The 140860-nt window shown below is 37.6% G+C and overlaps 14 protein-coding genes, 2 long non-coding RNA genes, 1 other non-coding gene and 2 pseudogenes across 21 annotated transcripts in view; 10 read left to right on the forward strand and 9 right to left on the reverse strand.

Annotated features, from left to right (window-relative positions):
- Positions 1–10199: 10199 nt before the first annotated feature.
- On the forward strand, positions 10200–11816 carry LOC137725203 (protein SOMBRERO-like). Its single transcript, XM_068463806.1, has 5 exons — positions 10200–10363; positions 10501–10751; positions 10935–11118; positions 11210–11466; positions 11550–11816. The coding sequence occupies exons 1-5, from the start codon at positions 10351–10353 to the stop codon at positions 11610–11612; spliced, it is 768 nt and encodes a 255-aa protein (XP_068319907.1). The 5' UTR covers positions 10200–10350; the 3' UTR covers positions 11613–11816.
- Positions 11817–11917: 101 nt separating this feature from the next.
- LOC137725202 (guanine nucleotide exchange factor SPIKE 1-like) lies at positions 11918–27319 on the reverse strand. Of its 2 annotated transcripts, none has more exons than XM_068463805.1 (30): positions 26937–27319; positions 26542–26704; positions 25782–25909; positions 25545–25648; positions 25376–25431; positions 25111–25208; positions 24839–24970; positions 24409–24684; positions 23908–24189; positions 23271–23438; positions 22991–23182; positions 22832–22875; positions 22079–22148; positions 21511–21672; positions 21086–21193; positions 20867–20904; positions 19985–20129; positions 19614–19740; positions 18600–18793; positions 18048–18178; positions 17516–17591; positions 17093–17203; positions 16321–16503; positions 15798–15944; positions 15449–15622; positions 14959–15306; positions 14542–14874; positions 13800–13985; positions 12693–13667; positions 11918–12582 (listed from the first exon to the last, which is right to left on the reverse strand). In XM_068463805.1, exons 1-30 carry the CDS (start codon positions 26994–26996, stop codon positions 12328–12330), a joined length of 5466 nt encoding a protein of 1821 aa, XP_068319906.1. In that variant the 5' UTR covers positions 26997–27319; the 3' UTR covers positions 11918–12327. The 2 variants fall into 2 exon arrangements, with proteins under 2 accessions (XP_068319906.1, XP_068319905.1); XM_068463804.1 differs by having other exon boundaries at positions 24409–24720; positions 26937–27318.
- Positions 27320–37062: 9743 nt separating this feature from the next.
- On the forward strand, positions 37063–44535 carry LOC137725287 (ATP-dependent zinc metalloprotease FTSH 12, chloroplastic). The gene is made up of 19 exons (XM_068463925.1): positions 37063–37578; positions 38218–38402; positions 38588–38814; positions 39129–39406; positions 39541–39618; positions 39700–39942; positions 40025–40165; positions 40279–40446; positions 40728–40840; positions 40926–41142; positions 41255–41326; positions 41821–41940; positions 42039–42155; positions 42244–42420; positions 42953–43072; positions 43201–43275; positions 43418–43525; positions 43668–43748; positions 43923–44535. The coding sequence occupies exons 1-19, from the start codon at positions 37165–37167 to the stop codon at positions 43998–44000; spliced, it is 3012 nt and encodes a 1003-aa protein (XP_068320026.1). The 5' UTR covers positions 37063–37164; the 3' UTR covers positions 44001–44535.
- Positions 44536–44621: 86 nt separating this feature from the next.
- LOC137725288 (peroxisomal 2,4-dienoyl-CoA reductase [(3E)-enoyl-CoA-producing]-like) lies at positions 44622–47872 on the reverse strand. The gene is made up of 5 exons (XM_068463926.1): positions 47614–47872; positions 46379–46538; positions 45646–45815; positions 45347–45569; positions 44622–44890 (listed from the first exon to the last, which is right to left on the reverse strand). The coding sequence occupies exons 1-5, from the start codon at positions 47797–47799 to the stop codon at positions 44736–44738; spliced, it is 894 nt and encodes a 297-aa protein (XP_068320027.1). The 5' UTR covers positions 47800–47872; the 3' UTR covers positions 44622–44735.
- Positions 47873–53824: 5952 nt separating this feature from the next.
- Positions 53825–56137, reverse strand: LOC137726597 (nuclear transcription factor Y subunit C-2-like). Of its 2 annotated transcripts, XM_068465533.1 has the most exons (4): positions 56004–56137; positions 55343–55450; positions 55190–55295; positions 53825–55051 (listed from the first exon to the last, which is right to left on the reverse strand). In XM_068465533.1, exon 4 carries the CDS (start codon positions 54996–54998, stop codon positions 54192–54194), a length of 807 nt encoding a protein of 268 aa, XP_068321634.1. In that variant the 5' UTR covers positions 54999–55051; positions 55190–55295; positions 55343–55450; positions 56004–56137; the 3' UTR covers positions 53825–54191. The 2 variants fall into 2 exon arrangements, with proteins under 2 accessions (XP_068321634.1, XP_068321635.1); XM_068465534.1 differs by lacking the exons at positions 55190–55295; positions 55343–55450 and having other exon boundaries at positions 56004–56131.
- Positions 56138–58322: 2185 nt separating this feature from the next.
- Positions 58323–60100, forward strand: LOC137725427 (GRAS family protein RAD1-like). The gene has a single exon (XM_068464097.1). It carries the CDS (start codon positions 58375–58377, stop codon positions 60007–60009), a length of 1635 nt encoding a protein of 544 aa, XP_068320198.1. The 5' UTR covers positions 58323–58374; the 3' UTR covers positions 60010–60100.
- A 131-nt stretch (positions 60101–60231) lies between these two features.
- On the reverse strand, positions 60232–66844 carry LOC137725425 (uncharacterized). Of its 2 annotated transcripts, XM_068464096.1 has the most exons (10): positions 66722–66841; positions 66552–66627; positions 62875–65704; positions 62718–62798; positions 62054–62206; positions 61738–61901; positions 61433–61580; positions 61211–61333; positions 60794–60881; positions 60232–60669 (listed from the first exon to the last, which is right to left on the reverse strand). In XM_068464096.1, the coding sequence occupies exons 3-10, from the start codon at positions 65548–65550 to the stop codon at positions 60476–60478; spliced, it is 3627 nt and encodes a 1208-aa protein (XP_068320197.1). In that variant the 5' UTR covers positions 65551–65704; positions 66552–66627; positions 66722–66841; the 3' UTR covers positions 60232–60475. The 2 variants fall into 2 exon arrangements, with proteins under 2 accessions (XP_068320197.1, XP_068320196.1); XM_068464095.1 differs by having other exon boundaries at positions 66552–66844.
- A 9343-nt stretch (positions 66845–76187) lies between these two features.
- Positions 76188–78532, forward strand: LOC137727097 (L-ascorbate oxidase-like). Its single transcript, XM_068466030.1, has 5 exons — positions 76188–76472; positions 76572–76664; positions 76970–77182; positions 77269–77457; positions 77558–78532. The coding sequence occupies exons 1-5, from the start codon at positions 76188–76190 to the stop codon at positions 78518–78520; spliced, it is 1743 nt and encodes a 580-aa protein (XP_068322131.1). The 3' UTR covers positions 78521–78532.
- Positions 78533–79009: 477 nt separating this feature from the next.
- Positions 79010–79082, reverse strand: TRNAR-CCG (transfer RNA arginine (anticodon CCG)). Its single transcript has one exon. It is a non-coding gene; the product is annotated as a tRNA-Arg (tRNA).
- A 522-nt stretch (positions 79083–79604) lies between these two features.
- Positions 79605–82072, reverse strand: LOC137724686 (patellin-4-like; annotated as a pseudogene).
- A 1529-nt stretch (positions 82073–83601) lies between these two features.
- On the forward strand, positions 83602–85075 carry LOC137724687 (transcription factor bHLH53-like). The gene is made up of 2 exons (XM_068463418.1): positions 83602–84330; positions 84884–85075. The coding sequence occupies exons 1-2, from the start codon at positions 83602–83604 to the stop codon at positions 85073–85075; spliced, it is 921 nt and encodes a 306-aa protein (XP_068319519.1).
- Positions 85076–85284: 209 nt separating this feature from the next.
- LOC137725379 (thiosulfate/3-mercaptopyruvate sulfurtransferase 1, mitochondrial-like) lies at positions 85285–90529 on the reverse strand. Its single transcript, XM_068464040.1, has 12 exons — positions 90250–90529; positions 89106–89294; positions 88768–88827; positions 88540–88602; positions 87903–88027; positions 87616–87778; positions 86992–87051; positions 86779–86837; positions 86331–86412; positions 86142–86205; positions 85871–85938; positions 85285–85665 (listed from the first exon to the last, which is right to left on the reverse strand). Exons 1-12 carry the CDS (start codon positions 90352–90354, stop codon positions 85558–85560), a joined length of 1146 nt encoding a protein of 381 aa, XP_068320141.1. The 5' UTR covers positions 90355–90529; the 3' UTR covers positions 85285–85557.
- A 4783-nt stretch (positions 90530–95312) lies between these two features.
- LOC137726955 (pentatricopeptide repeat-containing protein At3g20730-like) lies at positions 95313–98552 on the reverse strand. The gene is made up of 4 exons (XM_068465902.1): positions 97779–98552; positions 96230–97497; positions 95766–96038; positions 95313–95641 (listed from the first exon to the last, which is right to left on the reverse strand). Exons 1-2 carry the CDS (start codon positions 98452–98454, stop codon positions 96404–96406), a joined length of 1770 nt encoding a protein of 589 aa, XP_068322003.1. The 5' UTR covers positions 98455–98552; the 3' UTR covers positions 95313–95641; positions 95766–96038; positions 96230–96403.
- A 2455-nt stretch (positions 98553–101007) lies between these two features.
- LOC137724688 (uncharacterized) lies at positions 101008–111507 on the forward strand. The gene is made up of 14 exons (XM_068463419.1): positions 101008–102232; positions 103100–103213; positions 103302–103486; positions 104597–104807; positions 104912–105146; positions 105269–105356; positions 105643–105869; positions 108715–109847; positions 109961–110106; positions 110168–110296; positions 110378–110588; positions 110687–110921; positions 111042–111192; positions 111283–111507. The coding sequence occupies exons 1-14, from the start codon at positions 101008–101010 to the stop codon at positions 111505–111507; spliced, it is 4515 nt and encodes a 1504-aa protein (XP_068319520.1).
- A 12667-nt stretch (positions 111508–124174) lies between these two features.
- LOC137727138 (G-type lectin S-receptor-like serine/threonine-protein kinase At1g67520) lies at positions 124175–128045 on the forward strand. Its single transcript, XM_068466079.1, has 7 exons — positions 124175–126016; positions 126111–126206; positions 126307–126500; positions 126582–126792; positions 126897–127134; positions 127249–127396; positions 127587–128045. The coding sequence occupies exons 1-7, from the start codon at positions 124774–124776 to the stop codon at positions 127893–127895; spliced, it is 2439 nt and encodes an 812-aa protein (XP_068322180.1). The 5' UTR covers positions 124175–124773; the 3' UTR covers positions 127896–128045.
- A 612-nt stretch (positions 128046–128657) lies between these two features.
- LOC137727140 (uncharacterized) lies at positions 128658–130794 on the reverse strand. Of its 2 annotated transcripts, none has more exons than XR_011067732.1 (5): positions 130660–130794; positions 130424–130552; positions 129607–129853; positions 129459–129518; positions 128658–128921 (listed from the first exon to the last, which is right to left on the reverse strand). It is a non-coding gene; the product is annotated as an uncharacterized lncRNA (long non-coding RNA). The 2 variants fall into 2 exon arrangements; XR_011067733.1 differs by having other exon boundaries at positions 130633–130775.
- A 657-nt stretch (positions 130795–131451) lies between these two features.
- On the forward strand, positions 131452–133054 carry LOC137727139 (uncharacterized). Its single transcript, XR_011067731.1, has 2 exons — positions 131452–131892; positions 131959–133054. It is a non-coding gene; the product is annotated as an uncharacterized lncRNA (long non-coding RNA).
- A 2513-nt stretch (positions 133055–135567) lies between these two features.
- On the forward strand, positions 135568–139548 carry LOC137727137 (G-type lectin S-receptor-like serine/threonine-protein kinase CES101; annotated as a pseudogene).
- Positions 139549–140569: 1021 nt separating this feature from the next.
- The window catches only part of LOC137724689 (G-type lectin S-receptor-like serine/threonine-protein kinase At1g67520), a 2794-nt gene continuing 2503 nt past the window's right edge, over positions 140570–140860 (forward strand). Inside the window, exon 1 of the mRNA XM_068463420.1 lies at positions 140570–140860. This exon is cut by the window's right edge and continues 631 nt beyond it. Within this exon, the coding sequence (XP_068319521.1) occupies positions 140570–140860 (291 nt within the window).

A 140860-nucleotide genomic window follows, 5' to 3' on the forward strand; every position in this document is an offset into this window, starting at 1 on the left:
AACATACTATTTCTGAAATTGAACACGGATACTACACTATTTCTTAAACTCAATACTGACTATTTTTGAAAACTAAACACGAGTACTATCACTATTTTTTAAACTGAACGCTGATTATTTATGAAACTAACACGAGTACTACACTATTTATTAAACTCACTATTTATGAAACTGACATAGGTACTACACTATTTATTAAATTGACTGACTATTTATGAAACTGACACATGTACTACACTATTTATTAATCTGACTAACTATTTATGAAACTGACACATGTACTACACTATTTATGAAACTGACACGGGTACTACATTATTTATTAAACTGACCAACTATTTATGAAACTGACACATGTACTACACTATTTATTAAACTGACTGACTATTTATGAAACTGACACATGTACTACACTATTATTAAATTAACTGACTATTTATGAAACTGAATACTGATTATTTTTATAAATTCAAGTTTATGCATGCATGCGTGCCTTCTAATTAATAGAGGATAATGCTAAAGAAAACCAAATTTTAAACCAAATGATAAACATATTAATTAATGTTTAAGTAATAATTCAATCATCAACATTCACATCATTTGATTTACAAAATTTTGTAAAAATTTAGTCTCGATAGTATTAATAACCAAAGAGCGAGTATGTGTTAATAATTGATTGGCACATATATAATTACACATGTGTGGCAAGGAAAAAGGAAGATCGACTCGAGCCTCGGAGTACCAATCATTAACAACCAACAATACTTAAATCGAATTTAAATATTAGTTATTGCTTCCAAAATTCAACTTCAACTTCAAATTCAAGAAGTACATCTAAAGAAGCTTAGTTAAAAGAATTTAGTTTTTTATTTTTCTTATTTTCTTTATATTATATTGTTATTCAAAAGAAGATTGAGGGAGAGGGATGTGGAACAAGAGCTCACCAAGTCTACTGAATTAAGTGATCCAGATCTTTGAAATTTCAGTCTCACATACACGCATCAGCCATGCATGGCATTGGCTCCTGCCAGTGCAAAGTTTAATAATTTATTAACATTTCGATGAACAAATGAAAAGCCCAAATCTCATCTCTTTTTTGTTGTACTTAATTGACTTTTACATTAATTGGGTTCTTGTTACTTGCATTTTTTTTTTTTTTGGTGAAATGCCAAATAGAGGAACTGTCATTGGTTGGAAGAAAGCCAATACCACAATATCAATGCCTAGACCTTTCAACTCACAGCGCGATAGATAATCACATTTTAAGAATAACATTGACAAGGTTACTAATCCTCTTGTTTAGGGAAGGAAGTGTATAAGGATCACATAAAGCTTGGGGAGACCGGGCCCTTTGAAAGCCCAAGGCGAACTTCCATTGCATGATGTGTCCACAGGCCGGAAGGTTTCAGATTCCCAGGGGGTCAAATAATCCTCAAAGCCAAAATCATTCAATCTTCCAGTCATAGCTTCCAAACCCAGCATTGAAGAAGGAATTGGTCCGGCAGACCTCTGGAATCGAGAAGGGAATCCATCTTCGGTGGAAACGCACTCCCTATAAAATAATGTGATAAATAAAAACAATACGTAAGAACAAGTATGAAATATGATCCATTGTTCAAATTGGTGATATGATAATATAACACTCTAGACCATTTCACCATTGATCTTCTAAATTTGAGATCTGAACTCGATTAGAGCATGTAAATTTTAGATGAAATCGGTTCATTTTACAACCTTTAATTGATTCTGTGATGGAAGATTCCCTTTTTTTTTTTTCTTTTCTTTCTGAACATGGTGCCAAAATACCTTTCTTTGTAATTTGTTGTCTTCATGAACAGTACATGTACTACCTTCACGCTAATGGGATGGAGGTTTGAAACTTTGAACGAACAGAACATGACACAAAAGAAATATAAAATACAAGTCAAATGGTAAGCTCACAGTAATTATGTGTGAGTGGTGAAACTCTCAGTAAATACAAGCCTATAAATTTCAGACTACAGGCTATCATGAAACTCATGAACAGAGACAAATTCTTATTTTTGAACTTCCAAATTTTACAAAAACAAGATGAGTGGCGATCCCCTCAACATGGCCAATCTCCGCGTCCTAGTGGTAGTCATGGACTACCGTATGGGGAGAGTCAGGTGAACAATATCAACATGTGCCTTATGGGGTTCTCCATTATGGTGATTCTTCATCACACGCTAGTGGCGGGTATCTGCAATCAAGTGCACCACCTGGGCATCCCTATTCTTACTATGGTGGTAGCCAAGACGACACTTCATCATCGTATGGTGGTGGTCTTGTATCACATCTGCTTTATGGGGTTCCCCATTCGGGTGACTCTTCATCACATAGTGGTGGCCATGTTGGTGGCTATCTGCAAAACTCACCTATACCGTCAAGTGCACCATATGGTGACAGTCTTGCACAACATTTGTTTCATGGGGTTCCCCATTCTAGTGATTCTTCCTCACATGTTGGTGGCTACCCGCAACTAAATGCATCTACACCGAGAAATGCACCATATCTTCTCCATTCTTACTATGGTGTAGTCAAGATTGCACTTCATCACCATATAGTGGCGACCCTGTACAACATCATTCTTATTGGGATCCCCATTATGGTGATTTTTCATCACATGTTGGTGGCTATCTGCAACTACCTATACAGTCAAGTGCATCATATGGGCTTCCCCGTTCTTACTATGGTGGTAGCCAAGACAACGCCTCATCATCATATGGTGGTGCTTATCATGGTGGCTATTCAGGGGCACTATCACGTCTACAACAGCAACAACAACTATAGAGTTCGAGCAAGAGGCACAACCTAAACCTCGCCTATTGACAACCAAGCTTGAACGTTTAAGCTTCGGAAAAATGTTACAGGACAAACCAATATGGTCATCTAGGAGAAGTGTTAAATCATTACATCAAAGAGCCATTAGGTAAGTTTCTTGAACAACTTAACGTTATGTAAATTACTGTATCATTCATAACCCTTATTGTCAATTAATTTTATATAAAGATACATTATAGTTTGATGATCACTAATCTAGCACAATCTCAAACATTGTATTTAGTAATCAATATTTTGATCTGGTAAACACCCAACTAATTTAGTCAGTAACGTCCGATGACATATTATACTATCCAATTGAAATAGTCAATATAGTCCAAGCTGCCGATTAGTATTTTAATAAAAATATCTAAAATCTAAAATAAAAATTTTAAAAATATTTAAGTGACTTGTTGTCTATTTTTATTTATTTGTCCAATTTATCATAACATTCATTAACAGCATAAAAAAATATAAGAGAACATATAAGTTCAATATTAGAAAATGCTTCATTTGAGTGGGATAAAGTAAATTTATTTATTTATTTTTAATTTACTTTGCAACTGGAATTATCAATAGGCTATTTATTGTAATTTTGTTGAATTTGTTATAGTTAAATGACCATCTGATGCGTGTAGAGGGAATTCAACTCTCTCTTTCTCTGAAGTATGCTATATAGCTATTCCTTCAGAGTGAAATAGAACATGAAACTTAAAATATTATGTACTTTTTAAAAAATGCTAGGGGGTTAAATTTTTTATTTATTTATTGTGTTTATAGCTAAAAAGGTAATTTAGCCCAAAAATTAACAAAATTTTTACTCTTAAGTCATATATCAATGGCATAGTAATTATGCATAGGTTATGAATGTCATATGGGTTTAAGTCATTATAAATAGTCAGAACTTGACTTTTCTATCATTTCATTATAAAAAGTTAGAACCTAATTATTTTGTCCTTCTCTCTCTCTATATATATGAATGTGATCGTATGGGCTTTAACTCTCTAGATTTAGGAGCTCCTAGCCAAATTCTTATTTTAGGAAGATTTGAAATTTTTTTGGAGAGGATTTGAAAAAAATCATCTCCAATAGAGATGTTTTAACTGTATTAATGAATGTGCACATCTTTGTACTTTCAACCAACTAACAAATATTTTGGTGCGACTTGAAAGGGAAGGAATAGTGCGGGGTTGTCTAGATGAGTTTAAAAATATCGTCTGTGTTGGTCATGAAGTTATGATTGTAAACACTCAAAAAGGAATATTTTAGTCCCCATCTTCATCTTTTTTTTTTTTCCTTTTCTTTTTGAGTGTTTACAATCATAACTTCACCACCAACAAAGACGATGTTTTTAAACTCATCCAGACAACCCCGCACTATTCCTTCCTTTTTGAGTCGCACCAAAATATTTATTAGTTGGTTGAAAGTACAAAGATGTGCACATTCATTAATACAGTTAAAACATCTCTATCTAGAGAGTTAAAGCCCATATGACATTCATATAGAGAGAAGGAGAAGGACATAAGAGTCAAGTTCTGACTATTTATAATGAAAGGATGGAAAAGTTAACTTCTGACTATTTATAATGACTTAAATCCACATGACATTCATGACCCATGCATAATTACTATGCCATTGATATATAACTAAAGAGTAAATTTTTTGTTGATTTTTTGGCTAAATTACCTTTTTAGCTATAAACGCAATAAATAAATAAAAAGATTTAACCCTAGAATTTTTGAAAAAGTACATAATATTTTAAGTTTCATGTTCTATTGCACTCTGAAGGAATAGCTATATAGCATACTTCGGAGAAAGAGAGAGTTGAATTCTCTCTACACGCATCAGACTTAGAAACTAATCTATGGTCATTTAACTATAACAAATTCAACAAAATTACAATAAATAGCCTATTGATAATTCCAGTTGCAAAGTAAATTAAAAATAAATAAATAAATTTACTTTATCTCACTCAAGTGAAGCATTTTCTAATATTGAACTTATATGTTCTCTTATATTTTTTATTCTGTTAATGAATGTTATGATCAATTGGACAAATAAATAAAAATAGACAACAAGTCACTTAAATATTTTTTAATTTTAATTTTAGATTTTAGATATTTTTATTAAAATACTAATTGGCAGCTTGGACTGTACTAACTATTTCAATTGGATAGTATAATATGTCATCGGACGTTACTAACTAAATTAGTTTGGTGTTTACCAGATCAAAATATTGATTACTAAATACAATGTTTGAGATTGTGCCAGATTAGTGATCATCAAACTGTAATGTTTCTTTATATAAAATTAATAATTGACAATAAGGCCTATGAATGATATAGTAATTTACATAACATTAAGTTGTTCAAGAAACTTACCTAATGGCTCTTTGATAGAATGATTTAACACATCTTCTTGATGACCATAGTGGTTTGTCTATTTAACATTTTTCCGAAGCTTCAATGTTCAAGCTTGGATGTCAATAGGCAACGTTTAGGTTGTGCCTCTTGCTCGAACTCTATTGGTTGTTGTTGCTGTTGTAGCCGTGATAGTGCCCCTGAATAGCCACCATGATAAGCACCACCATATGATGATGAAGCGTTGTCTTGGCTACCACCATAGTAAGAATGGGGAAACCTATATGATGCACTTGACTGTACAGTAGTTACGGATAACCACCAGCATGTGATGAAAAATCACTAGAATGGGAAACCCAATATAACTGATGTTGTACATGATCACCACTATATGGTGATGAAGCGCAGTCTTGACTACCACCATAGTAAGAATGGAGAAGATATGATGCACTTGTTGGTGTAGATGCATTTAGTTGTGGGTAGCCACCAACATGTGATGAATAATCATTAGAATGGGGAACCCCATGAAACAGATGTTGTGCAAAACTGTTACCATATGGTGCACTTGACGGTATAGGTGAGTTTTGCGGATAGCCACCAACATGGCCACCACTATGTGATGAAGAGTCACCAAAATGGGGAATCTCATAAAACAAATATGTACAAGACCACCACTATACGATGATGAAGCGACGTCTTGGCTACCACCATAGTAAGAATAGGGACATCCAGGTGGTGTACTTGATTGCGGATAGCCACTAACATGTGATGAAGAATCACCATAATGGGGAACCCCACAAGCCACATGTTGATATTGAAGGGCAATCCGTTCTACTGCCCAAGCACTTCACTTCGAAGACAACATCCTTTCCAACTCAGCTTTCAGATCCACTAAGGCTTGATTTTCTTCAATTTTAGCTCGACGCTCCAGCCTCAGCTCCTCCCTCACCTTCACAAGATCCTCTTACTAATTATTCGCCTTCATCTCCTCGAATGTGCCTCGACAGGTTTGGCTAACGAAAGGAAAGGGATGGAAGAAGACAGAAGGAAAATTTAAAATTTCGCTCGACTGTGACAGTAGGGTTGGTTGAGATGTCAGAGACAAAGGTTGATGTTTGGATTTGAGTGGTTGTTGTGGCGCTGGCTCCATGAATAGAGGGGATGAAGTCTGTGATCCACTAATCGAGGATAGTGGTGTAGGCGTTTCGAGGCTCGTAGGCTCTAGAGGAGCAGTAAGCCATCTCCTTTTCAGTGGGATTTCTTCCTCCTCTTCAGGGCTTCCAGACGTTATGTCCCCAATCAATAATTGCAGTTGAGAAGGAGCAACTAATGATGTCGAAGAAAAGCTGCCAGGTAGCTTTCGCTTTCTTGGGTATGAAGTTGTTTGGGGGAGGGCTTTGGATTTAAAGAAGTGGGTGCTTTCGTGGAAATGCATTTTGGGATCAACGAATCTGACGGTTAAAGTCAGTGAAGTATATGAAAGGCAATTTCTTATTTTTCATGCATCATTACAGACTTTAGGGCACAGTACTTGAGTCTGCATGTCTGATTCTGAAACGACTCGCCTACTTCACAAAAATCCACACATGAGTAGCTCCGTGCCAGCTCCCTTGTCATCATCTTCTCTGTTGTTTGCCTGTTTGAAATTAGGATCGATCTCTCCAAGCCACACCGAGAGATGAAAAGTTGAAGCATATCTCATCGGCCTTCAGCCTTCAGGGGTGATGAAAATTGGACCCTCCGTAATTCAAAGGAAGGGAGCAACGACATCTCCACCTTTTACAAAGGAGCAAAGAACAATTAACACCTCCACATTTTTATTCACGAGTGAACGGTTGAGATTAACTCGTTTAGTTCTTGTTGTAAATTAATGTGCGGGAAAGAATGACGGCGATCAAACTATTAATAAAATGCACACTGGCGGGTTTAGCAGATTAATTGACATCAAACTATTAATAAAATGCACGTTCTTCCATTTAAACAATAAAATAAAAAATAAAAAAACCCAACAGAAAACGATATGAAAATACTAATTGATTTGGCAACTATTTTATCAACTCTGGCATCAATGACTTCTCAGAAAAATTGATTTCGCATTGTGGTTGTGGCACTAGATACAGTGTCAAGCGTGGACATACTGGAAACAGAAAGAGACAATTAAGGTGACGATTACTTCCAAATCTCGGATTGAGTTTAGAAAACTACACGAGGAACCAGACACATAAATGTTTGAATATACTGGAAACAACAGTAGCTAGCTCGGCAGGTCTCCAATTTCCGATTTCCAAACAATGTTGCATATACAAATCAAAGGGTCACTTCACAATGCTGCTGCACACCATATTTTCAACGTGCTTGATCGAGAATGATGCTCCCCCTGAGAGCCTCAACTGTTTCCAAAGGCAAAGAGCAAACATTGACCCAATGAAACCAAAAGCAAAACAATGCAAGATTAAACACGGGAAACCCTCACAACTCCATAAACATTTCGTTACTATCTAGTGTCGCTAACAAACAAGAATCGGAAAACTGAATCTCAAATTGTGTTTGGAAAACAAGAAGCTACTACCTATTTCTAAACCAATCAATACGCATGGGGTTTTGCATCTCTATGTAGTTCCAGTTTGACCCAATAGCTAGCTCGTCAGTTGATTTTTGATCCATCCAAAACGAACTTCTTCCTCAAGTGAAAGTGTGTGCACAGGAAATACATTGAATAATGCTCTAGCTCTTATCCCTGGAATTGCAGCAAATTAACTATGAAAGAGAATAAAGACTACCAACAAAGATTACTATTATATAAAATAAATGAAGGCCGACTCGTTGTAACCTGAAGTAGATAATTACAGGTATATTTCTTGAGAAAGTCAGTGGGATTCTCTACAACATCTCCCCGTAGTACAACATTTTGAAGAAAAAACCACTGCAACAAGCATAAAACTGAGGCAACAGACCATGTTTTGCTCTCAAACTTAACCTCTAATAGTAAGGACAACTAATCATCCAAATCATCATGGAACCCAGCCCTTAATATTACATATTGTACAATTGCGAGGCCTAGACCCGCCTTTTCCCTTAACTAGCTGCCAAATTCTAGTTAGAATTCTCGAATGCCTAAGAACAAAGCTTTGATTTTCTTGATATATAGCACAACGGCGTTAGCCCTTATCCTCTACATATCCATACACTGACTCTATTAATCATGGATATCAAACACGAATGGAAGTTTTGAAATGATTGGTTCATAAGAATAAAAATGCATACAAGCCATAGGAACCAACTCATATAAAAAACAATAATGGCAAGAATAGCAAATCCAACTCGGTTTGACTTAAAGGTGTGGAGTCTGAAGACATATATCATTCATTTGTTGTTCAATGATGATGATGTTTCAATTAGATTGCAGTTGCTGCAGATGATGTGATCAAGTTGTGGTCTCTTAACTTAGACACAATAGACTTTAATCCAACCAAGGACTGCAAATGAAATGAAGGCCGATTCATTGAAACTTGAAGTAGATGATTACGAGTATATATCATGAGAATGTCGGTGGGATTCTGTACAAGATCTCCCTGTAGTGCAACAGTTTGACGAAAAACCACTACAACAAGCATAAAATTGAGGCAACAGAACAGACCATGTTTTTCTTTCAAACTTAACATCATCGTAAGCACAACTAATCATCCAAAGAATTACGGAGCCCATCCCTTAATATTACATACCAGCCCCTTCCCTTAACTAGCTTCCGCATTCTAGTTACAATTCTCAAATGCCTAATGACAAAGCTTTGTCTTCTTGATATACAGGACAGCGGCATTAGCCCTTGTCCTCAACATATCCATACACTGACCCTAGTAATCATAGAGATCAAACACAGATGAAAGTTTCGAAATGACTAGTTCGTAAGTGTAAAAATGCATATAATGCCATAGGGAGCCGACAGGCTGCCCTTTCATTTGTTGTTCAAAGATGATGATGCCTCAATTGGATTGCAGATGACGTGTATACTTGAATGACAACAAAAGTTTGACAATGCTTGCTTGTTGGGTTTCTATGGATGTAGTACAGTTAGAAGTTAAGGCTGCACGGAGGAGAAAGCAAATACAGTTAATGGGATAGAATTGGAAAGTTTACCTTACCGACAAAACTTACAGGGCAAAGCAACCAAGCACGGCTGCGTGGGCAGTCCCAAAAGATTCCCGCAGCAATCGTATTCAAAGATGCGAGTGGAGAGGGTGTCGGCCTTGAAGGAGGAGAAATCGAATGATCTTTTTGAATCGCAGCCATCATCATTATAATTATAATCATCATCAGTAGCACTGGTGAGGGTGGTACTTGGTTTGGAGAAGGAAAACTCTAAAGTTTGAACAAGAAGACGCATCTTCCAAAGACCTTTTTTTTTTGGGTGCTTGATGGGATTGGAAAGAACAAAGCAGACTTTTGAACCTCCTAGATGAGCAAAGCTATAAGGGCATCGCCCCCAAAATTCACTTGGCAACCTTGGCTCCAGAATTTGGATGGGCTTAATCCAAGTTCCGGGGTCATTGGAATCGGTTCCGGAGACATTGGAATATATATATATATATATATATCCAAATGAAGCAGGCAGGCAGGTAAATAAAATTGTAAATACAAACAGTTGAAAGAAGTAAACAACAGTTTGGAAGATGAACATACTGTGTCAAATCTGTCAGTTGAAATCCAATTACTTGAACGACACGCAAGGGATCCGAGATAGCGGGAGCGAGGCAAAGCACTCAACCGGGGTTGCGCTGCTTCGGCTCCATTTAGGTTTTACCAAAGTGATCCTTGAACCCAGAAATTGACAACTCCAAGCGAAAAGCCACAGAGAAGCAGCGAGAGAAGAGAACTAGGGTTTCCGATCTTACGCTGTGCTGCTGGGTATTTGAATGAAAATAACGCGGGTCACTCAGCTGGTTAGTCACTAATCCAACAGATTTAACTAACTAAATACACGATTAGCAACTCTAACTAAAAGCCCAAGTCTTTTATCAACCCAAAGCATTTTCAACGGCCCAACGAAGATAAATAACAACGGAAGACTTGCTTTAGAAGCTTCAGGATTTATCCGTCCGAAACGGACAACTTGGGGTTGGATTTTGGCTCAGAAGAATCAACAACGATAGCGATGGTGAAGAGAAGTAAGCCTGCCCTTTTGTTTTTGATGGATTGATTGATTCATTTGTTAAATTTGTTGAGGATCTGGAAAAATTGGGGATGAATCTGTTAACTTGATTGTTTGTGTAAAATCCATGAATATGATTGATTTGTTGTGCAGAGACTAGTACTAATAATACTAGTAGGGTTAGGGTTAGGGTTGAATCTGACAAGGATGAGGAAATTTTGGGGACTAATAAGCTTGAATTGAGAAAGTTGAAGAGGATTCGCGAACAAGAGGAATCGCTCAAGATTTCCTACCGACGTCAAGAGGAGCTTGAACGGCAGGAACTAGAGAGACTGGCGTGGGTATCTTCTTCCTTGGCTGCCTGCCGCCTTGAAATTCAGGCAGCCGAGATGTTTAGAAAACAGGTTGTTATCTTCTTTCTTTATTTATTTGCACTGCCCTAATACTTGAGAGTTTCCGACCTCATACGCCTCCGCGCTCAAATTCTTTTGCTGTCCTACTTTTTAATTACCCTATCTAAATCGGACTCCAACAACAAAAAAACAAGTGACTTTTAACGTTAAAGGCCATTACGATCATCTTTGCAGGTGGAAGCACTGAAAAAGCGAGAGTTGGAAAAACGGTTGATATCCCTTGGTTACACATTCAACCCAGACGATGGAATATTACTTCATCACCACTTAAGGGAAAAGTGCCTCGAAAACGCTCTTGGTTTTTATGCCATTCTTGAAGAAGCTGACGTCTACGCAAAGCATCCTCAGAACCTAATAGGTGTGTTTCTTTCCAAATTCATCTTTAGTTTTAGCAAGAATTGGGTACCCCTATCTGTGTTTGGCAGACTTAACTACTACGAATGTTACAGAAAACTACCGTGCTCTTGCTGCTGGAAATGTTGGGTATTTCTTCACCCGTAGCCGCCCAAATGAAACTCAACCTGATACTAGTACAGGTACAGATCATGTTCAGGCCGGACATTGGATCTTTGGCAAAGAATTGGACGTGCTTCATCAGGGCGAGAAAGTCGGTGTTAAACAATTACTAGAGTATTGTGCAGCGGGCGCCAAGACCAGATATAAGATCATCGAGTACAGACTCGATCCTTGTCCAGACAACTTAAAGGTATAAAAATTAGCCTGTGATGTATGTTCATTTATTACTCTCTTCATTCTACTCAAAATGTCTTGGTTTCAATTTGTGTACAGGATGGTCCTTGGTTCCTTTGTAAGCTGTACAACGACGGGAGTTACATGGAGGTGCAGAGGTAGCTCTAATTATGATTAGAATTTGAAGTCAGTCGTATCTGTCGTTAGTTGAGGGTAGGGATCTCTTTTTATGTTGCTACTTTGTTATGGTTTGTAACTTTGATTCCCACAAGGCACTCCAGCCTCAGCCTGTGTACTGCATGTTTGTGCTGGTACCTCGCCGTTGCGCCGGTTTTTTGGCAAGGAATGAGAGTGTTATCTGGTTTTATAAGTACCGATGTACAAAATGTGCAATTTTTACCAGAGAAGCTACCACGAAACAGTATGAATATACTCAACTAGGGCTGGCATTTAAGTGAACCTTGCTCGGCGAGGAACTGGTTGAGATATATTCCTGAGCTTCATTGATTTGGGTCGTAAAGTCCAGATCGTGCTGTTTCACCCATACAAACGTTACGAAACCAACTAGCATGGGTCAACCAATTCATCGATTTTGGTGTTTAGGGATCCAATCCAGTGTGCTGAATATAACCCAAGCTGACCAAATTAAGTATCAAACAATGATAGCATGGATTAATGTAATCTTGGAAACCTTGAAATCTTAGAGAGATCTCCAAGCTGCTAATGCATAAGGTCACGAAAATATGAACAGCCATAGAATATGTGCACCCCCACATGGGGGCCGGAAAGACATCGACGCATTGCAGCTACAGCCCGAGGCAAAAAACAATAAAAAAACGAAACGAAACAATAATACAACAGTAATTACACAAGAATGTCACAGCTCTGACAGAATGGCAGGGATGTAATGGGACAACTCGGCCGTCAGAGATTGAAATCCATTCACAAGCTGAGTGTGGAAGTCCTGATCTTCATCGCCGATCAATCTGAAGTGCACACGGATGGCACGCTTGCATACGGCCATGAATTCAAGGAGTGCAGCAATGAGTTGCTGCAGTTCCTGGGATCGCAACCTTGTTGCAGGCTCGCCCGACAGGAATGCAGTGCACACACTCAGTACCCCACTGTTGACCTGCAAATGGAATGTAAGAAAATCCGATCAGCAAACGAAATTGAGTCATGGAGTCAGCAGCAGATGAGTTATTGGGTTTGGAGAAACATAGGTTGAGAAGAAAATTCCACCTGAACGGCAACACTGCCTTGAAGAATTCTCTGGAGGCTCTGGAGACGTGGAAGTTGATCCCCTTCAGAACTGCGAGGCTCTTCAAGTTCATTTCGTAAAGCAGCTGTCCGAGTTTCAATCATTCCAATGGCATTTTCTACTGGCGAGAACTCAAGCGATTCGGATTTGGTAACTAAAAGCCTGTTCACAAGAGCTGGGAATGAACCTTCAGTCTGAAGAACGGTCCGTCGCTTCCACTGGTCTTCCAATCCACCTTGAGTCTTTCCGTTTTTTGTAAATGGTGTATCAAACAAGAAACGATCAAAGACTCGCGCACGAACACTTCCAGTGGAAAGAGAGAAGATTCTCTCCCTTCTGCTTCCCAAATCTTCATCTTCCATGACCGGATCAACAGCAGTTATTTGCAGGTAGCAGACTCCAGGCTGCAATTCATCCGCCTTGACCTGCCTAGAATCTGGAATAATGTGTAAGGTGTGATTGCCATCCATCCTAGATTCGTATATGTGACTAAGTTTCTCCATTATATCACCTAGCCTTACATCGCGGGGCTCCCTGTATACATATTCCTTTCTATCCAACTTTCCAAATCTATCACCGTAAAACCCCACCCTATAGTATGTCGCATCAGTGAATGGAATTGGGCTTGATTCCTGCTCAAGGATTGACTCATAGACATTGGTAAGCATCGTGTGACATTTACTCAGCTGTCCATACGCCCTCCTGCTTTTATAAACTGGAATAACGAGTTCCAGTATGCTTGCACAGAAATGAAAGAGTTCAGCTTGAGAAAACAGCTTATTTGCGAGTTGAAGGTACTTCACGGCAGAGTCAACGGTAAGTTTTGATGCACCATATCCCTCTACCTCAGCTGCAGATGTCTCAGAACTGATCTCATTGCTGACCATTGGACAAATTTTACGTAGAGCAGTTATGTGGTCTTTGCTCCAAACACCATCATTTCTCGCAACAAGGGCCTACACAAGATTAAAACAACCCGTTAGCTAATAGTAAAGTAGCGAGCACTTCTGCACTTAAAAAACAGAAAACAGATTTTGGGAATGGAAAAATGTTTAAGGCAGAGGTTGCACGGCGAAAAAACCAATTACCTGCATTACAATACCAGCCACAGCAACGGCACACTGAGCAGCTTCAGCCCAAGACTGCATTTCCTGATGTGCATCACATAGATGCAGTAACCACATTATGTGAAGATCCGGGACAGGGGCAAATGCCATAGCAAGTCTATAGAAGCTTTCAGCAGCTGCATATCTATCCATAGTCATCAAAGAGCCCTGCAAAACAAATTGTGGCAGTATTACAACGTAAATCTAATATTCTCCTCATCTCAACATTTGTCAGAACTCAGAAGAACAAGAAAAACTTAGGGCAACCCAATTTCGGGAAACAATAACATTGTTTCTGTTCACAAGGAAATGGAAGGGGCAAGGTGGCACAAAGTTGTAATTTATACATAGGAGTACATGGCAATCAGTCGTAAGCTTCCTTAATTTATGAATAGGATGGGGCATGAGGCATGAGAAACCACATGAAGCTTCACTACATTAGTTTTAAACCCAAAAACAGAAAGCGTAAGAGTTATTTCTTTGATCATTGTCAAACTGCTTCTATTTTTAGGCATAGAAATTAGTGGCTCGCTAACAATTATCTTCTAACAGCAGTAAAGGAATTTCCATTGTCTATAGTGAAAAGTGTTACTTTTGAAACTATTAGAACTTAAAAACCTACGAAAACAAAAAGAATCTATTAAAGAACCAAAGCACCTGGTAACACAAGATACAGATGTATATTCCCTACAAACAAAGTGGATGTAGGCATTGTCAAACTGACCAGGAGTGCATGTTCCAAGCTGGCATCAAGAGCAAGAAGAAGACTGTCAGCGAGAAATTTCACTTCTGACCAGGACCATCTATTTTCTGTCATTTTTTCTGGAATTTCTAACAGAGCACCGTCAGGAATTCCACACTCTCTCAATAGACTGGGGCTCTTAGCTTCATCTGCCACTTCCTCAAGTGACTTTCGAAGACGCCGTGCTTCACCGCTCTCTTCTAGTGTTCCATCAGCCTTCATCTGAGTCACTTGTACATCAGACATCAACTCCGACAATGTGATGATCAGCATGACCCTCAACCTTGCTGTTTGCATAAAGTAGTAGAAAGAACTCTACAACAAGAAGAAAAGAATGGGAATTATTTTTGGGTTGAGAATTAACAGGAGCATACAATGTCAATGTGTCGGGCAGCCTACCCTCATAAGCATTTGGAGCCCAATAACAGCCCTTTTTCTGATATTATCATTTCGGAACACCGCAAGTCGAAGAAGATGAAAAGTTACTTGCTTTAAAAAGCGGTCATTTTCCCTAGCCATCAAAGTTACACCATGAAGATTGAAGACACCGTTGAAGACAGGAAGCAATGATCTCCAAAAAGACAATGGTTGATTTCGAGAGAAGAAGCTCATGAATATGGCTGTGACACAATCAAATTTTCCGTAGTCAGTGGCAATGCTGTGGGATGCTGCCATTATGGAGAACTTCTCAGTTATTTCCAAAACCTGAAGACTGACAGAAGCACTCAAGTTTTCTTCCCAGAGCTCCTGAAAAGGTGAAAGCTATTAACTACCTCACAGTAGCAAAGAAATGACGGACAAGTTCGAAAGCAAGAAATTTTTTATTGCAGAATGTAAATGGGGCTCATGCTGCAATCAAACAAACACACAATGCTTACACAAAACTTACTAATTTTTGTCTCAATATTGGATGCAAAGATTCTCTTAATGCTTGAGCAGAAGCTCCAATTCTAGAAGATTGTGCCTGAGCCAGTGCTTCTCTCAAGGAATACGGCTGGCTAGGGGAGCTTAACTGAGAATTTACTCTCTGCCATGAATAACTGTTTTCAGGAGTACCCTGAGGCTGCATTAAAGAGATTCAAAACTCTTGAGGAACGTTTGAAAATGTTGGTTTCGTTGTTATAAAAGTGAATGCTTCCAAGATGAGACATGAAACTACTAATGAAAGCAAAACAATATTCATCGGGTACTCTTGACTCTTGTAAACTCCCTCATAAGGACCAGAAAAGTTAACTCACCCTGACTTCTTGTCTAGATGCTTCAGACAGATAGTTGTTGATCGCAGGGGATAGTCTATCAGAATACTTGGGGGAAGCAGGGGCATCACCAACAACAGGACTGCGAGAACTAGATCCAATAAGCATGCCATCAGCAGGTTTTCTGTGCTGTAAAACACATGAAATACAACTAGTGTTACGGGGAGCATTTATATAAAATAAAAAATTGGAAAATACAATGTTTTTTTCTATATAATTCCTTTCACTGTGGAAGAAACGCAAAGTGAACAAATTCAAGAATCTATGATCATAAAATGAGATATGTGCAGAGATGGACAAAAACGAATAAGCCTCGGAACAAAAACCAATATGAGCCAAATTGATCCTCCAAAAAGAACTAAACTAGTATGTCAAGAATGAGAAAATGAACACCCTGAAAAATGAGAGCAAAAGCATACTTTTAGTCCTAACAAAATGAATAGAAGGTAAAAAATCATCAACTACGGAACCAAATATCCTACACAAGTAATTAATAAAAGGCAACCTCAAATAGAACAAGGCATTCCTCCATGAGTTTGAAAAACAATCTAGTTCTAGCAATGCTCTGCTGCCACGCCTTGACAAGTGATGAATCATCAAGGTTCCGTACAATTTGCAAAATTGCAACCAAAACTTCACGCTTTTCAACAGAATTGAGGTTGTAAAATACAGGCATTTCATCAAGAATCTGCATAGATAACAACACTAATTAAGATTTCTTAATTTTTGACCAACAAATACCAATATTTTTCAACAGCATAAACTTTGATAATATCATAGTTGAGCACTGCCTGTATTAACCTACAATGGAATATATTATTTATTAGTAGGAAAATATACGTACTGAAGTTGAAACAAAGGATGATGCTGATGGAAGTATCAACTATTGTGATTTACAAGAAGATATTTTGATACGATATTATTAGTAAACATTAATGGAAAAATGGATCTAAATTGTAAACTTCAACAGATAGTATATCAATGTTAGCTATATGAGACGTATGATAAACTTTATACTTCTACTATAGTGTAAAAAAGCATCTTTACTTATGGAATACTCAATTTTTCATAATCAAGAATTCTGTGGAAACCATCTCTGGCAACCCCAAAACCAGATATGCCCCAATAAATTGGCATTACCCCCTAGGTTCAATCTCTCTGGCAATATCAAAACCCCAAAGATTTTAAGTAGATTCCCGTTAGCAGGGATAAACAATAGAGGGAGGAAAATGTAACAGAAAACAACTATACATTGCACAAGGAAAATAAAACTGCACCTGTCCAATAAGTGGAAAATAGAGCTGGGCTATATATAGTTTATCTTCAGGCTTTTGGTATCGTGCATCAAACTCATGCTTGCACAAAAGGACTACCAAAATTCTTGCTGCCTACACACATCAAATGAAAGAGTTAGAACAGAATCATAACATATTTTGCACATTTATCAACATCATGATTTTCAAAACTTGGAAATTTACGCATATCATGCATCCTAGCAGTGCATGCTTCCACTTTTTTTTTTTTTGACAAAAATTGCTGTGCAAATTGAGGAGTGATAAGGTGTATAAATGTATCCACCAACATAAGCATAAAAGAAATGTCAATGCAGATTTTCTACTGCAAGCCTCTTGTTTCTTATTAAATAACAAAGAAACAATGACAATAAACAAGTAAATAAAGACTATCGACTACAAACTCACCTTTGCCCGCAGAGACAAATCGTCATGATCCCATGTAAGAAATAGCTCTTGTATTAAAACAGACGAAAGGTAATTCCTATGACATAGCATTCACTTCATCAAGACACACTAAACAATACTCAAAGCTTCTTATACAAGTAACCAAAGTCTTGAACAAATAATAGAGGATTTCATTCAGAAATATCTGCATTCAAAAACATAATCAAAGAGATAAAATAAATCTTTCTTTTCTTAATAGAAATAAACTTCCAAGGAGAGGGATCAGGATAGTGAAGGGAACAAACCTACTCCATCCCCATGTGGAATGAGTACAGTGTATAGTTTGTAAAGACAGGATACAAAACTGTTTGAAGTAATTAAACAAAATATGAACTAGTAATCCAATGAATTCATCAAATTGGTAAATCTTTGGGTGCGGGTGCGTAAATGATGATACAAGACATACTTCTCTTTTTCAATAGTTCATCAGTGGTTTCCACTGTTAACAGTAAGAGGGTGAGATAACAAAATTTGATATTAAAGGATAAGTTACCTATCAGAAGGGTCTCTCCCAGGCATTTCCACAAAAAGGTCATGATCACATATAATTTGTAGAAATGTGAGCTTGCAATCATGCAGAACCAGTTGGCAAACCCCAGAAAACTTGTCCAGGTACAAGGACACCTACAGCACATTAAGGAGACCCATAAAGTGAATAGAAACTACATATTGGCAACGGGAAGGTTACATAAATGTGAAACCTAATCCTTAGGTTGGCTCTTTCAATCTCATTTTAAACCCCAGAAAACTTGTGCAGGTACAAGGACACCTGCATACATGATTCATCTAGAGCAGTATTTGTTAACTCAAAATTTTCATTATGTTATTTCGTTGTACATATATCTCTCTGGACTCCCCTTTGCTCTAGTAGCACTAATGGAAACCACAAAAGAAGTATATCTACATTCTACACACAATGAAAGGATAGGAGAAAGATTTGATTGAAAACTTGAACAAAACTTATTTACTAAGGCTATGCACCTTTGATATAACACCATAGCTCAGCCCTAAGTTCTGAACAATGAAAGTTAAGCAGAAGGCATACCAATTCAAAAACTTGGCGAGGTTCAACGATGGACAAGAGGTCATAACAAAAGAAAGCTAAACTGCTGTTTAAACGCTTTGCTAAGCTTAATCCCTTCTTACAACGTTCATGCACTTCAGTTAGTAGGCAATCATACAACTGCATTATACATCTGAATACACCTTCTTTCAATTGCATAGGCGGAATATCTTCACCTGCAATAAAATATAAAATAAAAAATTTATACCAAAGGAACCTGAAGAAGATTCAAGAAAAGAGGAATTTTTCTGGAAATACATGTCAAAGTAACAGGGTAATCTCAAACCCAGGTACAAAACGAGAGTTAAATCGCTTCAAAAGCATCTGTCAGAGATAAAAACTAAATTCAGGAGATTCAAGAAAATTCCAGAAATGCTAACTGTGAAATTCAGAGATAAAAACAAAATCTGCCAGAACAATATACAATTGGCATGAAGTTTAAACTGTACAGAAAATCCAATAAGCTAGGATAAGAAAACCATTCAAGGAAAACTGTTCTATAAATGAAAACAAAATTGCCAAAATATACCATCCTATTTGAATGATCGTTGAATCATTTAATGTAAGTATGTCTAACCTAGACTTTAACAAACTTAAGGCTCTAAGAACATAGCAACAATGATTGTGAACATTTGTGTCAGAGAGAAAATTCAATTTTATGCATGATTACGACTGTCAGTGAATTTTCACTGAAAGCTAATAAATTCTGGGTCCGCCAAATACACCATCTGCCTGCTTCAATATATTCTCTCCATTGGTTTACAGGCCATTTATTTACATGATATTGCTAACATGTACAACGGTTGCTAGACAGAAATCTAACTGCTGAAATTTTGATTTTCTACATGTAATTACTGGTATGTTATGTCTGTTCACTAGAAAGTTGTGTATGAGGTGAGAATGGCTGTGCTGTTTATTGGGAACACTCCCAAATATAGAGTTAAAATAGCAACCAGAGTATATGTAAGTAGTAAATTTCCTCGAAGTGAAATATACCTAAAGGAAGATTATGATAGAAAAGACGCATCTTCTCCAATCCCATTGACTTGACAATTAGCTCAAGGAAAAACCAGGCCATTGCCAAAACATCATCATACACAGGTCCAACACGATATCCTTTAGCCTGCACAATGAATTCATAAAGTTAAACGGAGCTGTTGGCAAATAGTAATGATGAGAATCATGAACCTATCTTGCAGTCACCACAGAATTTAAGGTGAAAGCATTAAGAATCAGCACAAGCATAGTTCACCAAAAGCAGAATTCTCAACCAAATTAGTAGGAAACCTCAAAACCCAATGTGGTGATCAAGAAAACCACACTTTAATATAATTGGCATATGAAAATCACCAGCAGGACAGGCATACCTTACTACGAGCCAAACTCCCCCAAACAGTTGACAAACCAGGATAAACTGGTGGTTGACGACCCCCAAAGTCATCAAAAGCGTAATCAACGTAATTAACTAGGAAATGATTTCTCTCAGCATCATCAACCGACTCTTGCTGCACCCTATAGAAGTCATTTCACACATGTCAAACTAAAATTCAAAAGGCTATCAGAAATTAATGCAATAAGTAAATAAGTGGAAGTGCTAAGGCTGGTCCAGAGCACAAATTTTACACCAAGGGGCCAACGTCTATGCACGGCACAGGACTTGTCTAAATTTTAAGCATGTCTTGGTTGTGTTCTGTGATAACCCTAACCCAAAACACGACCCATCAATTTTAGGTTTCCAAATAGGAAAACCCAAGATCATTCGCTAATTCAATGTATTCTGTATTATTTTAGCAATATTTATTTTCTTTCTTTTTTCAGCCAACAAAACAACAAAGAAAAACAAAAGAATACTAAACAAAACACCTTACAACACCATAAACATGGGACAACCTGTTAAAATATTGCACAACAATGGTTGGAAACATGTTTCGAAGAAAACACACATCCACACTAAATAAACCATAGCCAAAAGGATTTTTCCAGAAGCAAAAAGATAAATAAAAAAGTAATACATGAAGAATTTTCTATAAAGTATAGCTTTCACCACACCATATTGCAAAGTTAATGCATGCCTAAGAAATACAATTACATAATATCTTGATAACAAAGTTAGTTATGGAAGAGACAAACAAGAAAAGTTTCAAAAAAATAAATAGTTAATTTTTTATAATTAATAATTTCACTTCTGAACTATGATAAATAACAATTCTGAAATAGAAAAAATCATTAATCAAAACTAAACAACACACCGGGTGACGATGTTAACCATGGCTCTGAAAGCTGCAACCTGAAAGCAGCAGTAGAATCCGAAAATAAGATGGCAGTACACAGGGCAGAAACCAGTCAGTAGAAGGATGATTATCAGATAATCTTGAAAAGTTACCAAAGGAATTAACTAACACTAATTCAAGAAAATAAGGACAACAAGTGGAGCCACAGGAACAACTAACAATAAAAATCAGTACTACCTGGAGGGTTTCTCCACCATTTCCTATTAGATGGAGAAGCATATTCAAAATTGGATGTAGAAACTGAAGCAAAGCAATGGAATCAACATTCTTCAAACTGTTAATAGCCTGCATGCAAGGACATCATACACTTGAATCACTTCTTCAAATAGAGCCGGTTAACCACAGAGCCCAGGCGGAAAAAGTACATACAAAAAAGCAAAAAACTACACTAACCGTTGCAAGCCCAACACTCAGATGATACCAACCAAATGTTAGCGGTATATTGATAGTTTTTTTATTTATATATTGTGAACCTAAAGGGAAAAATCAGTACCATGTATTGCCGAATTTCTATGATAACTGAATAATGGAATCTTCATTACCATAAAATAAAATAAAACAGGACAAATGGATTTGAAATAAACAATTAAAAGGAAAAATACCTCCAGAAGTTCAGAACCCCAAGGTGCACTTGTTCGAAGAGTGTGCCTATCGTATTCAAGAAAAAAATCTCTTATGCGCTCATTGATAGGATACAGCGACGAACATAGTCTTAAGCGCAATCGAAAGATATTCTTTCCATCTTCCAAATAATCCAACCTCTCCTGGTTACAGGGAAGGTGAGTGGAATTGTCAGTTTAAGAAAACGAAGTGGGCACATAAATACTTAAAAGCTTCCTACCAACTACAAGATTAGAAAGCTGTTCGTAAATATGAGACTAGAACAAATGGTTTTAATATACACGATAACGGCACAGCATACAGGGTAATGGCTTAAAAACATAAATGAATGAGCATGCAAAATAAGCGAGAAATGAAATTTTAATATACTTGTCAAGAAAAATCTGAGATTTCCACCGTTATATCCCATCTAAGATAAACTGAGGTTAACTCTAAAGTAATATACAAATAAAATTGAAAATGAATAAAACCAAAAAACTCAAATATTTTATATACTTTCACTAGTAGAAAGTAAACAAGTTATAAACTCAATATGAATTGCAAACATACTCTGCCCATATCCTGGAGATAATGTGGAACCAGCTCTCTCATAATTGGCAAAGAAATTTCAGAGCGCAACCTGAGTTGGAAAACAACCATTATTGCTTTAAGATGCTATCAATTATGGGTAACATTAAAAGTCAAAACTCTAAAGGCCAAGAAAACATAAAACATATAGCAAGATGGTAATAAAACTAAAGCACAATTTTAAATTTGCAGTTAATTGATGTAACAAACAGGAATGGTGAAAACATAATATTGTTATGAGTAGCGCTATTCATACACCCATTTTACTTCTCACATACCCTTGTTAATTTTCGTCCATTGATCTTTTTCAATTCATTCGATCCAATGGCCGGAAATTGAGAGGGGTGTGTAAGAGGTAAAAATAGGTGTGTGGATAGCACCACCCTTGTTTAATTGGGAAAAATTGTTTGCATAGTCCATTATTAGCATTGAAACTCAACAGAAATAATTACAGTGCTGTATTTGCATCATTTATCCAAACTAAAGGCATGTTCTTAGATACAAGTTATACGGTTGCTTTGACAAAAGCATCTTTAACTACCATAGAAGCAGGCATTTGTAACACTGGTATAAACTCTCAAACTATTTAAACTACTAAATTGGATCAAGATTAGTTTCAAAGGAATAACCAAACAATATATTAAGCAAGCAACCACATGACCAAAAATTGTGCTGAGTTTCATTCAGTTTAAGAACAAAAGAGGAAGAAAGATCAGGTTGAAGGCAAATACATACTGAGCATGCGTGGATAATGGAAGTGCCGCGTATCCAATTACTACCTGAAAAGTGAATGGATTGAGTAATCATTTGAATGAAGTGAATAAGATAAAACTAAAGCAACAAGGCAAAACCAGCTAGTCCTTCAGAGAAATAAAGCTTAAAAAATGAACTTACAGGCTTTGGAGCTTCCAATTTTGTTTGAAGATCTACATGAAAGAAAGTAAATAAAAGATGATGTGTTGGTGTCCAGGTAGCAGGGAGGGAGAGTTTGATCTCATCATGGTAGCAGGGCATCCTAGCCCCAACAGTCACTTGTGTTTGAGCCCACTTATGTAGTGATGCACCAGGTTCCCTTGGATACATTGCCTGGCCAAATCAGTTGTACAAACCAAACACTTAAGGGAAAATTCAGAACAGTGAATAGCTTAAATCAGAATAATCAAGGCATAATTACCTCCAAAGGCTGTCTACGAATATCATTATCATCCTCCCGCAGTTCAACCCTTATGAACAAATTCCTCTTCCGACTCAAACTAACAGTCATGGGATATACATATAGGCAATGAAAAAGCTGCAAGAAAGGCTCATTTCTTGTTGTCGTACGGAAGTCAAAAGCTTGAAACTGGAAGTTAATCAAAGCAAAACACTTAGTATATTAGACATGTAAAAATTAAAAACATAGTCAAAATTGATAAAACTATTCATTGGAATAGGTGTTTCTGAACACATCCTTCCATATGTCAAAAATATTATTATACAAATATGAATATATATATATATGTGTGTGTGTGTGTGTGTGACCGTCTGTTACAGCCAACTAGAACAGCAATACAGATCAACTGACTCAAATATTACAGCCAGTGAAAGCTAAACAACTCAACCCCTAACAAATTACGCACATAAACAGAAACCGAAAAGGAAAAAAAAAAAAAAAAAAAAAAAACCTAAGAAACGGCTACCTCTCAGCTGACAATCGGCAAGAAGAAAGGGCCTGCTGTAGGGGTGTCATATTTTTAAAACCATTTGTGCAGAAAAATAATGACTCGCAGTAAGAAGTTCAAGACAGAAAGCATTATGATGCGTATACTTACATCATCAGTACTAGGAATTGAATTTCCATGAGCATTTGGTCCATTTCCAGATATTTCTTTGGTGTCGGAAGAATTCCACTTAGAGCTGCTACCCTGAGGACCATCCAAACCATTACTTGGGAGCTTCCCAAATGTGGAATCGGTAATGCGGTCATCAATAGAATCATTGGTAACACTACCACTTTCTGATACATTTTCCAAGTCAACAGTGTCATTCTGGTGCTTCTCAATTTCCAGTCTCAAAACACCTTTCACAGGTTTATGAATCTTGCGTTTGGGATCCTAAAATTGTCAGGAAAAACAAACCATCATAATCTGAACAACAGGCATCTAATGAAAGCTCCAAAAGTCAGAAACTGTCCGTCAATATGTACTACATAATTTGGGGGAAATAGGAAATGCAGACAAGAAAAATTCATGCCTACAAAGTGAATACATGTGCAGGAAAATTTAATAAATACCACGGAGGTATTAAATATTCATACAAGAGGATCTGCATACCTGAAGTGAGTCTTCAGTATAGCATTCTTTAACTTTATTTAAGTTTGATATTTCGACAACAACAGAGCTTCGACTTGAATAACCTAGCTTCCCATCTAATGTGACCTTTGCACTAGGCTCAAACACACCATCATGAGAACTTGTACCAGATATACTAGGAGCAAGAGGACTGCTTGGGGAAGCAGACCCACCAGAAGCTGCACCATTGCTGTTATCAAATAATGAAACAAATGCCCAAGCGAAGGACTCTCTGTAAGGCATTATTTGAGACCACACCTGCAGTTTTTGCTTTTCTTTCTCAGTCAAGTGTACCTGTTCAGATAGAGTGAACAAAGATTTTGTACAAAACAGAAAACTTAGCAATTTGTAAATTTATTTTTTCATGCCATACAGTTTTTAAGAATCGAGTAACATATATATTTCAACATACTGGTTCTTTGCGCGAATAAACTGAAGGTGTAACCCCGCCTTCTTCTGTGGCATGCTTCTCTAACTGGATTAGCAGACAAACTGATGATGATGGAGCATCTAAATAGAAGATTCCGCGAGGTTCAAAAGAAATCTTCAGCAAAAATGATGACAGACGCAATGGTAAATTTTTTAGTCGTAAATATATCCCAAAAATTAACTCCTAAAAATAATAAGTAAAGAAAAAGCACTAAAATTGACAGGGAAAAAAGTTAAATTGATCTTTTAGCTTACATCCTGCCCTTCAGTTGGTGCATGACGAAAATAAAAGTCCTCTGACAATTTTTCTCTTCTCTCCCTATTGTATAAGCACATTGTACCATAAAATGGCTCTACAAGAGAGAGGGACGGAGGGAGGAAGGAGAGGTCAAGAGAGAGAGAGAGAGAGAGAGAGAAAGAGAACAAAGTCAGAAATCTTGAAACATCTCAACGTTACAAAAGCATTGGTACAAAGTGAGCACCAATGATACCGCACCAGTACAAAAGGCAAATCACTCACCAGCTAATCCCGCTTGAAATGATAGGGAAAGAACCTTCACTGAGATCTTCAATCCACTGAGACAGCCCAAATGAATAGAGAAAAAGACAATTAATAAACACAGGGATAAAGAACCAGAAAAGCAGAAACAAACTTCTAGTCAACAAAAAGATTTGTACAACTTCCATACTGAGATATTGGAGTTTCTGGAATCCTTTGTCCGAATATCATTGACCTTTCGTTTTCCCAATCAAATGCTGGTTCATAGGCAGGAAGGGGAGATTGACCAAAATGCTGCATATACAGTACCGCATTTAAGAGAATTAACACTAGAAAGGGGCAGGTGGGTCATTGATTAAAAAAGCAAGGTACTGAACAAAGTTAAACTTATGTTGAATGTATAAACCTATCCTCAAACCAGTACAACCTTTGGATCATTGGACTGTACTGAATCGGATACAGTAGCCTCTGTGAATTGTCTTCCCGAGGTACTGGGGACATCATCATCAGTAGTATCTTCCACCTTGGTTCGCCTTGCACTTGCAAGATGCATCTCTGCAAATAGATTCAATATATATCAAGAACTCTACCAAGTAGTAGATGAAAAACAAACAGTTCAGCAGGGTTCCCTCAAATCTACTGCAATTTAACTTGTTATTCTCAAACACTTAGCATCTAACAGGCAGCCAATCAAATAATCAGTTCTAATACTTGGATTACACCACTCTTGTGCTAGACTGACACCCACTCCAGGCAGGACAAATTCAGAACAACATGTACCCCCTAAATCTTTCACTACCTTTAAATTTTCACAAAACTATATATCCTATGCCAAAAAACCAAATTAGAAGAATTCTATGGTTTTAACTTAATATTGCCTTTAGAACCAGGTAGATAAAATAAGAAATACAGGAGAAAGAATCAATCTTTTATCATTACTTAAGCACTCTAGGAAAATGGGCTTCAACCAGGTATTGGTAATGTACAAATTTACACCAATTCTATACTTTTGCAAAAAGGGTTTCAACCGTTAAACGAAAAGGGAGCATGGTGCCCAATTAGGAAAGTTTCCAGAGATATAATCTAAAAACTTAAAACCCTTCTGATACAAAAACCCAAATGCACCCCCATTTCAGCATGCTCGAGTAGGCGAAAGACTAAAAGACCAAAAGAAGGGTGCTGTATACCGGTTTCAATGTCAGTGTCAGGACCCTCATAAATCTGGTTCTGGAATGAGGGCGGTCCAACACTCTCATAGTGACCATACTTGTTGTCATCCTTCACCCAGTCAGTTGTATAGCACTGCACCAACTCCTTCAGATGTGGCCACTGCTCCAAATTCTCCTCAAACTACAAAAACCCAAGTCACCAAACAATAAAAAAAAGTAGACATTTTTAAGTCTTACCCTCAAAAATCAAACTCATACAAACATAAACCCACATTACATTGCTTTGCCAGTAAACTAAATACTCAAAAAAACAATACAATTAACTGCATTTTCTAAATTATAATTCTTGGAATCTTTTAACCCCAATAAACAAAAGGGTAGATAAAACAAAGACCGAGAGTGAGACACATTACCTTGTTCTGCCATTTGGTAGTATACGGAGTGGAATCGCGGCGAGGCCGCAGGCTGAGCATGGCGGATCTATTGGGTCGGGGTTCAGGAACAAGAGGGCGAAGAAAATACTGGGCTTCTCTCGAATTTGCGAAATTTGTCTTCTTTTTTCCTCTTTCTTTGTGTATTTTAATGGCGTTCGCAGACAGCAGTAGGCGAGAAAACAGGAAAATGTAGTGGTGTATTTGGTAGATCGTAACAGCAACCAAAAGCTAAAAACAGACAAATTTACAGAAATGATGTGAGTTTTGAAAGAAAGGATGGAGAGAGAGAGAGAGAGAGCTTGGAGCGAGAAATAGCTCAAGTCAAGAGGAGTTCAGCTGGAGAGAAATGCCAAGCAGGTCTTGGCTGTTTTATCGCACCCCAATGCTTTGGGTCTGGCCCCTACCTTTGTTTATTAGTTTTTTAGCTTTTTATAAAATTAGAATTAAGTATCATTTTTACTACCAAATCAATAATTTTCAATGCAAGGTAATCAAAAAAATATTAATTTTCAATGCAAAGTAATAACATTCCATTATATATTTTCATAATACCTAGTTTGAAACTGCTTTTTTAAAAAGCACTTGTGCTAAGAAACATTTTTAATGCTTTTTAAAACAGCACTTGGAGTATTTCTTGAAATAAGCATATTTCAAGTGCATTTTTAACCGAAAAGTACTTAACTTTTTTCTACCAAATATAGTAAGAAGTGGTTTTAGTTATTTTAAACCTTCATATTACAACGGTGGTTCACATATGGTGCTAAATATGGTCTTATTATCATTGCTCATCTAGCAATGGGCTTATTAGAGTTATTGTAAAAAGAAAAAAAAATTAAGTATCGAGCATGAAAGTTGAGAGATTATGTGGTGATCATAAGTGGTAACGAGTCCTACGACACTCATTTATGGAAAAGTGAAGTGCCTCATATATTCATTTGTAATGTTTTATATTAAGACACGTTTTAAGCTTGAATTATAGGTCATGAGATCACGTATAATTATAGTACCTTGTTCAAACTATAGACTTGCAACGTTCTTCCTCACCAAGTTCGAATACTTTGCTTCCTTCTGCTTTAGCCACCGCTATGCACAAATGTATATACACTTTTATACCATCACTAACTTTACAATGAGAGACTAACGCAGCTTTTTAGTGACCATTTCTCCTAACTCTTGCAGGCCATTCATGCGTGCTTTGATTGAGTTTGACCACTTCACCCATCTAATATCTTAAGTTATCCAACTAGATTCCGTAACTCAAATGATTCATGTACTATATTTACTCAAATATTTTTTTTCTATAACAAATTTGGCATTGTGAACGAATTCTAACAGTTTCTTCAACATCGTCTTTTAGAGTAGTCTTAAAACAAGCATTACTTCATATGAAATAGTAAAAAATAGATGTCTCAACTTATGAACTGTAGAGGTAGAGCAGAAGTTGCACAAACAATTCCTTGTTATTGTTTCGCTTCTAAGAAAAGCAATTGGTATTTGCTTTCACCAGTTGGTATTTTGCTTCCAACCTAATTAAACTTGAAACATAAGTAACAACTAGTATATATGTCTACACATGCATCTAGGGTTTTAGTGGCAACCTTTTTAATTCCCTGCATATCCTACGAAGGAAGTGGGTGGCTTTTGGGACCTTTGGGAAGTGCTTGTGGCTTTTACTGTTGAGCTTTATATAGTAATGGATGACAAACTTGTTATATCAGCCCAAGTGGAAATTTATATATAGAAAAACGCCAGTTGGAAGGGGATGTGGGACCGATGGGTTGCTTCAAGCGTGTCACATGATAGATTTGCTACTTCGTTGACATAATCATTGCCTCGCTATTTCTGCTTGAAAAGAATAGTAATTTGAGTTGAGAGGTGAATTCCGTATTCTCTTTTGATTTTTTTATTTTTTCTGCTAAAATTATGTCTTATGAGTATCTTTTATATTATTTTATTCGATGTAAAGAGAGGAAAGATCTGAGAAGCGATTCATTCTCTAGAACTCGAGGCGTTTATTTATTAGTTCTTCAATGGATGAGGATTAACTTGATTCTTCAATGGATGAGGATAAGTTCTTCCTCAAGTTTAAGCCGATATACGAAACTTTATACTTATAATCAAAATCGTTCATGTTATAAATCACTTTTTAAAGATCATTGACCAAAAGTATTAGTAAAATATGAGCTTGTTTAGTCAACGAACTGTATACAAACAGATAGACATATACGGTAAAAACATTAAGAGACGTTTATTTATTAGTTACAATAGATTGGCTAAACAATCTCAAATTTAATTGGTATTTTGTAAAGATGAATTTTATATAAATATTTATAATATGAATTATTTCGATTATAAATACGAAGTTTTGTAAATCGTCTACTAAGTGAATCGAGGAGGAACTCCTCAATCTTGATGAGCCAAGCATTGCTCTAAAATATTTTCCCAAGGGGCTCAATGTTCAAGTATTTCGGCTGCACTTGAGCTCGACAAAAACAACTTACATTAAACGAGTTTATAACCATGTGACGTCTCGTGCCAATAAAATAATTTATATCAATCTTGGTAAATTTAAATCGTAATCCAATTTTCTTTATCCTAGATATTCATTGAGTTTACAACCATATAACGTCTCGTGCCAATGAAATCATTTATATCAATCTTGGTAAATTTAAGTCGTAATCCAATTTTTTTATCCTAGGCGTTCATTTTCTCTCTTGAAGGGTGGACCTTTGTTCAAAGGTTTTAGAACATAGAGCATAAGAGCACGTCTAGTGGGAGGGCTTAGGCCAACTCCCAGCACCCAGCCGATTCACTCTAGCCCACTTCAATAGGCCAGCTGATAGTCCAAGCTAGTCTCCAGGGCAGCCTAAAATGTGCTGAGCTATGGGATGACCCAATTGATGTCAGGCTTGCGTCAGCCTGACGTCAAAGGCCACTAAAATTTTTTTTTGAATTAGGCACATGTGAAACATGAGCAAGTGGGGGCGCATCCCCGACAAGAAAAAACGGGGGGAAGGGGGGCCGCATGCTCAAGCGCACTCACGCAGCTGAAGAGGAGGCCACGTGGCTCGTTGGATTTCCAACGGCTAGTTTCCTGGACCGTTGGATTTCCAATGGTCAAAAAAATTTGAATTAAAATCCAACATCTAGTAACGTGATGTGATATGGGTCGTTCGATCCAGAGATCAATGGTCCACATTCCGCCCCCCCCCAAAAAAAAAGGCACAACGGTCAGAATTATGACCGTTGCCCACGTGTCAACATATGGGCAGTTGGATTTGAATCTTTTTCAAATCCAACGGTCCATATTAATTAACTAAATTAAAATTAATAAAAAATTGTTAAAAAATACATAAAAAATTATTATTATTATTATTTTTCTATAAATACCTAACCATCATCCTTATCTTTACACCACATTTCAATATTTTCCGCACTTTCTACCAAAGCTTTCATATACTTTTTGTGTGAAAAAAATGGCTACGTGGAAGCTCATCAAAGATATTACGTTGTGTGAATGCTGGGTTCATTCTACTCATGACCCAATTACGGGTAACAAAATGGAGTTGCGAGAAATGTGGAGTAGAATTATGGAAGCGTTTTGTGCTATACATGGAAAAGACGCCATAAGTAGTCAAGGTCTTCAAGGGCATTGGAAAAAAACTCAACACATCATTTACTTGTTGGAAAAACACTATCTCAATTGCTTATGGTAATTTCTTATTCATTTGTAGTACTTAAAATAATTTCTTATTTACTTTTAGTAATAGATGTAATTTCTAGTACTTTAAGGGCCCGTTTGTTTGGCTTCACTAAACTTCCTTGGACTAGATTGGACTGTAATCCGGTGTTTGTTTCACACGGGGACTACGTTTAGTGAGACTCGCCTCGACTGAGTCCAACTAACAGCTTCGTTACAGGGTCTTAGCGATACCCCCCCCAAAATTGGGTGGACTGCTAAGACCACTCTACTCCGCTTCACTCCTACCCTATTCGTCCTCCCATCTACCTCTTCCTCACGTCCCACAACCTATTTCAACCCAAATCCTGCAAAATCCGAAACAATAAAACAACAAAATTTCCCAAGGTTCCCTTTTCAGAACCAGATCCAACTCCTAAAATTCGAACCCAGATAACCCAGAAAACCCAAACCAGATCCAACCCTCATCTTCTACCTTTGAGCCAATCACACATACACCTCACCTCCTTCAATCTCTTTCTTGCTATATGTTTTGATTTTAAGATTTGCAACCGATTTTGTGAGAGGAAGTGAAGAGGCAGGAGGCGGAGAGGAATGAAGAGGCATGGAGGATTTGCTTTGGAAATATCGGTATGTTCTTCAAAAAATAAATGTTGTTCTTCTAAAATAAAAGTAAAGGCATCAAATGAAACATTAATTAGATTTTTAAAAGTTAAATAACTACAAATAATATTTTAATATTTGTTGTTTTGTTGTTTTTAAACGGAAAAGTAAAAAAAAAAAAATTAGTTTTAGTCCGATATTGTACCAAACGCTTCACTAAGTTAGGCCAGCTTAGTCTAGTCTAAGCTAGTCCAACTTAGTCTAGTCTAAGCCAGTCCAGCTTAGTCCCTGAAGCTAATCTAGTTCGAGATAGTCCGGTACAATAAACGCATCAAATATTTTTAGTACTTTACTTAAACACACCATGTGACATCCCACATCGCCCGGGGGAGTGATCCTTATATGTATATTCTCATCTTTACCTAGCATGAGGCCTTTTGGGAGCTCACTGGCTTCGGGTTCCATAGGAACTCCGAAGTTAAGCGAGAATCGGGCTAGAGCAATCCCATGATGGGTGACCCACTGGGAAGTTGCTCGTTAGTTCCCAAAAATAAAACCGTGAGGGAATGGTAAGCCCAAAGCGGACAATATCGTGCTACGGTGGTGGAGCGGGCCGGGGAAGTGATCCGCCTCGGGCCGGGATGTAACAAATTGGTATCAGAGCCTATCCCTGGCCGGAAATGTGCCGACGAGGACGTCGGGCCCCTAAGGGGGGTGGATTGTGACATCCCACATCGCTCAGGGTAGTGATCCTTATATGTATATTCTCATCCCTACCTAGCACGAGGCCTTTTGGGAGCTCATTGGCTTCGGGTTCTGTAGGAACTCCGAAGTTAAGCGAGAAGGGGGCTAGAGCAATCCCATGATGGGTGACCCACTGGGAAGTTGCTCGTGAGTTCCCAAAAACAAAACCGTGAGGGAATGGTAAGCCCAAAGCGGACAATATCGTGCTACGGTGGTGGAGCGGGCCCGGGAAGTGATCCGTCCCGGGCCGGGATGTGACAAATTGGTATCAGTGATATCTCACATCGCCCGGGGGAGTGATCCTTATATGTATATTCTCATCTTTACCTAGCATGAGGCCTTTTGGGAGCTCACTGGCTTCGGGTTCCATAGGAACTCCGAAGTTAAGCGAGAATGGGGCTAGAGCAATCCCATGATGGGTGACCCACTGGGAAGTTGCTCGTTAGTTCCCAAAAACAAAACCGTGAGGGAATGGTAAGCCCAAAGCGGACAATATCGTGCTACCGTGGTGGAGCGGGCCCGGGAAGTGATCTGCTCCGGGCCGGGATGTGACAAATTGGTATCAGAGCCTAACCTTGGTCGCGTGTGTGCCGACGAGGACGTCGGGCCCCTAAGGGGGATGGATTGTGACATCCCACATCACCCGATGGAGTGATCCTTATATGTATATTCTCATCTTTACCTAGCATGAGGCCTTTTGGGAGCTCACTGGCTTCGGGTTCCATAGGAACTCCGAAGTTAAGCGAGAATGGGGCTAGAGCAATCCCATGATGGGTGACCCACTGGGAAGTTACTCGTTAGTTCCCAAAAACAAAACCGTGAGGGAATGGTAAGCCCAAAGCGGACAATATCGTGCTACGGTGGTGGAGCAGGCCCGGGAAGTGATCCGCCTCGGGCCGGGATGTAACAAATTGGTATCAGAGCCTATCCCTGGCCGGAAATGTGCCGACGAGGACGTCGGGCCCCTAAGGGGGGTGGATTGTGACATCCCACATCGCCCAGGGTAGTGATCCTTATATGTATATTCCCATCCCTACCTAGCACGAGGCCTTTTGGGAGCTCACTGGCTTCGGGTTCTGTAGGAACTCCGAAGTTAAGCGAGAAGGGGGTTAGAGCAATCCCATGAGGGGTAACCCACTGGGAAGTTGCTCGTGAGTTCCCAAAAACAAAACCGTGAGGGAATGGTAAGCCCAAAGCGGACAATATCGTGCTACGGTGGTGGAGCAGGGCCGGGAAGTGATCCGCCCTGGGCCGGGATGTGACACACCAACTCACAAAATAAACTTACATAAACTCACAAAATAAACTTAACAAAATACACTAAATAAAATTACATAAACTCACAAAATACACTAAATAAAAGTAAACTCACCAAATAAACTTAAAAAAACATATGAAATAAAATTACATAAACTCACAAAATAAACTTAACAAAATACACTAAATAAAATTTCATAAACTCACCAAATAGATAGTGACACGTGGCGTGACGAAATTGGTTAAAAATCATATCTGAAATTAAACTAAATTTAAATAAAATTTATTATTTATAAAAAAAATTAATAATATTTTAATAAATGAGATGGGTGCTAGCACATTTTGTAGGAGTATTTATCAAATATAGCCAAATATTAGCATCTAATTTCAAAAATGTCAGTTTTTATAAAAACTTTCAAATATATCTAATGTAACAGCCTGTTTCGAAAATTTTAAAACGTACGTGTGAAAAGACGATTTTGCCCCAAGTTCGATTTCTTTACTTTTTGTGTTATGTTTTGAGTTTTGTTGGCATGTTTTGGCCCACACACACTTTCCCACACTCCACACCCTTTTCTCCCTATTCCTGCACCCTGTCCCTAGCCCCATTCTTTTCCCATTTTCCTTCCAACGTACGGACACACACACAAACACATCAAACCTTCACAGATCGAAGAAACAAAGTACGTATCTATGCTCGTGAGGCTCATAGGAGTCCAACCATACCCATTTCAGGTAAGGATACATTCGTTTTCACGTAGAATTCGGGATACCTGATTTTGGGTACTGTTCATGCGCACGTAATTTCTCATGTTTTTGGGACTTTCAAGCTTGTAGGAAGCTTGGTGAGGTCCCTAGGAGGCTCGGGGTGGTTTGTTTGAAGGTTTTGGACGTCGGGATAGTGAGTTTCGAGTTTGGCCGGAGTTGGGGTGATTTTACAGGTGAGATTTTGTGGATTTTAGCACTTGAAAGTGGTATGATTTTGTTCCTCTCGTTGTAAGCTTCATTTTGGTACAAATTTTATGAAATTTGGTTGAAAAACGAAGAAGATATCGTGATTTAAAGTTTTCCCGATTTTCTGGCAACGGCGCTGGAGTCTCGTCGGAGAAGACGACGGAATATTGCGTCAAAATTGACGGAATATTCCTAACGCCGTTGACGAAATCCGTTAGGGATAACGGAATATTCCTGACGGCGTCAACTGACGCCGTCAGCGTGCCAGGCATGTGCCTGCGCGTGGCCAGCGCGTGGGGGCGCGTGCGGCGGCGAAAAATTATTTTAAAAATATGAGGATGATCCTGAGGTTGAGTAGATCACGTTGGTGCATTCATACACCCATTTGAGTATTGTATGAGAAGTTATTTCTAAAGGTTGGTTATGTGCTTTAAAATTAACGTTTTTATAGTTGTTTCGCATATAGGTGAATCCTATCCCGATGACGAGCGTGGTCACTCGCGGCAGGGGGGTTACGACCCTTCCACATACCAGTGAGTGGACTTTTGGTTTTCCGTATATACCTATATACTTATATTTTCCCAGAAATCGATTTAAACGTTATTAGTTATATGCCATATATTATATTGCCATTTGTTATGCATGGTTAGTTGCATTTATATATGTGTATGTATTGGTGCTGCAGACGCACAGGTAAATGCCAGGTAGGTGTAATTTATGTTTACATTCAGTAGTGATTTGAGATGCCTAGATAGCTTATAACCTGCACCCCCGGTGTTAGTGCTCCCGCCCAAAGTTGGGCACAGTCCTTCACGTGATGTTCACCTCCCGCACCACACGCTCAGCTTGGATCCAAGTTAGGTGCACAGTCCTGTCGTATAGACCACATTAGGTGGTTTCGACTCGTAGGTGACCCGCGATTATTCGCCCAGCCTTCATGTGATCGTAGCACTTGAGCGTATATATATATGTTACACCCAGACTTGTCGTACATACCACTTTAGGTGGTTCTGACTCGTGTGCAGGTCTAGTTAGTGAGTTTGAGATTTAAGCTTTAGATTCAGCCGTACAGATCACGTTAGGTGACTCCGGCTGACAGTTTATATGATATTGATATGATTTTTTACCTGAGCACTTGCATTTCATTTTGAGATTTCGGCATGACATATTCTGGAGCATGATTGGTGTATATATATATATATATATATCTATTTTCTGGTAAGTATACAGGTTTTACGGCGAGGGGTTAGTACGTATTTATTAAATGATTTTCAAAAAGCTTTGTTTTTGCCCACTCACGCTTTTGTTTTGCGCCCCTCCAGATTCTAGTTGGCTAGCACGTTTGGTGGTTTCCCTGAGGACTTTCCCGGCATATCTGACAGACGATCACCAGCGTAGGACCACCTTCGGGTGTACTCTTGTTGCGTCATTTTCTCCCGTACTGCTTTAGGCTTTATGCTCTGAATTAAGCGTCACACTTACGCTTGCACTTGTTATTACTTTATGTAAAACTAGTTTTTATTTATTCGTATTACTATTTCTATTATTATTTTATTAGCTTCTGCACTGTACACATGGTTACGTCACCTCCACATGACGGCCAGCATGCCCTGAGCTCGATCGGGGTGTGTCATCTAAAATATCACTTAAATAGACACAAATACTTTTAATTCATACAAATAATTAGTTGTTAATTAAAAAATTCTTGTGCAATAATCAAGTGGTGCTTTCGCTAATTTTTTTAATATGCACCCAAAGAATTTTTATTCAGTAAACCTTAAAATATGTTTTTTGCACTTTCTAAGAACACAACAAATCTCTCGATTCACTATCATAGTCAATGATAATCTTCAAAACAGAATCCGGACACGGACAACACCATTAATAATGCAAAGGTGTGGAAAATTAAATACGAAGCACATATAATCCAAGGGAAAATTGAGATAAATAATATTACAAAAATTAATAGTTCATTCTTCCATAAATATTCAATCGAAGGAAAAAACTACAAAAGCAAAGAGAAAACGTAGACGAGGAAAAGTGCAAACAATTAACCATTTACACTCGTCTTCGTTTAGGGGTGCACAATTCTTCATCAACAGTCGATGCCTACTCCTCCAATTTTAAGGTTTAGCTGTGAGAACTCTTCATCAAATAAGGTTTTGGTTTTTATTTATTTATTAGGTTTAAAACTTAAGGGTATTTGTATATATTCAAGTGATATTTTGGATATATTTGCAAGGTTTTATAAAAACTGACATTTTTGAAATTAGGAACTAATATTTGGCTATATTTGATAAATACTTTTTTGTAGGGGTGGAGATCGTTTGTGCCAGTGCATTTTTAGACTTTGTGCCAACGTATTTTTTAAGGGTGGAGAAGCATTTAGCCAATTTACTGTTTATGGGGTGGAGAAGCATTTAACCAATTTACCGTTTATGAGGTATATCAGTGTTTACTGAATGGATTAAGGCCTGATTTGGTATGATTCTGAAAAAAGCTGGGAGCTGTTTTTGTATTTGGTAAACATTCAGCTTCAGCTTTTTTTCACAGTTTTGGGTGAAAAAAAAAGCCAAAAACAAGAAGCTGCAAAACCCAGCTTTGAAAAACTGGCTTTTTTTTTCACATCTGTTTTACATAAAAGTTTACCAAACGCAAAAATACTGTTTTTTTTTTTTTTTTTTCAAAAGCACTTTTACAAAAAAGTTTACCAAACACTCTGCTGCTTTATTTCACAGCTGTTTATTCTTACAGCATAGAAAAATAATTTTTTTTCAAAGCACAGCAATACCAAACCAGCCTAAATGAGTTGAATGCCAGCTTTTTTTTTTGGGAATGAACTTGGTCTACCGGATAAACCCCAAACCCTCTAAAAAACTGGAGCAGTCACTACTCTGTTCAAGTTCTTTCTCTATGCAATCTCTGTAATTCCCTGTTCTCCTCCAAAAAATGGACCTTCAAATCACATTCAAATCGAACCCACTTCTCGTTTCTTCGACCCCATTCAGTCACACATCTCCAAGACCCCTTCTTTTCAACCTGCCCACAAAGCACAGACCCAAAATTTCCCGGCAAAAACCAACCTTTCGAGTTATGGCGTCTGTAAATTCAAATGGGCCTGATAGGTTTTCTTGGCAGAGTCTGACTGGGTCCATACGCCGCGGTTCGGAGCGGTTTTGGTCAGATTTTGGTGAGTCAGTGAAGAAGGAAACTGGGTTTGATTTGAAGGAAGCTAATGTGACGGTAGGTGACTTTGTTGGGCGAGTTAGGGACGGGTTAAAGAAGGGTGGGACTGAGTTGGAGCGGTTTAGGACTGAGTTGCTGCCGGAGTTCGTCAGCTGGAATCGGTGGGAACGTTGGAAGGTAAGACAATTAGATTCAATTTTAATTTCTGTTTGGTTGCAGAGAAAGTAGAACAGTTAATAAGCTGCAAAGTTGAGTTTTTTGTTTTGATTAAGTAGCGGCGGGCACCGAATGTTACTTTGAATTGGAAATGTTAGCATTTGTATTAACACTTGTAACTCTTCAAGCACATACCCAATGACATTCATATGGCACGAAGGTCGATCCTTTTGAAATAGTTTGTGGAGTGCGAAGTATACAATAGAATGCCTCTTGTTTGAAAACAGCAGATAATTTGATGCAGAAAGTTTCCATAACTTTCAATCAAGTGGATTTTATAAGATAGTCCCAAACTGTCCTGCTCACGTATGAATATAAAATACATATATGCTAGATGATGAATGGATTATCAAAATATTTCAATAATGTTACAAGCGATTGAAATAAGTAGTAAGGCAGAAACGGCGATTCTATAGCTTAGGTAGTTTTTATCATTTTTATATCGTTGCAAAAGTGATACTTATTTCGCCACAAAAAGGGTGATACTTAATATTTATAAGTCGCTAACGCACCATCTCTTGATAAACTTTTGTAATGATGCAGTCAAATTCTTTTATTTTTAATACATAATGATATGGTCTCTTCATTTGTTATTTTCAGGATCTCAAGACATGGGAATCTAAAAGAGTTGCTGCTTTGATTTTCTATGTTTTTATTACCTTAGTTTCTTGTCAAAGAATATATATAGCAATTCGAGCTCCTCTACAAAATCGTCAAAGAAAAGAGTTGACAGAGGCTTATATGGAGGCAGTGATTCCTGAACCATCTCCAATCAATGTTAGAAGGTAAGTTATTTTTGTGTGTATCTATCCTTTAGTTCATGTTGAATACATCACATTTATGATTTAAAGATTAAGACATGACATAGATAGGTCATAAACAAAAACAACGGAGAACGAGGAATAAAGATAAAGATGCTTAAGGGGATCCTTTCTGCTTTCAATAATCACGGCCCTCTGTTACACTGTAGGTTTAAGAAAGGCATGTGGAGGAAGATGACACCCAAAGGCTTGAAGATGAAGAAGTTTGTTGAAGGACCTGATGGAACACTTGTTCATGATAGTTCTTATGTTGGAGAGGATGCGTGGGATGATGATCCACAGCCGCCTCAGGACAATGTGAAACAAATTATTGACAGTAATGTGAAATTAAATCCAGAGGAGAAGAAGGAACTGGAGGAAGACTTGGGAATTTCTGGTCAGTGTCTGTTTGGAATTTATTTAGAGTAATTTGAGTTGGTGTTCATTACAAATTTAGCATAGAAAATTTGGTTTAAAAAATGTTTTATCTTCATTGATTATTTGGTCTGAAACCCCTTTAAGTGAGCAACTTTGAACTTAAGAATTGTGCGATTTGATGTCTGGGTGTATGTGTACCGTCAGTCCACACTGAATTCTAGAGATTACAAACATAACTGCAACTAACCGATTGTTATTGTTAAATATCATGTAAAGTTAGTTATGATTGTTGTATTGGACTCTGGCTAATTCTTTTTGGTGTTTGCTTTGCAGGTCAAGTTCAAGAAGATAGTGGAACATGGCGTGAAAGACTTCAAAAATGGAACGTGATCCTTCAGAAGGAAAAGTTAGCTGAGCAGTTGGACTCTGCAAAATCCAAGTATGTAGTTGAATTTGACATGAAAGAGGTTGAAAACAGTCTTCGCAAAGATGTGGTGGAAAAGGTAACAGAGACACAGGGAACCAGGGCATTATGGATAGCTAAAAGATGGTGGCTATATCGTCCTAGACTTCCATATACGTACTTTCTTCAGAAGCTTGATTGCTCTGAGGTAACAATTTGCTCTAACCTGTTATCGTTATTTATTTTTCTCTCCTTTTTAATAGATATCTCAAGGAATTTTTTCCAACATTGTGAGCCAAGGGTTAGGTAGGCAGTTTCTGATGCTGTATTCCTTTTGGACAGGTAGCTGCTGTTGTATTTACTGAGGACCTAAAAAGGATATATGTTACCATGAAAGAAGGTTTTCCATTAGAATATGTTGTAAGTTTACCAAATTTTTTTCATAGCCACCCTCATTTATCTAGACTTATGAAGGCTTAGTGTTTTTTCCTTTTATGGTAGGTTGATATCCCCCTAGACCCTTACTTGTTTGAGATTATCTCAAGTTCTGGGGTTGAAGTTGATCTTCTTCAAAAGCGCCAGATCCACTACTTTATGAAAGTTCTAGTTGCATTGGTGCCTGGGATACTTATTCTCTGGCTTATACGCGAGTCTGTGATGCTTCTGCACATCACTTCTAAGCGTTTCCTTTACAAAAAGTATAATCAACTTTTTGACATGGCTTATGCGGAAAATTTTATCTTGGTAAATTTCCAAATATTTTGTCTCATTTTATCTTCTTATTATCTGGATTATTGAGTTCTCAATGCACCTTATACTCCTTCAGCCGGTTGGAGATGTGGGGGAAACAAAATCAATGTCCAAGGAAGTTGTGTTAGGAGGTGATGTTTGGGATCTTCTTGACGAGCTGATGGTTTATATGGGAAATCCAATGCAATACTATGAAAGAGAAGTCAAGTTTGTCCGGGTAAGTCAAGTTTGTTTCATGAAAGATAAAGACAGCTATGCTGGACTTTTGCCTGAAATATTGCAAATCTTACAAAAGAAAGTAAAAAGTTCGTTGATGATCATTCCTAACAGGGTGTTCTTCTCTCTGGACCTCCTGGAACTGGCAAAACACTTTTTGCGAGGACATTAGCCAAGGAAAGTGGAATGCCATTTGTTTTTGCTTCGGGTGCTGAGTTCACAGATAGTGAAAAAAGTGGTGCTGCAAGAATTAATGAGATGTTTTCAATTGCAAGGAGAAATGTAAGCATCCTTCTCTTTCTAATTTACAGATGTAATATCACAGATTAGCACAATGACATTTCTTTTAGGAGATCATTCACAAAGTATTTGTGTTTGTCACAAATCTGTGAATCATAATGTTTTGGAGGAATTGTGCTGACACAGATGATGAAATTAATGTTTAATTTTCACTGAAAACGCCAATGCAAAACATTGTGGAGTTTTTGCAGTCTGGATATTGTGCTTTTATTTTCTCAGAGAACACTAATACAAAACATTGTAATTTACTATCCTTCTTTCAGGCTCCTTCTTTTGTATTTGTGGATGAAATAGATGCAATTGCTGGAAGGCATGCAAGATTGGATCCTCGAAGGAGAGCAACATTTGAGGCTTTGATTGCACAGCTTGATGGGGAGTAAGTATATTAATTGAACAAAGCTACATGCTTCTCATTTTCCTTGTATAATGAAATCTAATGTTCAGTATGTGTTCATGTCTAGGAAGGAAAAAACTGGTGTTGATCGGTTCTCTCTTAGACAAGCCGTGATATTCATCTGTGCTACGAATAGGCCAGATGAGTTAGACCTTGAATTTGTTCGACCTGGGCGTATTGACCGTCGACTGTATATTGGTTTGCCTGATGCAAAGCAACGAGTGCAAATTTTTGGTGTGCACAGTGCTGGAAAGCAACTTCCAGAAGATGTAGACTTTGGTAAAGTAAGTGTGATCTCTAGGTTTGGTGCTTTTTATTTTGGTAATTGGTGGCTGTTTAATATAGTATGGATGACAATCTGATTTGGTTTTGGGCTTCCTTTTTCTTCCAATTCAGCTTGTCTTCCGCACTGTTGGTTTTTCTGGGGCAGATATTCGGAATCTTGTCAATGAAGCAGCAATCATGTCAGTAAGTAAAACATACAAACACCAAAAGTTTAGCTTAAGTAAACTTTTTGTTTGTATTACTGTTCCCTTGAAATAGGAGTTGTGCGAGGTATTGATGGTGAGGAAATTGAACTGGTAATTATAGTGGCATTGGTTGCTCCAAGGTGTGAACTAGGTTTATTAATCGGTACCTATACATGTACTGTTGTATCATTAATGTATCAGTGAGAATACAACAAATCTAATGTAATGATGGTGACTTTTTTCATGACTGTTCTTGGTGAATAGTTATATTTGGTGAAGTGGTGTGAGTGTTTACTGGAATATAAATAAAAAATGATTTGACTGATGTTTCATATGATGTTTAAGTTTTGAATAGATTATGAGTATGCTTTTGAATAAAATATGTATTTATTATTTTGAAGAGAAAGCTTCTCATGCATATTTGCAATCTAGTGTATCTGTACAGCTCACTCAAGTTTATTTGCATGTTGTTTTCTACCCTTCATTTTTCAGGTGAGGAAAGGGCGTTCAAAGATCTACCAGGAAGACATTGTTGATGTGTTAGATAAACAATTGCTTGAGGGTATGGGTGTACTTCTTACTGAAGAAGAGCAGCGAAAATGCGAACAAAGTGTATGTCTGCATTGATTGTTCTTTAGCGGTTTCCTCGGCAGTGACAAGTGCTGTATAATGTTTATTTGGTCACTGAGTTTTATATAATTATATCATAGGTGTCTTCGGAAAAGAAGAAACTGCTAGCTGTTCATGAAGCTGGTCACATAGTGTTAGCTCATCTGTTTCCTCAATTTGATTGGCATGCATTTTCTCAGCTTCTGCCTGGTGGAAAGGTACAAATTCTGGTATTAATAAAAAAATTATGCTATTGAAATTCTGTTGGAGTGGTTCTTTGACGAGGTTTATTTGCAACATGAACAGGAAACTGCAATATCTGTGTTTTTTCCCCGAGAAGATATGGTAGACCAAGGTTATACGACCTTTGGCTACATGATGATGCAAATGGTGGTAGCTCATGGTGGGCGTTGTGCTGAGCGTGTTGTGTTTGGTGATGACATAACTGATGGAGGAAGAGATGATTTGGAGAAGATAACAAAGGTAATGACAATTACTTTCGTGATATAAATTTATGGAATTACTTCTCTGCATGAGATATAAAGTGCAATTTGCACAAAGATATATGAATCAAATGTCATTTAGCATTCTTTGCTTTAAAGTTTATCGTGTACCTGAGGCGTGTACATGTATTTAAGGCATTGAAAGTGTAATTAGCTCATTTCCTTTTCTCCCTTTCCCTCTTTAAATTTAGCAAAGCAAAGTCATTGACCGGTGAACCGTAGTTTTTCAAGGCGTAAATGAATAAAAGGGATTTGCATTCAAGTAATCCTCTTGGAAGTACTGTCAAACACAGCTTGTCTCTTTACATGCTGTATACCTTTTGATGAACAGAATAGCATTCCTTGCTTAATTGCACAATGCGTCAATGCCTCATAGGCAAGATGAGTTTTTCACGAGATTTGTCTTAAAACATGTTTTCTTCCGAATACTTTCACAAATGGTTTGCCACATTTAGTAGGAGTTAATACACAATTTAGTATTATCCCTTTCCTCATTTAAGTCTTGTCTTCAGATTGCTCGAGAGATGGTAATCAGCCCTCAAAATTCAAGGTTGGGGCTTACATCTTTAACCAAGAGAGTTGGACTTGTGGATCGACCAGATAGTCCAGATGGCGAGTTGATCAGATACAGGGTACTCTTATTTCTCCAAACTCGCAAATATCCATATAAAGGAAGGAAAAAATGCTGCAAACCTTATTCTTTTTATTTATCCGATAATCTTGATCAACTAATTCTTCTTATCTTTGTTCACGATGTTAGTGGGATGACCCCCATGTGATTCCGGCCAATATGACTCTTGAAGTGTCTGAGCTGTTTACTCGAGAATTGACAAGGGTAATTTAATTTGCTTCTCATTTTTATCATTTCTAAAGCTATGCAAAAAGGATACTACTGAATGTAAGTGGTCCTGTCAAATGTTAATGGCCTCATGTATTTCGTTGAAAACTGCTTTTGGTGTGTATTGTATTCGTTGCAGTACATTGAAGAAACAGAAGAACTCGCAATGAATGGTTTGAGAAACAATAGGCACATATTGGACATGATTATAAAGGAACTATTAGAAAAGTCGAGGATTACTGGTTTGGTACGTTATAGAACACATTTCTCTTAATTGTGAACACCGTAATGTTGATTTGATAACAATTAAATTACTTACTGATCTTATGAAATTCTTGCACCAAAGTTGTTAGATATGTCTTCTCACAATCTCACGTTCCAATTTATAGGAGGTTGAAGAGAAAATTAAGGATCTTTCTCCTGTGATGTTTGAGGATTTTGTGAAGCCGTTTCAGATAGACTTGGAAAAGGTATCGATTTCAGTAGTTGCTAGTGTCGAATTGTTTGATATCCGTTTCAACTTTTAAATTTATAGATGGTTTTAGATGAATTCTTTTGTTATGATTTCTGTAGCGCTTTTTTGAAGACCGGTTTCTTGAAATGAATTCCAACTTACATGTGTTATTATTTGGTTATATTTTTAGGATGGTCCGCTGCCACACAACGATCAGTTGCGGTATAAACCACTGGACATATATCCTGCACCACTGCATAGATGTTAAAATATTTGCCTGGATCATCAGCTCAATGCAGGTGCATGGGAATCTTGAAAACAACAAGCGGCTGGGATGTCCACGGTGTTTTCTTGAATCAACCGTAGCTTGTGCTCAAGTCAATTTCCAGCGGACATGACTGGTCGCATGTTGCATATCAAGATGACATTTTGCCTGAAAGCCGACTTTGTTGAAGCTCTTGAAACCTGTAATCTACCGAGCCTTGGATGTTGTTACCTAATCCGACAACGATAACCTGTCATTGGCAATCCTTGAGGATCGCTAAGCAAGCTGTGGGCAGTCAGCATGTAAAAGAAGGGTGTCGTGTTTCGAAATGAGGATCGGTTGCAGATTACTGAAGAAAAACAGAACTAGGCTCCGTTGGTGCTTCATGTCAATTTTGTATTTGCTTGTTCTTTCTTTTCCTGCTCAAGTGTATGATCAATTTTTGTAAGACTGCGAACTCAGAATGGCATAACCAAAATTTATTTTGTAATGCTATGAGCCTAAATTATGTATGAAATAGTTCCTAAATTTTCTCGTACGCCGATGAATATATCAAGAATTAAGATTCGCAATCTGTTGGTGCCAAATTCCTCAACGATCCAAGAACATGAAAATTATTAACAATTCATGGGAATAATTTCCTTTATTGGAATACTTATATGTAGCGAATTAAGTTGCAAGAGCGTTGAAGGTAATAACCGTAAAAATAGCCATGTAGTTATCCTATGCGGCTATGCCTTACAACTTGCTGCTCGGAACCCCGACTGGTGCATCTCTAGATCTCTTTTCTACTGATCGGGAAAGTTGTTTCACTGCTTCTTTTGGCAGATGGCGAGGCCGGCTCAGCCAAAGTCCCCCATCAACTACAATGACAGTTCCATTGATGAATTTACCTGCAAAATTTACAATGATAAATAAGTTTCCAATCCTTTCAGAAAATAAATCGATAAATAAGTTCCCAATGATAGATAGGGGAAATGAATGACGTAAAAAGAGAAAGGCTAGCAAAACCCGTAGACATGAGCATCATGACCAATTCAATGTTTTGTTGGTTTCATTTTCTAGTATTTCACTGACTAAAGGTTAAGAATGAACGCTTTATTCTACTCAAAAGATAATAGGACTGGATGACACTGAAAAGCTGAAGCATCAGAAGACAATGCCCATAAATAGTCCTGAAACCAGATACATATGGAACAAGGATGGACTCTTGCACTTTGATAATCGACAGTATTTCATACTGTTTCTTAACTGGTTTGGGCACGAAAGTTTACAGTTATGCAATTGTTAATCACATGTTGCTATACAAAAATGATGATGTTCAATGGCACAAGAGAAGGCTATCCAACCTGCATCTGAAGTAAGGTAGAGAGCGGCCATAGCAATATCCCATTTGTCCCCTAGTTTATACAAAGGCATGTAATCTCTAGCTTTGCTATTTATCTCTGTTGGTGCAAGTTTACTCATGCCAGGCGTATCACCAATGGGACCCGGTGCTATTCCATTGACCCTAATGTCGTAGTCAGTTCCCCACTCCAGTGCCAAGTTTCTCATAGTGGCATCGACAGCTGCCTGTTGAAACGGGAACATTTTAAACTACGTTGATCACTAAAAGAAGACATGATAACTGAAAACCTATCAAACAAACCTTGGCGGCTGATACATGGACTTGATACCAAGCAGCTGTATAATGTAAAGTAGCACTGATGTTCAATATTGTTCCACCACCAGATGAGCCCCTTCCGGGACCTCCTTTTTTAAGATACTTGAGTGCTTCGTAGCACATTGTAAATGTGCCAACAGCATCAATATCCATAACTGCAAGAAACAGATGAAATCAATGGTCTTTTGGCCAAAATCTCAAAGCACCGATAAATACGTAAAGCACAATGATAATCTAGTGAAAGACCTCAATATGTACTGCAACTTTGAATTCACCTTAGAAAGTCAACTATTGGCCTAACAACGTATCTCATATGTTTGTTATTACTTGTCTCCAATTTCAATTGAGTTCAAAGGCTGAGATTGCTGGGTTAAGTCCTAAGAACGTAAAATGGGAAATAAGTTTATGAATGCACCCATTCTTGCCTTCTTCTGATTTCAAGCATGTCTCTATTTATCCTTTTCTGTTAACCTAAAATCTTCGAAATTTACAAAAGTTTCATGTTAAACTTAAAACGTTAAGATCCCAAGCTAGAGCAAACCTCGCACTTACATTTTCACCAAAACTAGTGCTCAATAATTGGCTAAAAAAGTTTGAGCCACTCATTTATAAGAAGAATTTCATTTGATACCAAAATAAACAAAATAATAACAATAACCATGTGTTAGAACAAATTCATATGTGCAAACATATGATAAGAATTGTTACAACATTCAACCTGTTCGAAATCCATTAGGGGACAGGTCCTCTGCTGATGCAAGAAAATTGCCAGCTGCAGCATTCACAAGTATGTCAAGCCTACCAAAATGCTGGAAAGTTGATTCCACCACTCGTTTTGCATCTTCCTGTTTACGAACATCCCCCACAAAACCAACAGCCTGAAACAAAAGAAAAACACGAAATAAATAAATCTTGACCTATATGACCAACGAATACCCTTCCAAATCACATATTACGTTTGCAAGCCACAAGTAAATCAGTGTCATATAGACAAATGCCTGAAAGCCGCCAAGACATGCCTCAGGAGGCTTACTGGATATTGGAATTCAACACTGCTGAACAAGTTGGTGCAACCATAGTAAATTAATGAAATCCGATACGAAATGAACTTATGGACTAATACTAAATCACTACTCCAAGAATTGGACTTTGAGCCATTTAATGCCAGCGAATGAAACCACAACCACAACGATCTCAAGACCGCCAAGTAAACTCTAGAACCTACTCCTTGTGTTGCTGACTTTCAACCTTTCATCTCATATTTAAGATCATAATGCAATTATGCAGCCCTAAATTGCTCTACCAACAGAATCACCATTCCTTTTTTTGCCCAAAGTGAACACAGGTTCTGCTTTTCGTTAAATTGCTGACCTTTCAATTCACACTATATTACTTGTAACTAAAACAAGCACACACCCTTTCAACTCCAAAGTATACGGCAAGTCAACAATCCAATGAAAATAAGGCCACCGACTCATTCATAATTCAACACTCGTAATTTAATGGCGCCCGATAACCCCATTTTAGTTGAGATAGTGACCGGTAAAGTAAACCCAGATGCGCATACAAAGTATAAATGAAAATCCGCAATGAAATTCCGAAATGCTCCCGCTTTTTCAATCAACCAAGAAGAACCACAATTATTATGCTTTTCTGGAAAAGAAATTCCATTTCATTTCCCTCATTTTCTCAGCAACCAAACAAGCCCACAATTCAGTAAAACAGAGACGCCAACATTAAAAAAGCAAAGCCCCAGCTAGGGAGTTAAAGCATAAGATAGTGCATAGTCAGAAATTCAATATCTTTCCTAACTTTTCTCATCACCCAACCGCCAAAATAGTTCACTTATCAAAACGAAAACAAACATAATCATATCAAATTCCATTTCCCTCAATTTTCCTAGCAACCAAACAGACTTCAGAAAAGAAAAGAGCTTGAAAAAAGAGAAGGTACCTGAATTCCAAGAGAGCCAAGCTCGGAGACGGCAGAGTCCAGCACTTGCTTCCGGCGGCCCATGATGGCAATGGATGCTCCATGCTTGCCGAATTGGGTCGATATTTCGAACCCGATTCCTGACCCGCCTCCGGTTATAAGAGCCACCTTCCCTTTGACCGCATCAGCCTTGAACGGCGACTCCATCTCTCTCTCGCTTCTCTGGAGCTCTTGTTTTCCTACAGATTTGCCTGATATATGCTGATCAATGTGCAAAGTTTGTGGTGCAAAATAAAAATTGTTATATTTTATTGAGCCAATTACAAATTTTGCCACTTTCATAACCACATTATTTATTTAAAATTTTCACATTACTGCCTAAATTTATAAAATATTAACAATTTAAACAACTATTATGTTTAAGTTTCTAACCACATGCGCCAGAAAAGATTCTCTCGTAACCAATTTATAATCTTAGTAGCATCTTCTAGCTAATTAAATGTTTGACACATATTAAAAAATAAATTATTTATCTAATAGAAATATGCCATTGAAAACAAAAAAAGTATCTCTTTCAAAAAAAATTATAAAACTCACTTACAAAAGATAATTAGGCTGTGTCTAATTTCGATTTGAACCCGTTTATTCTAAATCTTTAGGGTTTGATTACTTAAGTTGTAGAATTTGTGTCAGCCAAAAATTAAAAGCAGACTAATATATGGTTTGATTGCCTTCTAAAAGTAATCGTTGCGCACACCACATATATAATTAATAGAGGCCCGTATAATGAGGCATAAAATAGTTTAAACTGTTAAATTTAATACTTCACATGTTATGTGAAATTTTTTGAAAGATTAGGTCTCTTTCGCTGAAAATTTCAAAAGTCAATTGTAGAAGTAACTCCTTTTTCATTGACAAAAATACAAAATAAAGTTAGCTCCTTTTTATCCTTCCAACCAATTTGTTTTCCTTGCTTTTATTGACAAGCAATACAGAATCTACATTTAAATTATAAAAATGGAGATTTGATCAAGAAATTTAGGTGCCAAGATGAATGCTATTAAATTATTAGTTTTCATTATTTTAACTTATTTTAATTTTGGCGCTAAAAATTAGCAGCCAAGCGGCGTCGTTCCGGTCACACCCAACTCAAAGGTAAAAATTCCAACTATTGAGAAGCGGGAGGAAGATGTATTTCTGTCTGATGTTTTTTTTTTTTGTTAAGAAGGGAGATTGGTTTTTGCAGAAAGAGGTAAACCTCGTCAGGAAAATAGAAGAAGTTGTAGGGAAGCAAATGGAGGAATTTGAATGCAAGGAGAAGAAGGCACTTGCTGATATTACCCAGGTACTGCATTTTTCAGTTGGAAGAAATGATTTAAATACATACACCAGCTATGGTCTAAGTAAAACTTGTCGAAAAACTAGTCTTCAACGTCCATTTTCGGTTTCGGAAATGTTTGCTTATGCATTATACCTTGAACGTGCAGGTTTTCAAGGCGATAACATATTACACCCACCTATACCTGTTAGTTAACGGACGCTTTCACACCGTTGGTTGCTACTATTCATTTCATACTCGACGAGACTATCCTATTGCCGGTGTTGTAAACGAAGACAAAGCACGATCTTATTTATTTTAGACTTCCTTCAGCTTTCGAGGCGTGTTGCAAAGATGAAGATGCTGGATGATGGGTTTAAAGAGAAAGAACAAGAATGGAAGAAACAAAAAATACAGATGCTGGAAGAGAAAGGGTTACTCGAGAAAAGGAGTAAGAAGAGAAGGGTTAACCGAAAACTTCAATTGTATCATTTTTCTAGTACGTATAGGCATAGAATGTCCGTTTTTAAGCTTTGTTTCTTTTGTTAATTAATTTCAAACTTTTTATGTTGTGAAAATATATTTTGAAAAATAATGAACTTAATAACCACCCCTATGGTTGTTTATTCTTGTGAATATTTTTTTTGGAAGTGGCCCTTTAACATAGTAGAAATATGTTGACACGACATCATGAGTTCAAACCTCTTTCAGTAGCTAATCTAACATTTAATTTTTTTTTAAAAAAACGTCTAATCTAGAAAAAAAAGAAAAGTAAAAAAGCAGAGGATAATTTGGCATTGTGAAAGATTCACCCTACTCCCTTAAGATCTACTCCGACTCTTGGAGTAAAATTTAAATTTTAGATTTTAAACTTATTCCAACTTGCTCCAATCCTTGAGATAAATAGGAGTTAAAACTCAAAACTCATTTCTGGGCCCCAGAGTTAGTGGGGCTGCCCCACCATATATGTGTATTTTTTTTAGTTTTATATTTATAAATTCATTGAATCCAACGGTTAAGATCTAATTTGATGAAATTCAATGGTAAAAAAAATATCTAATGATCCAAATTTAAATCCAACTGCTAAAGTAATTAAAAAAGGGAATTGTTATTAGTACTCCAAAAATCTCATTCTACACTCCAAACTTTCTATATTAGGAAAGAAAAATACACTCGTGAGAAGTGTAGAATGAGATTTTTGGAATGCCAATAACATTTCCTTTAAAAAAAAACTTCTTTTATGTGTTTCATAGTGTTTCACGAGTTTTATGATGTCAGTTATTAATTTTTCAATATTTGTCGGAATCTGAATATTTTTAGATTAAAATGTTCATAAAATTAAATTATAATAATAAAAAAAAATTTCTGAGTTAAAACCTAAATAAACATACATAGAATCTCTACTTTTTTCTTCCGCGGGAACTACAAATCCTTCTTGGATTCCCATTCCCATGTTCCCATCCCAATCGTGTGATTAGCACGATTAATTACGGTAAACACGATTAACGCCACTCCAAATTCTCCCTAATTTTTTATCTAATAGCACTCGATCCTTGTTAGGAATGAATTAAATGCCAATCCTAATTCCTTTCGGAAAATCCCAACCACTCCCTTTATAATCCCGGTATCTCTCCCAATTCCACAGATTTTTTTTTCCAAACCCCAGCATTGCCATCGGAAAACGACATGTCGACCGAGGAAGAGAAGATCGAAGCCCCTGTACCAGCACCCGCCCCACGGAAGAAGAGGATCCGTCGACGACGGAGCGAAGGTGAGAAAGGACCTCCGACGACGAGGTTTTCGAGATCGACGAGAACGTTGCGATGCAGTTCCAGACCGTCAAGACTTTCTTCCAAGATGAGAGCGTGGCGCGCGACGTGGTGATGCCGGTCCCGAACGTCCACAGCGCGGTTTCTGCACCAAAAGCCTGGATCTGAATCGGAAGGCGGAGCACGAGGAGGCGTTGAAGAAGGTGCCGAGGAAGTTCAACGATGATTTCGTCAAGGACGAGAGCACCGATAGCTTGATGCAGCTGACCCTGGCCATCAAATGCTGGGGGTGCTGCACCAGTGCGTCGCCGATCGGATCAAGAACAAGAGCGTGGAGTACGTGAGGAAGTTGTTCGGCGTCGAGAATACTTACACGCCCGAGCAAGAACAGAAGCTTCGCGATGAGTATGCTTGGGCTTTTGAAGGAGTCTATGAACTGAAAATTAAATTATATTGATTTTTAAGAAAGTTACAGTTTTTTTAGTTGGGGGACTTTAGGGTTAGGGTTAATTTTGTGAAAGTAAAAAGGGGAACACTGGCAATGGATTGAATATAAGAATTTTAATTTTATTGATCATGGTGTGCGTTGTTTACTTGCAAGTTTTCATTGATGCGGATTTTTTATTTTTGGAGTTTTTTCTGAGTTTATGAGACAATGATTAAGATTTGAGGATAAAAAATCAGATAAGGATAGCTTTTACTCTCGACCAATTTGACTCTAATAGTATGAAGAAAGTTGAAGTTTCACTATATTATAAAACAAATTGGTAATATGAGGGCCAGTTACGGTTTAGTCGTATTCATTGTGAGAGGTTTTAGGTTTTATTCTCGTTAAAGACGAAGTTGAACCATATTATTGTGGCAAATCTATTGTAAGGCTTAGTGCACTCATCGCCTAGTGTACATATCGTATGTTAAAAAAAAAATGGCAGTATGGACAATAGCAGAGCTAGGAATTTTTTATCGGGTGGGCTAACTTAAAATTTTAAATCTTTATAAATAAAGAAACTTGATACTGTATTTTTAATAGTATCAGCTCGTTTAAAAAAATTCACAAGGTGAGCCAAAATTTTTTGTAATTAAACAAATCCAAACTTGTACATGTACAAAAAACGATAAGAAAAATGTTGTAAGAAAAAGAGATGGTTTGTAACCTGTATTATATAATTTTATATAGTTAAACCTAGAGAATTTGGATTAATGACTAAATATTTGATAGGCTACATTCGAAAATCAATTAAAATTAAATGTAAAAGCTACCTGGGCTACAGCCTAGTGAATATGGAGAGGAGTCCAACCTCACATAAGCAATGTTTCTTCTTTCAACAATATGAAACTCGTTTACCTTCACATTTACACACCAAGTTCGTGATCACGTTGGTTGATCTATTTTGCATCACAAAATCTCCTGCTCTGTTTTCCATGATTTTGTAAAGTGACCGAGTTAAAATATGGATTTATACAGTCATGCCTGCTTGGTAGGAACCAACCAAGTAGCTACGTTGGAATCTGTAGTGGAACCACCTAATCAAATGAGGCAGACTTGTGCCACTGTGGAGATACTCCCGTATTCTTATAGTAGGCAATATTCGTATTGTATGTAAGAATCTCTCGAATTGACTACAAGGTTGTCGAATAAGTAGATGGATGAGGATACAGTTGACTTTCCTAAGCTGGGCATATTTGATTTCTGGTCAATTCACATATGTTGGCAAATATTAGACAGGAAACTCTCAGCAGCTAAAAGCAAGTAACAATCAAAAGCACTTAAGAGCAGCTCTAGCGTATGCTCTAGCCCGATAGACCGGGAAGCTCCTTGCTCCAGCCCATTTGGGCGATTGGGCTGAGGGGGGCCCAAGTGGGAGGGCGGGCTTGAATCGCAGGGTCGAGCGCCTGAGGCAGGATGATGTAAGGTTGACGTCAGCCACGTTCTTAAAAAATTTAATCAGGCGCGTGTAGCACAAGTGAGCGTGGAGGCGCGTCACCGACAACTTTTTAGTCCGTGGGGCCCGCGGTCTAATTTAAAAAATGTTACCGTTTCATGGGGGCACGTGGCATCTTCTCGTCCGTTGGATTTCAACGGATAATTTTAATGGACTGTTGGAATTCCAACGGTCAAATAATTTTCAAATCTCCCCCAAACAGCTAGATGACGTGGCACAATATTAGCCGTTAGATTCCAGATCAGGAAGGAGACCCATAACACCAAAAACATCATTCTTTTGCACAAAGTAATAATCATGGTTGCAAACAGCAATCATGATTTTGTTGAACAAATGTCGTTCCATTCTAAAATAACGTCTAAAGTATGTATCAGGGAATGCATTGTTACAGACAAAATAATCGTCCAAGAGATCTGTACCTCGTCATTGCCTGCTTCTATCAATGTTTGCGGAACTGTCGGGCCTGGAGATTTGAGCCACAGCTTGGATGACTCGACGGGAACGTGAGACTCTTTGGCTTCTTGCTTTGTCATGTCTCCTTCTACGCTCCTCATCTTCTTCCTCTTCCATCTTATTTTTGCCCACCTAGAGATTGAACATTTCTTCCCATTGCTTAAACAATTCTTTCTCTTACTCATCGATTTCCCACAACATCCTTGAAGAAGACAATGTAAGAAGGAAACAGAAACTATGATAGAGATTTTGATTTTGGTGTGTGATTTCTTAGGATGGATGGTGGTTATATGGAGGAAAAAGAAAGGATTAGGTAGTAAATAATGTCATGTGACATGTCATCATTCGTTAAAAATTTGATCAAAATTTATCCTCAAAGATTGTAAACAAATTGTAACACGTGACGCGACGTGATTGGTTAAAAATCTTATTGGAAATCTATCCTCAACGATTTTGAAAAAGTAACGACACGTGGCACGACGACATTGGATAAAAATCTTATCGAAATCTATCACAAAAAATTGTCTATTCGAATAATGACACGTGACGCAACGAAAACGATTAAAAATCTTATCCGAAATTACAAATAAAATTATTTTGTATTATTTTATAAAATAAAAAATACTAATATTTTATTACCTATTGCCATGGTTATTTAGTTAGGGATGAAGATGCAAAAAGTAATTACTGTTCATTAGAGATAGTTACTGTTCACCAAAGGGGATTCAATAGGAAGTTGTCCTAGAGGACATTTGATACGCTGGAGCTGCTTTAAAAGTGAGTCGATTTTCAAACTTCTAAAGCTCTCTTGATCTCTTTTGAAACAAACTAGGCCAGATAAGAAACAAGTAACTCCAATCTCTACCGTAGGCGCCAAAGAAGAATGAGAACAAGCCCTAAAAAAAAGCAAAAAGGAACAGGCCGAGATTACACGACAACGTCAAACATCACATCAGTAGCAATACAAGCACATAGACAATACAACCTAACGTTAGTTCACTGCACAATCCACTATGGTGTAGTGTCATATTCGGCAACTAATCCAACCTAAAACTCATCTCTAACGATAAGATGCTATGCCCGGGAACAGATTTGACAGTAGCTTGCCCAGAATCATTAAGTGTCTGCCTGCTGCTGTTGCGCTTCTTGTTGCTGTTGCTGCGGCTGTTGAGGTTGAGACTGAACCCACGGCATGAAGGCCACAGGTGGTCTAGGCTGTTGAGCAGCATACAGTGCTGGTTGATCAACTGGCTTCCCCATGATCATCCCAGAAGCTCCCACTGGATGCTGCGGTGGAACATAATAGTACGGAACATCTGCTGGGGAACCCACCACCGGGAGGGTAGCCTTGGTCACTCCGAGCCCCTCTTCCTTCAACTCATCTCTTGGGATAATATCAACCAAAAAATCAAAGACGTCAGTCCTTGAAATAGCAGCTGCGATATCATTCTTTTGTAATGTCCTCCTTTTGTTCTCCTCTGTCTGAATCCACGAGCGCAAAGTCAGCTCCAATATGAATATTTCACATGCCTTTGCAAACACAACTGGAGCCTCGGCAGATATCATTCGAACATCCTCATCAGCTTTCATTATTTTCTTAATTCTAGCAAGTGGAAGGCTGTGATTCTTGAAGTCGGATGCTTTCTCAATGTCTTGCATTTGGTCGGACCAGAACTCTTGAAGCTGCACCTGTTGGTGGTGGTGAAAGTGCTCTATTTTCTGGTAGACAAGCTGATGTGACGGATCAGGGAAAGTGGTGGGGGCCTGCGATGGGGAAGTGACGGCTACAGCAAGAGTTCCAGAAGCCACTATGGGAGAAGTTTGACAGGACGAAGGAGCATATGATGCCATTTGGCCAGAACTTGCTACGGCACCATCCACAGGCTGCTGCTGTTGCTGTAGTGTTTGTTCCGAGTGATCCATGGTTAACTACGGGAAAGTGTCCTTCTTGTCCTTGCTAGTCCCTAATCATAATGCTGGATAAAAATAACAAAATGAATAAAAGGACATAAGAAAACATAGGACCCTTGCGAGACAAGAACAAAAAAAGCATCGGAAAATAGAAAATGTCAAAAGAACTCTTCTTTTCACCAAAACCAAATTGTTTCAATAACCTCCAAATCCTTTTTGTTGGGGTGGGGGGACTTTTCGATTTGATGAAGGGAAACTCAGACATTCAATAATCTCCGTTTACGCCTCTCCAATAACTAAACGTGAGTTCTGTTTCCATTCATCTATCCACTTAAATAACATGCTTACTACCCTGCCTGGGCAAAAGCTAGTAATTTGAAGCCTAAAATTTTTTCATTTCTCACTTCTTATCGAATCCGCTCTGTTGATTCTACAGTTCCTTCACCAAACAACGCGTCTCGTTTCTGCAGGAAATCATTCTTGCCAAATAATTCTATGATAATTTATGACACATACATGCTTATATTTACATAATCACAAACAATATATACACAAACCCTTGAAGAAAACAAGAATACTAAAACAAAATCAATCACATAAGAATCTAAAAATCAGTCATGCAAAATAAACAGACACTTGCTAACTGCACGCCTTCAAGTTTCTAACAAGTAAAGCTTAAACAATACATTACTATTACAAGTTAAAATTGTATAAACAAACAGTTAAGAGAGGATTAGGGAAGTTTTAATTTCATATTATCCACATTCAAGCTCCTAATGCACTATTTGGTTGCTAAAAAAACTTAAACTCTAGTCCTTTTTTCCCACTGGGTGCTTAATTAAGTGAACCCACTAATTACAACACGATCCAGAACAACACAAACACATAAAGATGGAAAATTTTCCATTTTTCTTGCCTAAACTTTCCCAGCACCCAAACAGAGGATGCAAACAAAATAACAAGCCAGCAGACAATTTCCTCAGAACACCCAAAGAAAAAAGTAAAATTAAAAATTACCCAGTAAAGCTTAGCTGAATCTTCTTCTTGGCAGAAACCCTATGAGAGAGAGAGAAAAATCTAGTGAGCGAGAGTGAGAGGACTAAAAGGGAGGGACAGAGGAAGTTTGAAATGTTTTACAGAGAGAGAGAGAGCGTTATGGGAGAGAGAGAGTTATGGGAGGAAGCATGGATATGTTGACACGTTTCGAACACTAAGTTCTGACTATCGAGGACTTTTTTTCAGAACTGCCACGTTTCGAGTGTTCACTGGAGCTACAGTGGACAGGAATGGTCGCGTATGCGACTGTGACGTATGAGAAAAATGACTGCTTAGATGGTTTATATCGGGTAAGGGGTGTTTCGGTAATAACATTTTTTTTCCAGGTAAGCATGCAGGAGAGGCCGTGGAGCAATTTCATGAGGTCATGTGACTACTTACATGGTCCATCATTTATTACCGATTGACACTAGACAATGTGAACATAGAGAAATTCGGTGTATAACTGTCAGATCACGTGTTAATAGAAACTATCGAACCTACTTGTGTACTCTCATCCTATAAAAGGGTCGAATGCAGCTGCAGTGACAAAAGTAGGTTCTATATTGGGCGTCACAAGCTTAAAAATACATGATTTGAAGCAATTTATGGCTACACTCTATACTTAGCTTAGAGTAGTTGAGGAAAATGATGGGGGACGGACAATGCATCATTTGGTCTATGAACACCAGCCCTACTTCGCCATTGTGTGGCCGATCACGCAATGGCGTTCAAGGGATGTTATTTTTTATCTTATTTTAAAATTTTGGATCAACTGTACGAAATCTCTCAAGCTTTACGTCGATATCTAGTTAGGGTTGTGGCCGGCATGGTTGAGGGAGGGCGAGAGGTGAGTTTGGGAGGGCCAATTGATCCATAAGCCGACAACTGCAAAAGCTACCTAAATGAAAGCTCTCACTTCTTCATAAAAGTCCACATGCTTAGGTAAAGTGGGCAAACAAGAGTGACTTGTATAACACATGTACATCGCTACGATAACATTTCGTATACTCGTATCATATAAGTTCTCTGAATCCACATAATATCAGGATGGTCCCGATCCCCTTCCAAGTTATCCATTTTCTTCTACTCCGAAGTTCCCTCTTTTTCTTCTTTATTTTCACGTATGAATTTTCAATCATAACACGTGAACAACACAAATTGGATGACGTGAAGCATGTGAAGCCGTTGAACTTTACATGTAAGATGACTTGCTTTGATACAAAAGAAAGTTTAAGTTTTACCTTAAAACCAATTGGCATAATAAAGAACAGCTCAGTTCTTTATAAGCGCATAAAATTCATTCTTTTCTCGATGTAAAATTAATTTTCTCAACACAGATGACAAATACATTATATAAAAACTCTTACTTCAACAAGTCCTTGTCAATAAAGCAACCGACAATACAATATGAGCTGCTTAATTAGGGTTGACATTGCCAAATTACTCCAAAACCAAACCGGTTGAAATTGCAAGCAAAACAGAGACTCTGTGTGAGCTGTGAGGCCACCCCTCCTGTGTCTCATTGCTTGTTTTGCCGACCGAGGCCAGAGGGACTAGTGACAAACAACAAATGACACCCAATAAACACTTGTGGGCCCCGCACTATTTGTTGATGTTACCGACTCAAAAGTCCCAATCCGTTTGTCTTTTAAGGCCGTCCGGCTACTTGTATGCAAATTTTGCCACAATTCATTCATTCCTCCAAACCTTTCTACATCTAAGAACAAGAAAAACTTGCTGTTTCCCACCTTATCATGTTCCCTCCGAGGAAGGGTGGGGGAATCCAAATATGATGCATAACCACTAAGCATAATGCTTGTTTGTTTTACCTGGGACGCTGAAATTTATTAGAGTTATGCTAAGGTCAATCGCTCATGCGTGCGTGAGTGATTTCTAATCGCTGATTAAACGCGGTTTCTAAAGTGATTTACAATCAGACATCGCCCACACGCATGACTAGCGCTCAGTTTTCATTAGTGTCTTAAATGTCCAAGCTTATCCCCCTTTCAAGAACTAGTTGCTAATAAACTTGCTAATGAAACAAAAACCTCCCTCTACTTACAAAAGTTAATTATTTTTCACCTTCTATATATGTTAAGAATAAAAATATTAACCTTCAAAATTGAATTAAAAACTAAGCATTAATCTCCCTGGAATAGTTCAATTATTTTGTATTAGAGATGATTGCCCATCGCCTCAAAACAAAGGGAATATTCTAAATCAGCATAGTTAATAAAGGAACCAAACATTGTACACTATGTGAGTAGGGGAACCAGAACCACCTAAGTTCCTAAAAGCATTTATCCTCCTCTTGCTATTCTCTCCCTGCAAACTCCTCCAAAACCTAGCAATGGAAGATTTCAATGCTTGGCTCTCCTTCCCCTTGCAAGAGAACCTCAACCATGATCTCGCCATTCGGAGGTTTTGTCCGGCGCGAGTTGAGCAAGAACAAGGAGGAGGTGGAGGTGGAGGTGGAGAGTGGGATGAAATGCTAAATGAGATTGAGTTTTCTTCATCCTCTCACACCACTAGCACTCCATGCTTGCCTCCTTCAGAGGTTGACGACTTCGTCGATAGCTTCATCAACATGGATCATTGCATTGATGATCATGACATTCAGTCCATGGAGAAACAACAAAGTAGTAGTAGTATTGAGTACTATGATCAAGATGGGATTGAGACATTTTCAATGGCGGATGATCTGTATGGAGATGTTCTGATGATGATGGAGGAAGAAGATGATCATGTGGATATGAGTGGCTTGGCGGAAGATTTTCGGGTTGCAAAAACTGAGATGATGCCTGGGGATGAGGAGGCGAGCCATGGTGTGGACCAAGGGCTTAACTTGGTGCACATGTTGCTCGCTTGCGCCGAGGCTGTTGGCTGCAGGGACACCAAGCTTGCTGACTCATTGCTCGCCCAAATTTGGGCATCTGTGAGCCCTTGGGGCGACTCCTTGCAAAGAGTTTCATACTGCTTTGCAATGGGATTGAAATCAAGGCTTTCGCTTCTTCAAAATGTCAACATAAATGGCACATTCAACAACGATATGATGGATGTTTCAGTGACCTCTAGGGACGACAAGTTGGAAGCTTTTCAACTCCTTAACCAAACAACTCCTTACATCGCTTTCGGTTTCATGGTTGCCAATGAAGCTATATGCCAAGCAGCGCAAGGGAAGGAAGACTTGCACATCATTGATTTGGGAATGGAGCACACTCTTCAGTGGCCTTCTTTGATCAGAACCCTAGCATCGAGACCCGAAGGCCCGCCTAAGAAGCTGCGAATCACGGGACTTGTTGAAGATCACAATCTGTTTGAGCTTGAAGCTGGCATGAGAGCTCTGGCGGAGGAGGCTAGCTCGCTAGGGATACCAACAGAATTTAATTTGATATCGGAGCCGGTGAAACCATCACTCCTAACTAGAGAGAACCTAGACTTGAGAGAAGGGGAAGCATTATTTGTCAATAGCATCATGCACTTGCATAAGTATGTCAAAGAGAGTAGAGGCTCTCTGAAGGCAATTCTTCAAGCTCTGAAGAAATTAGGTCCATCTGTGCTTACATTGGTAGAACAAGATGCAAATCACAACGGGCCATTTTTCCTCGGGAGATTCCTCGAGTCTCTTCACTTTTACTCAGCAATTTTCGACTCACTCGAGGCTAGCCTCCCGCGAAACAGCCCTCAGAGGATGAAGATCGAGAGGCAGCACTTCGCGGACGAAATCAGAAACATTGTTGCTTTTGAGGGATTAAATAGAATTGAGAGGCATGAGAGGGCAGACCAGTGGAGAAGGCAATTAGGGCGAGCCGGGTTTCAAGTGATGGGGTTGAAGTGTACAAGTCAAGCAAGGATGATGCTATCTGTTTATGGCTGTGATGGCTACACTTTGGCTAGTGAGAAGGGTTGTCTCCTCCTCGGGTGGAAAGGCAGGCCGATAATGCTGGCATCGGCATGGCAAGCGCACGGCGTGTCTTCCTCCTAGATTCCTACTTCACCTCCGCTGTCATATCATCGTGGTTGTAGCTGGTCGATTCAGTTAAGCCATTGGCATAGTCGTTTCATTTCATATTCGAAAGTAATAACTAGTGATCAGGAACACGATGCTAGATTTTGATTCCTAAACATTTTCTTACTGATGTTACCTTACCTGGCTGCGTTTTATAGCCAAATTGGTAGAAAATAAATGCATGGATGCATGAACAGCAAAAACCAAACTGTGCATTCTCTTTCAAAAAGCTCAAACAATCCGCTACAAATTCGTGAATTTCGTGGGAATACAGTAAAACAAAAGAAACTGCTCGGAGCCAGTTCCATTCCCGAAATAGTGGAAACCACGGATCTATGCTCCGATCAGGATATCATACACACTATCTTATGTGTTAAGATTGAACGAATAAGATATCGCGTCTAAATCGTGCAAAAACGACACAATTCGAGTGTTCAAATTATCATTTAGGAGCTTTGTGACCCTGTGCTTTAGGTTGGCTAGCCGCTGTAGTCATTACTCGTAAGCATCTGGTGATTTCTGTGAAAGATGGCCTGGCTGCAGGATTAGGGGCCCAACACTGCTCCATAAGCGTTTTCCATTCGGGATCACAATGACTTGGAATGGTGGGTCTCAACGTGTTATTTACAATACCTCCTGAAGGTATTCAAAGTAAAATTCGAAAAAAATTAAATCCGGAGGCAAACATCAGTCTTAAGCAGTGTAACTACATTGACATGCCAGCACAAGCTCAACGAAAGGAACAGAGTAAAACAATTACCTATGATTGCTCCATAGTGCATGTTGGCATATGGCTCCTCGCCAGTAAGAATCTCCCACAAGACAATGCCAAAGGAGAAAACATCAACCTACGACATTTAACCAAGAGTCAGACATGGGAAGGAACGAAGTACGCAAGTGTACCAGGTCATCCGACATTATTCAGACCCCGTGAAAAGAAAAAGGTATTCAACAACAAGAAACAAAACGAAATCATAAGAATAACTTCACTAATCGGACAATTTTAGTCTTCTTTAGTTTTTAAACAGAAAGAGATCCATTATGAAACTTCAATCGTGTTAGACTTCCCTATGTCTAACTGCGATTAATTGGTACACACTTTATCAGTTGTTATCTCTCTACTTCCATCTCCATTGTAAAAGATATAAAATAAATAAAATTTTAAAATAAATCTCACCTTTTCGGAGACCTTCGTGCTGCTACCATTCAGCAACTCTGGGGCCATCCATGGTAATGTTCCCCGTACGCCACCAGAAACCAGGGTATTCCGCTTAATTTTTGAAAGCCCAAAATCACCGACCTAGGAAGCCATACGTATTAGTAGAATATTCAATGTAAGTTGCAAAGAGAGAAAAATAATCATTTTCCTAAATCAGTACAGTAATTTCATAATAATTACCTTGCAAATTGGCCGTGCAGGATCTTTCAGGTTCACAAGTAAGTTGTCACACTTCAAGTCAAAATGCACAATATTCTTTGAGTGTAAATATTCCATTCCAAAAGCTGCATCCATGGCAATTATTAGTCGCTTGCGTCGATCGAGATACCTGCATTTGAAGATTCAAAGAAAGAAGGTGAAAAAGAAACAATTGCTTCCATTCAGAATTAGTGAACTTGAAACAGACGGATGAAAGTATAGCTATGATTATCTGAGAGCAAGAAACAAACTAGAACCATAAAGAACAGTATACAATGAACTATTACCTGTCTTTTCGAAGTAAGACATGCCTAAGAGAACCATCAACCATGTATTCCGTAACAGTAGCAAGTGTTCCCCCTGGTCCATCTTGCACCACACCATAAAATGCCACAACATTTGGATGGTGAAGCTTTGAAAGAATGTCAGCTTCCCGCCAGAACTCTATAGTCTGACAATGGAGTAAGAAATATCATTAAGGCCTTGAACAGTAAAATATTAACGTGTCACAGAAGCAACAAAAATAGGCGATCATATTTCTTCCACTTGCTTCAATAAATGTGAGTTTCATTACAAAATTCAGAGGTGGGAAGGAATGACTACCAATCTCTCTTGCTCTGATGATCTCCCAGTGAAGCAGCTCTTATTTAGCCTCTTAATGGCAACATCACTGCCCCTCCATTTTCCATGGTATACAGTCCCAAAGGTACCAGAACCCAGTTCCTTCAGCTGTTCGAGATCTTCATTCTTTATTAACTATCATGTCCATGAAGAAGAAAGAATCAAACAGAAGTAAAACATAAAGTCTTTACTATCGGACAAAGTAGGTTAACCAAAGCCAAAAATAACAGGTCCTTTGCATTTAATTGCAAGTCTGTTTAGAAGTATACAAGAACAAATAACCAAGTAACTGGGGAACTAACTGCTCTAACAACAATAAAACAACCAAAGACCATTCAGAGTTTTCAAAATTTCCCGGATAAAACATTACACATTAAAAGTTAGGGATGACTCTTTGTGTGTGTGTGATCATGCACCAATACATGCATGGACTCACACACAAATATTATCCAGATTCGAATCCAAAGCCAAGCTCTAAATACACTAAAAAAACGCTTTTCCTACTACAAGCTACACTCGAATGAAGCCAAATTTATTGTTTGCATCTCTTTCGCTATAATCAATCAATTAATTGGTATTTGTTTACCTAAGCAAGTTATTATGAGAAATCATTTGTATCAAGTTATTGAACATGTAAGCATCACACCTGCAAGGTACTGATATCAAAATCTCCCAGAGAAGGATCTAAAGGAGGTAAACCAGCTTTTCTGCTTGCAGACTTCCCATCCTATATCAAAGTAAATGAAACATTGTTAGCAAAGGAGCAATTTGTTAAGAAAAATGAGACCTGATCAAAAGACTACCTCATACTCCAACTCCTGCGCTCTTATGTTTTCCATCATTCCCTCAAATTGCATACTTCCAGTGTCCTTCACTTGGGAATCACCATAATTAGAGTGCAGAGCTGTTGTATTAGCTTTAGCCATTCCAGGCAACTCTGTGCACGTGTCTTCCACAAATTTAGGCTGAGGACCAGCTCCATCTGCTGTTAACGGTGTCGCATGATAAGATCTACCATCCTCATTTCCAATCACAGGCGAAAAACCAAGATCCTGGTCCATAAGAGAAACATCTTTTTTATCTAACCCTTCTTGTGCCAACTTCTGGAAATATGACCAGCGTCTCGGTTCATGATTTTCCATATTTAAGCTCAAACCAGTTCCATCCTTATGCAACAAACCAATATCAGGGGAATCTTCAGAAAGTATTGCCTTGGAGAATATATCTGACAGGAAATCTCTGGGAAATCGTTCTTCAATATCAATAATGATGTCTCCCTGCACTGGGGTAGAAACACCAACTGAAGCTGTTTCTTGAGAAGCATCTTTAGACAACTTCCCTGTCAAAGAAGTGAGCTCTGCATGTCCCATAGTATCAACAGCCCTTGGATACTTGCTGGTGTCCTCTTTCTGATTAACCTCTGAATGATTAGATGCAGATACCTCATGTTGCTTTACAGAAGGTAGCCGACTTACATCTGGAAACTCAGATCCAGCTTCTGCAACTTTATCAACCATATGGTTTGGCAATGCCTGCTTTGCTTCACCATCTACATCTTGAAAAAGCTTTGCATTCATCTGAGAAACGGAATCAGCAAATTCTTTGTACTTTTGAAGTTGGACGAGTCCATCATCAACAGTTTGAGCATCGATAAATGTTGTTGGGGTAGATTGTTCGGTCGGAGGAGCAAGGTTGCCATGTTCCTGTAATTTGTTAACTCCTTCCATGACTGGATCCTGCTGGGTGATATCAGAACGTGAAAGAGTAACAGGAAATGGAGGACCATGAGAATCGTCAGACTTTGTTGATCGATTCAGCAACTCTGCCTGCTCCCTGGGAATTCTTTCTGAGTAGTAGACTCTCTTAGGAAGCACAGGTAGCTCGTGGTAGCCCGAATCAATTCCATTGGACAAATGGTCAGCATAAGCAGGAGCAAATGCATTGCTAGCTGTGAAACTATCCTCAACTTCACTAGATTTATGCACTAGAATTGGGTTCCCTGGATCAATTGACGAAGCAACCTTTTCAGGTTCCTGGTACTTTCTTTCATCTTTTGATGTTTCTTTGACAGCATGATAGTTCATCAAACTTCCATCATATGGCTGTAAAGGAACAGAGTCCTCTACTTCTGAGGGGCGGAGTTTTTCAGGGTCAATCTCTTGCTGCAGTAAACCATCATATTTGGGTTTCACCTGCTTTACTGGCATCTCGAAGTTCTGTTCTCTTGAGCCACTGGATGGCTGGCCTTCAATTGAACCTCCTTGTGGATTTAAAATCCCATGATGAGACACTGAAACAGTTCCTCCAAACGGGGAGTGACTTGAAAGGGCATGGCCATTGTGCAATGGGTACTGCATATTTTGTTCATAATGCATCACGTCCGTATGCTGAAAAGGAGGATAAGCTTCATAGGCATTTGAAGAGTTAGGTAGGATTGGCTCAGAAGATTGAACAGTTCTCAATGAAACAATATTGGCAGTTGAATTCAAAGTGCCTACCCCTACTGAGTTTTTTGCAACCCTACTAGTCTCCTTCTCAATACGTTGTCCATTGAGCTCATCTAAATTATTTGCTAAAGTGCTCGTCAAACCATGTAGAGTCGAATTTTTTCTTGACCCGAGGTCCATTCCATTGACAGCAACTACATACTGAACCTCAGAATCACCATCCGCACTGTGCAGACCAAACTGAGCTTCCTCCAAATCACTCATGGAGAACAAAAACATCCTAAGCTTTTGCGGTCCTTCTTTATCTTCTACTTCATTCCATTCTTCCATCATATTCTGCAGATCCTCATCACAAGATACAGAAACTAAGGCATCAAGTTCCTCTCCAGGAAGCTGATATTTAATTACATGCACTTGGTTATAAATTGATAAAGCCTTATGTATAAGCTCCTGCCAGGAAATGTCCTTTCTAACACGGATAATGCGTGTTTCACCTCCAACATACCTGAGCTTCCCATCGCTTGGTCGGGGTAAGATTTTACCACCAAAGCTACAGAGAACTTTCATTTTCATTGATGAGCTATCAGAGGCTGCATAAGAGGCATATCCACGCATATGACTATTTTCATAGCCTGATAAAGCTCGTGGTACTGATTGAACAGATGCATAGTTATTTCTATCATCATGTAAAGCTGAGCTCTTTCGTTCAAACTGTTTTGGACCCCTTTCAGCATTAGGAAGCATTGAAGCATCTGAACCACACTCAGAGCCTGTATGACTGATTCCTAAAATTCCTTTCAGTTCAACATAATTTGGATCGCCAACAGCATTTGGATGTACAGGAATTCTGGGGTTCACCCGATCAAGCATAAATTGAAGAGCAAACTCCTCTCCGGTCTGTATGGAGTAATTATGTGCAGGTTTAACTTCTGGTATAAGGTCATTAGATCTCATATCAGTATGCATGCTGCCCAGAGGGTCCGGCATGTATGACTGGGATACAGGTTGGTAATCATCCCTCCCAGGTTCCATGGAATTGTATTGGAACTGTGCTGCGTTCTTAATTGTTCAGTCATACCATTGTTTGAATTTCTTCCCTACCTCAACACCAAAATACTGTCAAAACCTCAGGCAATGAATCAACTCCTATGAGATGCCGATACGCTGATTTTTTCAGGGAGAAAAACTGAAACAGAAAACAAGCTTCAATAAGTGCCTGGTTTCTATTGTCCATAAAAATCCAGAAGCTTCAGTATTATTGAAAGAGAAATGCTTCATTTGGTAAAATATGTATATCATAGATCTTCTTTTGCTTAATTTCAATAAGTAATGAAAATATGAGAAAAGTTGCGTCTCCGCATTTTATATCATCCTATAAGAAGTCCTTCTTCCCACCCTATTGAAAATGAGTGTTAAATCCTTTAGGTCAAGCCTAAACACATCCACGCCTAAAATTCTAACCACCTTAGCCAACTAACTTCTTCAAACCCGATAGAACACCCACCTTGTATGCGTGTAGGATTCAGCTACAACCATCTCCAATCATCGGGCACCGTATTTTCTCTATATTATGACTTATTTTTTCAGTCAATGTGAAAAGCCAAAACTAAAGAACTACTTCTGCAAGCTACAATTAACGAAAAACGAAGACGAAGAACAGAATATGATTGTTGAGTTTTAAGCTTGATTATGTATCGCCGCATACGGAAATACCTATCAATAATCATAAACCATTACAAACAGAACAAATAATTAAGAAATCCAACTACTTTATGAAACTTTCCCCCTTTTATGGGTTAATAAAAAAATTCCTTCACCAATTAACAGTCATAAACCAAATAAAGCATGACCTTAATAGCTCACTCCACAGTTCCAGTATAATACATACATACATAAACAACATGAAGCACCTCACAGATCAAAATCCGAAGAAAAAAACCCAGAAAACCAAACTACGATCAGAAAAAACCCAAAAAAGGCAAAGAACTAGGTCAAATTCAAAGCAATAATATGAAATTAAACCCACCAAGTACCTGTTTGATTGCAAGAACAATGCTTTTGTACCCAGAAAGCTCCAAACTTTGAATCTTTTAGGTCCCCCCACCGTTACTGAATCAGAGATAAAGGAGGAGTCTTTGTGACAGCAGCTCAAAAACCAACCACAGTTTCAAAATATGAAAAATAAAAATTAAGAAATTAAAACCTTCACTTTGTTGCTCTTTCTATTCAAAATTTTGGATTTTTTTTATTTTTGGCAACCTCCCTGCAATTTAATAACTGCACATAACTCAAAAGGGGTCTGAAGGATTTGATTTCTCTGTCTTTGTTAAAATCAAGATTTTGTTATTATTTATTGCTTTTATTTGCTTTCATGCCAAGTCAAATGGATGAAGACAATGTTGATGTTCCCGGATTCACCCTATTGGGTTGAGATTTCACGAGAATGCCATGATGGGAAAGGGATGGTTGACTTGACTTGGTAGTAGGCGAGGTTAAGGAGAGCGTTAAGGGTAGCTTAAAAGAATCCCCGTGTATGTTGTGAGCTCTACTTTTTGTGTGAAGGAATTAGCGATTCGTTTTTTTCTCTATTTGACACATGATTTTCGAATTTTGGTGCAAAAGAGATCGTGTTGTGGCGGATCCATAAGGGAGTTAACGTGATCAGTTGATTTTATGACAGTTGGAAAATTGTTGAGGGGCGTCTCCGATGACCCTTTAATTGTACGAGTAGTAATCTACTTTGTACACATAAGATTTTCGACAAAATGTCTAAGTGAGACTTAGCAGCACTTAACAACTTCTTTGTGCGCTCTGCATGGCTCGGCATATGAGTAAAGTCCACCAATTGTCTGACAAAATGGCACACTAAAAAATTTACATGTTGTTTCAGTACAACATTTTTTACACATAATGCACATTATTTTCTTTCTGACCTCCCAATAATTTTTGAGATGGATCACCACTGAAATTAGGGATTCTTTTTCGTTCTTTATGTATTGTGGAAGGATAATTCAAACTTTAGTGCAACAAAGACTGATGTTTTGTTGTGACAAACTGGTTAATGACCAAATGAACATCCACATCGATTCAAGTTTTTTTTCTTTCTATACAAGCAAATAGTGTGACAACCTGTCCCTAATTTTACATTTTGTAAATTTTAAAATGTGAATTTACGAAAATGTCTCTAGAGGCGAAAGCATTGACTTTCGTTTACTAGCGTATAGTGAGACATACGAAGTATTCTTTTAGCGTATTTGTGTAGTACTCAACGATACTAACACATGAGCGCAAGCGGAATTGAATTTGGAGCTAAAACGAAGATTTTACGGAACTCGGAACGATAAAGGCATTTTGGATAATTTTTGCATTGGAGATATTTCTACATTTTTGGACCACACTTGTGCTGACACGTGGCAAGATTCCCCATTTTTCTGGTGGGTTCTTTTTTGTCCCTTGATCTCTCTTTCACTCTCTCTATTTTCTTCTTTCTTTTACTCTCACTCACCTTTACCCCTTCTCCTCCTCTTTTGCCGAGACACACACACCCACACCTCTACACCTACAACCACAGCAAGGCAACACCCCCACCATCATCCCTTTGTAATCCTTGTGAGCCATTAGACCTAGAAATACAAGAAAAGCACCTTGAAAACTATTTCCCTGCGCTGCACAATACCATCACTATGCATCACTATTCTCCAGTGAATTCTGACCATTTCCAGCCAAGGAGCTCAGAAAAAAAAGAAGGAAGGATGGTCACTGCTCATTCTGGAAATTTCCAATCCATGGTTGTTTGGCCACATTCCAGCCATTTTTTCGATCAACTTCGATCTCTGTTGGGCCTCCTAAGGGTATGAATCTTCTCCCTACATTTCTAACTTCAAAATGGTTTTTGAATCATCAAGTTTGGTTAAGAATCGAGATAGAAATTAGCTCTTAAAGTTGGGAAATTTTTTTCTAGATTTATAGAAAATCTGGCCGTGACCATTTGGCCACTTTCAGACCATTTCCCCAGCCAACTCTATCCACTATTTGACTTCAAATTGGTACAAACATGTTCCCCACATTTCTAGTTTCTAGTTGGCTTTTGATCATCGAAATTGGTTGAGAATTAAGCTCGTAATAAGCTCTGAAGGTCGAGGGAAAAATCTGCAAAAATCGTGGTGATGGCGCGTGGTTGCCTGTGCAGCCACTTGTGGTGGCGTGTGCGGCGGCGCTAGGAGGAACTCAATGTCTCTCCTTAGGGTCCTCGATGTGCCGGATCCGAATCCGCCCTCCGTTTTCCGAAATTTGACTGTTTTAAAATAGTTTCTTTATTAGCCGTACTTTGTACAAAAATGCGTTTATATATTAGTACATTACGTATTTACCTAAACAGTTTTGTTTCTAGGTGAAATGCATCGCAAGGATTCTCGATGCTACGAGGCGGGTTCGACTTGGAAACATGATCAATGAGTGGGCATTTGTTTTCATATTCATATTCATATATATATATATATATATATATATATATATATATATATCTTACGGTTTCCAAAAATGTTTTAAATTGATTATGCATAGCATGCCATGATTTAAATGTGATATATTTAAATATTGCATTATGATGAGATTTGTGATTATATCAAATGATCCTATAGAGGCGCAGGTAAGTTCAGGTGAGTTATTATGTGATTGAAATGGTTGCATTATATAAGCACGCATATATTCATTTAGAGTTCATCATTGCTGCACCCCGGTGTTAGTGCTCCCGCCTTAGGCCAGGGCACAGCCTTCATGTGTATGTTCACCTCCCGCACCGCACGCTCGCCTTGGATGTAAGTAGGTGCTAGCCTGTTGTACATACTGCATTAGGCAGTTCCGACTTGTAGGTGACCCGCGATTTATCGCTAGCCATCACGTGATCGTAGCACTAGAGCGTACATATTCACACCTAGCCTGTTGTACAGGTCACGTTAGGTGACTTCGACTCATGTGCTAGCATAGACTGATGAGCAATAGATCCAGTTGTATAGGTCACATTTGGTGACTCCAATTGGCATGCTAGTTAGACTAATTTTACACCTGGCTTATGCTTATTATTGCTTAGATATTGTGGCATGGCATGCTTCTATTTTCACTGCACTCGTGCATTTGTTTTCGTACTTATGTAGTATTATTTTCTAGAAACTATACGGGTTTTACAGTGAGGGGTTATTACTTTCAGAAAAGAGAAATGTGTTTTCTAAAGCTTTGTTTTGCCCACTCACCCTTCTGTTTTCCCCCTTCCAGGTTTTAGTAGCCGAGCTTCCGTATCGACGAGGATTTTTGGCATATCCTAGTATAGCCACCTATGATGGTATAATCATTATCTTAGCTTACTATGTTCTACTTATGCTCTGTAATCACATGTGAAATGGGTTCATTCCCGCTCACAGCGCATTCTTATATTTAGGCACTTTTAGGTTTAAATTTATTCACATTTTCCACATCACTACACTTTATGGCTTCGTCACCTTCCAAGTGTTTGCCAGCACAGCTTGATTCGGAGTCCTAGTGGACATTCCGGGTCAGGGTGTGTCAAATAGCGGGGAATGAAGAATTGAACCTAGGATCTCAGATTGAAGAACTTATATTTTTAACCAACTGAATTACAAACTCTTGCACATGAATCCACATTTAATTTGAAATATTTTAGTCAACTTTCAATTTTTCACAAGTATTACATTCTAGTAACATTTTCTCCAGCGAAAGGTCTTCAATTCAGCTCTCATCAATAACAAATTGGAAACCAATACTTTACACTCTATTTGGATGAGGAAATTTAAGATTACTAAAGAATTTTAAAATGATGGAAATTGAAATGACGGAATTTTATTTTTTAGAATTTATGAATTTTCTTGTTTGATTAACTTAAAAGAACAATAGATTTTGAATACGAAATTTGTTAATTTTAAACTCTTACTCATAGAAATTTGGAAATGACACATATTTACATGAAATTTAAACTTCAGAATTGAAGCTCCTAAATTTGAAGTTTTTTTCCATGCAGAAATTCTAAATTTTTATGTTTATGAATCCAAACAAAAGAATTGATGCATGTCAATTTATAAATTCTGACTTTTATCAAATTTCAAGTCTATGTCTCTCCTCCAAAAGTTAAGAAATTGTTTGCTTATTTTTCTAAATATTTTTGCTAATTCACAAGTAAATCATGTGACGACCCGTCCCAAATTAATATATATTTTATCCTCGAATGTGTGAAAATGACGATTATACCCTCGAGTCGTAGTGACATGAATGTACGTATATGGTTTTAAATTATTTTCCCGTTGACGTAATTAAATCATACTCAATGTCATGAGAATGTTGATGTGATTTAGGGCCGAATTAGGTTCGTAACGAAAATGTTACGAATAAACGATTGTGTAATTGGGCTAAGGAAATGGACCAATCACCATACCTCCTACATTCTTGGGTCCAATTATAATTTTAGGTTTGTTTTGGGGTCAATTGTTAGCCCTAAACATGCAACCCAATTAGGGCTTAAGATCCCTTTTATCTATGCCCAATCCGGACCACACACACACTCTCACACACACGTACATAGCCTCATCCTTTCTCTTGATCTTTCTTTCGTCCGTACAGTCCATACACACACACACACACCCAACCATCTTCATCTTGCACAGATCGAATTAGTGGACGTCACTTTTGAGTTCCTTGCAAGGTCAGGAACCTAACCATACCCTTAGTTTTGTGAAAGAACCTTGGAAACTTGGGAACTCGCGAGCTCCGGCGAGGTGCTCTGCTACTCCATCGTGATCGTGGACGTTTCATGGAGTTTCAGGGCTCAAGTGAGTCTTAAAACAACTTCATATAGATCATAGAGAAGTTTTGGAAGGTTTTGGACGTCTGGATAGGTCAGTTCCTCAAGTTGCAGTTATGACCGGAATATCGAAGGATTTTCTGACTAGTTCCCGTCGGTTTTAGGATTGCAAAGTGGTAATAACATGTTCTACTCTTTTAGGGCTTCAAATCTATGTAAAGTTTGTGAAGTTTGGTTAGGATTTGAGGGAGATATTTAAATTTGAAAATTTTCTAGTTTCTGGTGACGCAGCAACGATTGGCATCGGAATTCGGCGACCACCAGAGAAGGAAGAGGAATATTCCGTCAATTTTGACGGAGTAACGATGTCAGGTAAAGTTAACGAAATATTCTATTATTTAGAGGAATATTCCCTAATGGCATTTAAAATTCCATCTGTGTGCCAGGCAGGTGCATGCGCATGGCCGACGCATGAGGGCGCGTGGGATATTGGAAAATTATTCTAAAAATATGGGGATGCTCGTGGTGTTGAGTAGGCCACAATGATATATTTAAACACCCCAATTGAGCAACGTATGAGAAGTTATTACACGGTTTTAGTTATGTACTTAAAATTAATGTTAAAATAGTGATTTCACATATAGGTGAGACGTTTCCAGAGGATGAGTGCAGTCAGGCGAGACTCGAGGGTTACGATCCAGTTACGTACTAGTGAGTGGGTTTTTTGTTTTCTATATATACGTATATATGCTTTGCGTTTTCCTAGAAATTTATTTTAAATGAAATTACGTTTTAAATACCATGTCAATTGCATTATGCTTTAGAGTATGCATTAGTATAGATATGCATATTGTTGCTTGATGCTGTGGACGCCCAGGTAAGCTTCAGGTGAGTATATATTGATGATAGTGGATGCATTGTTTGTGGTTATACGTAGATGCATTAGAGCTCATTATCCTGCACCTCGATGCTAGTGTTCCCGCCCGTGGCCAGGGCATAGTCATTCATGTGATGTTCACCTCCTGCACAACACGCTCATCGTGGATCCAAGTTTGGTGCACAACCCTGTCGTACAAACCACATTAGGTCGTTTCGACTCATAGGTGACCCGCGATTATTCGCACAACCTTCACATGATCGTAGCACTTGAGCGTAGTTATTTGCACCCAGCCCTATCGTACAAACCACAATAGGTGGTTCCGACTCGTGTGCAAGCATATCTGATGAGCTATAGGTTCAGCCATACATGTCACGTTAGGTGACTCCGGCTGACACATCATTTTACATTGATTTATTTCACTTGGCTACTTATTTCTATACTAGGATACTTAACATGGCATATATTTGATTTTCACTACTCTCGAGCGTGATTTTTATATACGTATGTATTTTTATTTTTTGGGAAACTATACAGGTTTTACGGTGAGGGGTTATTACTTTTGGAAAGAGAAATGGTTTTGAAAAACTTTGTTTTTGCCCACTCACGTTTTCTGTTTTGCGCTCCTCCAGGTTCTAGATAGAAGTGCGTGTTGGTGGCTCATGAGGACTCTACGACAGTTCTGATAGACATCCATCAATGTAGGGTTTTCTTTCATACACTGTAAAATTAGTATTTAGCTTGCTGGACTGCACCTTGGCACCTCCGCTCTGACTATGTGTATCTACACTCTAACACTTCTTCCCACACTTATTTACTTGTCTTGTGTGCATTAGTTAATTGGTTTTTGATTTCTCACATCTTCGTATCACTGTCACTTCCGCATTGTGCACATGACTACGTCATCATCACGTGACGCCCAACATGCCTTGATTTAGGTTGGGGTGTGTCAAATCACGCGATGCTACACGTGACATTAAATTTGCAATTTCTTAGATCACACGCTCTGTGCCAATTTGATGGTCAAGTCTCATAGAAATAAATGATTCATAAGATATCATTCATAAACCATGGTCGGTCTCCTTTACAATAATTTTTTAAGTTCCACATGCCTCCGTAATTTTCTTTATTTTTAAACATTGCAAGAATTATATGACAAAGGAAGCTTCAAATTTGGCAATGGACGGTTGCCTCCATTGCAATTTGATAATTTGAATTTTGAAGAACATGGTCAGTTTGGTCGGTTGCTTAGAATTATGTCATTTTAATGAGCCAAAAATAATGTGACGGTATTCAAATGACATAATTCTAAGAAAATGCAAATAATAATAAGAGAATCCCATAAATAAAAAATAAAAAATTGGAAGAAAACAACAGACGGCTTCCCAATTATTTTTGTGAATTGAATGGTTATGGAGGTTTGATGGTGACAATTCGAGTAAACAATGGCACATATGCTATGCATGCGTTGAATAGTTTAGGGGAGTTCTTGCTGAGAAAAAAGATGTGGAGAAAATGGCGAATTTTAATAACTTATTTGGTAGTTTGACATCTCTTGATTAAATTGTTATTTAATAAAATAAAGGCATAATTAGAAGGAAAAAAAAATGATATTTTTGAAAAAAGCTTGACAATAAGGCTTCTCTTAAATTAAAATTGTAAACTGAATGATGTGGTTGTAGATGATTAAATTAAATTATTACTGAAATGTTGACTAATAACGTTTTGTTTTTTATTGGTGACACGTCATTCAGTTTAAAATTTTGATCTCCCTGGCATATCCATATATGTTTGACACTCGTGATCCTTGGCAAGCAAAATGAAGCATATGCTAAGCCCTTAAATTTAGCACCAGCAATGAGAAGGACTAAAAAATATTAGAATGTAAGCATTCAACTTAAAACAATGAGTAAACTATCGATTGCCCCCTGAACTATCATTTAACATACGATTTCCCCCTGAACTTTTTAATTGGAAAATGAAGGACTTAAAATAATTTTTTTGGTTGATTTGCTCCTGGTTGTTAAATTTTCATTCATTCCATCCAAATTTCTATTAAATAGAAGCATGTGCACAACATGTGAGGGTAGTTCGGTTGCTTCATTCATTAAAATAATTGAAAACCTTAGATTTCTAAAATATAAACCTATGCAAATATGTGTGATTCTGTAGTTTTTGTGTTTGAAGGTTTAGTGAAGTGACGCTTTTGTCCAGAAAGAAGAGTCACGTGGTGTGCACGTGATAAGAGTTAACGTTAATTTGGATGAAATCTACGAAAAACTAATGGTAGGGGGAAATCGGCCAAAAAAATTAGTTTAAGTCCTTAATTTTCCAATTTAAAAGTTCAGAGGGAAATCGAAAGTTAAATGATAGTTCAGGGGCAAATTGACAGTTTAACCTAAAACAATTGGTAAGGAAAAAGAAGCTTAAGATACTTTATCACTTATGCAAATGTTACACAATCACCATCTCAATAATGAAAACTTAAAATAATAATGCTTATTCATACATTGGTAATTAAAAAGGTGACAATCCACAAAATTCTATAAAAGATCTAGCTTTGAATTCTCTAGAATTCTTCAATAGTTACCTCTAACAGACTTTTGAAGTGTAAGAAACTCTTGGTTAAGAATTTCCAGATGTTGTGGCCTCTACAATTAGTGGCTTCCCTAAACGTGAGTCTCTTACAATAGTAGTTGTATTCAAGAATCTCTCTCCAGTATGTATTTGGGCTTCTTTTAGTCTTGATATTTAAGGTCGTTTGAGTCCCTCCTCTCGTTGTTGGACTCCTTTGTATGAGAACATACTGAGCATAAGTTGACCTTGGTTACTTAAGCCTAGGTTTTTCTTTTGGGCCTCTTGGCAACTTAAGATATTTTTTGTTTCCCCCTCTAATTTGCTATTTGTCGCACTTTCTTAGTGGATGATTCCCATGTTAAATAAAGCTTTAATTTTCAATCTATTCAACTTACTGTATTTCAGGTTCAAACTCTCTTTATATTTCGATGTAGAAAAAGAATAAAGGAAAAAAAATACCCACAAGTACCTGAAATCAATGATGAACTCTATCATATCCAAAGTATGTCATTGGTAATTGTACTCAAATTCAACCGTTTGAATGAAGCAGTTAAACAAAAAAATTATACTAGTGAGACCTTGTTGTCATCTGGAACCGGATATTACTGTCTTACCGTTGTAATAATATTTATAAAATACTGACAGCCAAAATCTGAGTGTTAGACTGGGGTGGGGTGGGTTTTTGCTTTTGGGTTGTGGGGGAGGTGGTTGGTGGTGTTTAGATAATAATATAATTTTTCAGTGACGGAAAGTCACACTGATCTGTCTAATTAGGTAATCAAATGAAGTTTAGTTTTCAACTGAGCTTGTAACGCGATTTTATGTCGATTCCAGTTGCTTTCCTTTTTCCGTGTTTCTTCTTTTTCCAAATATCATTTTTGCTACATTGAGATTGGCCCTCATCTGACAGTACACAAAGCCTGGTTCAGCATGGTGTTAGGTAGGTGATTAAGTTTAAAACAAGACCGGTCCAATTTGCTCTCGTTGATGGAAACGCGTAACAAACAAGCTTTTGCATATATATAATAAAGAAGAAAATCTTTGTTAACCTTGTGTGGTTTGGTGCATTGATGCTTCGGTGATAGTACTTCGATCCATGCATTATATTTCATTTAGTAAATCCGCCCTCAATTTCCAAGGTTCATTTACTTTAATGTATTATGTAAGAGAAACTATATATTATGGTGTGAAAAAGTACTTATACGTTGTTTACACTTTATTCTACGAAGAAACCATGTGCCCCACATGCATCCTTTTGACAAATTATAAGCTGGAAAGCTCAACTTGGTTTTAAATATTCTACGAGCCGTTCTATTTGACTGAGGTTTGGATTTGGATACATAGTATATATATATATACACACACACATGCCAGGCCTAATGTTGTTTGTACAGCTTCAGCAGAAACATGGTTGGGATTTTAGAATGCAGAACTTTGGTGAAGCTGTTGGTTTTATGTCATTTGATTTTTTTGGTAACTGTCTCGAAGGTCGAAGCTCGAATCCGGCATTACAGATGGGAGTTGAAGTATGAGTACAAATCTCCAGATTGCTTTAAGAAGCTGGTCATAACCATCAATGGGGGAACCCCAGGACCAAAAATATTGGCTCAGCAAGGTGACACAGTAGTAGTTGAGCTTAAGAACAGTTTGTTAACAGAGAATGTAGCGATCCACTGGCATGGAATTCGACAGGTACGTCGTTTTATACCGTGATGTTCATTTTCAAGTCGGCGTTTGAATATAAACTTTTTAAATGTTGAGTTTTGTTTTCTTTTTATGTTAATATTGTAGATTGGAACACCTTGGAGTGATGGAACAGAAGGTGTGACTCAATGTCCTATTTTGCCTGGAGATACCTTCATATACAAATTTGTTGTGGATAGGGTAAGATTTGGAGCTTGAACCAATAATTTGCATGGAATTTTCCTCGATAATATATATACCTGACATGTTATGTTGTCATACTGTCAATTAGGACTAGTGATCATTCTATGGTGCCAAACTGAGAATTTGACATGACATGCTAAATATATATTGTGAAAAGACAACATTACTTTTTTTTTGCGTATCTACAAATTTTTCAATGAAAATGAATCAAAGGATCAGCCTCGGCGAATGATTTTATATATGCTTATGATTATAAACAATGTTTTAATCCATCTTACAAGTTTTAATGGCTTAAATTGCAGGCTGGATCATATCTATACCATGCACATTATGGAATTCAAAGAGAAGCCGGGTTATATGGATCGATTATTGTATCGGTTCCTAACGGAGTTTCTGAGCCCTTTGCCTATGATTATGACAGAAGCATTATCCTTAATGACTGGTACCACAAAAGCACTTATGAACAAGCTACTGGCTTGTCCTCCATACCTTTTGTTTGGGTTGGGGAGCCTCAGGTAAATGCCTATTTTCATTGATCAAAACTACATAAGTGCATACTAAATTTACACTGTTGGTAATGTACATTCCATTAACTTTGCAGTCACTTCTGATCAATGGAAGAGGGAGATTCAACTGCTCTCTACTAGAGACTCCTAGCCTAGAAGTCGCGGTCTGTAATGCGACAAATCCCGACTGTTCTCCCTATATTCTGACAGTAATCCCCGGAAAAACATACCGATTAAGGATTGGTAGCTTGACCTCTCTATCAGCTCTAAGTTTTCAAATTGAGGTAAATATAACTCAATACTCACCAAGTCTCTAATAGTTCCAATTATGTTAAAAAATTTCAAGGCTTGTATTTATTAGTGACAAAATTAAATGCTATGCAGGGTCACAATATGACTGTTGTTGAAGCCGATGGGCATTATGTGGAGCCATTTGAGACCCAAAACCTATACATTTACTCCGGCGAGACCTATTCTGTCCTGGTAAAGGCAAACCAAAACCCATCAAGAAACTACTGGATGACTACAAACGTTGTTAGTCGGAAACCTGCAACCCCAACCGCCCTAGCAATCCTCAATTACTATTCAAACTACCCCAAGAAATCTCCTCCAACTCTTCCGACCGCAGGACCCCTATGGAACGAAACTGCACAAAGATTGGCACAAAGTCTTTCACTCAAAGCCCACAAAAATTTCACTCACACTCCTCCTCTCACTTCAGACAAAGTGATTGTGCTTCTCAACACACAAAACAAGATAGATGGAGTCTACAGATGGTCCTTAAACAACGTATCTTTCTCTCTTCCCCACACACCTTACTTGGTAGCCCTAAAAGAAAATGTAAACCTAAATCGCGTTTTCGACCAAAACCCTCCTCCGGAAAACTACGACTTCGAGAACTACGACATTTATAGCGTTGCTAAGAATGTAAATGCTACTTCAAGCAATGGGATATACCGGTTGTGGTTCAACAGCACGGTGGATGTTATATTGCAGAATGCAAACACTATGACAGTGAACAACAGCGAGACGCATCCGTGGCATCTCCATGGACATGATTTTTGGGTGCTGGGATACGGGACAGGCAAGTTTGACATCAAGAAGGATGTGGGGAAGTACAATCTTGTGAATCCGATTATGAAGAACACAGTGCCGGTACATCCTTACGGTTGGACTGCATTGAGATTTAGAGCTGATAATCCAGGTGTTTGGGCATTTCATTGCCATATAGAGTCACATTTCTATATGGGAATGGGGGTGGTGTTTGAAGAAGGGGTGGAGAAGGTGGGAAAGCTGCCCTCTTCTGTTATGGGCTGTGGAGAAACCAAAGGTTTCCATACACCATAGAAATTAGTGATTCTTTTCTAAGGATACGAGCAAATCATTTTTCCATGTATTAATCATATTCAATTTTAAAGAAATTCAATTAAACCTTGGAAAATCGTGGTTGAGAGCATCACTAACCCTCCGCTGGAAGTCTTGTGTTCTAATCGTTCTCTTCCCTGCTATTGCTTGTATATAAAAAAAAATTTGTTAGTAACATTTAATTCATTTATTAGATAATCGTAATTTGCCACCTGTTGTTGTTGTTTTTTTTTTTTTTTTTTTTTAAGAAAAAAAATTCATTTATGGGCGAAGGATAAATGTTCAAAAAATTCATAGACTCATGGTGAGACTGAAAAATCATGAATTCACTGTAATTAAAAATTTGTAATTGTAGCATTGCTAATGAGAATAGAGTGAAGAAAACTGATTTTCCAATTCTGCCACCATTTAAGTTCAACATGAAGAATAAGAAATTACACTCAGCAAAATAAAAATGATTAAAACGAAGAACGATCGCGATGGGACTCGAACCCACAATCTCCCGCTCCGGAGGCGAGCGCCTTATCCATTAGGCCACGCGATCGTGGATGAGAACTTTGTCAAACTATTAGATGACGTACTTTTAAACTTGGTATTGACGAGGTCATGTAACTCTCATAATTTTGAGATTCCAAAATTAGAATTGAATTCATTTCCAAAACTTTTTGTATTATATTTAGAAACATATTCGATCCGTTCCGACCGAAAATCAGGCCTAGTTCCATCCAATCTGTTTAGGGTTTAATAGAATTTTCAGAAGAAGCATTGAACGTGTCAATGATTGATCTACAAACAAAACTCGAAGATTCATAAACATGGCAACGCCGCTACTAACACAAAATTGTGGCCAGCGACTAGGTTATATATGAATATCATCCTCCAAAAATTCATAGAAAAAAATGTCATCCAATTCCGAGTGGAAACACATTCACAAATTACACGGCCAAAACCATGCTGTGTTAAATGACATTGTCATTAATAAAAGAAAACTTGTGCTAGCTATGTAACTTATTGTATGGGACTTCCCAGGCCTGCTGCCTATCTTGAACAATTTCATAAACACTTTTCAGACTGAGTACAATTTCTCAAGAACCATTCTTGACCTTGTATCGATAACAAACGCGTTTCTTCTTCATCAATGATCCGTTCTCAATTGTTAAAACAACGTTTCCAGGTTCGCTGTTCGTGAAAGAATTTCGGAGAGAACCCTCTTGCGCACCAACCCTCCTGCCCTTTTGAATGATAATGCCATATGATCCCTCATCAGTTGGAAAGAATTCTTCCTTGTAGTGTACTTCCCAACCCAACACGGTAACTTCCCACATTAAAGTTGTTCCTGCCTGTTTCGCATCAACATATTATTATGGTTTCGGGTTTGATATATAGTAGCCATAAGATTGAATAAATTTTTTTTGAGTGCACATACCTCTGGTACAGGGATTTGAATAGTTTCTGATGATGATTGATAAACAGTAATCTCTGCGGAAGCATCTTCAGTTGAGAAATCAGACTCATCTTCCCGCTTCAGCCCGCCATAATGGACCGGTAGTTCCTCTGCAGCTATATACCTGTAATGAAGAATCATAAGTTTTAGTTCACTACTTTCTAATAGGTCAATCAACAAGGAGTGATGTATGAAGCTAAGGATGTTACTTGAGCAAGATTTCCGTGACCCTGGACGGGCGTGCGAAGACAACTTTGCTGTTGGTTCTTGGAGTTAAGAAAGGCAATAGGACAGCGCTAGTAGCGCTTAAGGCATAGTACCAGAATGGAACATTGATGAAGATCTACACCAAAATGTAAAATGTACCATTACTTGCATTGCAAGGCATGATATAAAGAAAATTGTATGGATGAAAATTTGAAGGCTCATGAAAAGAAGGATCTTACATTTCTTGCAACAAATTCAGGATAGTTGTCCTGAAGTATCCCGACAACCTGCTTTGTAGCATGTCGAAGCTCTTTCTTAGAAGGACCAGGCATGTCCTTAAGATCATTGACTAGGAGGATTGAGGACACTCCACCAGGCTTAAAGTCGAGATTCTGAATTGCTTTCTCCATCAGTTGAACCCTCCGCCTTATAAACATATAGCGATTCTCTTCAGTCCCTAGTATTTTGTCATACACCCCTTCATCCCCGAGCAGCTTAAAATTGCTATAACAAACCGGATGTCCTTCACGACCCACACCATTCATACACCCTATGGAACCAAGATCATCGCCAAATTCTTCATCCAAGATCGAATCCACCTTGTTGTCCTTCCTCCACTGGAGCGTATTCCTCAACATCTCGAAAGCATCATAGACATCGAACTCCCTGGCCCTCAAGAACTTCAATAGTATCACATCAGTGCCACTATCTCCTTTACTAGGCAATAAGGGTACTCCCCAAATTGTGATATCCTTTTCGATGACGTCAAGCTTTCTATCCTGATCAATAGCCTCATTGTTGTTCTCTTTCAAGCCTTCTTCTGCCTTTTCCGCATTTTCCTCGTCTTCTTGCTTGGAAGGTTTATCACCGTCTTGTTTCTCTTCTTTTACCACTAACTTTTCTTCTACCTCCTTAGAGCCTTCCTTCTCCTCCACAGTTTTTTCCACGACTATTTCATCTCCTATACCCTCATTTATTTTTCCACCTTCCTTCTCCGATATCTTTCCCTTTTCTTCAATTTCTTTTACTTTCGTCAAACTGTCTTTCTCTTTCTCAGCTTCTTTCATAAAATTTTCCTCTCCTTTCACCTCATTGATTTTCTTCTCCTCCCCACCTGCCTTCTCAGATATCTTTCCCTTTTCTTCAACCTCTTCTACTTTCTCGGAACTTTCTTTCTCTTTCTCAGCTTCCTTCACAGGCTCACTCTCTATTTCTTTCTCTTTCTCTCCACCTTCCTTCTCCAATACCTTTTCCTTCTCATGCTCTACCATTTTCTTCTTATTTCCCTTAAACAACTTGTTCTCAAGTATTGCGTTTTCGAGCTTCGATCTCAGCTCCATCAAAGCCCTTTTCTCCTGCTCTTTTAAGTCCCAGAATGATGAGCTTTTCTCAACTTTTTCAACCTGATCATTGTTCTTCTTCTCTTCCAATACCACATCCTCAATTTCTCCTTCTTTAGCCTTCTCCTCCACCACAATCTCCCTCGTTTCACCTTCACTCGTCTTCTTCTCCTCCACCACCTCCTTTTCAATTACACCCTCATTCTTTTTAGATTCACCTGCCTCACCTACATTTTTCACATCCTCTTGGGGATTTTCTAGCTTTTCTTCTATCGCCATTGTTGAACTTTTCTCATCTCCCTTTTCAACTGCATTGTTCTTCTTCTGTATTTCATCCTCATTCTTCTTCTTCTTTTCCTCGGCCACCGCCTTTTCAGTGACATCCTCATTCTTTTTAGATTCACCACTTTCCCCAAGATTTTTCAAATCCTTTGCTTCATTACCCTTGTCTTGGGTATCCTTGGATAACTCTTTTTCTTGTTCTTCAGGATGAGTGACTTTATTATCCTTTCCAGGCTCTTCGATCTTCTCTCCCGTTGCCATGATTGAACTTTACCAGATAGAACTTAGAGTTTTACTTTAAAAAAATTTAAACTAAAATAAAATATAAAGGAGAATTAATGTATTGACGTGAGAAGGTTGAAGATTGAGAGAAGATGAACCAAGGCCTTACAGTCTGACCCTGTTTTTCTCCACAGTTTTCTCTTTTTCTTCTATATTTGGTGTTAAACGAACGGTTCTAAACGAGAGTGTGAGATTTCTTGGATCTAAAGTAATGTTTCTATATTAACCTTTGACAAACATGCCAAATTGTCTAGTGAGAGAGCAATATTCGGTCACTATACCTACCACAAATATCAGATTCCAAATTTTACGGTTGAACTGGTATATATGGGGTGGCAATCACGGTTTTGTGTGGGCATATGCCATTTCAGATTAGTATAGATTAATAGTCAATATTTTCATATTACTAAAATTAGCAATGGCCAATCTTAACTCGACATATATATCATTAAGAATAATTGTACCAAATATATTGATCGTCTCTTTAATAGAGATAAGCTTCAGCTATGTATGAGAGACTCACCTGTAATAGAGAAGTGATCAATAATGTGGTTCTAATAGCAACACTAACTAATCATGTAAGCGAAATTAAAAACTAGAATGAATAATGATATTTTCTTCATCTAATATATTTTAGTTCATAAATTTGTCGGCATATTGGATCATAAGTTCAAATATTGTACAACGTATGTAAAGTAGTGCACCTAAATAACGCTAGCGGGACCATATTTAATTAGACTATGTAATTAACTAAGCAAACCCAATAAAAAAAACCTTAGCATACTGATGTCGTAATTAAACCCTTTCCCCTTAGGTCAATGTTAATCCTTTTAATTTTCAGGTACTTGAAATTAACAAGATAAACTATAGTCTTTCGTCCTAATGCTATATATGAAAGAGTTAACGTTGGTGTTTGGACAAGGTAAAAGTTAGGGCATTGCAGCCATCACGTATAGCGGTTTTCAGTTACAGTTAAGATAAGCTAAAAACCCTAGACTTTCCCGCGCAGGTTGGTATTTGGTAACTGTTCCAACCCTCAACCTCCACTTTTTTCTCAACACACACTCTCTCTCTCTCGCAAGTAATTAAGGATTAAGTCGGTTTTTATAAGTTGTAGCAGTTAATTGGTGGTAATTCTATCTCAGGTCTTGTTTAGGTCTGCTTCTGTCTACTCTTGTACAACAACCAACATTTTCACCTTACACAGTATCTTCTCAGGTACAATTCTCTCTCTCTCTCTCTCTCTCTCTCTCTCTCTCTCTCTCTCTCTCTCTCAGTTTTACCTTCTTGCAGTTATACATAGTTGTAAGCTACGAATCGCTATGTATATACTTCCTTTTCGTACTCGCCTTGTGCAGGTTACAGCTTCTGTATGAAATATTAATTATCTTTTTATGCATGCATGGTTAAAATCTCAACTACGTATACTTAATTTCTCTATGCTGTATTCATTTTCTAATTTATTTTACTTCCTCTCTCTTTTTTCAGGTTTTAAGCACATATATTTCATGGCCTTGAGTCCATTACCTCCTCAAGTTTTCGACTCAGAGATGACGATCACTAATTGTTTCCAACAAAACTTGGAAGCAGAGCTCTTAACAGCAGACTTCCTTCAATATTATTATTATTCCGAGTATAATATTAATTCCAACTTTTCCAACAGCTTTGTTGATGAATATCATTCATGGTATGACCCCTACGATCTTCTAAACCTTGAAAATCATGATCATGATACTACAACTGATGATCATCTTCTTCTCCCACATAATAGTTTCTCTCTCACTGCCCCTGATTTCAATCCCCACCCCAACCCGAAACGCCAAAAATGTTTCCAAGATTGCTTCTTCCCGGATTTTACTCTCTCTAATGGGTTTGTTCCAAATTTGTGTCCGCTACCCTCGTTGGTGCCTGTCCCCAAGTTTTTTGCTACTCCACTTCCCAAATTCGATCAACTTCCGGAGGGTTTAACTAATAGCACAGGAGCAAACATTGATCCTGGACACGAGAGTATAACTAATGCTGCTAATAAGAAAAAAGTGGGTGAAAAATGTGTGTCGGCGCAGAGTATAGCGGCTAGAGAGAGGAGGAGGAAGATCACAGAGAAGACTCAAGAGCTAGGGAAGCTTGTTCCTGGAGGAAGTAAGATGAACACAGCTGAGATGCTCACTGCTGCTTACAACTATGTCAAGTACTTGCAGGCCCAAGTTGGGATTCTTCAACTCATGGGGTCATTGAAGGTATTTTCCTGAGTTTTTCCCTCTAAACTTTACTTCCACCATCCAAAAGTCTAGTTACCGTCTTTCCTTTGTTTATTGATATTATTCACTTGGCGATTTGACCGTCACACTTAAAATAATTTCAATTTGGGATCTTATTCTATATACATGTAACATCAAATCCATTTATCCAGCTCTTTTTTTAGCCCTTGTTTTTTTTCTTTTTATCATTTTATCTGTGTAAATCCAATTATCTTAATGATTATGATGATTAAAATAATGAATAATTGTTAACAATTAATCCTGCTTGAATAACCCATTTTTCCAATCTTGTCTTTGCTTATTTCAGAAGCCTGAATTCGAGTGTAGATGATACTAGATTGCTTAACTGGAAAATAATTTTCACACTCCGTTTTTGTCCTCCACGCCCATGCTCGTTCTTGTTCCTCGATTCAATCTTGTAGCTAGACACAAGAGGAGTCAAAGTGGATCGAGAGAGCGTGCGAAAATACTTTTCCTACTGCTTAAAGAAAACTTATAAAACTGTTTATAACATAGGATCTTATGCGTGCAGGAATTGAAAGAAGCTCCTCCCATTGAAGAGCTGCAAGTAGTTGCATCTCCTGTTCTTCAAGAGAAGCTATATTTGGAGAATAACTGCCTGGTCCCAAAGAAGTTTGTGGCGATACTAGCAAAACACTTTGATGCTCAATCAAAGCCTTCATTCTCCAACAATCTCAACCAACTGCTCACATCTACTACTTGACAAGAATTTTATGCATGTAAATATGATGTTTCTCTCTTCGAATCGAGATCGTATTCTAGTTTCTGTTCGGTGTTCGTATGTATCTTTTCATCTCTTGAAAATATATATGCAGCAGTCAGTTCCATTTTCTGTAATGGCGTCAGAAACGGAAGATGAAAAATTGCCAAAAATTGCCGAAAATCATCTTCAACAAGGAAAAGTTCAAGAAATATGGAAACAAAACTTATTTACTTTGTCAAGCCAAGGAAGAGTACATGGTTTTCGACTTGAAATATTTACCACCAAGGATGATTCTCATCAGTGTTCAAACAAGGGAGGGGACTAAAGGTTGAGATTTTAACAAGAAAAACACAGGTTGCAATTCAATAGCATGACTTATACCGGATGTCTTAATTGAGATGCAACCTCTTTCGTTGTAATCTGAGTATTGGCAAACCCCAGGCTGTTCATGGTTCCAACAAGCATCCGGCAATACCGCTCCATTACACACTTTCTGTAGAACTGTCAACGGGTGTGTCGGACTGCGCTCCCCATTCAGTCCACGATCCATCATAGACTGGTACATCAGGCTTACCAAGTCGATGAAGACCCTGAAAGAGAGCACATGAATACGAGAAGTATGAATAAATGCGGCATGGTTCCTTGCTAAAATATTTATTAAAAGAACGTAACTGGAAAAATAAAACCATTGTTTACGTTCATGATCAACTATTGCAAAAAAAAAAATCATCTCTGCAGCTCTAATACTTCCAAGAAATTTAGTGGGTGCTGGGTATCCAGAAAGAGAGAGATTACCAATGCAAGAATGCAAGCTGTCACACCAGTACCACATGAAGTAACGATAGGGCTTTCCAAGGAGATACCTGCAGCATTAGGTTAGGGTCATTAATTAATAATAACAGACAGATACCTTGTGACCAATTAAAATATTTGTCTGCAGTTGAATTTTTATGTTTAAAAAAGGAGACAACGCTCAGAAACTGTAGAGCAGCAGAGGGTACATACAACAGTATTCAAGATCTAAGACTACAGCAAAAAAGTAATAATAAAACATAAAAGTTATTACCTTCTTCATCAAATCGGGCTTTCAGCTTATCTGCTGGTAAGAGTGTCGCTGAAGAATCCAACAACTGCAAGGAAAGAACCCATTTGTTACTCAACAGCTTATGCAGCATACCGTTCTTTACACACCCAACTAGACTTTGTTGCGGTTTCAAAAGGAATAAGAGGTAACACAAGATTTTGATCTTTTTACCTGTGGAAAAGGAATGCACTTGCTTCCAGGTACATGACCACTTTTTATGCCTTTTCGAGGCTCTAATGCAGTTCCATCGAACCTGCAACACCAAATTTCCGTCAAATCCAAGATTGTTAATGCAAGAACAATAATCAGAAAATAGGCCTTCAAAGACCATGTAATCTAATTTTATTTTATTTTTTAAAAAAAACACATCACAAATAGGAAAAGAACTCTAATAAAATGTCTCCATATAATCTGCATAAATTCCTTTGTGAGAGGCAGAGAAAATTTTGAGTGCTCAACATACTGTTATCTTATCTCAATCAAGATTACTAACCAAACCAATTATTTCACAATGCATGAATGAACATGCTCCAGCTGGTGATTTACACAATTACCGGGAAAATAAAACAGACCAAGAATTACTCAAGCTTCATATCAGTTGATTTAGCATAAAGAATACCTAGCCTTTGATCGGGCATCTATATGTTGGTGACTTCCTTCCTCAACATTTTTTCTAACCTGAAAAATACAGTAGGAAGTATAAAACGAGAGTATAAAAAAAAAGTAGCAGAGTTGGTTAATTTGTCAATTGAAAACCCATACTTGCCACAAATTTCAGGGCTGAATTCAAGATATGCACCTTTACTAGTCAATTATGATAGAGAAACCAAACCTGATCAAGAGTCCAGACAAGATGTGGCTGAAACTTAGTCTCAAATGTGGTGGGCCCAACCTGCAGAACAAAAATTCTTCCCCAAAACCATCACAAGCAGCCTTGAAAACTATCACATGTTATCATAAAAACTTAGGAAAAGCGTCACGTCAGACAAGGTCAATTTAGTCGACATGGGAGGACTGAACGAACCCTACACCCTCCTTTTCCCAAAGAATGGAAAACTAAAGTTCTTAACTCGAGGATAACATTCAACAGCTCAACCCCCCATCAAACTTCCAAATTTCTTTTCATATGTCACTAGAGGAGAGAATCGCAATTTTCTAGATCTCAAGAAAATCTACAATGTACTAGGTATAGAGAAAATAGACAGCAAACAGACACTACAAGAATTGAGGAAGTGAAAAAAAAAAAGAGAGAACCTATGATTTAAGACATTTGTCCTGGCTTAAGAGTCCACAATAAAACTATGAAAAACATAAATAAAAAGAACATATAAATTTCACAAAACATACTGTAACAACTATAACCATATGCTAATGGCTTTCGGAGTCAGAGAATTCCAAAATCCCAGTCAGTGTTAAAACATAACTGTTTTCAGAGACAAGTATATAATGAACTTACTGCTTGTCCCTTGTATATTTTCTCTATTGCCTCACTGGCAGCACTAGCTTTCAAAATTGCATCACCAGAGGCACTAGATTCAACATCATATCCAGATGCACGCCACCTTGGCAGGCCTCCATCTAAAACCCAAACTCTGTCATGGCCAAATACTCGGAACATCCTTTCATTTTATAAGGAAATGAAACATTAGATTGTAACACAATGAAAAAGCGCAAAACACAATTTTTTATTACATTTCAGATGAGTTAAAACTTTAAATCTTCCGAATCAGTCCCATAACTTACCACCACACACGAGCTGCACTAAAGATCCCTTTTCCATCATACACAACAAGATCATCTTTGTTCTCAATGCCAAGAGCAGAAACAGCAGCAGCAAAGGCTTCCTCTGATGGTAACATATGCGGTAACTGTTACAAGTCATAATTCTAGTCTTCAATAAGAGAGAACAGGAAAGAGCAAGATAGTTAGAAAAGTGGTGTGTATGCCTGGCCATTATGGCCCACACACTCATAAGAACAACATCAAGAACTATTCATCAGAATTTGTTGACATGAAGAATCATTCATCATATTTATTTTTTTGGTCAACAGTCATTCATCAGATTAATATTAACAGCTTAATCATATAATCTGAATTCTTCTCCAAAATGGCTAAATAAGAACGTATTTCTAAGTTAACTCAAACTAGTGGAATGAAATAAATTGCTAAGAATATAGTTGGCACGCTAAGAAAATAGACTCGGGCGTTTTGTGGCCATACTAGTTTCATCCTTACATGAAAAAGGGCCAGAATGAAGCTCAAGAAACAAAGAAAATAAGGCTGCTGATTTCAACATCCAACACTAGTATTCATTGCTAGCGATACTAGTGCGATCTGATACCATATTTTGACAAGAAACATAGAATAGAAAACATCTTACTTTTGTATTGCGATCTGATATTCCATCCACGTCAAAGAAAAGTGCACCAGGAATGTGAGCAACCTGTCATGAAGAAGAGGTTTAATTGACCAAAATGAGCCGTAGTGGAAAATGAAGCAAATGAAATAACATGAAGATCTTAGAACAAGATTGGAATTGAATCAATTGATACAGATATTATTAAGAATTATCAAATGACAGCATCAGTCCAGAAAGCTTGGTGAGTACCTGATACTCTTGAATTGGATTCCTTTGCTCATCAGGCATATACCAAGACGCATCTAGCACCTGAAGTAGATAACTAAAAAAAGTTTACCAACATGCACAGGGAAAAAGGAAGCATATAGGAAAGCAGAACAGAAGTGCCGTCTCCAATTAGAAAATCATGATGATGACAACATACATTATGAACCGATTGAAAAAAATTACATATAATAAAAGGTGAACGAGCACTGAGCATCAAGCATTCGTTAGTAATATATTCAACTTATTCCAGACTTACACTCCAGTGGAAGAAAAGGGAGGATGAATAAATAGTTCAGTATAAACAAGCCAAAACACGGTACCTTCAGATCAGGCTCTTTGAGGTTAGCATGGAGCCAATCAACAGAAACAACAGGCTCTTTTGTAGACACAGATTGTGTTGTAAAATCAGCTCTTGCGCCAGCTACTGATGAAGCCATAACACGAGGAACCCAGGCAGATGTTCTATATTTTGTATAGGTAGGGTCAGCTCGAAAGTGTTCTGTTCCCTTCTGCATTGACAGAAAAATCACTATGTTAAATCTTGACATAAGAAAAAAATATTAGATTTAGTAAACAGCTCAAACTGAAGAGCTTATTTCAAATTAATAAACAAACTTAATGATTAAGTTAACTACTACCCAAATGTTATGAAGTGCAAATCAAAATGGAATCACTGAGAAACGAACAATTGTGGATGATTCGGACAAGGCCTCTTAAAATAAAACATGAGTTTTTGGGTAAAGAGGATTGTGCAATAATCTTTGCACACTATGAAGAGTACATGTTTCTCAACAATTCCACTGTAATCACTCAATCCAGAAAAACATCTTTAAAGGAAGCTCTTCCGCCTAAGAAACTACAGGATTTTCAATGGTTTGATCGACTTTGTTATGTAAATTAGACGGAGTAATCTACATCAATCGATATCCAAGTAGTGTATATAATATTTAATTAAACACACAGCCAATAAATCACTTCGAGAACTACAATACCGAACACTTTATATCATAACGACAATCAAAGGGGGAATCTAGAAAACATACAAGCAGACTCCAACAAATTCCCTTCTTTCCAGTTCATGGCTACCAGAGTCAAACGGAGCTGCTAGGGTCATTGAATACATTCAGGAACTAAGACCGTTTACATAACAATCACACTAAACACCTTCACAATAGTAAACTACAACATTACCACAAATCACTTAACTGATCAAACAAAGAAAAACCCTTGTCAGGAAAGCACTCCCAAACATTCCAGACCAAATTTCCTAACTCAATTCACTAAAAAAACTAAAACCCATGAACAAAATACAAAAATTGAGATATATAGAGCAAGAAAAATGACCGGCTAAAACCAAAAGATAGAAAATTAACAAAAAGGGAATGAGCATATCATCAAAAAGAACAAAACCCACAAATCAAAATCGAAGATTAAACACGAAAAGAAAGGAAGGTTGCTACTTACATTGAAGAGGGAGGTGAAAAATTGGGGCTTTTGGCAGAGAGAGTGAGGCGAAGAGTGGAAAAGGCGATGACCCAGGAGAGTCCTTGCGAAAAGAGATGAAGCCATTCACTCAAAAGACCATAGAAATTAAAAGGGTTTGGCTTTTAGGAGGAGGACGAGGAGGAGGTGTCAGTGAAAGAGAAGACAAAGGGTCTCCCTCTATCTATCTACAGCAGCAGCTCAATGGGACGGTGACAGGATTTTACTTTATAGATTCATTTCCTCGGAATTTTGTAGGGAGGCAGCCTCTTGTTTGGATGCTATTTCCACTCCTTTTTATTTGTACGGTCACAATTAAATTACATTAATATATTATATATTTATTGTTTGGTCATGATTACATAAAATAAGAGGAAATAGGGAAGACATCCAAACAGCAGGACATACAATTTGTCTCTATTTTGTAGGCGCTTGTTCGGACGATTAAAACTTATGAGCCAGCAAATTTCATTTCATTTGGAAAATTGCATTTATGCCCTTGAATTTTTCCTCTTTTCTGTGTTTGCCATCTTTACTAAAAGTTTTTATAATTGACCCCCTAAACTCAAAGTCGTTTGGCAAGAATGCGGATCCTTTTTGGATCATCTTTTGTAAGGATTATGAGGATCCTCTAATTACATTCGTTTATCGTACATTGTGCAACCAATTTTCATCAAGTACTGTTTATATTCAATTTTAAATAAAAAAATTTATAATAATTTATGACCGTACAATATATGATGTACGGATATGATTGGAGGATTCCTAAAAACCTCACAAAGAGAATCCGAAAAGAATCCTCGTTCGTTTGGCAACGTGGCACCTCCGTGCATTTTTCATCCACAATTCCATCAAGGAAAATGTTCTATGGATTGGCCACCCATTTTCAAGGTATAATTTTCTTTGCACGCCCGACTTTAAAATCAAGATAACCAAAGTACCCATGAACTTTTATTTTTTTATTTTTTGGAAGCACCCATGAACTTTTTTTGTTTCTTTATTTTATCTTAAAACAAAGAAAACAACCAAGGTTCTCCAGTTAAAACAACCTTTCTAAAATTGTTATAACCACGAAGTAGAAGTAATTTTTTGGAAATGAACGGTGGTTGAATTTCTAATAAAGAGAAAACACTACAAATTTGCAAATACTGCAACACGCACGCTTATTCAGACTCTAATTGAGCAGGATGTGTTTATATAAAAGATAATATTAGGGTGACCAAATTTACAAACCAAATTATGTGTCACTAATAAGAAATAAGCACATTAATCGACATTTAATTAATAATCCAATCATCATCAACCATATCATTTGGTTTACACAATTTGATTTAAAAATTTGATCTCTCTAGCATTACCCTTTTATAAAAGATCACGGGAGACAATTACATATTTCTTGGCCAAAATTTGATTAGATGGAGTGTCATTTTTGCAAAATCTTTCACAAGGGTTGGATAGATCATATTGGCTATCTATGTCGCTGAAAATGCCAGGACTTACAAGTTGTTTCATGATAATGGTTTCACACTGCCTACACCATCAACTTTTATGTTTTGGAAATAGCTCTGCAGTATCACTGACAACAAATCATGTGTTTTACGCTTGAATAAAACACATTAAGATTGATTATCATTACATCCGAAAACTTGTATCAAGTAAATATGAATTTGTCAAATTTCATACGTTCATACAATACATTTTTTAAGGGGACGATTTCTATTAATTACTCGAATAAAACACTTAGAACATTTAGAGCTCATTTAGATGTGCGCGTTCAGTCATTTTAAAAGCACATCTAAACGACCTTAGTTTGGACTGAAGCTGGTAAGGGTCACTACTCCGCAAAGCTGGGCGCCGCATGAACATCTTAGATATGTCAGTATCACTACAACCCCAGTTCCTCGGAACTTCTGCAGAGTTCTTGGGTTGGTCCCCAATGCCTTCTCCTACACTTCCTTCCTGTGCTTAACAAACAGTCGAATAGGCGGTTGGTGCAAAAAGTGAACCACTTGTTGGGTAAGAACTTTCGGAAAAATGACGAAATAATTCGGAGCTTAAGTTGCTTAACTAAAGAACCAAAACTAGATTGCATGTCAATAGAGGCACAATATTGGAATTCAATTCATTGATACTGCACTCTATGAACTCCGGACAAAAACTAACAAATTGTATTCGCAGAAGGATCTGTTGGGGGACTTTTAGGTTGAGTTAGACTTGGATTTTAAAAAGTCTTCTTGTCTCTCTTGGTTCAGTTTCGTACCAAGTCTTGGAATAGCTCGAAAGAATTAGCACATCTTAGGAAATATCCCAGTTGGATCAATGACTTGAAGATAACATGATTTAGGCAATTAATGGCTTGATCAAGAGAAGCGTGATGTGAAAGCTAGAAATTTATCAGTTTAGCATGTTGAGAGAGCATGGTTGCACGGTGTTCTTTGTTGGATAGTCTAAGTTTCCTAGGGTGGAAGCAAGGCTTATGATGACTGAAATACTTAGAGGGAGGTGAGAATGCTAAGGTTGCAGAATGATGTTTCTGGGTTTCTTTGGTTCGCTATGTGAAGTTGGAGGATTGGGCCTCTTTCTCTAAGGTTCTTGGCCTATATTTGTAGTTGAATGGTTCATTCCCAAAAGAATATCTGGTTAGGGCTTGTTTTTCCCTTTCCTTTCTCCTTAGTTCTCCTGGTACCCCTTCTTTTGGTGAAGGAAGGCTACACTGTAGAACCTGCATCGTGTCTTTTTCTTGAGGTGCGGGTTCCGGGGTCAGCTTTCTACATGCGTTACTTTGGGTAGCTAGCCTCATGGATTTCGTGCGTTGGACTTATGCATTAGCTAGGAAGGGAAAGTCTACTTCTCGCTTCATTAAATGCATGTCTGTCTACGCTTTCGCGTGACTCTAAGGGTTAGGGCTTGGTTCTTCCCTAACTAAGTTGGTTAGCTAACTAGGGAGATGAGGAACTAGCCTGGTTCTCTCTCAAACTTAACTATGTGGAATACAAAGGTTTTGTGCTTGGAATTTTTCGCTCCCAAGCAACTCAAAGACTTCCATATTCTTGACTTTATGTAGGCCCAGTGAACTTCTGTAACCATCCATACTACAATTCACTTGACAAGCCTTATGCATGTGACTTGGGCTTATCTTAGCATGAATAGTGATTGGCGTGATAAAACTTAGCATGATGAATATTCATGAGTTCTCACGAGGATGGCATGATTTACACAAATCTGTGGCTTGATTAATGTAGCATGGCATGATTACAAATATACCTCTTTCTCGATTCCGCACCTTCTGCATTTATTTGGGCTTGACTCGAGGCTTGTATGACAATTGGGCTTCGAGACTTGATTGGGCTTGCACGTGACATTTTTTAGCCTCAACATTAGCTCACTTGATTATTTGGGTTGTGAAGGACCTTGTGTGGGCTAAATAATCAAACCCATACCCAAGGGATTTTCAAACATGGCCTTCCTAATGGGGCTTTTCCCTTTCCTGCGTGATTGCTGGTGACATTGTGATGATGCACTTCCTTATGATTTTCTTCTTGCTTTTCACGTGCATCAAGTGATTGCCTCATAGCCCGCCTTGATTGCTTGTTGGTGCATGTTCGAGTAAGATTAGTTTTGATACATCGTTTGGCTTGGAAACCATAACTATTAATTTCTTAATTTTTATGTGAAGATCATCCATGCACAAAATCATTCTAATTGAAAATCGTTTAGTCATCTGTACGTATAAAATAAATCAACCGTGTGAGTATCAAATAACATATCTATGAACAACCGTCTATTTATTTGACACACTTGGGTTGCTAAAGGATTTCAATTCAAATGATTTTTTAGCATAGATGATCTTCAAATTAAGGATAAGGATTTGGACGATTTCAATTATAAAATTTATACAATGAAGATACGTTATTAACAAAGAATGGGATAATGTGCATTCCCCCAAAGAGATGCAAGTATTGTCCTTTATTTCTTATTTTATCCTACTAATTAGTTTGAGAAAGCAATTTTTCCCCTCCACTGGCAGAGCACACAGGGGCGAGTGTATACGATTGGCCCTAGACTCACTATTGTTACACACGATATTGGTCACGACTCGCGATTGTCATTTGAGCAAGATGCTTAATAAAATACCTCGTGACAGTCACGTTAGGTCTCCAAATCAATTGGCAAAAGTGGCGTGTGAGTTTTATCTTACCGCCTAATGAAAAACTCAATACCGTTCCCGCCTCCTTGGCTGGCGAAACAATTTTCTTGATCAAGAGATTGAGAGCATTTATCTTCACATTCAATTGAGATTAGTTGAAAATAAATCTTTCGTAACGTCGTACTGATAATTTGATATTGTCCATGTGAATCAGATACCCCGAAACTCTGCCTCAAACTATATGTAGTGAACGTGACTTTTCGGCAATTCGTAGGAAGAAATATGACAGAACAACAGAACCTTACTGAAATCTACACGATCGAAGTCTCTTTCCCTTCCTATCTTCTCCCACAGATAAGAAATTGAAAGATCGAAAAAGCAACGATTCTATAAGACTAGTCAGAGTCATATCAGTTATATGGAACGAAGAAAGCTGCATTTTCTCCTTGCAGCTTCACCTGCCACCCTTTGGTGAGTAGCATGGATAGCAAAGCCGCCTAGTGCTTTTCGCTTAGAAATCCCCTCTTCGAGCCTCTCCTGCGTCTGTTTGAGCAAGTAGTGCTTCCTAACCACATTGGGGGGTTGAACCACCCTTCTCAATCTTCCAACCAGGAACCGCCCTTCTTTATTATCGAGTTCATTACTGTTGTGTTTTCTCTTCAGTACCGCAGAAAAGGTCAGTACCAGCCCCAAGAATGTAAACTGCAACCAATGACCCTAAACAATCAGAAGAAAGCAGCAGACACTCATAGAACAACGCAGCAGACACACATCTTTTAATTTAGAACGACAGTCAAGTCATGTGTTATAATAGACTCGTGTCCGGGTTGTATTTCTTTTGGAACTGTAATAGAAGGATGCTAAGAACAGTCACTCACATTTACGCGAAAGACTCTCAATCGTTGATGCCTTGTAGACTACAAATGAATCCAAGACTAAGCTAGATACCAAATCCAGATCCTCTTATTTTTTATATGGCCATACTTGTCTTTCATTCTTCATACAATAAAGATTCACTTGCCAATATGGTAGCAAATTAAAGAAAAAGAATCATATATTTGCATGAGGAAGTATTTTCATTTTTCAACTTCTACTCTTTTCTCAAGTTTAGACAGTTGAGACACTATGAGATACCATCTGTGATTCCGAGACATTCTTTTAGCAGTTGGAATATTTTTACAGCAGCAAACTTGTCTCTTCTAGTCTATTAATCCAGGTAACTCTTCCCTGCAACAAAAAGTCTTACTCGTAAGTTCTTCAGTTCTATGTATGCGTCAAATTTTGAAGATTCAATATTCAGAAGACAACATAAACACACGAATGTGAAGTTCAGAAGGGTGGGATTGCTTACCAGAAAGGTATGAATCACACGATGCCACAGGTTATAATGAGATTATAGCAAGCAATTCCTCCTACTGCTTTGTGGCGCAACATAAGATGAATTTTCTGAGCATAGCATTCTGAAAAGGCTTAGTTCCTCTTAAGAGAATGGATTTATAAAAGTACATTAACCTGGGGAAGCCATCCTATTGGGCTATCTCCACTCTGACCATATCGACCGGAACCTTGATTTCGCTTATTATTGTTTCGTGGATTAAACTTTACCCCAATGACTCCTCTATGCCTGTCAAATATTTTCCAAAAGCAAAGTGACACTTCAAGAATTAATGTATATATTAACATGTCAAATCTCATTCTTCATTGATGTAGGTGAGGTGAGGCTCTAGTATATTAATATTTTAAATTGTTTTGAACACAAAACCAAGAAGAAAGGCACAAATATAAAAGTACACAATTTTTAGGAAGGTAAAATACCTGAGTGTTCAGAAGCAATATGTGAAAAAGGTCTGTGTCCCGAAAGTAGAACGAGATGAATTAGAAACTTTCAATTACTCTTGGAGCATAAACAAAAACATCCGCATGAGCAATATGGTAATGGTATTTGCTCCTCTCCAAGGATGAACAACGAATTTAGCTAGTTCTACTGTCTTAAGTTGGCTGCAAAAGCACAGTTTTATTTGTTGTGGAAACTAAAACGCTCTGTGCTGGTTCTTTTTTCAAACTTCTCTTCTCTATCAAATTTCGCGTTTCCAAAGCATTGTCCCATGCACCAGATGCAGCATACATGCTTCCTAGGACAACAAAGTTAACTGAATTCTTTGGATCCATATCACGAAGATGCATTGCCGCCACTTCTCCAAGTGAGCTATTACCATGGATGCTACACCCGCCAAGAATGGCTCCCCAGAGTGTAGAATTAGGCTTTATGTTCATGTCACACATCAACTTGTAAGCTTCGTCTAACAAACCTGCACGTGCATAAAGGTCTACCAAGCAAGAAAAATGCTCAACTCGAGGCAAGATGTTGTACTTTTCAAGCATAGTACTGAAGCATTCCCATCCTTCAACTGTCAGTCCAGCATGGCTACAAGCAAAGAGAAGAGACAGGAATGTGATATCATTAGGTTCCAATCCCTCATATTCCATCATTTTATATAAAGCAATCGCCTTATGTCCCAAGCCATTCCTTCCATATCCAGAAATCAGCGATGTCCATGAAATAACATTCTTTTCCTTCATCTCATCAAAAGCATGGTTAGCATCTTCAATTTCTCCGCATTTTGCATACACGTCAACAAGAGCATTTCCCATGGCCACATCATGACAAGGTTGGTGTTTAAAAGTAAGGACATGGATTTGTCTTCCCAAGATCAATGAAGAAATATTTGCGCATATATTAAGCATGGAGCATAATATCATACCATCCAGTGCCATGCGCATAAGAGTCACTTCTTTAAAGAGAGCTAGCACATCTCTGCTGTAGTTACCTTCTCGTGCATATCCAGTTATCAGTGCCGTGCACGATATAATGTCTTTTTTTATCATGCTCTTGTATATCTGATGAGCTCTCTCTACCCTTCCACATTTTGCATATGCATTGATTAGTGATCCACTTATAGCCTCGTGTGATCCAAAACCCAGTTGCATGATGAATCCATGTATTTGACTCACCTTCATGCGACCACTGTCTCCGGTTAAGGCTCTCAACACACTTACCAAGCTGAAGCAATCAGGGATCATGCCTGAGTTAAATGATCACATACGAAAATTAGACATAAATATTAAGAGGAAAAGTAAAGGTATTGATACATATATGGTATAAAAATCTTAAGATATGATGACAGAAGATACAAAAGACTTTAGTTTAACATTGCTTCTCAATCAGAAACCTCCAGCCGGAAACCAATTTTACCTTTGTGGCAAGTAAACATTACTCAAAAATATGAAACAAACAAAAAGAAAGGAACACAACTAATAAGAATAGAAAAAAACTGTAACTTCAATCACAAAAATAAACATTCACCTTCCTTCATCATCGAATGAAACATACGCAACGAGTCATCGGCAAAACCCTGAACAGCATAGCCGCCAATCATAGCATTCCACGAAACCAAGTCCCTCACCTTCATTTCCTCAAACAAATAACGTGCATCCTCTATCTTCCCACACTTAGAATAAAAATCAACCAACGCACTCTGCACAAACAAGTTCTCAGCAAACCTCCCTTTCACAATACACCCTTGTATCTGCTGCCCTACTTCCAAACACCTCAAACTCGTACACGCCCTCAATGCGCTCCCATACCCAAACTGATTAGCTCTAAAACCCGCCTGACGCATACTCAGAAACAGCATCAAACCATCCTCATAACGCCCACCTTTAACATACCCAGAAATCATAGCAGTCCACGACACGACATTTCTCTCACGCATTCTATCAAACACATTGCGGGCACTAACCATGCGACCAATGTTGCAGTAAAAGATTATCAGCTTAGTATATAAATTCAAATTTGAACCAAACCCACTTGTAATTACATGGCTGTGAACCAAAAGACCGGCCCTTTCTGCTCGTTCGTCGATGCACAGCTGTAAGATATTCATATACAGTGAATAATAAGAGTTTAATTGGGTTGGGTTGGAGAGAAGGAGTCTCAGAGCTTGTTGAAGTTGGCCCCTTTTGCACAATGCTTGCATCATGTGTGACACTGTGAGCTTGTGGAGTACTATGGAGTGGGCTGCGTCATTATTTGAAAGTTCGTTTTGTACGGAATTATGATCAGAATTTTTGGCGCTACTTTTAACGGATTTATGAACAGATATTTTTGCCGCTTCTCTTAATGGGGTTATTAACTGATTTTTTTATTTTTTCTTCCCGGTCAGAAAGTACCAGCCCTTATTTTGTAGTGTAATTCAGATAAATGGACTTTTAATTCCAAATTTCAAAGAAAATTAGCATATCTTTCAGGATGGTTGACCGATGTCTTAGACTAGTATTGTTAGTTTGAATATTTTGATTAAAAGACAAATTTTTAAATTTATGTCTTAATTAAGAAATTTAATATCCATAGTAAAATGGTGTAGAAATTCGACTGTAATCAATTAGAATTTTAAACCTGTCCATAAAAATACATGTGTATTTACTTAAGATTTGATTTTGAATTATTTAAAAATTAGGATTTTGATGAATTTGGAAGGTTTTTTTATAGTGTATTTTAGATTTTAGGAAATTAGACATCATCTCTAAGATTTGAACCAATTCACCCAAATGTGTTGGTGAGTCCTACCAAAGCTATAGAACTCCATTAAAACTCCAAGGATTTACAACTCGTATAAAATCCTTCGAAATATCAATTTAATATACCCTTTAAATATTTAGGCAAAATCTCACATCAGTTATTATTGGATAATATGGAGAATGCACATATCTCATCTTTTATGAATATTGTACATTCACCGAATAAATTCCATAACAGAACCTTCAATTTATTAATTAATCTTCATTTGAAGATCATTTCTCAAATAAGTATTTGAATCGGGTATCATTTAGTCATCCAAGCATATCAAATAAATGAAAAGTTCTTCATGAATATGTTACTTGGTACTTACACTGTCAATTATTTTATACATTTAGATGACTAAACAATCGCTGATTCAAATTATTTTTTTAGATATAATATTCAAATAATGATTGAGAAATTTAACGATTCTAGTCGATTATGAAATTTACAATAAATATATATTATTTATAAATGGTGGGATTTGTCGATTTCCCCACAGGGGAATACGAGTATTATCCATTGATTATTACTCATTAACATATTAATATGGCTAAAGCTAGTTGTTTTGTTGCTCACTCCTCACTGCAAGACAAGGGCAGTTAACAACGTAGATACAAACAAGCAGACAATAAAGATTGACACACTTCCATCGCCGCTGCTTTATTTCCTTTTCTCAAGTTAGGCGATGAAAATCCTGCATCTTGAGCTACGCTTAGTCCGTAAATATCATGGCACGTACTAGGCCTGCATGTGATATTGTTTCTCTTGGCATCTATGGACGGGTAGTTGACTTGGTCCCGTCCCAGCCGGCCGGCTCTTGGTTTTCATCGGTAATATTGGAGTAAACTGCGTACAAGGTGACTTTGCGCGCAGAATATTAATGCCAAAAAGTCATCCATATTAATTCCCTTCAACCCCTTTCTTCATCTGTTTCCCTTAGCCTTCTTCATCTGTTTATCCAATTTCCAATTTAGAACATATAGTTTCCAGCTTGAGGATTATTGGTAAATTTTCATATATTTAATTTGCATGTCAAAACGATAGGTTTCTTCTTCCCGGCCCTTTTGATTTTCTTTGTATTTCACATTATTCATTGATTGCTGCAGTGTATTCATGCCAGCAGCTTTGGACTTATGTACTCATCATGCTGCAAGACGGCAGGGACACACTCAAACCAGGTAAATCTGCATATTACTCAAGCTACTTATTAGTTAACGGTCTGCGAACCAGAAGTTCAGCTTCGGTTTCAGAAAAAGCCGCACACTCGATGCCTGGATTACCAACCCAAATACACCTATATCTTAAAAATTTACAGTTACAGGCATAGTTGCAATTCGGCACAAGAAAAAAAAAATCAACTAAATTATGTTATTTATGCGTGCAACATATAATCATTCACTTTTTCTATTTTTTTTTTCCGTAAAACGGTTGCATTTTCTTGACCTTCTTAAATATTATGTAAGGACTTTTAGACTTCGAAATATCAATCAAGAGTTTGGTGGCACATTGCAAAAGAATATGAATTGATGTGGAAATGCGATTCAATTTTCTTTTGACGCTGCCATCTTTGACATCATCTATATTGGATAACAAAGTATTGCATAATAAAACAATGAAAATTGCCCGGAAAGTATCCATTTGTTTCTAAGAAGCGGACGAGTAGAAAGAAACCAATTGACTAAGGAATGAATTGAAAGACAAATTAAAACCCATGACATGGATGGGTATATTGTGTATTGATGAATATAAATCAGTCAAAGTCTCTCTCTTTCTGTAATATTTAAACAAAAGAGAGAATTCTCCATGTAATTGCAAGAAGTTCATTTATTTCTCAAGTACTGCCGGCCTCTTATTGTTAATTTGTTTACTTTTGTGAACAGAAAACAACTAAAAAGAGAGGCAGCCACAGAGGGAGAAATACAAGTTTTCAAGATCATCCGAAGAAATTGAAGTAACCTTGTGGTCATTATTCATGGCTACAGGCTCAGTGATCAAGTACGCAATTATCTTGGTTTGTTTTGCATCCTTGTGGACTTGTCATGATGCAACAGACACACTGAAACCAGGGGACACTCTCAACTCCACAAGTTCCCTACTTTCGGCATCTGATACTTTCACTTTGAATTTCATTGAAAAGGCTATCCGTGGTTCCGATAACAGCTTCATTGCTATCCTCCGTGTTAAAAGCGGTGCAAACAAAGCATGGATTGCCAACCGAGACACACCTATTTTATCCTCTTCATCTCCACTTCTTACCTTGGACTCCAATAACACATTGAAAATTACTCATCAAAATGGAGATCCTTTTGTTCTTTTCTCCGCTCCCCAAACTCATGACCCCAATACTAGTGTCGCGGCCACCCTTTTGGATTCCGGCAATTTTGTCCTACAAGAGGTCAATTCTGTCAGCGGATCAACGATCCGTGTTTTCTGGCAAAGTTTTGATTATCCAGTAGACACATTCTTACCAGGCATGAAATTGGGCGTTGACCATAGAAATGGGTACAATTGGTCACTTTTATCATGGGGAACTCGTGACAACCCTGTGTCGTCAGGGCCTTACAGCCTTGAATGGGACACCGAAGCACACCAACTGAAGATCAAGCGAAGCGGGACTGTTTATTGGTCTAGTGGCGTGTATGCAGATGGCAGATTCCAATTTATTTTGCCTGATGTATCCAAAAAAAGGTACAATTTTAGCATTGTTTCGAATCAAGACGAAGACTACCTCACGTACACGAGTCTAGACGATCCTACTGATCCTGAGCCAGAATGGGTGCTATACACCAGGGGGGCTCTTTATGAATATGGTGCATCAGTTGACATCATACAAGCACAAAACTGTGACGGCTATAACATAGTCGGAGGGTGCGTGAGAAGGGACCGGCCAAGTGATTGTACTGGGGAAGTTGGTGATGATTTTCATCAGAAAAAGGGTTACTTCAATATCGTTAACTCTAGCGCTTCGAGACCCCCCAACTGGCCTGGTACTGGTAGTGAGGATTGTAAGGTTACTTGTTGGCAAAATTGTGACTGCCTTGGATTCGACTTTCCATCCGGTAGTGCAACTACTGGTGCAGGATGCCGATTTTGGAGCGTGGACTGTGAATTCATTGAAGACTTCACTGCAAATACTAGTTTTGTTTTGCCAGCAACGCAACCACCCCCACCAGATTCACCACCTCCGGGAAAGATTCGTAAGTCTAGCTATGTACTAATCTTACTATATATTGAAAATAACAAACATCGACTAGCTAGAAATCAAATGAGCTTTACTTCGTCCCCTAATTCACCTCAATGAATAGCGGGCCAAATGTTTTACTTGGTGCCAAAATCTTGCCCGACGGATATGTCCTTGTCCTATGACATTGTTCCGTCTCATAAAGATTTTGAGTAAATCTTAGAATGTTGATCAAATTTGCCCTATGAATTGGTCATTTCGTCGGGTAAATGACTATTAGCCAACTAATTTGTTTCCGTCGGGCAAGGTTTCATTGGGTAACCCCAATTTTCTGGTAGTGGTGTATATAAAATGAAAGGTAAAGGAGATAAAATTACCTCAACTATTGATTGAACCACAATTTCATACCTCATATTTTAAACATTGTAATGTCATACCTCAACTTATGAATTCGTTGCAATGTCAAACCTTCAATAATTTTTTTATTAATTTAGTTGTTAACTGCTAACATAACGGGCAACAGGCCCACTCACTTATCCAACTGAATTGATAAATAAATTAAATATTAAAAAAAATTAGCAATTTTATTAAAAGTTTGAGAATTTTTTTGGTAACAACAAAATTAAAATAAAGAAGAGGGTCCCACCACTAAGCTTAGCAACTCCTTCCTCATCATCACCGTGCATTCTCCTTCTCCCACACCAGACGCCACCTCACCTTCATAACTCCGGTGAAGTCCTCTTCTTCTCTGGGAAACGGATTGTCTGCGCTGGCGATTGATTATTTCTGAAATCTATCTCCCTCTACTGATGAAGCTAAGCAATCTTCTTTGAATTTTGCCAGTTAAGTATCTAATTATTAAATTAATTGTTTCTATCACTAGATGCAACACAGAAGTGGTTCTGGATTGGCATTTCCATTGCTGCTGCTTTACTCGTAATGGGGTTTTGCATCTTGGGCTATCGCCTGAGAAGAACAGGATTTATGGTTTTAGCAGGTAATTTTAAGCATAATGTGCATTTATTGGACAGTATTTCACAATAATTCTCCTCAGTTTGAAATTTTTACTATACTAATTTAAATAGGCAAGAAGGCGACAAAGATTCAAAGAAGATTGCTTGGCTTCATCAAAGCTACGAGACCTACAGATCAGGCAATTATACTAAACCCTGATTTACACGCATTTACCCATGAATCGGTCTTGGCTGCCACAGGCAACTTCTCTGAAGCAAACAAGCTCGGACAAGGGGGCTTTGGAACAGTTTATAAGGTAATATTTTAAATAATAATAAAAATATAGGTCATTTTGGTTCCGATCCCTAATTAACCTAATTGTTGAACTGAAATCTTATTTGTTTAAACATTTTGATCGGGATCCTTAGCTTCATTTAAGATATTTAATTCATACATTTATGCATTTAATGTCCCACAAATTATGAAATTTACACAAATTCAATAATATTTTAATATATAATAAATACTTAAAAAATCAATTTTAGAGTAATATTGTTCTTCAAAAAAAAATTATAGCAAAAATAATAATGTACCCACATAATTATTAACATATTTTAAAAATTAACTACTGATATATTTTAAAAGATAAAATAAGTACATATAAATTAGCATGGGTACATTTAGCAAAATTAAAAATGGGTACAAATAAATTAAAAAAATATGGATACAAATACAAATAAAAGTTTAAAAAATATAAGCACAAAAAGGAGTTAATATATGGGTACAAATTAAAACTGAAAAGAAAATTGGTACAAATTAAAAAAAGGGTTGCATATTAAAAATGGATACAAACTAAAAAAATAAAAATATATGGTGAAAAATTTAGCCATGAATATGAATATAACAAATGTAACGTTCACTAAATGAATATATTTAGAAATAAAAAATATTTTATTATTGAAATAATTAATGATGTCTTTTAAATTCTAAATACCTTGATAAAAAAATAAAAAGGAATAAGGTTTTAATAAATGGAGTAGGAAAAATAAGGATGGGAAGCTAATTTTTCCTGAAAATATTATAGGGGAGTAGTTTTTAAACAGTAAGGAGTAATGAACTCCATTCCTTTTTTTTTCTTGAGTTTTTTTTTTTTTTTAATTTAATTTTTTTTTAATTTATTTATTTTAAATTTCTCATTACAAATTAGAACAATTAGATCAGTGTTCAAACAACAACATACACTCCTCCCTTCCATTTTTTTTCACTTGATATTTTTTTATTCATTCAACCCAAGAGATACAAAAAGAGAGTGCAAAAATCATTTTTCAATATGAAGTGTGCATGTTTGAGCAGCCGGCACACAAATGTCTTAGTTTTTTTTTTCTTTTAGGACTAAGTGAAAAATATCTGTGGGTTATGATTTCAGGGAAAATTGGCGACGGGACAAGAAGTAGCCGTGAAGAGGCTTTCAAAGTTTTCTGGACAAGGCACAGAGGAGTTTAAGAATGAATTAATACTCATCTATCAACTCCAACATACAAACCTTGTTCAGCTCTTTGGATTTTGCATTCACGAGGAGGAGAGGATGCTGATATACGAGTACATGCCAAACAAAAGCTTGGACTACTTTTTATTTGGTGGGAAATTAACACTATTTTATAATGTTAGCTCTTGATGATTTCATCATCTGTTCAGTATAGAGCATAGAAAACACTCTCACTTGACTCCCTATGTTGGACAGATTCCACCAGAGATCGGCAACTAGATTGGAAAAAGCGCTTCACCATAATTGAAGGAATCACTCAAGGAATGGTTTACTTGCACGAATACTCGAGGAAGAAAGTGATTCATAGAGATTTGAAAGCCGGTAATATACTACTTGACCAAAATATGAAGCCCAAAATTTCAGATTTTGGTATGGCAAAGATTTTCACAGAGGAACTGGGAGCTAATACTATGAGGATTGTCGGGACACGGTGAGTATTTAAAAAATCCACATACGCTTCATTTCACACATTTTTCTTTCAATTGAGAAACATGCATGTACGTATACGGAGATTCACTAATCATATATATTCTCTTTCCCCATTCGTTACAGTGGTTATATGCCCCCTGAGTACGTCATGGGAGGAAACTTCTCTGTAAAATCTGATGTCTACAGCTATGGAGTGTTACTGCTTGAAATTATAAGCGGTAGGAAAAACAATAGCTTCTGCAATGAAGATCGTGCGCACAACTTAGTAGGACATGTATGTTAAACAAATCACTGCAGTTATGGTCATTTGAGTAATGTTATTTAGTACACAAAATTAACACTCTCTAATACTTGTGGGTCTCATATACAAGGACAAGGCCCACCTCTATTAGAGGATTTATCAGCAAGTGTGTCTAAACAGAATTATTTTTAAGTTTTTTTTCTTCATCTTTTATGGTTTGATCGATATTCAAGGATTTTAATGTTTGCTTCATCAGGCATGGGAGTTATGGAAGGCAGGTAGAGGGGAAGAACTAAGGGATTCAACACTAGTGATCGAAACATCCATTAGAGGTCAATTGTTACGATGTATCCAAGTCGGTCTACTATGCGTGGAGGAAAACGCAGCCCATCGGCCATACATGTCAGAGGTGATACAAATGTTAACAAATCACAGCATGGAGTTACGTGAACCAAAAAAACCAGCATTTTATTACACAGATTGATATAGCATGAAGGGGACCACCATTTGTATCAATGAATGGGTTGGCCAATTCCGATTTTGGTCGCGTTGAAGCCTGAAGGTGTTTGGTCATGTTTATTCCTAGAAAAAATTAAGCTGTAATTCTATGGGTGGTTTTCTTTTTTCTCTAAAAGAGACCAAATACTAGGCATGTAATTTCGATGTTTCATATATTCAAGTGGTGCTTTTTCTTAATTTTGCAATTTTGTTTGAGAGATTATATTCACACACCTCAAATTACTTCTCTCATACCTTTTTATTTTTTTTAATATTTTCTACACACCACTATCCCTTTATAAAAAAATATTAAAAAAATTAAAAAGGTGTGCGAAAAGTAATTTGGGTTGTGTGAATATAATCTCCTTTTTGTTTTTGAAGAAAAATCGATAGTATGTAGTACGAATATCTTGATTAGCATTGCCAATTTCTTTGATTCTTTTAAGTTCACCAATATATCAACCAAATATGCGTTCTCCTCCATTACAATTTACAAATATGCAATACATGCACATCCTTATCACATTCCAAAAGAAACATGCACATCTAGGCGTAGCATATATAAGGTTAAAGAACCAACTGTCAAATCATCAAACCTTGAGCTAACCTACTTGAACAACTCAAAAAATGAAGTGTACTAAAAAATGAGAATAGAAGCAGTAATAGCATTCATCTCCCAACAATAGCTCCTTCCATGACTTCCTAGCATTAAGGTTAAATTATAATTTCCCATGCAAAGAAGATATATTCGTGTCCTTCAATTATTATTAGTGATTGCCTTTTTTCCCGCTTCTTTTCTTAAAAATTGGTGTGAAAACAGGCCCTTTCATAAGTCTTGCACGCCCAAGCAATAGGCAAGCAACACAAAACTGCAGGCAGCACCCAATGCTTATTGGGGCATTTCATCAAACGCCAACCTTCAAAACCTCAAGCAGTCACCTATGTGGCCGGTCGCAAGAGAATAGGAAAACAAAGTTTTCAAGCACTTGAATTTAGCGGGTGAAAAATAGCGAATATTGCGACCATTCATGCCGGCCTTTTGCATCTTGTGGATGTTTTTGACTAATAATTAAAAATGTCCCTGTCTGTCTCCTACCTCAGTCACATTTGTTGCAGATGATTAGTGGTGAAGAAGAATTGGTTCTGTGCAGAATCGGTAGACTTGATGAATATGACGCAAAAATGTCAAGAACGCTATATCATGAAAAGACTACATCTTGCCAAGATTTTGATTCCTACAAAATTATAAGAGATGTTTTTAATATTAATAAAGATCTAATCCTAAACAATCTTTTGATTACAAGCGATCTTCTTCTCTAATATACACGAGGAGAAGGCGGAGGATTTGCATTCGAAACAAAATGAATTGAAGAATGCCCTAACAACCAAGACAATTCACTGCTTGTTAACCTTAATCATATCATCTTAAACCTTAATAATAAATAAATAATCATAATCCTTATCCTACTCTAAAAACCCTAACACATGTCAAGAACACTATATCATGAAAAGACTACTCTTGCCAAGATTTTAATTCCTCCAAATTATAAGAGATGCTTTTAATTAATATTTATAAAGATCTAATTCTAATCAGTCTTTTGATTATAAGCGATCTTTTACACTAATATACATGAGGGAAAGAGGGAGGGGTTTGCACCCGTAATACAATGAATTGAATAAACAATCTTAAATACCAGGATAATCTAATCCACTACTTGTTACCCTTAATCATCTTAAACAATAATGAATAAATAAAGTAATCATAATCCTTCCTTATCCTACCAAACAAACCCTAACACACAAAATATCACAAATAGCATAACATAATAATATAACAGTCAACTAACTTTTCCAACACGAAGAGCGTGTTGTGCCAAAGCTTTCATTGTCCCCTCCTTTGGTCAAACTTTCATTGTCCCCTCAAGCTTTCAGGCGATGCTTGTTTGTGCTATTTCCTATTTGCATACAATTTTTGTTTTCACGTAGGAAGGTGTTACGCAGTTTTCAGTCGTTTGATTTGATTTATACATTGGACAAGAATATTTTTTTTATTACTCGACGTCAATTATGTGAAGAAAAAGAAAAGGACCTATGATTTTTATTATATATGATTAAGAAATGCTATATCTTTTATCAGAAACTTGACTAGGTTTTCATTTAATATTTCAGATATTTGGATTTTCCCCCTGAATGAGGTAATGAACCTCATAAGCATTGTATAGGTAGTTTCATTTGTGACTCGTTAGTCATTACCCACCATTCCCCAGTACCAGGAAACAACAATGTTTTATTTTCTAATCTTCCCGTCCTTTCAAACAATGTCACTGTATCCTACGGCCGTCCTGGTGTTTGAGTTTGACATACTTTTGCCTTCTTCATTAGTGTAAACTTTTTATAAATGTTACTTCATTAGCACTAGGCAAATTTGAGTGCAAAAGATTTGGACTCACAACTACGTACATGTCCTAGCTATTTGAGAATAGATATTTCTCTTCTTCCAATGTCCTGCATCTTGAAAATTGACATGCTCTATTATTAATGCTATTTTGTATCCTACGCTACTTTTATTAATAACTACTTCAAACATTATTTTTTTTTGCAACAGTGAGTAATAACCTCCTTATAATAATAAAATTGATTTGGTCCAAAATTACTACAAAGAGGTTTTATTGTACCTTGTCAGATGTCACCCACATTGACACACCCAACTCCTATTTCTTACACCAAAATCAGTCATTTTCTAGTTACTGATGTACTTGTGGTTATCCACGGCAGCTACATGTTTGATGATCAACTCAATATTCTTGATCATTTTTGCATGCTTGTGTAGTTGTCATGATGCAAGGGACAAACTGAAGCCAGGGGACACTCTCAATTCCTCAAGTTTGTTAGTGTCTGCATCTGGGAAGTTCAGCTTGGGTTTCTACGTGTATAACAACACCAGCTATCTGGCAGTCCAGGGCAGCAATCAAGGTCTAAACAGAGCGTGGATTGGCAACAGAGACACACCTATTCCATACGCTTCATCCCCAGTTCTCACCGTAGACACCAATAACACTTTGAAAATTACTTACCAAGGTGGAGACCCTATTGTTTTATACTCTCCTACCAGTAGTACTAGTTCTGTTGCGGCTACCATTTTGGATTCTGGCAATTTTGTACTACAAGAAGTGAGTTCGGTCAATGGATCAATCAACGGGGTTTTGTGGCAGAGTTTTGATCATCCTACAGACACGTTTATACCAGGCATGAAATTGGGTGTTGACCTTACAAATGGGAAAAATTGGTCTCTTTTATCTTGGGCTACAAGCTACAATCCAGCACCAGGGCTTTTCGGCCTCGATTGGGACCCAAGGGAACACGAATTGAGAATCAAGCAAGGTGGAGTGGTTTATTGGACTAGTGGGGTGTTTGAAGATGGGAAATTTAAATTTATTTTGCCAGGTGTGTCCAAGCAGAAGTACAATTTTAGCATAGTTTCAAACGCAAATGAAGACTACCTCACTTACACTGCTGTGGGTGATCCAAGCGATCTAGCACCAGAATGGGTCCTATATGGCAGGGGAACACTTTATGAGTATGGTGCAAAGGTTGATATTGCAGAAGCACAAAACTGTGATGGCTATAACATGGTTGGAGGGTGCGTGAGAAGACCAAGGAATTGTACGGCAAAACTTGGTGATGAGTTTGTTGACAGAAGCGGTCACTTCAACATTAGCCATTCTAGTAATACTTCAGAACCCCCCCACTGGTTTGGTGCTGGTACTGAGGATTGCAAGGCCACTTGTTGGCAAAATTGTGAGTGCATTGGTTTCGACCTTCCATATGGTAACCAGACTACTGGTGCAGGATGTCGATTTTGGCATGTAGGCACTCAGTTCATTGATGACCCTATCGGATTCACTCCTGCAAGAAGTGGTTTTGTATTGTCAGGATCTACACCAGGAAAACCCCAAAAAAATGGCAAGTCTAGTTATATATTATTATCTTAGCATACAAAGAAATTCACTAGAAATTTCATTCGCCTTATATAAAACTAAATATGTACTTAATTAATTGTTACATTGTACATGCAGGACGTAAGTGGTTATGGATTAGCATTGCTATTGCTGCTGCTCTACTGGTAATGGTGTTTTGCATCTTGACCTATCTAAGAACAAGAAAAATATTTTCGGGTATGTTCTTTAATCCTAAAGTTCACTTGTTAGACAGAATTTCAGATGCTTGACAACTCCCAGATTGAAATTTGACTTCCAACACTAAACTAAATAGGTGGGATACAGAACCAATCGTTTAGTATCATGGGAAAACATGATTTAAGCGTATTTACTTATGAAACCGTCTTGGCTGCCACTTCCAACTTCTCGGAAGAAAACAAGCTCGGACAAGGGGGATTTGGACCTGTTTATAAGGTAAGGCCTTGGAATAATAAATTGTGTAGTGTCTTCTATTCTTTATGAAACATTTGAGAATATTATGGAAAATCAATTCAGGGAAAATTGGAAACGGAAGAAGACATAGCTGTGAAGAAACTTTCGAAGTGTTCCGGACAAGGAACTTCAGAGTTTAAGAATGAATTGATACTCATACATGAACTCCGACATACAAACCTTGTTAAGCTCTTCGGATTTTGCATTCATGAAGAAGAGAGGATGTTGATATATGAGTACATGCCAAACAAAAGCTTGGACCACTTTTTATATGGTTGGGAATCAACATTACTATACGTACTTTATTTTATTTGTTCAGTTTGTTATCTGTGTGTCAAAATATTCTTACTTAACTTTCTCTGTACTGCACAGATCCAATCAGAGGTGCGCTCCTAGATTGGAAGAAGCGTCTCAATATAATTGAAGGAATCACCCAAGGATTGCTTTACTTGCACAAATACGCGGGAACAAAAGTGATCCATAGAGATTTGAAAGCTAGTAACATACTGCTTGACAAAAATATGAACCCCAAAATTGCGGATTTTGGTATGGCAAGGATTTTCACTCAGGAACTGGAAGCAAATACTAGTAAGATTGTCGGAACATTGTAAGAAAAATTTCATATAAACATACAAATACTCTTATCACACATTTCTTTCGGTTAAGGAACACACACATTTACATAAATGAAATGTGCTAAAGAATTTTCTTTCCTCTTTTGGTACAGTGGTTATATGCCCCCTGAATATGTCATGGCAGGAATCTTTTCTGTAAAATCTGATGTATACGGTTATGGAGTGTTAATGCTTGAAATTATAAGCGGAAGGAAAAACAACAGCTTACACAATGAAGATCGCGTGCTAAACTTAGTAGGACATGTATGTCAAACAATTCACTGCAGTTACCAATAAGTTTCTCTCATCTTTCGATGTATGATATTCAATGACTTTAATCAATGTTTTCTTCAGGCATGGGAGCTATGGAAAGAAGGTAGAGGGATAGAGCTAATGGATCCAACCCTAGCCGAAACATGTATTAGTGATCAATTGTTAAGATGCGTCCAAATCGGTCTACTATGCGTAGAGGAAAATGCAGCCCATCGGCCAACCATGTCAGAGGTGATATCTATGTTGACAAATGAAAGCATGAAGTTACCTGTACCAACAAAGCCAGCATTTTATTACACAGAGTGAAATGCGGCCTCTACTGATATAGCGGTAAAAGGGGACGTTGAATGTATTGATCATTTTTAGTTGTGTCTGACCATCAAATTGGATTTAAATAATTGCTAAGCTTGTTGTTATTAATAAATACAAAAATAGTTCAGATATAACCAAAGGAAGAACAAAAAAAAAAAAAAAATTTCCTTACAGGTTTATTCCTTTCATCGCATATGATCCCTTAACCATGATGTTTGAATTAGACAGAATTTCACAATGTCTATGTCAAGGTTACACTATAATCATCAAATTTTGAGTCCAAAAGGTTATAGTTAATAACACAAGTGACATTGTGTTACTGTCACAAAGTTAATGTTTACGTTGTGGACGTGATTACTTTACAAAATCCCAACTATTATTAAGCAAAGGGGTTGAGTTTGGTGAAACAGGACTTCGACAATTTGAATTGTCCACTAAATCCAAAATCACACACGGAAACTACAAGAAGAAATAGAGTTCCCGCTCTTTCAGCTGAGCGAATGGAACAAAGTCCCAACTACCGAACTCTTCCCGCTGAGCCTCCTCCTTGGTTAAGGGCACGGTGGAGAGGTTTAAGAATATATAGCAATCAACGATTTATTATACGTCTTTTTTAATACAAGCTTGACAACCCTCCTCGCAACAATGAATTGGCTTGAGAGACATGGTCAACTGGTACTTCTTCAAACACTGCCATCAATCTCATTGCCTTCAACCAATAGGCTTTCAGATGATTCTCTTTAACTTTGAAACTTTCTTCAATCTAAGACTGCACTAGAAGTGAATCACCCAACCACTTACAACATGGGGAGCTTTCGTATCCCTTATTGCAAATTTGAGACCTATCGATAGTGCTGAATACTAGGCCATAGTTCCTGCTGTTGTGTCCGGTGCTGGTTTGCTTGCGCACCTGAACCAACCCTACAAACAAGGAAGAATGCCTCTCATCTGTTTTGGGTACAGAGGGCCATAGGTTCAATTCTTATCACCTTGTGTGGTGATGGAAAAATCGGAGAAATTACATGGTTAAGGTATTGGGCCAACTGTCCTTTTTAAGATTAATAAGGTGTTTTATGGGTCCTCAAAAAACAGAACTCCTAGTAGGCCAACTCCCTTTCAAGCTTTAACCGACCTGAATCAAATCCAGATGCCTCACTAGATGGTTCTCCTTTTATCTATCCGATCAGGCAACCAATTCTATGCCACTAAAGCTTCATGCCATTGAAGACTGGTCCGAAAGCGATTAGTAAGCGGGCCAGACAAACATCATCAGCCTAGCCTTGGAGAAATTTTTCATTTTGACTAGAAAACAGGAGGTACACGGTATACCACGTGTCATTATATAAGTGGAGGGAAGTTTTATTTTTTAAGTCGTTAAGTTTTTAATGTAAGTATCTTAGCACTTATTTAGTAACATGTGGTGTACCATTTCGTGTTCTGAGCACACTGAAAAACTCTCATAGCCCTAATGCTTTTGTTTTGTCTCATTCATTCAGCAGCTTTGACCTCGTTCGTGGCTTGATTCTCACAGTTTTTAGACAGGAAGGGAAAGTCCCGCTGACATCCTGAGCTTTATAACTACCAGTATGGACTTTTTAGGTCCTACATACTAGGATATGCAAGATTCGACTTTGATCTGCCCATGAACCTTGGTTCACGCTCCACGTACCTTATTCTTTCAAACTTTCTCGAGTCACCCTAGCATAACGGCTAAGAGAACTTGGTTAACTTCGATTAATTCCATGACTTTCCATTATTCTTATATTGTGGGATGTGAGTCATCAGTTCTTTCCTCCACTTGATAGTTTATTATCGAGGATCACTGAACTTAGCTTACTTCTTACTGAATGCTGTACTTGGGGGCTACTTAAGGCACTTTAGGGCACACCAGATTTAGGTTGTTAGATGTTGCTCAGTGCTGCTATAACTTAAAAACTAAAAAGCTTTGCCTCGAACTTCAACCCATTTGAGTTGGCCACGAAGTAATAGCCTTTGACACCCCACACCATTGTGGTAGGAGCATGGGCGAAGCTACAGAGGACCAAGGAGGGGTGGTCGCTCCTCCTCTCGTCGGAAAAGAAGCCCAAGAGTGGGTAATCGCCCCTCTAGTTGGTCGGAAAACCTGCAAACGCCCCTGGTTCCTCTGCTGCTATACATCATCTGTTGCGTGTAGGCCTTCATTTTTTTTTTTTTTAAATCCCAGGTACTATTGGTGAATAGCAAAGAAATAAGACGAAATATGGGCATTTCCAATGCGAGCTAGAGCTGGGACTGTTGCAGAAGTGGTGGTTCAAATGATTCGCGAGGAAGAAGAAGGCGACCAACTATTTAAGTTGAAACGCATAGTTTCATTTTTGTTATGGCTAACAATGAAAATACAGCTGCAAGCCACTTCTGATTGTTTTCTTATTTTTTTATAATTATCTTTTAATATTAACAAAAGATTTCAGAGCATTAATTTTATTATTTTAGAGTTTAGACTTCAGACTTATATAAAAAATAGAAAGTAACTCACTGTAAGAAGTGTATTTTTCTCTTACTATCATATTCACTAAATTATTAAAATAAAAATTTTGATATTTTTGAATGTTATATGTTAAATAATAAGCTTAATTAAAAATAATTTTGAAGCTTCAATACAAGTATAATTTTTTAAGGTGTAAAACACTGATGTATATGATATATACATAATAAGTTTACTCAAATACGTCTAGGTTCCCGCGTAGGCATTAAATGATATATAATAACTTTACTCAAATCTACCGAGGCGCTAGGCTTTAGTTCGCCGCCTAACTAGCGCCTAGCGTCATTTATAACCTTCAACCTTGATTATGAATGACATTAATATTGCCTACTAGCTAAAAGAATTTGATTGTCTACAATTTTTTGGAACTTTTTACAGTTTTAAATTCCGCCTCTCCTCCTGCCTATTTTTGGCTTTACCGTTGGGTAGGAAGGGCTTGCCCATTAGTGTACTATGCCAAGAGGTGGCAGGAGATCAACGATCTAGCTCAAACCTACTTAGATGAAGCAGCAAGGCGTATGAAGGGAGCGACGACCCTTGTTGGAGAAAACTCCAAATGCCAAACCATGTTTCAACAGTAGTTAGTATATTGTTCCATGGAGCTAAGGTAAAAAATATGGAAGAAACATGTGTTTTCATGTTTTCACGACTATCGCCCAGTCAATTCTGTTCCACTTAATCCCTGTTTCATGGCCACATATCTTCCTGCCTAAGAAATGGGAAACCTTTCTCTTGTTCTCTTATTACAAGAATTCAATTTTCATTTCATCCAGACAAGGCTTTCATCTTTTTCTCAACAATGTCTTTATCATTTGATCCAATAGCGTTATGTTAGATAGGAATAACTTTGATAAATCCAGATAACTCTCGAACAGATTTTACTTTAGTAGAGACTTGGTTTGGTATCTTTAATGGCGGGGGATAGACTCTGTTTCAAAAGGAAGGGGATTCTCACATAATGACGGTCAAGTACCAGTTGAGGAATATAGATATAAGAAAAAATTTGGCCAATCCGCAGGCAAGTTGGAGAAAGCGCTTGATGAGCCCCTCCAAAAGTGTAGTTCCGGTGCAACCACATATATCCCACAGAAAAGTTTTATTGTTTCAATGAAACAACCTTTCCTTTCCCTGGTTTGTTAAACAGATTAGGGGGATCTAGCTTTATCTCGAAGAGGAAACGAGTTCTCCTTCTGATCTGCGCGGGGGGTTGCTTCGATCAGTTATAGGGGTGGTCAGTAGGTAATTCCGGTTCTAGCTCTTAGTTCTGGAAAAGCAAACTATTGGAAGAAGCACATGGGTGTACAGACAGCACAGCACAGCAAGCATACAGCAAGGGTGTGCACTCAAAGCACATGGGTGTACAGACAGCACAGCACAGCAAGACAGCAAGGGTGTAAAGCTTTCAGCTTTCTTTGTTGCTGACTCATGGACAGCAGGAAAGGAATTGCATGTGCATGTGTGCTGTTGCATCCGAAGCTTTCTTTGTATTATGTATAAATATGCCTTCCCATAAGGCTTTCAAGATATGAGAAGTATTACAATTCAAATCAGAAAAATCAACATGGTATCAGAGCAGGAAAAATAACCTGTCTCTACAAAGCTTCTTGCTGCTGCCTCTGCATAGCTTGCTGCTTCTGCAGAGAAAGCTTCAATAGCAACAGTGTCTCTGTAATACTCAGACTGTGGTATCCGACGTTTGCGACCCGGTATCGGCGCTGTACCGAATCGGGTTTTCCGGCGATGCACCGAAGATACCAAGCTCTCTCTCGCAGCAAGGCAGGGACTTTGTCGCCAAGTGTTTGATTGGAGACCCACTGGAGAGGTGGTCGGCAGCTGCGAATCAAGACAACTAAACAAAATTTGAAACAAAAATCCAAACAGGTTTGAGTTCAGTGGGCTCAGAAAACTTATGAGGAAGCAGCAGCAGCAGCTCCCTTGCTCCTTGGAGCAGCCTGTGTACCTTCAAGGAAGCCGCTCTTGAACCTTCTCGGCACATTCCTCAGCAGGGTAGGTGCAGGCGGAGCAGCGACTCTTCTGGAGGTGGAAGCTGCGGCGGCCGCACTGCACACAGAGTGTGGGTCTTGTTCCTCCTCTTTCCGAAAGCAACATGATAGAGCAGAAGAAGCAATTGAAGCAATAAAGTCTTTTGATTGGGTTTGCTGGTGGATTGGTGAATTTGTTTATATATATATATAAAAAGAGAAAAAAAATTCTTTCTTTATTCTTATAGGTCTTTATATGGCGGAAGAGAATTCTTATTCGTTTGGAGATTCCCAGATACCTTCCTCCTCAACCGTGTCTGAGGTGGATGTCAATCCAAATCAAAGATTAAGCTCGGTCTTGTTAAATGAGTTTAATTACTTACCTTGGTCAAGAGCAGTGAGTCTTGCCTTAGGTGGAAGGTCCAAGCTAGGGTTCATAAATGGAAGCATCGAAGTTCCTGATGTTTCTTCACCAACTTATGAAATCTGGCTTTGCAAGGATCAGCTAGTTATGTCATGGCTCCTAAATTCCATGGAACGTAAACTAGCTGAAATATTCAGTTATTCTGAATCATCATTCAAACTATGGCAGACAGTCAAGGAAATGTATGGCAGCCAGAACAATGCTGCACGTGTGTTTCAATTGAAGAAGAACATTTCCAACATACAACAAGAAGGAAAGCCCTTTGTTCAACTTCTAGGCAGCATGAAGAGCATGTGGAATGAGCTGGAAATGTATCGGCCTCACACAACTGAGGCGTCTTTACTACTAAAAAGGGCAGAAGAAGACAAGATATTCCAACTCTTGTCAAGTCTCGATCCAGGATACGAAGACCTGCGAAGCCACATACTCATGAACCCCGAACTACCTTCCTTCACCAGCGTATGTGCAACAATCCAACGTGAAGAAGTACGAAGGAAAGTCATGAACACTGGCACAAAGACCAGTGTAACTGAAGCAAGGGCTTATCTAGCCAACGAAAGAAAATACAAAGTGAAGAATCCACACTTAAAGTGCCAACACTGCAACTATACTGGTCACGTTAAGGAGACATGCTGGATTTTACATCCAGAATTAAAGCCAGAGTTCATGAAGGATAACAAGGGCTCACAAAGACTGAACCGTGCACCACATAGAGCCAACAATGCAACTACCTCAACCTCTCATAGGTCTGATGCACTCAAGAGCTTCACTGCAAATCCAGCTGCACTCATAAATGAGTTTGCAGTGTATCTTAAAGCAAGAAAGAAAGGATTAAGAGTGACCAAACGGTCGGCTTTGAAGATGGAAGTTCAATAGCTTTGCTAGGCAAGTTTGCTGGATTTCTGACAGAAACACAACACATGGCCCAAGATGACATGCAAGGTATCATGACTGCTTTTAAAACTGCTCTTAATGTAAATATGATGCATGATTTGTGGATTGTTGATTCGGGTGCCACAGATCATATGACCAACCATGTTTCTAAGTTTCACAAGTTTGAAAAATTTTCAAAACCGTCTCAAGTCTCAACTGCCAATGGTGAGAGTTCTAAGGTTTTAGGGAAGGGAAATATCAACTTAATATCGGACAAAATTGAGTCAGTAGCCTTATTTGTTCCTTCTTTTCCATTTCAACTTCTATCTGTGGGAAAAATCACCAATACCTTAAATTGTTTGGCCATTTTCTCTCCTCACAATGTCATTTTTCAGGATTGCCTCACCAAGAAGACGATTGGTGAAGGGTTTTACCTTGATGGCCTCTATTACATATCAAAAAACAGTCCCAGAGGATTTCAAGCCAAGTCCAGTCCATCCCAAGATAGTCAATTGTGGCATCAACGTTTAGCTCATCCTTCCCAACCTGTTTTGTCTTCCTTGTTTCCAAACTTAGGTAATGATTTAATTTCGTGTGAAACATGTCATTTGTCTAAAGCCACCAGATTGCCTTTTACCTCATCCTTATCTAGGACTAGTAAAGTTTTCGAACTAGTTCACTCAGATGTATGGGGACCAACGTTTGAATCTTTTGATGGTTATAAGTATTATGTAACTTTTGTCGATGATTTCTCTAGAGCCACATGGTTGTACCTTTTAAAGTCTAAGAGTGAAGTGATTGAAGTTTTTAAGGATTTTCACAATCTTGTTAAGAACCATTTTTCCTCTCAAATTCAAACCTTAAGATCTGACAATGGCACCGAATATATGTCCCATATCATGTCATTATATTTTAGCAAGCATGGTATCATGCATCAAACAAGTTGTGTCGGCACACCTCAACAAAATGGTGTAGCTGAAAGGAAAAATCGTGACATTCTGGAAAAAACGAGAGCATTAATGTTACAAATGAACGTACCAAAGAGATTTTGGTCACAAGGAGTCATGGCGGCTGTGTACATCATCAATAGACTTCCTAGCCGAGTCTTGGGGTTTAAATCTCCACTTGAAGTCATGAAAGGAAGAAAAATCGACCTTTCACATCTTAGAGTCTTTGGCTGTGTCTGTTTTGTTCATATACAGTCACACCATCGAGATAAGTTGGACCCTAGAGCTCTCAAATGTATTTTTCTTGGTTATTCATCAACACAAAAAGGATATAAGTGCTATGATCCTCAACTAAGAAAAATAATTGTATCTAAAGATGTACGATTCCATGAAGCTAACCCTTTTTTCAGCAAATCACATGAAGCCACAAGTCAGGGGGAGTGCATCTTAGACCTAATTCCTCTACCAAGAATCTGTACTTCTACACCTCCCATTGAAGTCAATAATGAAGGTACTCATCCTGATAATTCTGTGCATGATGATGACTCGGTGCATGATGATGACAACGGCAACATAGAAAATCCTCAAGGTGTGGATGACAATTTGAACGAGGATGAGACAAACCTCCTAGTACCTCGACGCAATCCTCGGCGTGATAGACAACCTCCCACAAGGTTTCAAGATTTTGTCACATATAAACCGAGGCATCCAATTTCAAATTGCGTGTCGTATCAAAAGGTAACTCCATCTCATGCTACCTTTCTTAACAACATTTCAAGTCACAGTGAGCCTCAAAACTTTTATGAGGCTAATAATCAAGTTGTGTGGAAAGAAGCAATGAGAGATGAACTCAAAGCACTAGACCAACACAAAACCTGGAGCATCACCAAACTTCCACAAGGAAAAAAGGCAGTGGGCTGTAAGTGGATCTATAAGATCAAGTTTAATTCTGATGGTTCGATTGAGAGGCATAAAGCCAGGCTGGTGGCTCGAGGATTCACTCAAACATTTGAGGTGGATTACAAGGAAACATTTGCTCCTGTTGCAAAAATGAACTCAGTAAGGGTTCTATTGTCTGTTGCCGTCAATAAAGGTTGGTCTATGTATCAAATGGACGTGAAGAACGCTTTTCTACATGGTGATCTTGAAGAAGAAGTCTATATGAGATTGCCACCAGGACACCCACAAAGCCAAGAGCCTAATTTGGTGTGTAAGTTACATAAGTCAATTTATGGACTGAAGCAATCACCACGTGCTTGGTATGCAAAACTAAGTACCGTTCTTCATAACATTGGTTTCAAAAGGAGTAATGCAGATTCATCATTATTTGTTCGCACAAGAGCTGCAAGCAAATTAGTTGTGTTGATATATGTGGATGACTTAATAATAACAGGTGATAATGCTGCTGAAATCACCACACTCAAACAGTCACTTCAACAACAATTTGCGGTTAAAGATCTTGGGGTGTTGAAGTATTTTCTTGGAATCGAAATGGCATCTTCTTACAAGGGACTATTTCTTAATCAATGAAAGTACGTCATGGACCTACTTAAAGATGCCAATATGAGTGATGCCAAGCCTGCACTTACCCCTCTTGATAGCAAGCTCAAGCTTGACTTGGGAGGCACGCCACTCTCGGATATCAGCTTATATCAGAGGCTTGTCGGCAAGCTGATCTACCTAACGATCACCAGACCAGACATCTCACATTCAGTAAGTATTGCCAGTCAGTTCATGCACTCTCCCACCATTGAGCATCTGAACCTTGTCAAAAGAATCTTACGGTACTTAAAAGGGTCTGTTGGTCGTGGCATCCTCATGGCAAAGAATGACAACACTCAAATCATGGGGTACTGTGATGCTGATTGGGCAGGAAATGCAATCGATCGCAAGTCCACCACTGGTTATTGTACCTTTGTTGGTGGAAACTTGGTCACGTGGAAGAGCAAGAAACAAACTGTCATCGCAAGATCAAGTGCCGAAGCTGAATATCGTGCAATGGCCTCAACTGCGTGTGAGCTGATATGGCTAAAAGGACTTTTATGTGACTTAGGTGTGTTCACAGCTCAACCAATGACCTTATTTTGTGACAACCAGGCTGCCATGCACATAGCATCAAACCCTGTCTTTCACGAGAAGACGAAGCATATTGAAGTTGACTGTCACTATGTCCGTGAACAAGTACAGTCGCAGGTGATTCAGACACATTATGTAAAAAGCTTCGATCAGCTGGCTGATATATTCACCAAACCTCTGGCTTCTCATCAGTTTCAAAGACTCCTCTCCAAGCTTGGATCCATCAACCTACTGGATCCAGCTTGAGGGGGAGTATTGGAAGAAGCACATGGGTGTACAGACAGCACAGCACAGCAAGCATACAGCAAGGGTGTGCACTCAAAGCACATGGGTGTACAGACAGCACAGCACAGCAAGACAGCAAGGGTGTAAAGGACAACAAGGGTGTAAAGCTTTCAGCTTTCTTTGTTGCTGACTCATGGACAGCAGGAAAGGAATTGCATGTGCATGTGTGCTGTTGCATCCGAAGCTTTCTTTGTATTATGTATAAATATGCCTTCCCATAAGGCTTTCAAGATATGAGAAGTATTACAATTCAAATCAGAAAAATCAACACAAACTTCAATGTTCTGGGTATCCTCTTGTAAGTCCTCAAACACCCAAAATGACCACCAACAGGCACTGAAAGTGTGCAATTCGTCCAATAATTTCTTTCTCCAATCGTTTTATTTTTCCTTCAGAAATTTGGGCTATAAGAGCACAATGCAAAGCTTCCTGTAAGGCTGTAAGAATCTGGAGAAATCGTGAGTGATCTATAAATTAACGGAATTTTTTCTACTTCTGATTTTGCTTTCAGTTTTTCTTTTTCGTTTAGTTTCTTGTCTTCCTTTAACCATGAGTACCCTATCGATTTCCCCCTTTGTTTTTTATCTACCATTTTCTCTAATTTTGTTGATCAAGATGTGCTCTATAGTTTCTCTATTTTCCGGTGTATTTAAGATTCACTAAATCCAACCTCAAATGTTCGTCGTAATCATCTAAAAAATAGACACAAAGTGCAGAGCTTTGACTGAAGAGTTTGACAACCAATGCCGTACAGGATGAATAAGCAGTTCCACGTCGTGGAATTTGTTATCTTCATTTTCCAGTTCTGTTGAATTTATATTCTATTCATGTATTTCTTTTCTTTCGCAAGTTGATGCACCAAACAATTAGAGGGCTCCCATTTTCGTTGTCAGTAATTGGCAAATTGGATCATTTGGTTTCTATTTCTGTTGGGTTCTTAATGTGGATGACTTGGTTTTGCTTAGAACATATTCGTCAAAATGTCAATGGTATATGACCATATGGACTTACAGTGGTTTTGCCACTCTTTAATTCCCTCCACTTCCTTACCTAACAGTTCAATTGTTTGGGGTTAATTTCAATTACACTGCACATTTGAGGTTTTTTCGTAGACAACGTTTGCTTGATTTTGATTGGGTTTTCTAATGATTTCTTAAAACATTTTGGCTTTTCTGTTTGTACGTCACATTAGGGTTGATCAAGTGCAACAATGTTTTCTTAGACAACCTCATTGCTTATTTGATTTTTTTTTTATGGACAGATGATTCAAATAAACAAGGAGGTTTATAGCTTTATATTGTAAAATACTACTCTTATCACTCGGATTAAGGTGTAAATTTATGTTGTACTATGATCAAAGTATAGAATACTGTTTGTTAAATGTTGGTAAGTGTCCCATCTTCTTACAGCTTGTGTGCTATGACTTCTTACATTTTTCTATATACTTTGACATATAGGGACTTACCCACAAAAGAATTAGGTTATACCATTTACAATTTACAACATTGTTATTGACATATTGTATGCTCTGATTATTGATGTTGTACTTTTTGTGACGGGACGTGAATATTGTAAGTTGCAATAAAATACAACATTACAAAATCACAGAGGAGATATTCTAGTAAAACGTTTTTTAAAATCATCAAAGAAGAACAGCACAATTATAAAGGTCTTTCGCCTATTCAGAAGCGCGTACAGAAAAATTATTGACTAATTAGTTATAGAGTACTGGTACAGTAGACTAAACGTTAATGAATCAAGTTTTCTATCGTTTAATTAGAAATTAAGGTATCGATCACAACTACGAATGACTGGATATTTACTGATAAATTTGAAATGATTGGATAATTAGTGAACATGAATTGAAAATAAAAGATGAACGCGTGGTGCGATTATATACAATCAAGAGCTAATTTTTTTTATTAGAAAGTTGACCGTGCTTTTCATTAGGTATTTGAAAAAAAGAAAAAAAAAAAAGCTGCACTTAATTAGGCCGGTTAGGAAATTATTCAGCATTGTCTCAGACCTTTTCAGCATTGTCTCAGACTTACAGGTGGCAAATCTATGAGAAATGTAATCCCGTAAATGTTGAATTAATTGAATGAATCTTACATTTGAGTTATATATAAATTTGCCAATAAATGATTAATAACAAACCAAGCCTATCTAATCACACATAGGACAACAATTAGTTACATAACAGATAAGGATAGAATAGTAACTAGACTATGACAAGGCTGACTGTGTTGCTGAGTTGGACTGATAAGTATTAGTTGTCCTTTCAAATCAATCCATTAGATTATTAATGAGTACATATTAAAAACCATTTAATTTGATTTCATTTTACACTATTATCACCATTACCAATCTTACATGTTATGGTGATATCAAATTAAACATGTTTTAACGAAAACCCATTAACAGCTTAATATGTTGATTTGTCACCTTTCTCAGATTCATCACCTACAAGTATGATTTTGCCCTTCTAGTCTCCTTTCCCTTATAACAATACCCTATCATAGTAGCCATCCAGGTGTTTTACTCGTCCCTTTTAGTATTACGGTCTACTGGTGTAATGATATTTATTTTTACTTGTAAATAAGAGGTTTTAGGTTCGATTATCTCTAAAGACAAATTTGAATCACATTATTGTTAGCTCATTGCGAGGTTAAGCACACCTTCACTCGCTTAATGTAGATAATATCATTTGTTTTAAAAAAAAAAACAATAATTTCACAATTCATTTTGATAAAAGTCATGCTTGTATTTAGAGATTGAGTTTGTAAGATATAATGATAATACGAGAAAACTCACCCAAAATAAAAATAAAATAAGAAATTTCAAAAATTGTCTCAAATCTTAAAACGCATATTTGACCCAGAAAACATCGTTATTTGGCTAAAAATACCCCATATGCAAGCTCAAAGCTATGTGTCTTGTTCATCTTGCCAGTTTCAGTGAACCGGCAAATTATGTCCATATCGGACTCTTATTCTGAGTCCCTCAACTTCGGAATTCACAAAACCTATTTCTTGAACCGGCAAGTTGTTCCATAATTTGGTCTGCTATCTATTCAATGTCAGATTATTGTTCAAATATTATATTCACACTCCAAATTACTTCATTCACAACTTTTAATTTTTTTTAATATTTTTTGACATTCTATACATCATTAACACTTGATAGAAAAATATTAAAAAAATTAAAGGAATGGGGGAAGTAATTTTTTTGTTTGTTTTCAAAGTGAAGAAAGTAATTTAAGATGAGAAGTGTTATTGGCACTTTAAAAATTTCATTCTACGCTCCTCACAAGTGTATTTTTCTTTCCTAATATAGAAAGTTTGAAGTGTAGAATGAGATCTTTGAAATGCTAATAACAATTTCTTTTAAGGTATGTGAATATAATCTTTCTTATTTTTGGGTTCAGCAACAATTTTATTGGGCATAGTGCTCCTTTATCTAGGGAAAATAAATAGTTTGATTTGGTGACTAGAGCTAGGATCAAGCAAATTGGAAAATAGAGAGTGAACTTTGTAAGCTATAAAAGTAGTTGACTTCAGCGAGAAAATTAGTGCAAGACTAAAGAGCAATGAGAGCCCATGCAGAGAGTTTTAATCCTTGGAATAATCCTACCTTCAAGAAGTGGCGTTGCACCTCTTCACCAGAAAATTCTTGTTCTCCAACATTATTAAGTACAAATTAATTGTTTATTTCTTTATATTTAAATAACCCTTAACCATGGTACGAGGAAATTGAATTTATTAGCATTTCGAATCAGAGTTTTCCCACAGTTACGCCTCAAATCAGGTGCTAAAAACATATATTATGAAGAAAGAAAAGCAACCGAGAGATGAAGGAAAGAGACCGAGTCAGATTCTTCCATGTGCAGACAAATAAACTTTCTCCTCAGGAAACACAGATGGAAGAGATATATGGTGTGTTCAGACATACAAAAACAGTTAGCCGAACTCTATCTCTAATTTTTAAATAAAATAAATGGAAAAAAGTCTTCCTGTGTAGTTGTCACAACTTTGTTTAACTTGTAATTAATCTACTCCCTACCCTTGATCAAGTATAATGTATTAATATCGGCCAAGTTTTCCTGTTCATCAGCCAAAAGTTTGAGCAAGTTCTGCCTTGTGATCACTCATGGCTACAAGTTTGATGATCAGAAACTCAATTTTCTTCATCATTTTTGCATGCTTGTGGAGTCTTCATGATGCAAGGGACACACTGAAGCCTGGGGACACTCTCAACTCCTCGAGATCCTTAGTGTCTGCGTCCGGGAAGTTTGTTTTGAGATTCGTGGTGCAAACCATTGATGCTTCGAACACCAGCTATATAGCGATCCTGCGCGACAAGCAAGGCGCAAACAAAGCATGGATTGGGAACAGAAACTCTCCTATTCCGTACCCTTCTTCTCCACTTCTCACCTTTGACTTGAACAACACGTTGAGAATTACATACCAAGGTGGAAACCCTATTGTGATTTACTCTCCTCCGAAAAATATTAGTAGTACTAATGCTTTTGAGGCTATCCTTCTGGATTCCGGCAATTTTGTGATACGAGAAGCGAGCTCAGTCAACGGATCAACCAACGGGGTTTTGTGGCAGAGTTTTGATTATCCCACAGACACATTTTTACCAGGCATGAAATTGGGGGTTGACCGCAGAAGTGGCAAGAATTGGTCACTTTTGTCTTGGGCAACAAGCCGCAATCCTGCATCAGGACTTTTGAGCCTCGATTGGGACCCAAATGGGAAACAGTTGAGAATCAAGCAGGGTGGGGTGGTTAATTGGACTAGCGGGGTCTTTGATGATGGAAAATTTCCATTTATTTTTCCTCATGTGTCCAAGCAGAGGTACAATTTTAGCATCATTTCGAACGAAGACGAAGACTACCTCACTTACAGTGCTGTAGGTGACCCAAGTGATCCAGAGCCGGAATGGGTGCTATACAGCAGGGGGACACTTTTTGAATATGGTGCACAAGTTGCGATCACAAATGCACAGGACTGTGACGGATATAACACAGTTGGAGGGTGCGTGAGAAGGGACCGGGCAAGCAATTGTACGGGAAAGTTTGGTGATGAATTTGTGCAAAAGAATGGATACTTCAAGATCAAAGACTCTAGTAATACTTCAAGAGCCACCAGCTGGTACGTTGTCAGTAGTGTTAATTGTAACGTTCTTTGTTGGAAAAATTGCAGCTGCCTTGGGTTCGACACTTCAGCAGATAATCAGTCTAGTGGTCCTGGATGCCGATTTTGGAGTGTAGATTGTGAGTTCGTTGAAAATCGCACTGGATCAGGTAATACAAGTAGTGTTTTTGTTTTGTCAAGCCTAACGACGCCTGCAAATTCACCACCTGCTAAGAAAAATGGTACGTCCAATTTGATACCTAAACTTCACACAAGACAGTTAGCTAACTAATCGTATTATATATAACTGTATTCGTAGCTAATTAATTGCAGTAAATTCAGGACATAAGTGGTTATGGGTTGTCATTGCAATCCCTACTGCACTACTATTAACGATGTTTTGCATGTTCGGTTATCTACGAAGAAGACGAATGGTTTCATGTATGTTCTTTAAGCCTAATATACACTTGTTAGACAGAATTTCAGATGTTTGATTGTTGTACTAAATTGATAGCTTGACTTTCTACACTAATTTAAATAGTTGGGGACAGAGCAAGGAAACAGAACACATGGCTTGGCTTCTTTAAATCTGATAAACTTACTGATGAACCTGATCAAGAAAACATAGGAAAACATGATTTAAACATGTTTACGTATGAATCTGTTCTGACTGCCACTTCCAACTTCTCGGAGGAAAACAAGCTCGGAGAAGGGGGATTTGGACCTGTTTATAGGGTAAGGCCTTCAATGACTAGATTGTAGTGTCTTCTATATTCTTTTGGAAACAACTGAGAAAATTATGGATAATCAATTCAGGGAAAATTGGTGACGGGACGAGAAATAGCTGTGAAGAGGCTTTCAAAAAGTTCGGGACAAGGAAATTCGGAGTTTAAGAATGAATTGATACTCATACATGAACTCCAACACACAAACCTTGTTCAGCTATTTGGATTTTGCATTCATGAAGACGAAAGGATGCTGATATACGAATACATGCCCAACAAAAGCTTAGACTACTTTATTTTTGGTTTGGAATCAATACTACTTTAGTCTTTGTGATTTTATTTGTTTAATTTGTGAGTGTAAAAACATATTGTGTATTGTTACTTAACTCTCTTTACATTGTGACAGATTCAATCAGAGGTATGCTACTCGATTGGAAGAAGCGTTTCGGTATAATAGAAGGAATCACTCAAGGATTGCTTTACTTGCACAAATACTCGAGAACGAGAGTAATTCATAGAGATTTGAAAGCTAGTAATATACTACTCGACGAAAACATGAACCCTAAAATTGCAGATTTTGGCTTGGCAAGGATATTTACCCACACTGACTTGGAAGCAAATACTAGTAGGATTGTCGGGACACTGTAAGTAGATGTGTATAAATTCTTAATTTTCATGGCTTCTTCTTTGGGTTGTTAAGCATGTATTTTTGTAGATGTGTACTAATTGATGACCTTTTTATTTTCCATTTTTTCCAGTGGTTATATGCCTCCTGAGACCATTGAAGGAATCGTTTCTGTAAAAACCGATGTCTACAGTTTCGGGGTGCTACTACTTGAAATCATAAGCGGCCGGAAAAACAACCGCTCCTGCAATGATGATGGCTTACTCAATTTAGTAGGATATGTATGTAACCTTTTCTAGCTGCAGACTATATTCTTGTTTTTAAGGTTGAGCTGTGCTAGGGATGGCCACCCAAGCGCGTCGTTGATGGTTTGTGGGGCCTCACTTCCATCAACGGTGGTTGTGAATGACTGTCAGTAGCATTTTATTATTGTGATATCCTAGGTAAATGATCATGTTGACATTGTTTCAGGCATGGGAGTTATGGAAGGAAAATGCAGCGCTAGAACTAATGGATCCAACTCTAGGCGACTCGTGTAACGGGAATCAACTGCTAAGATGCATCCATGTCAGTCTACTGTGCGTGGATGAAACCGCAGCCGATCGACCCACCATGTTGGATGTGATATCGATGTTGACAAACGAAAGCATGGAGTTGCCTGAACCTAAAAAGCCGGCATATTACGCACAAGGAAATGTGGACTTTACTGGTATACGTGAAACGGGAGAGCAAACTGGATCGATAAATGTTTTGTCTCATTCCGACATTGGTGGGCGTTGAGAAATCAATCAACAATCCTGTAATAAAACATTGTTCCCATTGATAAAGTAGATCTGGCAACGAAAACAAAAATCATCGATTAAGTGGAATATTGTATAATATATTTTGCTGATTTCTATTTGAAACTAGAATTTGTACCCGCTCGTTGATGTGGAATTGAAAACTATACGAAAGATTATGCAATTTCAATCTTCATAAATAATGTTTGAGTGAAAAAAACTGAGTTACCAATGCCAATGCAAATTATACACCACCTCATCATGAGTGAAACAAATTTAAATATCAAAAGAGAAACCTATTTCGTCTATTAAAAATATTACGAAGTTCTTTGGATACGAAAAAACACAAATTGCTTCCTGTCCAAAAACATTAATGGGAAATGTTGTTTACTGCAACACTAAAAGTTGTCCTCTGCTATGTTGGTCATTAAGGAAGCATCCCAGGCAAGGGAAAAAAAATTGAAATAAATTTATAGACAATAGAATTATATCATGAACAATTCTATAGGACGCGATCAAACTTTTGTGCGTTTCCAACTTGCCTTGCAACCAAGTTTCTACAAAAACAGATCGAATTCAAGAAAGTAATTAGACTAAGGCATAAGAGATTATAAGAAAAAGCATAGAAAATATAAACCACATATACCACTTAGTATACTACTTTGTATTCCGAATATACCTAAAAATATATCGATTTCTAGTGAATAGTTCGGTTCCAATTAATTCCACTTTAGTCTTTCAAACCCTTCAACTTATTCTTGACTTTTTTTTTTTAATGGAATCATAATTAAGAATTAGCTAATAATAAATATACAAATTTGTTAACCTTTAGTTGACCCTCGACATGTGCTCAGAAGAGGGCTCTTCCAACGTCCTGAAATCATGTCAAGAGTTCAAAAGGAACAAGAAAAAAATAATGTAAGAGCTCTGTAAAATTGAGGCAAAGCATGTTACCTTATAGGGCCTCTTTAAAATCAGGTGGATGAAATTCTATTGCCATGGTTTCATCATCCAATTTGTCAACCATCTGAAAAATGAAGAGAGTATCTACATAAGTAAAATCTGAAAAGTAATAGCAAAAAAGGAGTCGGTTGTTTAAAACAACGATCTAGCTAAGACAACATCCATACTTGCATATAATTCACAACTTCTGAAATAGAACAGTGTTATAAGGAATTTCCACCAAGTTCCTTTTCAGAGATCCACCAGTCCCTCTCAAAAATCCCACTTCAATGAAAAGGAAGTTAGACCACACTATAAAATGCACTACTCCAGCTTTTTTCAAAAATGATATTCTAAGAAACTAAATGCTTGAAGAACCTAAGAAGAAGATGATATATAAATTTATACTAAATTGTAATATTAAATCTACATGTACTAAAATAAAGTTATTGTAAATGCCCAAAAATAAATCTAAACAAAAACTTGAAACTAAAAACCAAATGGTTATCAAACGGCACCTAAAGGAATACACATTTTGGATTTATTAAATGAAGTTTTTCAAGACCTTCAACTTAGTGAGACTAATATACAAACACTAAAGAATAATATCGCATAGCCTTACCTCAATCTTGTCAAAATTGATCATGACACCCCCTTTTGTACCACATGGAATATCCCTTACCTACAATGTTGCTAACAAAAGCTTTCAAAACTATAATGAAGGGAAAGACAAAATCCTCAATCTTCCAAACATGGATTACCAAAGTTACCTGATCAGTCTACGATGTCACTTGAACGGGTTCAAAATGGATGACTAGAGGTAGTTTGAAATGAAAACCTGAAATTTGAAATAATGAGAAGCAGACAAATTTAAGGCCCTATGCAAGCAACTTCTCAATGCACATCACATGGATTTGTAATTGTCTTTAGAAGAGCACCTCCTCTCCAATATACCCCAAAATGACCTTCTGGGACTTGGTGCAGAATTGATATCAGTCCTTGATTGATACCCAGGTTCTGGTTCACAACTAAATTTATTAGTATTCAGATAATCATGAGACACAATTAGATTATTAGGTTCACAACTAAATTAAAAAAATCATTCACATAATCATGAGACATCATTCCAACTCATTTCATAAACCCAAAAGAAAATCTAAAATGAAACTATGATTTCCACCACTAAATAGCAAAAAAAAAATTCTAAAGTTTTAAGAAATTGGGAGCCAAAATTCCATAATTAACCAAAACAAAGAAAAATATCTAAAACCCAGATTTGAAAACATAGAAATAAACATACATGCCACTCGCCATTTCAGTTGCTTCTGGTTATGTAAGGTTATTTATTTGACTGCTGTAGGGTATACGAAACCAAGCGTAAATTAATGGAGCATGTTAAAAAAATAACCCAAATGAAAACCCAAAAAATCAGAAGAAAGAAGACCCAAAAAAAATACAGGTTCCTAAATTTCATTTTGAGGTTTTATCAAAAATTTGTAAATCAAAATCAAATTCCAATCCAAACTCAAATTGCAAAACAATCAGAGCATACAAATTTAATAACCCAAAAGGTTAATGAAACCAAACCTATACTTGAGTACGTCACTCAATGTTTCATTTGGGTGTGCAACATATGCTTCCCTGTAAGAAACAGCTTTCCGCATGCGCTTCCCACGACCAAGAGCTGCTTCTTCCTCACTTCGATATTTCTCCCATCTACAAATCCAACAAAATGCAAATAAGCCCGTGATAAATAAAGAAAATGGGAGATGGAAAGCACTTGGTACACAAGAAACCTCATCAGAAACATTAAAGAATTCAACCTCCCCTCGAAATCCAGACGCCAACTTCATCAGTTCCTCCTGATTTCCAGAAACCAATCTGAACCACGCAACAATCCTAGTATAGAAAAGGAGAGAGAGAGTAGGAGAAGCAGCGATCCTTTCTTCTTCTTCTTCTTTTCTTTTTTTTTTTTTTTTTTTTTTTTTTTTTTTTTAACTAATGGAAATGATTTGAAAACTTTGAGTGTAACGATAAAGATAAAATAAATAGTATCAAGATTATTTTTTTAGTATAAAAACGTGATTTTTCTTTAAAATAAATAATATCGAAAACTTTTCGTTAAAATTTTTTTTAAATTTTTTTTTTTATGAGATAAAGCGGAAGAGTCGAGAAGCGGAAGTCGAAGAAGAAGGTGCAGCGATGATGGACGCGTGGGTTAGGAGGACAAATCCATATTTTTGCTGTGTAAAATGAAAAAAGGGGCTGATATCAAAGGAATTGGAGGGTATTTTCGTCCTTACACTGTTAATGAACAATTTTGCCGATTTTTTAACTCGCATAATTGTCATGCACGTTAGCCATCCACAACGGGGAAGAAAAAATAATGGGATTAAATATGATTATTCCATTACTTTAGTCTGAAGTAGAAGTGAACGGCACTGTGCAATGTTGAGGTAGATTTCATTTTATTTACGAAATTACCATTAAAGCTCCTTGCCCCCTGATTTCACCTAATTTTCAAAATTGCCACTGGGCTTGAGAAATTTTTTTATTGTGTTAAATGACGAGACTGCCCATCTCATCTTCAGATCCCACGGTGAGGATGGAGAGATATAGGGGTAGGGAGAGTGATTTCCGGGATTGGTAATCCCATCCCGTGTTTTCCTCTCATCTCTGTCGCACTCAACCTCTCTCTAACCCTTTCTCTTTCACTCTCTTTCAGACTCTCCCTTTCTCCCAACTCTCCATCTCTCTAAACTTTAGTCCTAACCCTAATTTGTTCTTTCATTCCTCAATTTTCTCCGTCCGAGGAATGAAAAATCGAACTGGGTTTTCAGATTATTGATGCACAGGGATTCACGGACAGAGAAGGGAGAGAGAGAGAGAGTGTTGATTGAGGGAGTTGGTGAGTATGGGCTTGCACAGAGGGAAGAACGCAGAAAGAGAGAGAGAGAGAGAGGGAGAACGATTGCAGAGACAATGAGAGAGACAAGAGAGAGATCGCAGAAAGAGGAGGATGACGAAAATTGAGGGGGAACCCATGTCTGCAGAGAGTGAGTAATTTCTGAATCAAGGAACCTTGCGTTTAGAATTTAATCCTAATTTTTTTCTCTTTGCAGGACAAAAAACTACCAGGGAAGGAAGAGACTGCCAGGAAAGTACAACCCAGACCGGAGAAGACAAGCAATGGCGGAGGAACCAAGGCTGTAGATCTTTGATAAAGGGTATAAATCCTTTTCGTTTCTGGTAGTTCGCCCTCACCTAAAAATGTGATTTGCAAGGTTTTCCAAAAGAACAACATTCAAAACAGTAGAGTGGTTTCACTTTTCACAAATTTACATTGGTTGTCATCTGTAAATGTTATACAATGCTGAGTTCCAAACTTTGTCTCTGACATTTTAGTGCGTTTTAGATAGAATGCAGTTATGGATGTATTTAAAATATCATGGGTTAGGGGTTTTAAGAAATACCCAAGTTCTATAGTTTAGTGCCTTTGTTCTTTTAGGATTCTTCAACTTTGATTTGGATCAATTTTGGGTCTGCATGTTGTAATTGTGGTTAAAATTCAAAAGTTTTATAAATCTTTGATTGATTGATCAAGTTTACGGTATAAATGAAGTTTTTGGATCCGAAGCGGTCAGGATGCTAAGTTAGGAAGGCTTATTTTGTCCTATGGGTTTGGGACGGATTGGGATGGGTCTAGGTGGCTGTCATTCGATGAGGGTTTGGTGAATGAGAGCCATGCTGCCTTTGCAGAGAGAGAGAGGGAGGGAGGGAGTAGTAGGTTGTGTTTTATCGTCTTCGCTGCACCATTAATTTGATTGGCTATCCCTGAGTATGAGTTGTGTTTTATACTTTTTCTTTCATCTGGAAGATGACTTCTGATTCCTATATTAATGAGATACAAGTGAAACGGTTGTTAATATTTGGGAACCAACAGAGCTCCTTATTTTGGGGGTTTGTTTATGTTTTTGGCGGGAGAACGATTTGGAGTAAGTGACTCACAAAGTTAAACTTCGATATCGAAATTAATGGAAACCCATTGGTATGATTTCTTCATCTGAAATTTTTGATTGCCCAATTGGTTGTTTCATCAATTAATTGTGTGAAAACATATATGTGTAATTTTTTATTTCTTCCAACTAAATGGTAAGATCAAATTAAGCTAATAACTTTTTGTTTTGTAAATGTTGTGTAATTAAATTATTCATATTATCAATTAATTTTTAGCAAACATTTGTGGGTAGTTGTTAATTTCCTTCAATATTTGATAATAATTCAATTAAAGCTGAGAACTTTGTATTTTGTTCATCACCTGCTGTAAATGTTTGGCTATTTTGTTCATCTCCAGTTTCTTGAAGGCAGGAATGTCTGGTATTGCTCACCTACTATGTTTAATTTTCATTGTTCATCTGTCTGATTATGCTTTTTATTTTTGCTATCTCCCTTCATCGATAATACTTTAGTAAAAGGATAATAAACACCGTCTAAGACTTATGTACCTTCGTTTTGGCGGTACAATTTCTTCATTGTGAAGATAATACTGTGATTGTTTTGCTTCTGGTAAATCTTTTATCTATATTCCGTCTGTTCCAATTTGAATTCCCTTTTTTGGATTTTATATGCCGCTGATTTTACTAATTGAAGTATATAATTCCTTTCACACCCTCCATGTATATGTGGTGGCACGGTTTGATTTTTCATGGAGCGATGCTCAGTTTCACCAAGAGACATTGTGTGCGCACACACATGCTTTCGTTGTTGCTGTCAGTTGTGGTGCTTTATTGGGCTTTCTTGGCTAAAAGAGTATTTTTGGTTGCTCAGTTAATAAATCTGAGATTTGTTAGCACCTGTGACGCTACTGTTATATTTTGGGTACGTTTTCTGTCCTTCTGCTTTTTTCCAGTTTGGGGATGCACTGATAATTGTTGGATTAAAATGGATTTGTATTTTTGGGGAAGAAATGAGAGGAGTCGTTGGAATTTTAGAAAGCTTTGTCTTTCTGCCTTTTATGTGACAAAGGGAATACGGACAGGGAGAGGAAGAGATAAAACATTAGTTTAGATTGCAATTTTAAAAGTTTTTGTGCTGTTATTGCTGGAACCTATGTATTTTGTTGGGAAATTGATAATATGTAAAGTTATTAGAATTTTGGAAAGCTTTGCCTTTATCAGTTTTATCTGCCAAAGGGAACACAACTCTTACATATATGATTTCAAGTTTTTCCTTTAGAAATTCAAGCTCTGTTGAATACATGGGGTGTAAGAGTGTTTAGGACAAGTTTTTCTGATTCCTGAAGAAAAAAAACATGCTTATGAGTAATTATATTTTAATTTTTATTGAATTCAGGTAGCCATCTTTAGTTTTTTTGCTTTGATTTGAAGAATTTCTTACCCAGGATTTGATCCTAGCTATTGATAAGAGTCAGGTTTTATAACTCAAACCATTTCCATTAACTATTTGGTAATAGGATGAAGTTCATACATATAAAAGTGGTTTCCTAAACAATGACATCAAATTTTGAAGTAAAAAAATCTAATAACATTACTATACTTTCAGTTTTATTCAATGACATCAAATTTTGACGTAATAAAAAGTTTTTTTGCTTTGATTTTACAAAATTCACTGATGTACTCATCTAATTCTTAAATTTTCAGTCTTTTTAATGATTAGTTTGGTATTTGGGCAGCTTTGATCTATCATTTCAAATATGTGATTTTGTCTAATTCTTTATGATCCTCAATTTCTATTGTCGTTTACAGTTTAATGGACATTCTTGAATGACTTTGGTTAACACCAAACAAATGGGATGTGTCATATTTTTCTTTTTCTATTCCTTTACTTTCATTCAGAGTTTTGTTTGAATGCCATCATTTTCACAAGCCCTTATACACCCTTGATTCAAACTTCATCATTCTTTAAATATCTGTATATATTATGCTCACACGTTTTGTAATCCCGCAGCAACGTTCGGGCACTATTTCTAGTTATAATAGAATTGCAGGTCAAGTATATCTTAGATTGTTGGTTTCATACTCACCTTCCCCTCAGCTATTATAGTCTCTTGACTGGATGAATTTTTATATTTTCTTGGATCTACGATTTCAATGCTTTTTATAATTTCCTAGATCTATCATTTTTGTTCGTTCATGATTATGTTGAATGTTTTTCAGGTTAAATGTGTCTTATTCATGTAGTTAAGGCTAATGTATTCAAGTCCTGCAGCATTGTGCAGACATATTACTAGTTATAACTAATATCGAAGCTTTTGTGATAAAACTTCACATCTGACAAATTAGGCAAGTGGTAATTATTAAGATGGATGTTGTTAGAGAGGGGTTCCCGGCCCGTCGACTTGAAAAATTCAACAATGCACGCCATGTCAATTTCTGCCAAGTCTCCATCATCATGATCTGCAGAAATTGAATTAGGGCCGGCCGCGGGCTGTAGGAATTTTGACAAGGAAGAGAAGAAGAAAAACTATAAATTTCGAAACCTGGAGGTTGGCTTCAAGGGAGTTCACCATAAAATCAACTGACAATTAACTTATAAATCCATACAAGGTCTTTTCTCCCACCATTAACAAAATCATTCTCAAAATTAGGAACAAAACTTTTCGCTTTGCACGTACACATATTTTCTCTTTTACTTTGTAATATTCCTCGTTCCATCAATGTGTTGAGATATTATCTTCAACCGTATCTTGCACGGCTCCTTTCCGTTTTCCGTGGTGGAGATTAGTCTTCTCTTTTAGTTGGTGAATGTTAAGTCTTCTCACCACTAAAGACTTGCACAGCTATGCTTTGACAAATGTGGCTTTATCATAAAACCCCAACAACATTAGTTATACATTAGTATATTTTAACACCAGCCTCGTGCTCGTTGATCATGGCTATCATCAACTCAGTTTTCTTGATCATTTTTGCATGCCTGTGGAGTTTCCATGATGGAAGAGACGCTGAAACAAGGTGACACTCTGAATTCCTCAAGTTCCTTGGTCTCTGCATTGGGCAATTTCACATTGTCTTTTGTTGTATATTATATAGACGGTTCCAACTGTAGCTTTCTAGCTATCATGCGCAACGGAGCTGCAAATAGAGTATGGTATGGCAACCGAGAGTTTTATACCCTTCATCCCCACTACTTACCTTGGACTTCAATAATACATTGAAGATTTCCCAGACAGACGAAGATCAAGATCCTATTGTGATTTGTTCGGCTCCACATACTAGTAATAATAATACTGGTGTTGTGGCTACCCTTTTGGATTCTGGCAATCTTGTACTACAACAGGTGAATTCTGACGGATCGATGAACCGGGTAATTCTGTGGCAAAGTTTTGATTATCCCATTGATACCTTTCTTCCTGGTATGAAATTAGGTGTGAACCATAGGAATGGCCACATCTGGTCTCTTTCGTCATGGTCAAGTGTCTTAGACCCAGCTCCAGGGTCTCTCACCCTTGATTGGGACCCCAACCAAGGGCAACTGAAACTGAGGCGAAAAGGGGTTATTTTTTGGACTAGCGGAGTCTTAAATTCAGATGGGAGATTTGAATATATATCATCCGATAAATCGATGATGAAATATAAATTTAGCGTTGTTTCAAATGAAAATGAAGACTACGTTACTTACACTGCTGCAGAAGGTGGCTCTTCACAAGAGTTGGTGTTGTACACCACTGGGTCACTGTATCAGTATAGTGTACAACGTGATGTTGCACAAGCAGGAAAATGTGATGGCTATAACACTGAGGGAGGATGCGTGAGAATTTGGTGGTGAATTTAAGCTCAAAAATGGTTCTTTTGAACCAAGCAATATCACTAATACTTCACGAGACCCCTACTGGTTTGGTAGTAGTAATACTGATTGTAAGGCTACTTGTTGGCAAAACTGTGACTGCCTTGGATTCGATTTCCCAATATCTGATAATCACACTACTGGATGCCGATTTTGGAGTGTAGACAGTCGGTTCGTTGAAAACATCACCGGCTCGGGTACTACAAATGGGAGTTTTGTTTTGCCAAGAAAATCAAGCACGCCAACAAAATCTTCATCTCAAAATTTTATCGGTAACTCTGGACTCTAGCTACGCACATATATTCATTCTTCTCAAGATACATGTCATGTAGAAACAAATGAAAAACTTCAACTACAAATTTAACAACTCCTTCGGTTTAGGATGTCGGCTGTTCGGTAATCATATTCGTTTGTAGTTTTTTGTTTTCATTTTTTTGTGCTAGTCATTTATTTGTTTAATTCAATTAGGTAGACTTGTTTAACTGACAAATCAACAAGCTGATGTATATGTATATTTCATTATCATATATTTTTTTTATTTTAGCTCATACTAGATTCAAGAATATGTATATATGGAGAAACATGGCTAATTAATATTCTGCATGCAGCACGTGTCCCAGTGCTCTACTTGTAGCGTTGAGTTGCATATTGTATCAGCTAAAACGAAGAAAATTTTCACTTTCAGGTATCAAATTCTGTAAGCATAATAAGACGTTCTTGTTTGACAGAGTTTCACATATCTGCAAGAAACATTAGTTGCACAGAATTTGGTTGGTAAAAGTCCTATCAGTTTCTAATGGGATTGGTAAAAGGCCTATGACTGGCTAATGAGATAGTTAGTCACTGATATGTCATTTACCCCCTTGTTCTGTACTAGAGTTGATGACTATTGTTTACTTGTAGTGCCTTTAACCAGCATTTTCCGCAATTGAAATGTTTAACTTAATTTCTACTCTAAAACTAAACATGTAGATGAGAACGGGAGAAAGATTCAGAATGAATTGCTTAACTTCATGAGATCTAATAGACGTCATGATCATGGTCGTGTGTTTCAAAATTATGGAAAGATGGGGCATTCTAAATTAAGTGCATTTAGCTATCCATCTGTCTTGGCTGCCACTTGCAACTTCTCTGAAGAAAACAAACTCGGGCAAGGGGGCTTTGGTCCTGTTTATAAGGTAACGCTTTAAATGGTACAAAGTGTATTTTTGGTTTATATTAACTGATAAATATATTGTTTCAGGGAAAATTGGTAACGGGACAAGAGATAGCAGTAAAGAGGCTTTCAAAATGTTCAGGACAAGGAACATTGGAGTTCAAGAATGAATTAATACTCATATCTGAACTCCAACATATGAACCTTGTTCAGCTCTTCGGATTTTGCATTCATGGTGAAGAGAGGATGCTGATATATGAGTACATGCCAAACAAAAGTTTGGACAACTTCTTATTTGGTAACTGGGAACTAATTAGAACTACATTAATTTAGCATTTGATTTCCTTTGTTCGAACTTTTTATTCATTGAATCTTCCTTGATCTTACAGATTGTACCAGAGCTCTACTAGATTGGAAGAGGCGTTTCAGTATAATTGAAGGAATAGCTCAAGGATTGCTTTACTTGCACAAATACTCGAGAATGAGGGTAATTCATAGAGATTTGAAACCTAGTAACATATTACTTGATGAAAATATGAACCCCAAAATATCAGATTTTGGTATGGCAAGGATTTTCAACTATAATGAATTGGAAGCAAATACTGGTAGGATTGTTGGGACACGGTAAGGACGCAATGCTTGCTTTCATTCTTATCACATGTTTGCTTTTGGATACATGAAATGCAATTTTATAGAATTTTATAGATGCGTACACAAAAACATATATATTTTACCTTTCCTTCTTCACTTGGTGCAGTGGTTACATGTCTCCCGAATACGCCATGGAGGGGATATTTTCAATAAAATCTGATGTCTTCAGTTTTGGGGTGTTAATGCTCGAAATCATAAGTGGCAGGAAAAACAACAGCTTCTACAATGATGAGCGTGTGCTAAATTTAGTTGGATATGTACGTAATACAAACCTCTGCTTTTAGTTCTTTATTCTTCTCCTTTGAGGTGACCGGGTTGATAAGAACTTCAGTGCGGACTTTCGTGACATATGGCTGGTTGAGTAGCATGTATCGTCCCGTTAGGATTTGTCAGATGTTGAAGAATTTTAACGATAACAAAATAGGTCACTCAACCTGTCACATGACGGAAGTTCCCAAAGCGGTTTTTCTCATGAGGTTCGGTCATGATGGTATCCTAATTAAGTCATCATAACTCATATTGTTTCAGACATGGGAGCTATGGAAAGAAGGCGCAGGGATAGAACTAATGGATCCAACACTAAAGGATTCCTGTATTCAGGATCAATTTCTTAGATGCATCCATGTCGGTCTACTATGCGTGGAGGAAAATGCAGGTGAACGGCCGACCATCTCCAATGTGATATCTATGTTGACAAATGAAAGTGTGGCATTACCTATGCCAACAAAGCCAGCATTTTTCACAGAAAGAAATCATGTGGCCGGTGGAAAGGAGCCAGAAGATATGTCGATAAATTGTTTGTCCAAGTCCGAAATGGTTGCGCGTTGAAGGTTGTGGCTTGGTTTTATATACTTGCAAGAGCTGTCTCAGTTCATTTTTATCACCACTCTTGAGTGGTAGTAAGCTCACCATCCTATTAATTACTATTAAATGAGTTAGATTTTATTTATCTATTATACAAATCATACGAAGGGGATTCTATGCAATTTATGCAGTCAAAGGAAGTTGTGTGACAATAAGACTCCAAGTTTTCCAAGAATTTTAACATATGTTGGTTTTCTCCTTTCTCTAAATAAAAAGTAATTTAGTTGTTTTTTTTTTTTCACTTATAAGCGGTGAGAGTCTTTGGTTTGACTTTTGTGGGTAGCGAGTTTGCACTAAATTATTATGACGAGACTATTATGTGGCTTAATCCAAATCTCCTACACTGTTAATCTTTTTTTGGTATTTAAACAAAAAAATCGTGTGACATTATCTGGCATAAGGATGGGTCAAATGGTCTCCCTCACATTCTTCGACCTGCCAAAACTTATTAGAAAAGAAAAGAAACTTCTCAACAATGGGGATTACATGGAAAAAATGTTAGGGAGATCATGTTCTTAACGATTTAAAGAAGGAATCCAAGCAACAACGGTAACATCATGTAATCTACAAAATATAGTTTAAGTATATAGTCTCTCTAATATTACCCTTCCATGTAGCCAAAACCTCAAAGAAATAATACAGTAAAAGTTTAACAACTTAATTGAAATTATTTCAGTAGATGCCTTGTCGAATTCGGATTTTGGTGCGCGTTAAGGGTATCAATCATGCTTGGTGTGACTCAGCTAAATATACTTGTCAAGTACGGTTCTCTGGTTTATTTATTACTACCTGATATTATTGTTTTTTCTTTCTTCCACAAATGCGTTAATTCCATCTCTTTCAAGTACAGTTCTCTGGTTTATTTATTACTGCCTGATATTATTGTTTTTTCTTTCTTCCACAAATGCGTTAATTCCATCTCTTTCAAAGAAGAGGTCAACCAGTGTACTGATGAAGAAAGAAACCAATGAGAAAGTTCAGAGGCGGGAGTAGGTGGGTATTGTGACTTGCGCAGAAAGAAAGGAGGTGGTCATTGTTCTAAATGCAAGTTATATTCTAACCAAAATTAATAGAAAATCCTTGCTGTCAAAATACTTAAATCAGTAAGTCAAAAGTCTTTCTTTGAATTTTGAATGAAAACAGAAGTCTTCCGGTAATTGTAAAAAAATTATGTAGTTCCAAGGTGTTTGCTAAACTCACACGCCTCTTAATCGTGTTTTTTTTTTTAAGCCAAGTTTTTCATTGTCTTGTGGTCATTCATGGCTACATGTGTGATGATGAAGAACTCAATTTTCTTGATCATTTTTGCATGCTTGTGGGCTTGTCATGATGCAAGGGACACATTGGCACCGGGGGACACACTTGATTCCTCGAGTTCCTTAAAATCTGCATCGGCAAAGTTCACATTGTCTTTCGTTGAGCAACTGTATTCCAACTTCACCTATTTAGTCATAAGTCGCAATAAATACAATCCAAACAAAGCTTGGATTGGCAACAGAAACAGACCTATTTCATCATCTTCATCTCCACTTCTTACCTTGGATTGGAAT

This window comes from Pyrus communis, chromosome 2 (assembly GCF_963583255.1).
Source record: "Pyrus communis chromosome 2, drPyrComm1.1, whole genome shotgun sequence".
Classification (NCBI taxonomy): Eukaryota; Viridiplantae; Streptophyta; class Magnoliopsida; order Rosales; family Rosaceae; genus Pyrus; species Pyrus communis.

Bases quoted from the DNA above. Each gene is read 5' to 3' on its own strand.
- LOC137725379 (XM_068464040.1), bottom strand. From the start codon at position 90,354: ATGGCTTCATCTCTTTTCGCAAGGACTCTCCTGGGTCATCGCCTTTTC. The intron at 89,295-90,249 runs GTAAGTAGCAAC...CTGTCAATGCAG, and splicing joins TTTTCACCTCCCTCTTCAAT to AAGGGAACAGAACACTTTCG. The intron at 86,838-86,991 runs GTTTGGTTTCTC...TGTATTTTTCAG, and splicing joins TTGTCTGGACTCTTGATCAG to GTTAGAAAAAATGTTGAGGA.
- LOC137724687 (XM_068463418.1), top strand. From the start codon at position 83,602: ATGGCCTTGAGTCCATTACCTCCTCAAGTTTTCGACTCAGAGATGACG. The intron at 84,331-84,883 runs GTATTTTCCTGA...TTATGCGTGCAG, and splicing joins AACTCATGGGGTCATTGAAG to GAATTGAAAGAAGCTCCTCC.
- LOC137725203 (XM_068463806.1), top strand. The intron at 11,119-11,209 runs GTGTGTTTCTTT...CGAATGTTACAG, and splicing joins GCATCCTCAGAACCTAATAG to AAAACTACCGTGCTCTTGCT. The intron at 11,467-11,549 runs GTATAAAAATTA...ATTTGTGTACAG, and splicing joins CTTGTCCAGACAACTTAAAG to GATGGTCCTTGGTTCCTTTG.
- LOC137724688 (XM_068463419.1), top strand. From the start codon at position 101,008: ATGGCTACAGGCTCAGTGATCAAGTACGCAATTATCTTGGTTTGTTTT. The intron at 109,848-109,960 runs GCAAGTCTAGTT...TTGTACATGCAG, and splicing joins AGGAAAACCCCAAAAAAATG to GACGTAAGTGGTTATGGATT. The intron at 110,589-110,686 runs GTTGGGAATCAA...TGTACTGCACAG, and splicing joins CTTGGACCACTTTTTATATG to ATCCAATCAGAGGTGCGCTC.
- LOC137727138 (XM_068466079.1), top strand. From the start codon at position 124,774: ATGGCTACAAGTTTGATGATCAGAAACTCAATTTTCTTCATCATTTTT. The intron at 127,135-127,248 runs GTAAGTAGATGT...CATTTTTTCCAG, and splicing joins AGTAGGATTGTCGGGACACT to TGGTTATATGCCTCCTGAGA. The intron at 127,397-127,586 runs GTATGTAACCTT...ACATTGTTTCAG, and splicing joins TACTCAATTTAGTAGGATAT to GCATGGGAGTTATGGAAGGA.
- LOC137727097 (XM_068466030.1), top strand. From the start codon at position 76,188: ATGGTTGGGATTTTAGAATGCAGAACTTTGGTGAAGCTGTTGGTTTTA. The intron at 76,473-76,571 runs GTACGTCGTTTT...TTAATATTGTAG, and splicing joins ACTGGCATGGAATTCGACAG to ATTGGAACACCTTGGAGTGA. The intron at 77,458-77,557 runs GTAAATATAACT...AATGCTATGCAG, and splicing joins CTCTAAGTTTTCAAATTGAG to GGTCACAATATGACTGTTGT.
- LOC137725288 (XM_068463926.1), bottom strand. From the start codon at position 47,799: ATGGAGTCGCCGTTCAAGGCTGATGCGGTCAAAGGGAAGGTGGCTCTT. The intron at 45,816-46,378 runs GTTGAATGTTGT...TGTTTCTTGCAG, and splicing joins CCCTAATGGATTTCGAACAG to TTATGGATATTGATGCTGTT. The intron at 44,891-45,346 runs GTTGGATAGCCT...TAAATTTTGCAG, and splicing joins CTACCTTACTTCAGATGCAG to GTAAATTCATCAATGGAACT.
- LOC137725287 (XM_068463925.1), top strand. From the start codon at position 37,165: ATGGACCTTCAAATCACATTCAAATCGAACCCACTTCTCGTTTCTTCG. The intron at 38,403-38,587 runs GTAAGTTATTTT...GTTACACTGTAG, and splicing joins TCTCCAATCAATGTTAGAAG to GTTTAAGAAAGGCATGTGGA. The intron at 40,166-40,278 runs GTAAGTCAAGTT...CATTCCTAACAG, and splicing joins GAGAAGTCAAGTTTGTCCGG to GGTGTTCTTCTCTCTGGACC.
- LOC137726955 (XM_068465902.1), bottom strand. From the start codon at position 98,454: ATGATGCAAGCATTGTGCAAAAGGGGCCAACTTCAACAAGCTCTGAGA. The intron at 97,498-97,778 runs GTGAATGTTTAT...CATTTAACTCAG, and splicing joins TCATTCGATGATGAAGGAAG to GCATGATCCCTGATTGCTTC.
- LOC137725425 (XM_068464095.1), bottom strand. From the start codon at position 65,550: ATGGAACCTGGGAGGGATGATTACCAACCTGTATCCCAGTCATACATG. The intron at 62,799-62,874 runs GTAGTCTTTTGA...ACTTTGATATAG, and splicing joins CGCAGGAGTTGGAGTATGAG to GATGGGAAGTCTGCAAGCAG. The intron at 60,670-60,793 runs GTAATTGTTTTA...GAATACCTTCAG, and splicing joins GCACTATGGAGCAATCATAG to GAGGTATTGTAAATAACACG.
- LOC137726597 (XM_068465533.1), bottom strand. From the start codon at position 54,998: ATGGATCACTCGGAACAAACACTACAGCAACAGCAGCAGCCTGTGGAT.
- LOC137725427 (XM_068464097.1), top strand. From the start codon at position 58,375: ATGGAAGATTTCAATGCTTGGCTCTCCTTCCCCTTGCAAGAGAACCTC.
- LOC137725202 (XM_068463804.1), bottom strand. From the start codon at position 26,996: ATGCTCAGCCTGCGGCCTCGCCGCGATTCCACTCCGTATACTACCAAA. The intron at 24,971-25,110 runs GTAAGCTAAAAG...TTTTTGCTGAAG, and splicing joins CACCAACTGAAGGGCAGGAT to ATTTCTTTTGAACCTCGCGG. The intron at 22,149-22,831 runs GTATGTATTTGC...TTTCCAACTCAG, and splicing joins CCATTATCCACGCATGCTCA to GTTGCGCTCTGAAATTTCTT.